Source organism: Microcaecilia unicolor, chromosome 1 (assembly GCF_901765095.1).
Source record: "Microcaecilia unicolor chromosome 1, aMicUni1.1, whole genome shotgun sequence".
NCBI lineage: Eukaryota > Metazoa > Chordata > Amphibia > Gymnophiona > Siphonopidae > Microcaecilia > Microcaecilia unicolor.
In genome coordinates, this window is record NC_044031.1 from 768,508,849 (window position 1) to 768,653,027 (window position 144,179).

The window sequence follows — 144,179 nt, forward strand, 5'->3', positions numbered from 1 at the left end:
CAGGGGCTGTTTCTGTTGAACGTAGAGGGCGAAAGCGGATTGTACTGGATCAAGAATAGCTTGAGAGGAAAGAAAGTCAAGACAATGTCAGTGGTCAGTTTACATGGCTTTTGTCACCTGTGTACTCCTGAATTAACTCTCACTTTTTTATACAGCTAGGGTAGCACAGTATCCAGTCTTTAAACTTCTGGGGTCTATATGGCTAAGGCTTAGGCTTGAAGGGCTATTCAATGTCTTGCTTGCCTCGAACACCACTAGGTATAAAAGAAGAGGGGTGGCAGTACTATTTCATTGACATCTTCACCTGGAAATTAGTGAGGTGCAGAAGGGAGTGCAAATAGATGTCTAGTTGTGAATGTTCACAATCAAGCAGAGATGTATACAGTCACCAACGGGTATGGACCTAAAGAAAACGAAGCAGGCTTTTCAGGGACATCAAGGTTTACTCTTTACATTCCTCCATCTTTTGAGGTGAGAGCAGACCTCTTGCACTGCTCCTCTCAGCCCCCGCTTGCCCACGTGTGCAGCACTTCTCCCTCATCCTCCCCCATCCCAGTTCAACAAACCTCATATATTTGCCAGCAACGGCTGCCAGCAAACACTGCCCGAGCCGACCCAGTGCTTTTCCTCTCCGTAAACAGGATGTTGCATCAGAGGTGCAGGATGTGGCAGAGGAAAAGCTCCAGATCAGCTCGGGCGGTGTGTGCTGGGTGATGGTATATTTTGAGACTAGATTGCTACAATTTTCCATTGGGATAGTCCACTGAAAATAAGCTCATCCCCTTCCACTGCTACCGTCGCCACCACCTCCTCCTCCTCCTGTTTCCATCCCACCCCATGACCTGTTTGCTCACTACCAACACGACAGGAACTCATTTAACCTTGTTCTAACCCCACTCACTTGTGACCAGTATTCAGAAACTCGAGTTGTTACTGGGAAGAAATAGAAACCCATGAAGGATACCATTAGAATCCATGTTAGTAGGCTAGGGTGGGGCAGGACAACAGGTAGCATATTAATAATTTGCACTGGCCCTGCTGCCTTTCCAGACCAATAAAGAAGTTCAAAGTAGTTTATTGAAAAATCATTTTTATTAACAATAGAAAAATATACAGCCAAATAGCAAATGAATACAGAAGTAGGCCAAATGACAAGTAAACACATGTTTGGTGACAGAGAACCATTTTATGGTACGTAAGAGCAGCCCCTGATAACCTACTAGGGGCTCAGTAGTGGTGGTCCAGTGGTCCTGGGCAGGAGCAATGCCCTTCCTTTCCCACCCAGGACTGTATTGGGATCCAAAATGACACCAATGCCCCCTTGTGAGACTATCATGAGGGGTCGTTGGTGCCATTGTAGATCCCATTGCAGTCCTGGATGGGAGCGGAACGGCATTGCTCCTGCCTGGGACTGCTTGACCACCACTGTTGACCCACATTTAGGTCCCAGGAGGGGTTGGGAAGTAGGGGTAAGGTCAGATTCTGGGTAACGAAGCTTCTCTTTGGGGCTAGGGTTTGCCAGGCGGAATTGGATTGGGGATGGGGTTTGTCACTTAAGAATAGGGATGTGGATCAGGTGAGTGGGGGGGAGTTTCAGAAGAATGAAGTGCTATGTCAGTGAGGGATTTCATGGCTGAGGGGTACCGGGGGTAGGGGGGGAGGATCAGAAGTGCAGGGTTGCTGGAGGAGAATTAGATGGCCAAGGGATGTCTCGACTGGGGTTGTGCTCTTTGGTAGTGGTGTATTTCTTTCATTATTTTTGGGATGGGGCTGGCACCGTGATACATGTAGTGTGGTATTTCCAGGGCAGATGCTGGGCACAGGCTTTGCACTTATGGCACGTCAATATTTGCTGTTCATGTGCAGTAGTGCAAAACCTTGCCACACTTTAGTAAGAGTCCCTGAATCTGAAAAACTTCCTCATTCCTGTAGCTGTTGCTCAACTGTCTCTTCTCATTTGTCTCCAGACTCTTTGAAGGTGTTGTCAGCTCTCAAACCCTGGATTATCTCTCCTCTCAGTGACTCCTCTTCCAGACTGTACATTCCATTGTTAAAACTTCACCAAGGTACCATATATTATGCACAATTTTTCTGCCTTTTGAACCCTCTGCCTCTTTTAACATCAGTAACCTCTATGGTCTTCTGCACGGTTTTGCTCACTCCTAACTTCTTTCAAAGCTCATGTCCACTAGTGCTTGTTAGATTCCTTTTTTAACAGCATGTGTGGACAAGGATCCCAATTGATAGACTGTGAATTTTCAATCAGAAGGGAATAGGTTTGCCCAGTACCTGGGAAACCCCTGGCCTCAATGTGACTGGCTTTGTAAAGGGATTAGAAGACTCTTGGCATCTTAGTATTTCTCTGTTCAGTTTTCCTGGATGAACTCATTCACTTTTATCTTTTGATACTATTTTTGTGCTTCCTTCTTCTTTTATCTTTCTTTTATTATTATTTTTTATTCTGAAACAAAAATGTATGTGTCTTGGGGGCCCTTTTACTAAAGGGTAATGTTAAGCCCTGATGCGAGATTAGCGGATCGAAAATATGCACGCAAATTAATTACCTAACAAGCCAAAAACTAGCAATAAATTGATGTTAGCAATCAGTTATTGCAGTTATGTCACACGGCCAGGGGGTGAGCCCTTAGGCCGCAGCCGGATTGACGCTGCCTTTTCAACCCTAAGGCTACAAACTGCAAAAGGAGGGAAGCAGCGAACATGGCCATTTTCAAACCAGAAAAACATCCAACTTTTTGCTGTGAAAATCCATTGGCTAGATGTTTTTGTGCTCAGTCTGTCTATCTTTTAGGACTATTTTCAGAAAAAAAAAAAGTCCAAGTGAAAAATGCACAAAAACAAGCTATTCTGACACATGGGGAGGGCCAGCTTTCTTAATAGACTGGCTACACAGACATCCCAGCAGAGCAGTGGGACGCACTAGAGAGCACTGCACTGGACTTCACATATAAGGTCCCAGGTACACATCTCACTGTTGCCCCCTTATATTGTATGGTGAGTCCTCCAAAACCCACCACAAACCTACTGTACCCGCGGGAGGTGGTGGAGATGAAAACGGTAACGGAATTCAAACATGCGTGGGATAAACATAAAAGAATCCTGTTCAGAAGGAATGGATCCTCAGGAGCTTAACCGAGATTGGGTGGCAGAGCCAGTGGTGGGAGGCTGGACTGGAGGTTGGGAGGCAGGAATAGTGCTGGGCAGACTTATACGGTCCGTGCCAGAGCCGGTGGTGGGAGGCGGGGATAGTGCTGGGCAGACTTATACGGCCTGTGCCAGAGCCGGTGGTGGGAGGCGGGAATAGTGTTGGGCAGACTTATACGGTCTGTGCCAGAGCCGGTGGTTGGGAGGCGGGGCTGGTGGTTGGGAGGCGGGGATAGTGCTGGGCAGACTTATACGGTCTGTGCCCTGAAGAGCATAGGTACAAATCAAAGTAGGGTATACACAAAAAGTAGCACACATGAGTTGTCTTGTTGGGCAGACTGGATGGACCGTGCAGGTCTTTTTCTGCTGTCATCTACTATGTTACTATATGTTACTATGTAACTGTTCACCACTACAGTAGCTGCAGGTGTCACCTATATGTGGGTACAGTAGGTTTGTGGTGGGTTAGAGTGGGATAGGGGCCTGGGTCCCCTTCCCTACAGTGCACTGCACTGACCACTAGGCTAATCCAGGGCCCTGCTTGCTGCTCTAATAGGCCTGGCCATATCATCTGAATCTGTCATAGAGCCTGGTATGTACTGTTTCTTTCACATCTTTGGGGGGTGGGAGGGGATTGGTGTCCACTGGGGGAGCAAGGAGGGTCATGCCATAATTCCTCCAGTGGTCATCTCGTCATTTAGGGCACCTTTTTATGACTTAGGCGTGAATGAATCAGGTCTAGACCAAAATGGCCAACCGTTAGCCCTACATCAAACCATATTTTACTTTTGAACAGTAATATATTGATTTTGTCAGCCACTGACATATCAAACTTATAAATTTGGAGTACTGATTGACCCCAGAAATGTTTGCTTAGTAAACTGTTGTTTTTCCAGCTAGTCAGACATTTTTGATAGCTACAGAGACAAGAATATCAAACAGTTTTGATTGATGCTTATGAAGATCCCTCTTGATTGCAACAGAACCAAGTATAATTATCACTGGTGTTAAATCATCTGTAATGCGGAGAATGCTCTTGATGGTTGATCAAACCTCTTTCCAAAAACTATAAGTCAACTTACAATCAAAGAGATGATGTAAAAGCATTCCCTGCTCTTCATTACATGACCAATATTTATTGGAGGACAATAATCCCACCAGGTTCATCTTTTGAGGTGTCCATATGGCTCTATGATGCATAAAATAAACAGACTGTTTGTATTTAGCAGAAGATATTGAACTGCCTGTTTTAGTTCAGAAGTCATCCCATTGTTGAGGAGTCAAAGAGATATGTACATACTTTTCCCATACAGATTGCAAGCCTCAGTATTGATCATAATGCTTCTGTATCATAAACTTGTACAGGCCTGAGGCAACATGGCCTGAAGGAATTAGCTGATGGTATTTGATGTAATTTGTCTAAAAAGAGATGCCTCTGGGTGATACAGTGTTTCAAATGTATTGATAACTAGGTAAGGAGAACTGGGATTGTAAATCTGAAAATTTATTTACTTAGTTGGATTTTGCTCACACCTTTTTCAGTAGTAGCTCAAGGTGAGTTACATTCAGATACACTGGGTATTTTTCTGTGTTTGGAGGGCTCACAATCTAATTTTATACTGAGGCAATGGAGGGTTAAGTGACTTGCCCAAGATCACAAAGAGCAGCAATTGGATTTGAACCATCCACCTCTGGCTGTCAAGACTGATGTTCTAACCACTAGGCTACTAAAGTGGTTTGACTTTGCCATCAATAGTTATATGGTCTAATGTCCAAATCTGACTCATCATCCAATTACAAAATTAAAATAGGTCTGGATTACAAAGATCTGAAAAAACTATTTCAACTCGTAAATAAATTATTAGACACCACCCCCGTCACCACAACCAACACAGACATCCCACCCGCAGACAAACTTGCTAACTACTTTAACGAAAAAATACTAAAATTACGCAGCAAACTTCCTCAGCACAACACCGACATCGAAAACATCTTCAATGACCTGGACCTACCCCTGGTGGATGCCCAGCTGACCGTATCTGGTCAACATTTACTCTCCTCACCACTGAATCAGTTACAAAAGTGACTCAAGGTTTGCCAACACCCACTGCAAACTGGATACATGTCCTAGTCATCTACTTAAATCCGCCCCTGACCGCTTCATAGAAGACCTAACTTCCCATCTAAACTTCATGCTACAACAAGGTCTCTTCCCCGAGGAATATGGCAACATCCTACTCACCCCAGTACCAAAAGACACCAAGAAAAACACAAACGATCTAACTAATTACCACCCAGTCGCGTCTATCCCACTAGTAGTCAAACTGATGGAGAGCTTGGTGACCAAACAGCTTACGGAATACATGAACAAGTTCTCAATTTTACACGATTCACAGTCAGAATTCCGCCACTACCATAGTACTGAAACTTTCTTAGTCACTCTCCTGGCCAAATTCAAGCAAGAAATAGCCATAGGTAAAAGTATACTTGTCCTCCAATTCGACAACATACTACTACGACTCCTTGGCCACTTCGGGATTGATGGAAAAGTACTTAACTGGATAAAGGGCTTTCTAACCACCAGAACTTACCAAGTAAAATCAAACTCAAACATATCAACACCTTGGAAAGCCACCTGCGGAGTACCTCAAGGATCATCACCTTTACTAAGCAATGAAACTATCAACAACCATAATACAAGCAATAACAGAACCAAGAGGTTCACCAAGTATGTAAAAAAATGTAGATGGGTGTAACAATACATCCTAGAAGTCTCTAAGGGGCCCTTTTACAAAGGCGCATAAGGGCCTATGTGTGTCAAGCGCACGCCAAATCAACATTGCCGCCCGGCTACCGCATGCCCTAGGCGCTAATTCTGAATGTGGTGCGTGCCAAAAACCCACGGTAGAAACACAACCAGCCATTTGTAAAAGCTGTGCCAAGGAACCGTCTTTAAACGGTAAAAAAAAATGGCAGTGAATTTATCCAAATTGAGTTTGAGATTATGAGAAATTTGATCCAATTTAAGATTCAACTGAGTAATAGCTTGTTTGTTGCTAAGACAAACAGAAGTAAAATCTCAACATTATCAACACACACAAAAACTGTAAAGCCCAAGGGCTTGATATTCAGACTGAGGGAGTTAGCTGGGTTGACTCTTGTGGTCAGTGCTGGACCTTTTCCAGTGACCCACAGTGAACATCGGGTTATTTTTGGCTGGTTTCAACTTAACCGGTCACTTCAATATTCAGTGCCAGCTGGTTAAGTTGAAACCAGCCAAAGATAGGCCTCTGTGTCTGCAGCACAGTCTGACCGCCAATATTAGCAGCTAGCCAATTATATTGAGCAATATAGCTGGTTATCCGCTAAGCGCAGACATTGAATATTCACGGATAGCCAGTTAAGCAAGAGCCATTTAAGAAAGCAGAGGCACCAAAATAAAGCCCTGCGGAACTCCACAGGGCATTGTATAAGAGAAGCGACAACAAACCACATACGATCTGTCAGCAACTATCACAATATCAATACTGTGATATCACAAATAAAGAAAAAGATCATTAGAACAGTGAAGGAAAAATAACATCTATTTATCTCCATCCACATGAAAAGAGAACAGGAAAGAAGGGGAAAGGGGTACAAAGACCAGGAAAGGAAATTAAAAATGTAGGAAACTGCTCTATTCAATTGAGAGAATCACAACCCCGCCTTTATCCAACTGTACCTGCTCCTTTAAGGTTCTGAAGTGAAATCCCAACAGGTCGTAACATTGCAAAGGCAGTCAGCCTCTTCCTGATAGAGGGTCAGAATTGGACTAGACACTGCTTCCCTGGACCCCCATAATCCTTTCTCTCCTCACCCTCTGCTAGAGCTGGTCCAAGGCCCAGCAGCTGTCGAAGCAGGCATGGACCCAATCACACACTCACAAGCCTTGTGGGACCTGACGGTGTACCCTGTCTCTGGGCACATCCTCACTGGCCCCTGCTACTTCCTCTTCTGGGTCCATCAGTGGCCCAAGCAGTGCCAATGATAAGGTCTGTGGGAAGGATTTCAGGGAGAAGTGAGATCGATTTGCAACACTTTCTCCGCAGTGGTGAATGTATTCCTCCATCTACATAAAAGTACATAAGTACATAAGTGTTGCCATACTGGGACAGACCGAAGGTCCATCAAGCCCAGCATCTTGTTTCCAATAGTGGCCAATCCAGGTCACAAATACCTGGCAAGATCCCAAAAACGTACAAGACATTTTATGCTGCTTATCCCAGAAATAAGCAGGGAATTTTCCCCAAGTTCATTTTAATAATGGCTATAGACTTTTCTTTTAGGAAGCTATCCAAACATTTTTTAAACCCCACTAAGCTAACCGCCTTTACCACATTCTCTACCCTCCACATACCAAAGTAAGCACTGCGGCTGATTATGTAAAACAGGTGGCTCTGCTGAGCTCACTGACCTTTTCTGCTTATTGATAAATCCACTAATGTTTTTGCTGGAAGGGGAGCTGTGGTAGAAAATCCTATGGATAATTTGATATTGGTTGTAATTACTCTCGTTGCACTTTCTCCTGTGCCTTTCCTGCTCTAGTGATATATTTTTCTGATCAGTTCTGTGCAATGTGCAAACTTTCACTGTGAACATGTTACAAGGCTTCTGCTGTATCTTTTTCCTTTCATAGCACCATGAGCGCAGACGATGACAGCAAGTGGCTGGAATGGGTAACCAGGCAGTTTGAGAGCATCGCTGGAGAAGATAAAGAAATCAATTTGTCTGATTTCAAAACTGCATTGAAAGTGAAAGAGGCATGTGTTTTACTGTGGATAGCACACACTACCCTTGTTTTGTGAAATACATATATGCTTTTTTTCTCAGCTGTTTACAACAAACGTCCAGCTTGAGGGCTGTTTAAGAGAAGATTGGTCATTTGTAAAATTTGATTACAATATACCTTTAGCCTATTGAAATCTCACACTGACTGAACATGAAAGGGATCTGCTGATTCTCATTTTGACATTTGAAAGGGTTGAAGAGGGCAAGAAACACAGGCTGAGTGGGTGTTAGCCAGGCGGTTTAGAAACTTTCTTTCCCTCTTTTCTTTCTTTTAATTCTCAAAGGCAACTTTATTGAACCAAGAAATATACAATAAGCTCAAAAGAAACCAGATTCAGTAACAAAAGTCAAACGGTTCAGCAGTGTATCAAAACACATAAGCTTCCTCTTTGAAACATTTTGTCTTTAGTTATACAAGTCCATAAATCTGGGCAAGTCACTTAACCCTCCATTGCCCCACGTAAGCTGCATTGAGCCTGCCATAGGTGGGAAAGCGCAGGGTACAAATGTAACAAAAATAAAATAGATACTATTGGAGATTCTACATGGAATGTTGCTACTGTTGGAGATTCTACATGGAATGCTGCTATTCCACTAGCAACATTCCATGTAGAAGGCTGCGCAGGCTTCTGTTTCTGTGAGTCTGACGTCCTGCACGTATGTGCAGGACGTCAGACTCACAGAAGCAGAAGCCTGCACGGCCACATTGGTGATCTACAAGGGCCAACTTCTACATGGAATGTTGCTAGTGGAATAGCAACATTCCATGTAGAATCTATAGAAATCAAACCAAATAAAACATGGAAAAGAAAATAAGATGATACCTTTTTTTATTGGACATAACTTAATACATTTCTTGATTAGCTTTCGAAGGTTGCCCTTCTTCCTCAGATCGGAAATAAGCAAATGTGCTAGCTGACAGTGTATATAAGTGAAAACATTCAAGCATTACTATGACAGTAAAATAGATACCATTGGAGATTCTACATGGAATGTTGCTACTATTGGAGATTCTACGTGGAATGTTGCTGCTATTGGAGATTCTGTTGCTACTATTGGAGGTTCTACATGGAATGTTGCTACTATTTGAGATTCTACATGGAATGTTGCTACTATTGGAGATTCTACATGGAATGTTGCTATTCCACTAGCAACATTCCATGTAGAAGGCTGCACAGGCTTCTGTTTCTGTGAGTCTGATGTCCTACATGTTGTAAGCCCACAGGGGTGCTCTCCGGTGTGCAGTGGTCCTCTAGTGGCTCCTGCCTGGCCTCACCAGCCCTTTGCTTCAGGGAACCCCCTTGAAGCCAGACTTCTCTGTGTCTCCGTTGACTCGGGCCTCTATGTTTGGTCCTCCCCTTGCCCTCAGGGTGACCTCTGCATTAACCTTCAGTCCTGGCCCGGCCTCCCTGCTGTATCTCCTGGTAACCGACCCACCTTACCTGTTCTTCTGGTGGGCCCCCTGGTCCCTCTCCTCTGGAAGATAGCGCGGATCCCTTTGCTCACAGAAATATGCAAATTAAGCTGATCATATGTAAATTCAGTTTATTGGAACTAGGCTACAGTCTTGTGGGAACCTGGCTTTCCCACTATTATTCTGTTACTGCGATTCACCCCCTGAGACCATTTACTGGGGACATCTGGGTCTCAGGGTATAACAGCCTCCTCCCCTGGATAGGACCTTCTTTGTTCACATTAACCTTACGGTCCTATCCTCCACCCCACGGCTGTTTGTTCTTTTTAAACCCTTCACAGTTCCAACATCAGTACTGGAGACCCACAGTCCTGGACACACAGTCCTTTCCCTTGAACACCCAGTTCTTTCCCAGTACTGAGGACACACAGTCCCACCCCACTACTTCAGGGACTTCTTACCCCAGGATTTTCAGCCTGCTTCCCTTCTCGGACACACAGTCCTTCCTCCTCAGCCCCGGGATACAGAGTTCAGGCTTCCGGCCTCCAGGTTCCCATCTTCTCTCCCTTGGGCAAAACTCCTTCCTCTACTGAGAGGAAGCTATTTATGAGGTGTCCACTAAACCTCGCCCCTCTGGTTCCAGAAAGATCTGGCCTAAAAGACTCTTTTCACTCCCCCAGCTATCTCTCTGAAGCTCCCTCTACTGGCCAGAATGGGCATTTACCCGGTTTTCAATGGGAGATCGCCCTCTGGCGGCCTCCTCGTGTAAGGGCAGACAGTGTGGTTATCACAACGTACGTGCGTGCAGGACGTCAGACTCACAGAAGCAGAAGCCTGCGCGGCCACATTGGTGATCTGCAAGGGCTGACTTCTACATGGAATGTTGCTAGTGGAATAGCAACATTCCATGTAGAATTTCAAATAGTAGCAACAGTGGAGGAGTGGCCTAGTGGTTAGGGTGGTGGACTCTGGTCCTGAGGAACTGAGTTCGATTCCCGGCACAGGCAGCTCCTTGTGACTCTGAGCAAGTCACTTAACCCTCCATTGCCCCATGTAAGCCGCATTGAGCCTGCCATGAGTGGGAAAGCGCAGGGTACAAATGTAACAAAAATAAAATAGATACTATTGGAGATTCTACATGGAATGTTGCTATTCCACTAGCAACATTCCATGTAGAAGCCTGCGTGGCCACATTGGTAATCTGCAAGGGCTGACTTCTACATGGAATGTTGCTAGTGGAATAGCAACATTCCATGTAGAATTTCAAACAGTAGCAACAGTGGAGGAGTGGCCTAGTGGTTAGGGTGGTGGACTTTGGTCCTGAGGAACTGAGTTCGATTCCCATTTCAGGCACAGGCAGCTCCTTGTGACTCTGGGCAAGTCACTTAACCCTCCATTGCCCCATGTAAGCCGCATTGAGTTTGCCATGAGTGGGAAAGCGCGGGGTACAAATGTAACAAAAAAAATAAATAAATGTTAGCACATATTTTGTGCATTACCCTCTAAGTGTCCCATTGGACCGTGGCAGGTTGCTTCCCCCATCCCACCCGTTTGCTGCAGTTGGAAGCAGACTGTAAAGTCAGGGGGAAAGAACTTGTTAGTTGCAAATTAAGTCCTATTGTGCATTAGCCAAATAGAGTCCAAGAAAACAAATAGGCAGACGATCTGCAATATCCAGAACGGAGCAGATCACAAGAGTAGTTTTAAAAAGTCCAATTTATTCACCACACTTATATAAATTATAGAATAAAATCCCGACAAGGTCTTGTTTTGCCCTGGAAAGGGGAAATTTTGTGGAACCATCTTCAGCTTCTGACACAGCCCTGGCAAGAGCAAAACAAAATCTTGTTGGGCTTTTATTCTGTGGTTTATGATTCATATATTTGTGGTGAATCAATTGAACTTTTGAATTCTTAGCCAATCAGAGGCCAGTTCCCAATGAGCCGAAAAGAATAAGAGAAAACTGCCAGGGTTAAAAAAAGACTATATAAATATTAGAAATTAAATATAAAGGCCAAAAGGAAAGGCGGCACAAAAAGGATCAATAGTGGAAGCCACGGAGCCAAGAAACAGGTTCGCTGTTTGTGCTGAAAAATGGCTTGCGGTAGTGTAGGCGTGGGTTTTGGGCGCACGCTGATCCATTTTTTAGCACGCCTGTAAAAAGGCCTCTTTTTCTTTGCCAAAAATGGCCGTGCGGCAAAATCAAAATTGCCGAGTGCCCATTTTGGGTCTGAGACCTTACCACTACTACTACTACTTAACATTTCTAGAGCGCTACTAGGGTTACGCAGCGCTGTACAATTTAACAAAGAGAGACAGTCCCTGCTCAAAGAGCTTACAATCTAATAGACAAGTGAACGGTCGGTCTGATAGGGGCAGTCTGGATTCACTGAACGGTAAGGGTTAGGTGTCGAACGCAGCATTGAAGAGGTGGGTTTTACCACCAGCCATTGACCTAGAATCTGGGCGGTAATGAACTACACGCGTCAAATGCCACTTGGCGTGCATCTGTTACACGTCCGTTATGCACGCCAGAAAATACGAAATATTTTTCAGACGCGCGTAGCAAATGTGCGCCAAAATTGAAATTACCGTAAGGGCCACGCGGTAACCGGGCAGTAACTGCAATTTGGCGCACATAGGGGCCTACGCAGCTTAGTAAAAGGGACCCCTAGTTTCTACCATTGTGCAATGCATTAGTTACTCCTCCAAGAGAAGTGTTTTTAGTAGCACTGTGATATCAGTTTTGTGCTTCAGTTTGCAGATGTGTAAGACAGAATCACCTGAACTTTATCCCCCACTTTCAGTCTTTTTTTGCAGAAAGGTTCTTTGCATTATTTGATTCGGATGGCAGTGGCTCCATCAGCCTGGACGAGTTACTGAAGGCCCTGAATCTCCTTATACATGGAAATGAGACAGACAAATTACGATTTCTCTTCCAAGTTTATGATGTGGATGGTAAGTTGAAGGAGGCTGCAGCGTTTGTACCCTTCCCGAACTTCCACAGACATCTTACTAGCTCTGCAATTGGGATGGCAGAGAAAACCAATCTTGTTAAAAGCACACAGAAGAAAATTAAATTGCTAATAAAAATGCTGTATTCCTTTTAATAATTTAATAGGTTTGCTGAACAATTTCAACTGGTAATAAACTAATTTACAGTGAAGTCACTTAAAATGCAAATAAACCTGACAGAATCCTTTGGCTACAAGGTCAAAGACTGAACAAAGAAGTGATTTGTTTGCCCATCAAAACAGATCCTTCAGCTACTAATGGCAGGTGATCCGTGTTCTTTGCTTTTTGGTTCTGGTTCTTCTTTTCCCTATTTTCTGCACTGTCTTCAGAATGAGTCTTCATTTACTACCATCCAGCATTTTACCTCTTTCAGTTTTAATTCTTTAACTATTGCAATGTTGTACAATTTCAGAAATGGCAAAACAGCGAAGATGACTAACAAAAACCAAAACAACAAATAAAAAAAATAAAAAAAATAAAAAATATAAAAACATAAAAATGATAAAATATATATATTTAAAAATATAAATATATAAAAAAGACGACACTTTTTTGATGTGAAAATTAAAAAAATATATACTTTATTAACCATAGAAAAGTAGGGAGAAAAGGACTAGGCACAGCTGTGTTTCGGCCGTTCAGGCCTGCGTCAGGAGTCTTCTCACCATGTGATGGTTGCTTATTCTATTCATATATCAAAGGAATTTATATATCTCTTTTAAAATGTTGTAGCACTAAAATACACTCGGAATAATATAGAACGGAGAGCTCTGAGATTTCATAGGTATGAGACGCTGCTCTGAGAGATTTCATAGGTATGAGATGCTGCTCTGAGCTTCTCCAGATATAAAAGCCTGTCCTGCAAGTAGAAAAGAACTTTTATAAAACTGCATCGCCGTGTATAAGGAAGCACATCAAAAAAGATCCCATGGAAAGGGCAAAGGGTTGTGGACTTGATATAACAATCAGCAGTTTCCATAGTCCTTCCCAGCTGTACAGTTTAGGCAGTTGCCAAAGTATAGGTATGCATTATTTTGCAAAATACACGGGTACACAAACAAGGCAAGTGTATTACAGGGAGTTTCATGGGACCCAAATCTAGATAGGAACAGAGGCACCGACTTGTCTTTATAGAACACTGGCATAAGCAGGTATACGAGCCTAATATTTAGGCGACCGCACTTTGAGCGCCTTCACTGCCTTTATGAAAGAACAATCAATAAAATCCCAGGTAGCAATGACCAATGCTAGAGGAGCTCAATCAGTGTAATTAAGCTACAGAAGAAAAATGGTGGCAGGTTCTGGAAACTGGTGCCAAGATGTAGATGCTCCAATGCCGTGCACTTAACACCAATTCAAGCAGAAGCCATTATCGGTGCATCTAAAGTTAGTCGCTAACAGCCACACCAAGTTCATGCATTTGTAATTGTTGGCATGTAATCGCGTCATGAAGTGCGCATAACTTGTAGTGTTCTATAAATTGCTTGTGTATCTCATGACCCCCCCTCCCTTTGCACTTATGCACCAAGCGATTGTGGCTTGTTTGTTACAGAATTACAGGCGGGACACGCCCTCCACGAAACGTCAAAGAGGAAGAACACAGGAGCAGAGGGCTTGAAGTCAGTTTGTTGCCCTCTGCTCCTGTGGCGCCACACGTGTCTGTGTTGTTCTGTAACTTACATGCACAATTGGCACCTATCTTTAGACACCAATTTATAAAATTGCCCTTCATGTGAGGACCGTCAGAGAGAAAATGGGTAGCAGCAGTCACCTTTCAATGCCAAAACTAGCTCCATCAGCCATTATAATCTCCACCTTTTCAAACAGTATCACAAAAATCTTTTTGTTTGTCTTAAATATAATCTCGTCTGCGCCTTTGTGTTACTTTACCATAGGCATCCGCAAATAAAATTACCCCCAACCTGACTAGTGAAACCCCCTCAAAGAATTATTTTGCTCGAGTAAACTGATTGGGGACATAAAAGGAAGGATTAGTACAGACAGCTTGAATAAACTGCCAAAACCCCAGAGTAGAAGATATAAGCTGTAATCTGACACATTAGTGGATAACTGGGTAATTGTTTGTTTTAGCCAGGTCTGAGGGAACAGCAGGGGTGGAACATGCAAATTACTGGTTTCACTGTTGGGAAATAGTCACAAACTATATTATTTGTGCACATAAGAACAGTTTTCAAGGCAGAAGAGTAAGAATGCATGTGCTAAAAGTATATATGTTGTACAGAAGTGGCAGGAATGTGTTCAGTGGAGACAGCAACTCTTCGCCATGATCTGAAAGGGTAGTGTTTCGACTAATCCAAGAGCTACTTCCTAGGTTCAGGAGTTGAAGAAACAAGAGGAAGGTTCTTCAGCACCACTATCCAGTTATGCACTGCTGAATATCCTGTGGGAACCTTAAAGTGTAGAATCTGGTGCTAGAGGGTGTGGTGGAAGCATTTAGCATAGCTGGGCTTAAAAAGGGTTTGGTCAAGTTCCTGGAGGAAATCCATACACTGTTATTATCCAGGTTTACTTGGGAGGCCATTGCATGAGTGAGAAGGATTGGGCTACTCTTTGGCATCCTGCCAGGCCTGAATGAATTGGTCACTGTGGGAAATGGAATAATGGGCTTGATGGGTCTAGGTTCTGAATCAGTATGTTCTTATGCTTTTTTTTATGCAACAGCACTGTGGGGACAATCGGATAACTGAGTGTAATAATGTAGATATGTCGATGTTGTGTGCTAGAAGCTAATTCTATAAAGATGCTGGTTTAGATGCCTACATTTTGGTAGACCTGCATTAGCCACGTCAATGGTAGGTGTAAATGGGCGAGACTAAACGAAACAAACTTTGCGTGTAGCTTGTAGCATCCTATAAGGTACATGCCACATGCCTATGCCCTTCCATGCTCTGCCCACATGTCCCCCTCCCTCTTAAGTTACTTCTTAACCAAGTTACACGCCTACAGCGTGTGCCTACCATTTACTTGTAAAAACTCCAACCGTATTCTATAAATGTAGGCGCCGTGAGCGTTTGTACAATGGGGGGGGGGGGATACTCATTCTTGCTAACTTATTAGTCATTTTCCTCGTTTCTGTGCCGTTAGCATATGTAAATGTACAGAGCACCAGCACTTTCATGGGCAAGCAAAGCAAAGAAGCTTGTTTTATAAGGGTACATGTGAGTGGCACAGAGCATAAATACATGGGTGTGTGGGCAGGTCCATTACCACACCCTTTCTGCATCTGGCTGATGTGCATTCCGATGCCGGGTTGGGCCAGTTTCTATCATGGAATTCGGATGCCCAGATGCAGTTAAAGAATCAGTTCTCACTGCACAGCATTGGGGAGCCTAAAAGGAGGTGCTGCCGCCTCCCTTCATGTTTAAGAATAGCTTTTTAGGATCATCAGTGCATCTTTCAGATTTTCCCATTTCCAACTACACAAGGACTAGAGAAAATTATACTGTAGGTGAGTAAAGATGTTTTAACAGCTCTAAGAGGTAAGAAATTCCATTTACAGACATGGGCTTCTCATAGGCGTTGGCCTGAACAATATTTTCACAAAGACACCATCAGCAACTACAGAGCTCAGGGGCAGGGCTGGAGGTTTTTTTTGGCCCCTCCAACCAATTCCCCTGATTCTCTGCCATGAGCTTACCCTTGGTGCTTTTGTTAGAGGTGGGGATGAATATGATAGGAGTAAAGCCTCGTATCTGCTTTGTGCAAAGGTCCAGAAGTTCTACAACAAACGCTCTCCCAGTCTGCTTGGGCCGTTGTGTGCATTGACTTTGCCCACATGTATACTGAGCTGCTGAGAAAGACCGACGGGGCGACCTTAGCTCCATTGAGAGAGTTTGGCTGGGGTGCTTTAGCTGACTTGTCTTTTCCCCAGGGAGCGGCTGTATAGATCCAGGCGAGCTGCGCACAGTCTTGAAGTCCTGTCTCAGGGAGAGTGCGATCTCGTTACCGGATGAAAAGTTGGATGATCTGACCTTGGCCCTGTTTGAGTCTGCTGACAAGGACAACAGTGGCTCAATCACTTTTGAGGAACTGAAGGAAGAGTTGGAAAGTTTTCCTGAAGTCATGGAGAATTTAACAATAAGGTAACCTTTTTTTTTAGTAAAAGAACCCAAGCAAAGTCAGATCATGTAGCAAATTCCACAATTCAAAAAGGTGAAGACCTCAGAGAAACACCTCTGTCATATGAAAGAGAAACCAATCGGACCCGTTGGTGATTCAGTAAAGCAATATATTTTTATGACAGTAACATCTACTGTAAGGATGGACTTGGGTGATGTTTAACACCTATAGTTTCTATGCTTTTTTAGGGTAATCTTACGACGTGGAAGCAAACCAAATTAGTATCATTGTGTGGTTAACGGGGAGGCACTGATGGATCATAATTCAAGGCATATATTGGATTAAGGGAGCAAGTGGGATTTCATGGGGTCCTGTGCTGGGGCAGCAGTTGTTTTATTAACTTTGTTGAAGAATAATCTTCCATATTCAGTCACAGAGGGAGTAATTCTCTATAGGTGCCAGGATGATGTGCGTTAAGTGTAAGTTCTATAATGGCAGTTGTTACAGAACACTAAAGTCCGTATTTACACGCCAAACTATAGATGCGAGCATTCACATTAACTCACTGGCTGGTGTAAATTATAATATTCTAGAACCTGTGTATGTAACTGCCTGACACGCCCCAAACCCACCCACACCCCTCCCAGGTCCACACCCCCTTGGAGTTGTGCACCTTGGAAATTGTGCACGCAACTTCTCATAGAATGTAAGAACATAAACATTGCCATACTAGGACAGACTGAAGGTCCATCAAGCCCAGCATCCTGTTTCCAACAGTGGCCAATCCAGGTCACAAGTACCTGGCAAGATCCCAAAACAGTACAATATATTTTATGCTGTTTATCCTAGAAATAAGCAGTGGATTTTCCTAAGTCCATCTCCAACTATTTTTAAACCCTGCTAAGCTAATTGTCTTTACCACATTCTCTAGCAATGAATTCCAGAGTTTAATTACACCTTGAGTTTTTTTTTTCAATTAACATTAATTTTACATCCAATAAATGCCAACAGGAAAAAAAATCAAGTCCACATCAAGGGAAGGGTGGAGATATTCATTTAAGGAAAAAATACTTGAAAGGAAATCTGCAAAGATTAAACCATCTTCACACTTAGCTGACAATAGAAAGAAAATCAAGCCTGAGAGCTAAACATGAATTTGCCATAATAATAGGTCGTTCAATGTTCTCTCCTTACATCACAGAAATTTCCACTGAATCAATTGATAATAGTGTCTGTGAAAAAGTATATGTAATTCAGAAACCGTTCACAATCCTTATTAAATGTACTAATTAATTGTCCAAAGTAATAGCGAAAGACAACCATAACAGCTGACAGAACAAGTAGAAAAAGATGCCCAAACACATAGATAAGAATTGGATACTGCTCGACAGAGTCTCCATTTCGTTTCCTTATTCAGGAGCAGGTCCCCTCTGGAACAAACACTCAGTCTGGCGTCTTATGTAGTCAATTCAAAATGGTGAACTGGCCGCGTCTCTCTGTAACCAAGGAGGTGAACTACCAGTGGTCATCTGGTCATTTAGGGCACCTTTTTGTGACTTAAGTCATGATTGAATCGGTCTAGACCAAAACATCTAACTTTTAGCAGTGGACGTTTTTGCTATGTTCCATTATGGCGGAAAAACATCCAAGTTCTGGGAGCTCCCAAATCCTGCCCCCGACACACCCCCTTGTGATCTGGATGCAGTGGGGTTTCCAAAATAGCGATTTGGACATTTTGGCAAAAAAAAAAAAAAAAGTCGACCTGCCGCTTTGTGCTGCTTTTTAGAAGTTTTTCTGTTTCAAAAATGAGTCCCTAATTTATGCACACAACAGGTATTTATTCTGTAAGTTGTGCAAGCAAAACATTTGGTGGATAGTAAATAGGGTAAAATTCTAATTGAAACTCATTGTTGGTTTTGAGGTTAAGACAAAATGTTTTCACCGTCCAGTAGAGATGACCAGGGTACGTCGTTTTATTTCTCCACTGTTAGGCAGTCAGAAGTTCGCTCTTGGTGAAACACTACTTCTATCTAATGAGCCATGTCATTTTTTTCCCTCTTTCTGATGTATTTTCACTTCCAACAGTGCAGCCAACTGGCTTAAGCCCCCAACCGCAGAGAAGAAGAGGCAGACACCCCGATATCTGACACCGGCATACTGGCACAACAACCGTAACAAACTGCTGTTCCTGAGCTGCTATATCATTCTCAACCTCCTGCTCTTTGGCGTGGCAGCCCTCAGACACAGCACCACTGGCAAGTGGATCATGCTGGCCAGGGGATGTGGACAGTGCCTGAACTTCAACTGTACCTTCATTGTTGTAAGTGCTCAGCAATGCTCTAATGAAACACTCAGAAGTGTGGGAAAAATAGTTTCTTACTCACTGGAAAAACCAATTGATAGCATGCTATATTTAGTATTGTAGTTATTTTTACATTATGTGTGATTTTTTTGTATGCACTATATATGTGAGAGCTCAATAATACTGTATTTAATATGAATGGTAGCTTCTCACGAGGCTTATATTCTGGTGAGGGTTTGTAAGAAAAGTGACAACCCTTATTGGAAGGTCCCATCTTAAGATACATCTTTTCACCATGGCATTTTCCTAAACCTACCTGGACTTCCTGAGGGGAGAAGAATGTTAGGCATCTTCTGTTTTTAATAAAAGCAGGATGACTGCTGACTTTTCTATATTTACAATGACGTTCTTTTCTTATTAATCTTTAGTTTTTATTATGTTCATCATTTTGATTTATGCTGTAAAAAAGTGATTAATAAACATTATATATATATATATATATATATATATATATATATATATATATATATATATATATATATATAGTTTATATTTATTAAAATATATATATTGCAGTGTGTTCTCATTTATATCCACAAATATATTTTTTCAATGAGAATTTGATATAGCTTTGTCAATTAGAAAAGGCAATATTTCTCACCTGTAACAGATGTTTTCCAAAGACAGCAGCATTAACAAGACACACAATCCTTCCCTCCTCCCTGAAAGTTCCTTGCATTGAGTTGTGACATAAACTGAGGAGCTGAGAATATTCCTGCACCTGGAAAGGGCTGCAGCCGCTGCACATGCTCAGAACTCTTCAGTAAGTCTTGAGCTCTGAGAAAGCAGGTTTCTATAGCATCATATCAGACCAGTCCCTCCACCAGCGGATGGAGACAGAGGAAGAAAATAGTTCTTGTGACTCAACCCTTAAGGGTATTATGCAGCATAGAATGTTCAGTATTTCTCTGTCTCCCAAGCAGATGGATGATAGGCTAACAGCCCTGCTCCTGACCTGGTTTCTAACTAGTTTCAGTTGAGCTTTAACTGGCTTTAACTACCCTTTGGGGGCTGAGCCAGTTTTATGCTGAGTCTCAGTTGAGTTGAGGGTGCCTAGCTGTTTGAATCACAGTAAGCAAATCCAGACATTTATTAGCTTTCCTCAAGTAAAAAAAAAAAGGATTTTACTGTGTGCTCCTATTATTTGGTTCATTGCTGTACACTGCAATTTGTTTTAATTTTGTAATTTCTGGTGCAGTCAACTTAACTGTTACAGTAGCTGCCTGAATAGTAGATAAAGATTCTATTACTTTTCTCTCTGTTTAATTTGAATATCAGTTAAGCTAAGTCTGTTTTTATGTGCCACAGTCAATTATTAATTGTAGTTAACTATAATTAGTTTATCCTGTATGGAGTTCCTAAGAATCAACTGTTCTTATCTTCTTCAGCTGGCTATAACACTAGCGTGCACGCACACACACACACACACACACCCACACACACACACAAAGCTGTACAATTTAACTCTTGGCTGTGTTATACCAAATTTGATGGGCACACTCTGTTTCTACACGAGTTACTCATCTGGCTTGCCAGATTCAGGATAGTTGTATTATATTTTCAGTTACGGATATAGTGCAGCCAAAGAACTTTGATGATGATTCAGAGCTGGCTCAATTGCACATTTTTTTCCATTCAGCTGTTGTTCACTTTCATATATAGTGCACAGTTCCTTCTATATCTTCCTGGGCTTCTCAGCCCCAGTGTATGCAGTTGCCCACCTGGGTTGCAAATTTGCTCCAACCACCTGGGTTGCTCACTTGCACCTACTGGCATGGTTGCTCAGTTGCACCTGTATTGCGCAATAACTGCACCCACCGGCATTACATGGCGACAAAATCCACCTGTGTTGCACAGGATGGCAGCAACCACTTGTGTTGCTGGGGATGGGACCAACCGTCTTGGTTGTACATAATGGCGGCCATCTGTATTATACAATTGCAGTACTGTTCTGGGTTGCTTCCCTGTAGCAGCAACCACCTGTGTTACACAATGCCAGCACTTCTACTACTACTTATAATTTCTAAAGCGCTACTAGACGTATGCAGCGCTGTACACTTGAACATGAAGAAACAGTCCCTGCTCCACAGAGCTTACAATCTAATTAGGACAGACAAACAGGACAAATAAGAGATAAGGGAATATTAAGGTGAGGATGATAAAATAAGGGTTCTGAACAAGTGAATAAGGGTTAGGAGTTAAAAGCAGCATCAAAAAGGTGGGCTTTTAGCTTAGATTTGAAGACGGCCAGAGATGGAGCTTGACGTACCGGCTCAGGAAGTCTATTCCAGGCATATGGTGCAGCAAGATAAAAGGAACGAAGTCTGGAGTTAGCAGTGGAGGAGAAGGGTGCAGATAAGAGAGATTTACCCAGTGAACGGAGTTCCCGGGGAGGAATGTAGGGAGAGATGAGAGTGGAGAGGTACTGAGGAGCTGCAGAGTGAATGCACTTATAGGTCAATAAGAGGAGTACTACTACTACTACTATTTAGCATTTCTATAGCGCTACAAGGCATACGCAGCGCTGTACAAACATAGAAGAAAGACAGTCCCTGCTCAAAGAGCTTACAATCTAATAGACAAAAAATAAATAAAGTAAGCAAATCAAATCAATTAATGTGAACGGGAAGGAAGAGAGGAGGGGGTAGGTGGAGGCAAGTGGTTACAAGTGGTTACGAGTCAAAAGCAATGTCAAAGAGGTGGGTTTTCAGTCTAGATTTAAAGGTGGGCAACTTCTCTGGGTTGCTGCCCTGTGGTAGCAGCCACCTGTATCACTCTTTTCTAAAGTGGCAGCCTGTGTCGCTCCTGCTACCATAACCTCTGTTGTGTATTTGCAGCAGTCACTTTTTGGTTACCTGCAATAACTGGCTTGCTTCATAGTTACAACAACCGCTGGTACTAGTCACTTTAAGCAGACGCTTATTTTCTGTCTGCAACAACCACATGGGTTGCACAGTACTGGTATGTCATAGAGGCAACATCCATCCGTCTTATATGGTTGCACAATCAGTTGTGCTGTGCGACTGAAATGGCCGAATTTCTTCTTTACCTTCAGCAGTTGCCTACCTGTCCTAGCGTTCCAAGTCAATAATATAGCACTGTTCTAGTAGACAGCTTTGTAGCTCGACCACTCTGTCACCCTGCATAAGCAACTGCTACAGCAGCATTTATGACACTGGCTGCCTGTACAACACAGGTCCAGCGACTGTCTGTATGGCCCAGTTTCAAATCTACCTATGTGGAATCAGACCACACCTTGAGTATTACGTTCAGTTCTGGTCACCGTATCTCGAAAAAGATGCAGCGGAATTAGGTTCAAAGAAGAAAAATGATAAAGAGGATGGAACACCTGCCATATGAGGAAAGGCTAAAGAGGTTAGGGCTCTTCAGCTTGGAAAAGAGACGGATGAGGGGGGAGATGATTGAGGTCTACAAAATCCAGAGTGGTATAGAACGGGTAAAAGTGAATCAATTTTTCACTCTTTCAAAAAGTATATCTGACTGTTGTACAGTGTGTAGCAGAATGGGATGTAGGAGTTATCCTGAATTACAGTAAGAAGCGGTGCAAAGACGATGCTGAAAAGTGTGGATGACACAATAGAACCCTGAGGTACACCAGGAGGAGGGGGTGGAGGATTGGTGAAAAGAGCTTTGGTAGGTGTGATCCCACGCTATCTGGCCTTACCACTGGTGGTAGGCTTTGAGAATTGGTTTGTAAGTAGGAGGAAATATTTTTTCACTCAACGAACAGTTCAGCTCTGGAACTCTGCCAGAAGATGTAGTAACAGCGATTAGCGTATCTGGGTCTCAAAAAAGTTTGGACAAGTTCCTGGAGGAAAAGTCCACAGTCTGCTATTTGAGATAGACGTAGGGAAGCCACTGCTTGCCCTAGGATTGGGAAAGTGGAATATTGCTACTATTTGGGTTTCTGCCAGGTACTTGTGACCTGGCTTGACCACTGTTGGAGACAGGATTCTGGGCGAGATGGACCATTGGTTTGGCCCAGCATGGCTGTTCTTATGTATGGTACCATAGAGTCAACCAGAGTGAAGAGTTCGCAGTGTCCTAGATTGGGTATAAAAGTTATGAGAGATGCCAGATGAGAAGGGGAGCCAGCTGCTATTGACGCATTCATCTGGATGAGAGGGGAGTTCTACTGTTAGCAGTGTCCACTACTAGGATACAGGGGGAAGCGTATCTAGTGCTAGAAATACTGCAACAGACGTAGAAAGGAAAGTATTTCTTTTTGCTGTCTAGTATTGAACAAAATCATTCAGACTTTGTGAAAGCAACACACAGAGTTTAAGAACATAAGAATAGCTATACTGGGTCAATATCCTGTTTCCAACAGTGGCCAATCCAGGTCACAAGTACCTGATAGAATCCCAAATAATAGCAAGATTCTGGAATCCTAAAGAGTGACAAGATTCCATGCAGAATCTCAAAGAGCAGCAACATTCCACGTAGATCCCCAAAGAATAGAAAGATTCTGGAATCCTAAAGAGTGATAAGATTCCATGCAGAATCTCAAAGAGTAGCAACATTCCATGTAGAACCACAAAGAATAGCAAGATTCTGGAATCCTTAAGAGTGACAAGATTCCATGCAGAATCTCAAAGAGTAGCAACATTCCACATAGAACCCCAAAGAATAGCAAGATTCTGGAATCCTAAAGAGTGACAAGATTCCATGCAGAATCTCAACGAGTAGCAACATTCCATGTAGAACCCCAAAGAATAGAAAGATTCTGGAATCCTAAAGAGTGACAAGATTCCATGCAGAATCTCAACGAGTAGCAACATTCCATGTAGAACCCCAAAGAATAGCAAGATTCTGGAATCCTAAAGAGTGACAAGATTCCATGCAGAATCTCAAAGAGTAGCAACATTCCACATAGAACCCCAAGGAATAGCAAGATTCTGGAATCCCAAAGAGTGACAAGATTCCATGCAGAATCTCAAAGAGTAGCAACATTCCATGTAGAACCCCAAAGAATAGCAAGATTCTGGAATCCTAAAGAGTGACAAGATTCCATGCAGAATCTCAAAGAGTAGCAACATTCCATGTAGAACCCCAAAGAATAGCAAGATTCTGGAATCCTAAAGAGTGACAAGATTCCATGCAGAATCTCAAAGAGTAGCCACATTCCATGTAGAACCCCAAAGAATAGCAAGATTCTGGAATCCTAAAAAGTGACAAGATTCCATGCAGAATCTCAAAGAGTAGCAACATTCCACATAGAACCCCAAAGAATAGCAAGATTCTGGAATCCTAAAGAGTGACAAGATTCCATGCAGAATCTCAATGAGTAGCAACATTCCATGTAGAACCCCAAAGAATAGCAAGATTCTGGAATCCTAAAGAGTGACAAGATTCCATGCAGAATCTCAAAGAGTAGCAACATTCCACATAGAACCCCAAAGAATAGCAAGATTCTGGAATCCTAAAGAGTGACAAGATTCCATGCAGAATCTCAAAGAGTAGCAACATTCCACATAGAACCCCAAAGAATAGCAAGATTCTGGAATCCTAAAGAGTGACAAGATTCCATGCAGAATCTCAAAGCGTAGCAACATTCCACATAGAACCCCAAAGAATAGCAACATTCTGGAATCCTAAAGAGTGACAAAATTCCATGCAGAATCTCAAAGAGTAGCAACATTCTATGCTACCAATCATAGGAGTCAACTTTTCAAAATTATTGGGGGTGCTAAGCCCAATGGAAATAACCCCTCCCTGGACACATACAAGGAATTTTCTCAATTTTGGGGGTGCTCAAGTACCCACAGTACCCACAGAGCTGGCTCTTATGCTACCAATCCCAGGGCAAGCAGTTGCTTCGCATGTCTGTCTCAATAGCAGACCGGCTTTTTCCTGTAAGAAATTATCCAAACCTTTTTAAAACCAAGCTACACTAACTGCTGATACCACATCCTTTGTCAACGAGTTCTAGCACTTAACTATTTGTTGAGTGAAAAAATATTTCCTCCTATTTATTTTAAAAGTATTTCCATATAAGTTCCTTGAGTGTCCCCTAGTCTTTGTACTTTTGAAATGAGCAAAAAATCAATTTATGCCACTCAGGATTTATAACCATACTTTGCATGTGCTGTCCCAGCATGCTGCTTAGGTTTTATACATCATAAATTACTAGAAAATTGTATGCTGACAATTTACAGAAAAAGTACAAAGTTTTAACTCATCTATGTTTCAACATTTTTATTGATGACACATATTATTACAACAATAGTCAGGGGTACACTCAGTGCTGCCCCAAGAGTTTCCATCGTACCAAACAGCAATAACATCCATCATCAAACTTTTTTAATACGTTTTCTCCCCTCCTCCCTCCCACCCATCCCATGTAGCTCCCCACCGAGCCTTGTACTCTTATAGACTCGGTGGTGTCTCTTCGCCTTCCCCCTCCAGCATTACATCTAATATTTCAGCACTTTCCGTTGACATTACAAAATAATTACCACATTCCATTTGAGAAAGTACCTTAACTGAACCATGGTTAAACAAACAGCTAATACATGTGGATATCTTCTGTCAACAAATTGGTGTCGCTTCCCCCCCTTCCACCCCTCCCATGCCCATCTAGTCAATATCTTCCTCAATTAGTAATGCTCTGCTAATTTGCATCATACAAATGCCAGAACCATTGATCATACCTTAGCACTTCAGGCAGTTGAATATTCATTATCCGTGATACTATCATTTTTGGCTTCCCTCTCTTCCCCCCCCTTCCCCACTTTGACTTTGTAATTGTGTCTCATGTTTCTAATTATACTCTTGCCATGTATATAGACTAACCCAGTGTATTCAAAACGTGGCTACGTGCTTGTGGTGATATTTTGTGTAGGTATGCCCCCCAGATCTTCATAAATCGTTGGCGCCTCTTGGGTGTATTACGGGCGTCCTGCATTTCCCATAACATGAGTTCATGTAGCCTATTTCTCCAATACCAGTATGAGGGTCCTCTATCCATTGTCCAGCAATTTAAGATACATTTTTTCCCCAAAATACAAAGTTTACTGAGGAACATCTTTTCTTCCAACGTTCCTTTGTGCCATGTCGCCATGGAACTCAGCATCGCCCTTTCAAAGGATAGATCCACCCGATACCCCAGGACCCAGCCCATGAACCTGGAGAGAGCTATCCAAAACCCCCGTATCTCTCTACATTGCCACAAGCCGTGGCTAAGTGATGCATTTACTTCTGCACATTTGGGACACTTATGTGTTTCCACCACTCCTGCATACCATGCCTGCTTAACTGAAAAATATGCCCTATGTATGGTGCGGAAATGGCACTCCTGTAACTCAGCACTATGCACCACCCGTACCCCTCCTTGAAGTGCCGCTAATATCTTCCCTTCTGTTATTTGATCTTTCACCTCCCGACTCCATCTTTCAAATTTTAACTCATCTAAAGGGGAAAGAAGATACTGTATGCAACTTGCTGCCTTACTGACCTGTTGACAGAGGGGATCCTGCTCATACTGTTTCCCTGAATAGACTGGACTGCAGACATTATTTCAGCACCCATAAAGTTATTTTAAAAATTGTTCATTTCTTTTGAAATCATTATCATGCAGTTTTGCTTTCTGTGATTCTGCATTTACTGCCATCTAGTGGACATATAAATACAGAGCATGCACAGCCATTTGTCCAAAGACACTGGGGGGTCCTTTTACAAAGTCCTGATAAAAAGTGGCCTGCGGTCATGTAGGTGCGTCTTTTGGGCACTCGCTGGTCCACTTTTTACAGCATCTGGGAAAAAGGCCATTTTTGAATGGGCCGGGAAATGGATGTATGCAAAAATTAAAACTAGCATTTGTCTGCTTATGGCCTGAGCTCTTACCACCAGCCATTGACTTAGCGCTAATAGCTCACGTGCTACCTGCATGGTAACCATGCAGCATGCACTAACGTGGCCGTGCTGCCGATTACCACCGGGAACACCCTCCCCCCCCCATAGAAAAATACTTTCTACCTCCAGATTCAGTGCACGCCAAACTCGGAATTACTACCCTGACAGCAGTGCGCATTAACCCTCCTGTGGCTTTGTTAAAGGGCCCCCTGGGACAACAACTGAATAATCCAAAACAATAAATAACTTAATAAACAGTAAAAAACCCTCTGAGAGTAGTGATCTGAATAGAGGAGCAGAGGTTTCAAATTCTGTGATGCCTTTTTCCCAAGGTACTGATGTTGCGTCGATGTCTGACTTGGCTTCGTACAACCTGGGTTGTTCGAATTTTGCCTTTGGATCAGAATGTCATCTTGCATCAACTGGTCGGCTATGTAACTTTTATTCTCACTGTGCTCCACACCGGGGCTCATGTAGCTAACTTTGGTAAGTCGAATGTGTGAAGGTCTTCTCTCCCAGGTAACTCTAGCCTTTTTCTTTTTTATATTGAGTATTTCTCTGTTATAATGCAGGACCTTTTTCTGTAGATGAAAAGAATATCTTTTGTTTTGAACCTAAACAAACTGTACTTTCCCTGCTGTAACAACAGCCACTTCCTGGAAATAGCAGCGTAGCTGTCCTGTGTTTTCCTACTTCAGTTCCTTCAGTGCAGATTAAAAATGTTGTGGCAAGAGGACCCCCCCCCCCCCCCCCCCATCTGTCCTTCCCAGTCCCTGCTGTTTTCAGAATGAGCTACAAGCCCAGCCTTATTGTGAAATGTCAGGGAAGCAATCACAAGATTTACACAGAGAGACATTCTTCATTAAAGAAGTAAAGGTTTGAGCTTCTGGCCTTTAAAGGGATAATTTGATAGCGGATTTTTCATACTACATTTGCATCCAGCTGTAACTTCTAATTTGAAAGAGAATATGAGGATTTATTCTGAAACAGAAGCTTATGAGAACTCTTGGAGGGTGAGAAACTTGGCTTAACTTCTTTCATACTCACTATCTGTCTCCTCTGGAATTATTTAAAATGTACCTTACAGATATTTTTAAAAATCCAGAGGCTGAAAATATTTCCTTGGCTAATATATATTTCCTTCCCAGAGGAGATAAAAGATTAGGAGAAGATGGGAGGGTAGACCAATTAGTATCTCATAATTTTTGGAATCCTCTAAAGATGTAATGGTAAGAGGCTCATTTTCAAAGCCCAGACTTACAAAGTTACATAATATTTATTTATTTGTGACATTTATATCCCACATTATCCCAAACAAGTTTGAGTTCAATGTGGCTTACAATAAACAGTATAGGATACATAAGAAAGAATAATGCATAAGAAAGTCATTTGTTGTAAGAATCCAATTTTACAAGACAGTATCATAAACATAGTGGGATAGCTATGGATGTTTAACATTTAGAACATCTATTATGAATGAGAAATTGTACATGAAGCAAAGAGAAAGTTAATGGTAAGTAGAGTAATAACCAATTCAGGTAATAACTAATTGAGATATGGTTGTTGTTTTTGAGGGTTTGTTTGAATAGGAACGATTTGCGGATTTTGCGGAATCTAGTGTATTCCTGTATATTTCTTATTTTGGGTGGTAAGGAGTTCCACCATTTGGTTCCTGGGTAAGTGAAGTCTGCAGAGTGGACAGTTTTGTAGATCACTTTTTTGCAATTTGGGAGGTGTTGTCTGAGATAGTTTCTTGCCTCTTATTTAGTGTTTCTTTGAGGTAAGTTTTTATTAATGGTACCATATAGTCTGGAGCTGTGCCATAATAATTCCCTTGAATACTTTTAAACGTATTTTCCAGACCAAAATGTCCTCCATGAACACACTTTGCTTCAAAAACCTTCTTTTAGAAGATTTCGAGGGACTACGAACTTTTTCAAAACTTCTCTATCCGGAGAATTTGCAGATTGAGTATTTGTCTTAATTTAAGTACTTGGAGTTCTCCTAAAATTTCATATTGCTGTTGCAGTATTTAAAACTTTCTTTAGAATTATCTGGAACAACAGATGGTGTTGTGCTTTATATAACACTCACTTTTGCTGAAATAACTTTGGGCTTTTCTTTTTCTTGTTTCCCAAATATTCTTTAATCACAGCTGGTTCTATTGTGTGATCAAGATGAGTTCTTTAAACCATAGATCAAGATAAGTGAGATTGAACGCTGGACACTGAATATGCTTTATTAAAATTTTAAGAAAAAGAAAAAAAGACTTAAGAAAATAAAGTTCATGAGTTAGGGTACAGAGGTTTTTGACCAATGATTATCTTAATGTTTGTTGAGACCATAATCTCTTACAATAAATAAAAGTCTGCAGACAGTCTCGAAGGTCTTTCCTCCATCTTAGAAATTTGTTGAGCATTTTTTAATTCAATAAGATTTGTGTAGTTACCGAATAACCGGTTAGGTTTTTGAATGAATATTCCTTTTTGATAATTGTATTGGTTAAGAAGGTTCGCTGTAAAGAATGGAAAAGTCAGGGAGACAAAAATGGCTTTGGGAAGAGCTGCCAATTGTAAAGATTCTGGCAGAGCATATTATATGTGTTGGGATCCTGGAGGCACAATTTAAGTTATGGGACAGAATCTGCTTATTTATTATTGCAGCAAAGCTGAGCAGAGCTGTCTGTGTTCCTCTGACTGGATGAATACCTGCCAGAGCTCTGGGTTTGTATCTATGCTGTATGTGTGAAAATTTTAAAGAAAAGATTATGTGCAACGCTGTAAATTGAACTCTATTTTTGGAAGGCATGTACTGGAGGTAACTATAACAGAGTGAGAAATCTGAAATAAACCATTTAGCAGCTGAGCTTGGTCGTAAGGATGTGATGGCTGTGAGTGAAGAGACTGCTTGTTTTGTAAGAGATTTTTTAAATCTGAATTTGGTTGGAAGCTACTGATTTTTTTTTTTTTTTTACTACATGTGTTCAGGTTGTGACTGTTCTGTCCCCCGACAGCCTTGCACTAGTTCATAACGTGATCCTAAAATGTGTGTAATGTCTTTACTGTTATTCTCATTTCTAAGGACTTTCGCTGGGCAGTCTCTCATTGTAAAGATATATGAGCAAGGCACTGTGGTTAATGTAGTTCACGGGCAGTGCAACCACACTTGCTTGGTTGTGCAAGAGTTGTTACCACTGGTTGTGAGGCTGCCCAGATCTCCTTTCCCTCTCTGCCGAGCTTGGTTCTTTTGTCTTTCTGCTATTACTTCTTGTTCAGCCTTACTATCTCTGCCCTGAGAGGTCAGCCAGGTATGACCTTCCCCTCCTATCCCTAGGACCACCCCATGCTACCTGATGGCAGGCTCTGTTCCCATTGGCTCTATCTGCTCCTCTCTGAGCTTGTGTAAAACTCCAACCCCTCTTTGTCCTCTGAGCCACGAGGCATTCCAATACCATACTACTACTACTACTTAACATTTCTAGAGCGCTACTAGGGTTACGCAGCGCTGTACAAATTAACAATTAAGGACGGTCCCTGCTCGGAAGAGCTTACAATCTAAAGGACGAAATGTCAAGTTGGGGTAGATAAGTTTTCCTGAGAAGAGGTGTAGTGATTAGGTGCCGAAGGCGACATTGAAGAGGTGGACTTTGAGCATTGATTTGAAGATGGGTAGGGAGGGGGCACGGCGTATGGGCTCAGGGAGTTTGTTCCAGGCATGGGGTGAGGCGAGACAAGGGGCGGAGTCTGGAGTTGGAGGTGGTGGAGAAGGGTACTGAAAGGAGGGATTTGTCTTGAGAGCGGAGGTTACGGGTAGGGACGTAAGGGGAGATGAGGGTAGAGAGGTATGGAGGGGCCGCAGATCGAGTGCATTTGTAGGTGAGTAAGAGAAGCTTGAACTGTATGCGGTATCTGATTGGGAGCCAGTGAAGTGACTTGAGGAGAGGGGTGATATGAGTATATCGGTTAAGGCGGAAGATAAGACGTGCGGCAGAGTTCTGGATGGACTGAAGGGGGGAAAGATGGCTACGTGGGAGGCCGGTCAGGAGTAGGTTGCAGTAGTCAAGGCGAGAGGTAATGAGAGAGTGGATGAGAGTTCGGGTGGTGTGCTCGGAGAGGAAGGGGCGAATTTTGCTAATGTTATAGAGGAAGAAGCGACAGGTCTTGGCTATCTGCTGGATGTGCGCAGAAAAGGAGAGGGAGGAGTCGAAGATGACACCGAGGTTGCGGGCAGATGAGACGGGGACGATGAGGGTGTTATCAACTGAGATAGAGAGTGAAGGGAGAGGGGAAGTGGGTTTGGGTGGGAAAACAATAAGTTCAGTCTTAGACATATTCAGTTTTAGGTGGCGGTTGGACATCCAGGCAGCAATGTCGGATAAGCAGGCCGAGACTTTGGCCTGGGTATCAGCATGGTGTGGAGAGATAAAGCTGGGTGTCGTCGGCATAAAGATGATAGTGGAAACCATGAGAAGAGATCAGGGAGCCTAAGGAAGAGGTGTAGATTGAAAAAAGAAGGGGCCCAAGGACAGATCCCTGAGGAACTCCAACAGAGAGCAGGATAGGGGAGGAGGACGAACCATGAGAGTGTACTCTGAAGGTACGATGGGAGAGATAAGAGGAGAACCAGGAAAGGACAGAGCCCTGGAACCCAAGGGAGGACAGTGTGTCAAGAAGTAGGTTGTGATTGACAGTGTCAAAAGCGGCGGAGAGGTCGAGGAGGATGAGGATGGATTAGTGACCTTTGGATTTGGCGAGGAATAGGTCATTGCAGACTTTAGATAGTGCCGTTTCTGTTGAGTGTAGGGGGCGAAAGCCGGATTGAAGCGGATCGAGGATGGCATGAGAGGAGAGAAAATCAATACAGCGGCTGTGAACGGTGCGTTCAAGTATCTTGGAGAGGAAGGGTAGGAGGGAAATGGGGCGGTAGTTGGAGGGACAGGTAGGGTCAAGTGATGGTTTTTTGAGGAGTGGAGTGACCACAGCATGCTTGAAGGTGTCTGGGACAGATGCAGTGGAGAGAGAGAGGTTAAGGATATGACAGATGGTGGGGGTGATGGTAGGAGTGATGGTGTTGAGTAGGTTAGTGGGGATGGGGTCAGAGGAACAAGTGGTGGCTTTCAAGGAGGAGAGGAGATGGGCGATTTCCTCTTCGGTGATAGCAGGAAAGGAGGAGAAGGAGGCCTGGGTAGGTTGGATGAGAGAGTGAGATATAGGCTGAAGAGGAGGAGAGGGAGTAGTGGTGAATTCGAGGTTGATCTTCTGGACCTTGTCACGGAAGTAGTGGGCCAGAGATTGAGGAGAGAGTGAGGGGGGTTGGGAGCAGAGGGCACTTTGAGGAGGGAGTTGAGGGTGGCGAATAGACGACGAGGGTTAGAGCTGAGGGAATTGGTCAATTGGATATAATAGTCCTGCTTAGCGAGGAATAGGGAGGATTGGAAGGAGGATAGCATGAATTTGAAGTGAATGAAGTCAGTAAGGGTGCGAGATTTCCTCCAGAGGCGTTCAGCCGAACGGGCGCAGAAGCGAAGGTATCGGGTGCAAGGGGTCAGCCAGGGCTGGGGATTGGTACGTCTTGTGGGCCGGGAGGTGGACGGTGCAAGGGCGTCTAGAGCAGAGGACAGAGTGGCATTGTAAGTGGAGACAGCTTTGTCAACAGATGTGGAGGACAAGATGGAAGGGAGGAGAACAGAGATAGTAGAGGATAAGGTGGAGGGGTCAACAGCCTGGAGATTTCTGGACGTAGTAGTTAGTGTTGGGCGAGATTGAGGGGGAGGGTGCTGAAGTGTGAATGTGATAAGGTGGTGGTCGGAGAGAGGAAGAGGTGAAACGCAGAAAGTGGAGGGTGAGCAAGTAGAAGAGAGGACGAGATCAAGACAGTGGCCAGATTTGTGAGTAGGGGTGGTGGGGCTCAGTTGGAGGTTGAAGGAGGAGGTAAGAGTGAGGAACTGAGAGACATATGAATCAGAAGGGTTATCAGTGTGGATGTTGAAGTCACCGAGAATGAGGGATGGGGATGAGGGCTCAAGAAAGACGGAGAGCCAGGCATCGAAGTCGGTAAGGAAGGATGGGAGGGATTTATCAGGGGGGCGGTAGATGACTGCAACTCTGAGTGGCAGTGGGTGGAATAGACAGATGGAGTGAACTTCAAAAGATGAGAAGCTGTGAGACTGAGGTAGGTGGAGAGGTTGGAAGCTGCAGGCGGGCGAAAGTAGTAGTCCGACGCCGCCACCGCGGCCGACTGGGCGGGGCGAATGGGAGAAAAAGGGCTGCGATTGAGGCAGAGTTGTCCGGGGTGAGCCAGGTTTCAGTTAGGGTGAGCAGATGAAGGGAATGGGAGATGAAGAGATCGTGGGTGAAGGGAAGTTTGTTGCAGATTGAGTGGGCGTTCCACAGGGCACACGAGAAGGGGAGGGAGGAGAGGGGGAGGAGGGGAATAGGGATGAGATTTGAAATATCGCGGGATCGTTTGCATAGATGAGATGAGGACGAGGACAGGTGTGGGGGACCTGGGTTGGGATTGATGTCACCCGCGGATAGCAGGAGAAGGAGCAAAAGAGTGCGGAGAAGGGTGGGTGAGGAAGGGCGACGAAGGCGACGAAGACGGGATGCGCTTAGGAGGAAAGGGGAAGGGTTCATGGCAGGAAGGAGGTGTTGAAGGTTGAGAGCTAGGAAGGAGGAGGAAGACAGTAGGGATGGTGAGGTGGTGGGGGACAGGGGTAGGTAGGGGAGGGCGGAAGAGGACAGGGATGGGTAGTGGGATTGTGTGGAAGACAGCGGTGAGAGGGGGAAAAGATTAGGGAGGGACAGGGCAAGGAATAGGATGTGAATGGGGGCCATGGGTAGTGACTGAGGTGTTCAAAGGGAGGGTAGGTGGGCTGGGAGACGGGCAGGTGAGGGTAGGCAGTCGGGCAGGAGAGTGATGAGCTGGTAAGAAGATGGGCTGGGAGGCAGGTGGGTTTCAGGGTGGGTGGTCGACAGTCAGGTGATTGGTGGTAAGTCAATGATTGGCTAGTAGTCAAGTTGAGTGGCAGGCTGGAGTGGTTTGAAGCAGGAGCTGGCGGACTAGGACAAGCTGATGCAGACAGACTGGAACAGGCTGGGACAAGCTGAAGCAGACGGACTGGAACAGGCTGTATCAGGCAGACTGGAGTAAGCTGGCTGGAGCAGAGGGCCTGCAGTAAGGGAGTAGCTGGAGCAGGCAGGCTGTAACACGCTGGATCAAGTAGACTGGAACAGGTTGAGGCAGATGGACTGGAGCAAGCAGGGAGAGCAGGATTGGGCGGACTGGAACAGCTGGATCAGGTGAACTGGAACGAGCAGGCAGGAAGCTGGATCAGGCGGACTGGAGCAGATAAGAAGAAGCTGGATCAGGTGAACTGGAGTAAGCAGGGAGATGCTGGAGCAGGCGGACTGGAGCAGTCAGGAAGAAGCTGGATCAGGCGGACTGGACCAGGCAGGAAGAAGCTGTACCAGGCGGACTGGAGCGGGCAGGAAGAAGCTGTACCAGGTGGACTGGAGCGGGCAGGAAGAAGCTGTACCAGGCAGACTGGAGCAAGCAGGAAGAAGCTGGATCAGGCGGACTGGAGCAGGCAGGAAGAAGCTGAATCTGGCGGACTGGAGCAGGCAGGAGGAAGCTGCATCAGGCGGACTGGAGCAGGCAGGAAGAAGCTGCATCAGGCGGACTGGAGCAAGCAGGAAGAAGCTGGATCAAGCAGACTGGAGCAGGCAGGAAGAAGCTGCGTCAGGCGGAATGGAGCAAGCAGGAAGAAGTTGGATCAGGCAGACTGGAGCAGGCAGGGAGAAGGCGGATCAGGGGGACTGGAACACGCAGGGAGAAGCCGGATCAGGTGGACTGGAAGACGCAGGGTGAAGCCGGATCAGGCGGACTGGAACACTCAGGGTGAAGCCGGATCAGGTGGAGGCAAGTTGCAGAAATTGGCTGGGCTCGAGCATCCCGATGGCTGTGCAGCAGCAGCTCTGGGGGAATCAGCCTCCCAGACAGATGCCGCCCTGTGGTTCCTGACCTCTGTGCACTGGCCCTGCTGAAACACGGGGATCTCCCGCAGTGTAGGGCCGCTGGGTGCAGCAGTGGTCACCGATGGACGCTCCTCCGCTGTCCACACAAGGGCCGCCGAACTCGGCCGCCGTCCCCCGCGCCCTGTCCACCATCTGGCCAGAGACATGGAGCTTGCACCATCCTATGCAAGATAGCTCTGTCTTGCTGAGAACTCCTTGTAAAGAACCTGGATTTTTACCCTGAGAATATCTCTCTCCAAATGAGATATCGCACATTCCAGTCACCTAGCTTTGGACTATTTCTATCTGCTCAACTACCCTTTCTCCCCCCTGCAATACAACTACCTCTCCTCAGATTCCTACCTCCTACAACCTCCAGATTAAGAAGTCTCTGTATTCTGAAGCAACATTTCTGAACATCTATCTGTGAGTAAATTATCTGTGATTTATTCAATAAAAGAGACTTCATAAAAATAATAGAGACCGGGTGATTTCATGTGCCAGGGTTATACTTCACGGCATTGAGCTTCATGTAGCAAAGCCTCAGTGGCCGAAACAGTGACTGAAACACTATGAGAGAGCTTTATTTCCTTCTTGATAGAAACATTTGAAAGGGATAAAACCTGAAGCAGGTTTGACTCTGTTTGTCTAGCAGTAAAGAAGTGAAAGCTTGCTTTGTTTGTTCATAAAATTTAATTGATCTAATTAAAAAAATAATAACAAGAAACTGAGAATTTTGGGGAACTGAATTTCAAAAGTTAAAGTGAACTTTGTGATGTCAGTTGCTCAAGGAGTCTTGAATGTTAAGATTGCAGATGTTTGTCTCCGTTTTGGTGAAACTACGGATTGGTTTCATATTCGTAAAACACTGGAGTTTTAAAAATGTACAAAGTTTGATCTGCACTCTAATTTCTTTTGGTGTACTGATGAAACAAGGTGATCTGATTGTAGAGGAGTGGATAAAACAGACTAGAACTGCTTTAAAAATGTTAAGAATTCCACCTGAAGACCAAGTTGAGATTGTGAAGCACCGTTTCAAAGGACAGGCTAAGGAAACAGTTAAGTTCTTGTCAATCACTGAATCAGGAACTCTTGAAGATATTTTCGAACTTCTGACTCCAGTTTATGGAGATCAAGTGCCAATAACTGAAAAACTGAAAGAATTTTATAACCGGAAATAATTATACAAAGAGTCTGTTCCTACATTTTACAAGATAAGCTAACAAAAATATTGACTCGAGATGATTCATACACTGGTAATACTGAAAAGATTCTGAAAGAAAGTGAATGGGCTGAGGGAAGTTGATATTCGTAGAGAGATGAACAATGTATTAAAGAGTCACTTGAAATGGTTTGGCAGAGGAAAATCACCTATCAGCGGTAGAAGAAATTGCAAACAGATTATTTCAGAGAAGGAGGGAAAGAGATAAAGGAAATTTGGAAGTGAATGTGAGACTGACTGAGGCTTTTGCCAAGAGAAGAGCAGAATAACACTGTGGTGGCTTCAGCACTGTTGGACTCTTGAGCGGATGGAACAGTGACAAGAAGATGATTTCCGATGGAAACGAGAACATAAACGAGAGTTTAATTATCGAAAAGCTCCTGCCGAAGGTGAAAGAAGAAATAAAGCCAATGTGATATGTTGCAGGTGTACTGAACCATGTCATTACAGCAGAGAGTGCTTACGTGAAAAGAAAAAGGTCACCGAGAATGAAGTGATTGACAAGAGAGATGATCCTGGGGAAGGATCACCTGGTTTAACCCTGGACAAAATCTAGCACCAGTTCTGTAAGAAAAGAGATTCCTAATGAAGACAATTCTCCTGTGCCTAAGGTGCATACGCAAAGAGCAGAACTTACACTGAGAATTGGGCACAGTCCAGTAGTGGAAGCAAAGATCTGTGGTGTGAACACCTTGTGTGTACTTGACATAGAATTTGCATAGGTTACCACGTAACTTTTTAAGTCTATGAGCTTTTCAAACTTAAGATGAGAAAAGAGCTATTATGAAATTTTATTTTGCCAATCGACAAACTCCTTTTTGTGGCAAAGAGCTGGATGACACGAAAATAGTCAATAGAGTGGATACCCTGGAGGGAGTAGAAACAATGAGAAGGGACCTCCAAAAGTTAGAAGAATAGTCGAGGGTCTGGCAGTTAAAGTCAGGCAGGCAAGTGACCAGGCGATCCTCATGTCCACCAGCCACCCAGCTATCTACATGCCTAATAATCAAATTACCAACTTCAACAGCCATCCTAACCCTTCCCTTCTGGCCGGAAGCTCCTGGAGACACATCCTCGGTGCAAAAGGATACTGCTTCCCTTGGTGGGCTGATCCTGGCTACAGGATTACTTCCAGCTGTACCAGGGTGATGCTGTCTTCTTAGAAGGCCTCCCTCTTCCAAGGCAGCAAAGGGGCTGCCAGACTGGAGGTGGGATATCTCTACAGCATCCCTGTAGACCTCCTCTATGTACCTCTCTGTGTCTCTCAGCTCCACCAATTCTGCTACTGTAGCCTCAAGAGAACAGACTCGTTCTCTGAGAGCTAGGAGTTCTTTGCATCGAGCACACACATATATCCTCTCACCAACTGGGAGATAATCATACATGTGACACGCAGTGCAAAAGACTGGATAGCTCCTCTCTCACTGCTGGATTTATTATTATTATTATTTGCTGCATTTGTATCCCACATTTTCCCACCTATTTGCAGGCTCAATGTGGCATACATTATGCCGTAATGGCGATCGCCATTTCCGGAGTGAGAAATACAAAGTGTTGTTGCATTAAAAAGTTCATAAGTGACAAGTGAGTTAATCAGTTGAGTAGAGAGAGTTCATATCTGAAGTGTGAAATAAAGTGGAATTGCGTTAGAGTTCATTGGTGACAGTAGGTGAAGCAATCAAGTATAATAAGTTTGGTTATATCCAGGTCTAGTATACGTTTCGTTGTCTGGTATTTAGGATGGATTGTTGTGGTAGTGATTTTTGGAAGTTTGTTAGGTCGTGCATTGTTTTTATGACCTTTGGTAGTGCATTCCATAGGTGCGTGCTTATGTAGGAGAAGATGGATGCATATGTTGATTTATATTTTAGTCCTTTGCAACTGGGGTAGTGGAGGTTCAGGAATGTGCGTGCTGATCTTTCTGTCTGCATCTTAGTATTATAGCATTGTTTAATTAAAACTTCTTAAGGTACTAGGGATATCAGATGAATATAAAGAGCCTTAACATTATATAGTGTAGTATGTAATTTATTTAGTGTTTGTTTCTAATGAAAACTCTCCTCTTGTTGTCCTAATTAGAATAATTGACTATAAATGAAGAGTAGAGCTAGAGGTGGGTGGGAGCTGGGGAAGGTGGGTAGGAATAAGGACTGAACTAGGCCCTGCTGTTCCTTCTAGAGTCTATCTGTTAATGCTGTGGCAGAAAATTCAAGTTTTAAAACTATGGGGGAAAGGGGACGGACACTAGTTAATAAAGTTTGCTTCTTCTTTTTTTTTTTTTAATTATAACTGTTTATCAATATCCTAGAAAAACTCTTTTAAACCCAATCTTTAAGTTACCAAGCACAGAGCAAAATAATGTCACTTGCCAGAGAGATGTCCTTTTCTCTCAGAACTTCTCAGAAAGAAAGTTAAATGGGACCTTTCCTCTCTATATAGTTTGGATTCTAAGGAGACTGCTTAAAAAAAACCCCACAGGCAGCTCCTTGTGACTCTGGGCAAGTCACTTAACCCTCCATTGCCCCAGGTACAAATAAGTAACTGTATACAATATGTAAGCCGCATTGAGCCTGCCATGAGTGGGAAAGCTCGGGGTACAAATGTAACAAAAAATAAAAATAATCAGATTGCCCTTAGCAGGGCCGGTCTTAGGGTGAGGCGACCGAGGCGACCGCATAGCGCCTCGCACTCAAGGGGGCCTGTGCGGCGCGCCTCCTCCCCGACCGCCCGAGTTCCAGTCCCCCTTCCTCTGAATTTTAAAAGTTACCTCGTCAAGTTACAAGCAGCAGCAGGTGGCAGCAGTGAAAAGCGTGCGAGCTGCTCGGCGCTTCAGGAGCCTTCCCTTCCCTCTCTCAGCTCTGGTCCCGCCCTCATGGAAACAGGAAATGAGGATGGGATCAGAGCTGAGAGAGAGAAAGGAAGGCTTCTGAAGCGCTGAGCTCGCACGCTTTTCACTGCTGCTACCTGCTGCTGCCTGTAACCAAATGAGGTAACTTTTAAAATTCAGAGGGAGGGGGACTGGAGCTCGGAGGGAGGCCTGGGAGGGAGGGAGGCCTTGGAAGGAGGGGGGCCTTGGAGCTGGAAGGGAGGGAGGGGGCCCTGGAGCTCGGAGGGAGGGGTGGCCAGCCTTAGAGCTAGGGTAGGGGCGGAGCTGGAGTGGGGGTGGGGCTAGGATGGGGCCCCATGAAATTGGTCTGCACAGGGCCCTGCACTTGCTAAGACAGGCCCTGGCCCTTAGTAACCTTTGCAAATATTCTACTTCCTCACACCTTAATTAACACCTAATTAGGGTCAAAAGCAGTGCTATCTCTCCAGCAGGCAAGAACAGAACATAACTTTGTTTCAGGACAGTTGAGCTTTGCTACTATCCTTTCTAATACTCTTGGCTATTGTTTCTAACTCAAGGGAAAGTTTCAGTTTAAAACTATGGGAGAAAGGGTATGGAGACTAGCTAATAAACTTTATTTCTAACTGTGTTTATCAATATCCTACAATTCCTCTTTTAAACCCATTCTTTAAGTTACCAAGCACAAAGCAAAATAATGTCACTTACCAGAGAAATGTCCTCTTCTGTCAGAACTTCTCAGAAAGAATGGCGAGGCTGTCTGCAGCAGTAGCGTAGTAAAGGGGCGGCGGAGGTGGACCGCCCTCCCTCTGTTCTGTCCTATCTGCCTCTCATTTTGGAACCAGCATGTACAGTCTATCTCCTTTCTACCTGACTCTTCGTGAACTAGCAAGCATGGCCTCTTTTCCTTCTCATTTCACTCTGTCCTGCCCATATATGACCTCTCACACCTTCGCATCCAGCTCTCTTTAGAGAACCATCGTCCTCATCCTCAGTCCTTCTAATTTCCCTTAATAATAGAGCCATCACATACACCCTCCAGTATTCTCCGTCCTATGCACAGACCCTTTCTGCACCCTCTTATTAGAATGATGTGGTCAAGAAAGGCAACTACATGCACTGCTTTTCTGGCTGACCTTTAAGGGTCGTTGTAAGCACTCTTGGCTATTCCTATCCTCCTGGGCTTTGAGCACTGGCTCAGCAGGACCCCCAGTAGCATTAACAAGCCAAAAGGGAGGAACAGCAATTAGAAGACAGCTATAGAGAATGTTGACCAGTTCCTGTTTCAGTCTCCTCTGGAAGTTTGATTGCTATTAGGAGAGACCAGTTGACCACTGTGAGAGATTTTGTAAACTTTGCTCATTTCTGTCTCATGCAGTAAATTTGACATTGGATAAGAATGGATATGAGCTGTGGGAGTATCTGTTCACCACGAGACCTGGGATTGGCTGGATTTCTGGAACAGCCTCTTTGACAGGGATTGTCTTACAGCTTCTCATCTGCCTGACCACCCTGTGCTCCAGCCCGTTTGTCAGGAAGAGCGGACACTTTGAGGTACGGCCCCCGATACACTTCTGCCATTTCGTGATATATTGTAATGATGTCTTTGTCATCTTGAAAGGGAGAGGCTGGATAAAAAAATGTTCGTGGGACTGGGTGTCCTTGGCTGTCATTATTCACTTGGGGCCAATATTCAGTGGAATGATATCTCATTCATTTTAAAATTTAACCAGATGCTAAGCAAGGCACTGAACGGATTAGGGATGGGCTGTTGTTTGCATCAACATGGGAAATGTCGATAACATGTAACTCACCTTGAGCTACTACTGAAAAAGGTGAGAGCAAAATCCAAATAAATAAATACATAAAAATATACCAAATCATGGAAAAGGTGCGGCAAAGGGCGACTAAAATGATAGCGGGGATGGGACGACTTCCCTATGAAGAAAGACTAAGGAGGCTAGGGCTTTTCAGCTTGGAGAAGAGATGGCTGAGGGGAGACATGATAGAGGTATATAAAATAATGAGTGGAGTGGAATAGGTGGATGTGAAGCGTCTGTTCACGCTTTCCAAAAATACTAGGACTAGGGGGCATGCGATGAAACTACAGTGTAGTAAATTTAAAACAAATCGGAGAAAATGTTTCTTCACCCAACGCATAATTAAACTCTGGAATTCGTTGCCGGAGAACGTGGTGAAGGTGGTTAGCTTAGCAGAGTTTAAAAAGGGGCTAGACGGTTTCCTAAAGGACACGTCCATAAACCACTACTAAATGGACTTGGGAAAAATCCACAATTCCAGGAATAACATGTATAGAATGTTTGTACGTTTGGGAAGCTCGCCAGGTGCCCTTGGCCTGGATTGGCCGCTGTCGTGGATAGGATGCTGGGCTCGATGGACCTTTGGTCTTTTCCCAGTGTGGCATTATTTATGTACTTATATAACCTGTCTTCTTATCTGTAGAACAGTTACTTTTACTAAAGCTTAGCTTGAGTTATCTGCAGCAAGGCCCATAGGAATAAAATGAGCTAAGCTTTAATAAAAGACCTCCTTAGTTAGGTACCATCCGACCGATATTCAGCCCGTGGGAGGCAAGCTGGCTAAGTCATGCGATTGGCGCTGATCCTGGATATTCAATGACTGGTCATTTCCAGTGACCAGCATTGAATATCTGTGTATGTGTGTGTGTGTGGGGGGGGAGGTTGTGGCTAAAGATAGGACTGCCATTTATACGGTCTGATTTGACCTCTAAACTTAGCCAGCAAAGCAATGAATATTCACGGCTAGCCGGTTATATCACATGATACAGCTGGTTAGCCGCTATGCTCGAAGCGGTAATATTCAGTGGAGATTAACTGGCTATCACACACTGAATATTAACACTTAGCCGGCTAAATACTAGTTAACTGGCCAGGAACATGAATATCTGGGTATGAACCTTACCCATGTTCTTTAGAAGATAAAACGCCAAGGCTCACATTTTGCTCCGCCCTAAAGGTTAGAGATGAGCTTTGAACGCAACATCACGATTTACCTGTGGTGTTCGTAACACACGAGTGTACACGCATGCATACATGTACACCTGCTCCTGAGATAGGTGAAAGTTTACCCATGATTTTGTGCTGGTATTTTATAAAGGCACCTCTGTGTCTTTACGAAACAGGCCCAAAATAGGCAGCCGCATTAAATTACCCTCACTATTTCCAAGGGAAAAAGTACCAGCAGAAAATGCAAATCTCTGTACGCACTTTTCCAAGGCACATCTTACTGTGCTTTCGAAAATCAGTGGACTTCACAGTCAGTTATTATAGACTGGAAAACTGCCCCCTGTCCATTGCTGACTTGTTTTTGAAATCTTCTTACCAAACAAAAAAGGGCTTTATTGATAAAGTTATATCCCAACTGGACTTTTTGATGTCATCATAATGATCCAAGATCATGGTAAATTGATGTTCTGAACAAGATATGCAGCAATCACTTTTGCCACTGACCATACCAGTCCTCAGGTCCAGATGACATTTCTTGCTATGTCACTGCATATTCTGTTTGCCAGAAGTTTCTGTTACCACGTTGTCGTCTGATAAAGGCTGTTGCTATGTCTACAGGTGTTCTACTGGACCCACCTTTCCTACATCTGGGTTTGGCTGCTGTTGGTCCTTCACTGCCCCAATTTCTGGAAATGGTTTGTGGTGCCAGGATTTGTCTTTGTGCTAGAGAAGGTGATTGGTCTTGCAGTGTCCCACACCAGAGGTCTGTACATCGTGGAAACCAATCTCCTGCCATCCAAGGTCAGTGGGAAGATCACTTCAAGAAATCTGTTTCATGTGTCATTCTACATGCAGTCCTTTTTCTGTACCTATAAGAATAGGAAAAAAAGCCATTCTGAGTATTAAACCTTATCTAGATGATGCAAGACGTCCTCTGTTTTCATACCTGGCAAGCAAGTTACCAAGCCAATCTTCCATCAGCTGCTGAGCTTTCTAAATTCCTAATGATTGAATCGCCAACTATAATGGCCATCCTAACTCCTCCCCTTCTGACTCTTAGCAGGGAGCTATTATACTCAATCTCTCTCTGTACTCCTGGAATGGAGGAGGAACCTAGCAGTTAGTGCAGTGGACTTTGATCCTGGGGAACTGGGTTCGATTCCCACTGCAGCTCCTTGTGACTCTGGGCAAGTCACTTAACCCTCCATTGCCCCAGGTACAAATAAGTACCTCTATATACTATGTAAACTCCAGTATATCAAGTCCCATTTCCTTTTCCCTATTTGAGATTCTACAGGGAATGTTGCTACTGTTTGAGATTCTACATGGAATGTTGCTAGTGGAGGAGTAGCCTAGTGGTTAGTGCAATGGACTTTGATCCTGGGGAACTGGGTTCGATTCCCACTGCAGCTCCTTGTGACTCTGGGCAAGTCACTTAACCCTCCATTGCCCCTGGTACAAAATAAGTACCTGAATATATGTAAACCACCACTTTGAATGTAGTTGCAAAAACCACAGAAAGGTGGTATATCAAGTCCCAGTTCCCTTTTCCCCTTTCCCTTATGACATCACAATATCAAAAGTGAGCCAAGTACTGGGCAATCAAGTCATTGTGACATCACTGATGAGGTTGGCTCTTATTGGTGGAATGAGTGGAGGAGTAGCCTAGTGGTTAGTGCAGTGGACTTTGATCCTGGGGAACTGGGTTCGATTCCCACTGCAGCTCCTTGTGACTCTGGGCAAGTTACTTAACCCTCCATTGCCCCTGGTACAAAATAAGTACCTGAATATATGTAAACCGCTTTGAATGCAGTTGCAAAATACCACAGAAAGGTGGTATATCAAGTCCCATTTCCCTTTCCCCCTTTCCCTTATGACATCACAATATCAGAAGTGAGCCAAGTATCAGGCAACCAAGGCATTGTGACATCACTGATGAGGTTGGCTCTTATTGGTGGAATGAGTGGAGGAGTAGCCTAGTGGTTAGTGCAGTGGACTTTGATCCCGGGGAACTGAGTTCGATTCCCACTGCAGCTCCTTGTGACTCTGGGCAAGTCACTTAACCCTCCATTGCCCCTGGTACAAAATAAGTACCTGTATATACTATAGAAAGCATATTGAATGTATTTGCAGAAACCACAGAAAGGCAGTATATCAGGTCCCATTTCCCTTCTCATGTGTCTCTTATCAGGAAGCCATTCTACATATCCTTTCACCATACTATTTCACAATGACCTAGAGATGGGAATAACTAGTGAGGTAATTAAATTCGCCGATGACACAAAATTATTCAGGGTCGTCAAGTCGCAGGAGGAATGTGAACGATTACAGGAGGACCTTGCGAGACTGGGAGAATGGGCGTGCAAGTGGCAGATGAAGTTCAATGTTGACAAGTGCAAAGTGATGCATGTGGGTAAGAGGAACCCGAATTATAGCTACGTCTTGCAAGGTTCCGCGTTAGGAGTTACGGATCAAGAAAGGGATCTGGGTGTCGTCGTCGATGATACGCTGAAACCTTCTGCTCAGTGTGCTGCTGCGGCTAGGAAAGCGAATAGAATGTTGGGTGTTATTAAGAAGGGTATGGAGTCCAGGTGTGCGGATGTTATAATGCCGTTGTATCGCTCCATGGTGCGACCGCACCTGGAGTATTGTGTTCAGTACTGGTCTCCGTATCTCAAAAAAGATATAGTAGAATTGGAAAAGGTACAGCGAAGGGCGACGAAAATGATAGTGGGGATGGGACGACTTTCCTATGAAGAGAGGCTGAGAAGGCTAGGGCTTTTCAGCTTGGAGAAGAGACGGCTGAGGGGAGATATGATAGAAGTGTATAAAATAATGAGTGGAATGGATCGGGTGGATGTGAAGCGACTGTTCACGCTATCCAAAAATACTAGGACTAGAGGGCATGAGTTGAAGCTACAGTGTGGTAAATTTAAAACGAATCGGAGAAAATTTTTCTTCACCCAACGTGTAATTAGACTCTGGAATTCATTGCCGGAGAACGTGGTACGGGCGGTTAGCTTGACGGAGTTTAAAAAGGGGTTAGATAGATTCCTAAAGGACAAGTCCATAGACCGCTATTAAATGGACTGGAAAAATTCCTCATTTTTAGGTATAACTTGTCTGGAATGTTTTTACGTTTGGGGAGCGTGCCAGGTGCCCTTGACCTGGATTGGCCACTGTCGGTGACAGGATGCTGGGCTAGATGGACCTTTGGTCTTTCCCAGTATGGCACTACTTATGTACTTATGTACTTATGTACTTATGTACAGTCTTCAGTGTTTCCCATTTTCTCTTATCTTCTCCTGTAGAGATCAGACAGCAGAGGTGGGGAACTTTCAGGCTTTGAGAGCCACTCTGGTCAGGTTTTCAGGATATTCATAATGAATGAATGAGCATGACAGAGACAAGCTGCTGAGTGTGGGTTGAGCCAGTCAGGTGTCAATTCACTGCTGTTAAGTGAAGGCTGAGACAGATGAGAAGGGAAATGGGACAGGTAACTAGGGGATGTGAATTCTTAGTATAAAGTATGTGAAAGTATGGAAAAATAGCACTCTGGTATTTAGATACTGTAGATGCAATGAAACATCCCTTTTATCTATAGGTCCAAATTCCCAGCCCAAATATACTGATAAGCAAAAGACACAAGGCTTATCAAACATATAAATGGCAAGTGACCGACTCACCTACAAATGCGCAGTAGAGACTTCTCTCTTTGTCCCGCCCTCGTGTCAAGACGTGATGACGTCCGAGGGCAGAACAGAGAGGGAAACGGAGTCGGACTATCGGACGCTGCTGCTGGAGCCTGGAAACGAACATCTTGCGCACCACCTCCACCCTCCCCCCATCCCCGCTGCCGCTCCCACCCCCTCCATGTGGAAGTGCTGCAGGCAGCAGCAGAGTGATCTGCTGCTGCCTGCAGCGCTTTCACACAGAGGTGAGAGGCGCTGTCAGGTCAGTGCAGGGGGCCCGGCATGGAGGGGGGAGGGAGCGGCGGCGAGGAGGGTAGCTGGAAATCTCGCCCGTTTTAACGGGCTTAACGGCTAGTGTATTATAAAAGATGGAGGGCTTATTTATTGGCAGCAGGTAAAATATTGTAAAATTTAGATGGACATATTTATTTAGATTTTGCTGACACCTTTTCAGTAGTAGCTCAAGGTGAGTTACATTCAGGTACTCTGGATATTTCTCTGTCCCAGGAGGGCTCACAATCTAAGTTTGTACCTGAGACAATGGAGGATTAAGTATCTTGCCCAGAGTCACAAGGAGCTGCAGTGGGAATCAAACCCAGGTCCCCAGAATCAGAGTCCACTGCACTAACCACTAGGCTACTCCTCCACTAGCAACATTCCATGTAGAAGCCTTCCCTTGCAGATCAGCAACGCAGCCGCGCAGGCTTCTGTTTCTGTGAGTCTGATGTCCTGCACATACAAACAAAAGCCTGTGCAGCCGCGTTGCTGATCTGCAAGGGCAGGCTTCTACATGGAATGTTGCTAGTGGAATAGCAACATTAAAATTCCATGTAGAATCTCAGATAGAAGCAACATTCCATATATTTATTTATTTATTTAGATTTTGCTCACACCTTTTTCAGTAGTAGCTCAAGGTGAATTACATTCAGGTACTCTGGATATTTCTCTGTCCTAGGAGGACTCACATATGCTAGACTACCCAAATTGATGGTAAGAGCAATGAGTGATTTTGTACCTATCAAAGTAAGTTAAAGAGAACCCACACTAGTACCCTAGGTCCTGAAGTGACTAAGACCACTGAAATTCCCCACCATTGTAGAAAAAAAACAGCTACAACTTGGCAAAGAAGGGTCCTCTCTGTCTCTCATGGACACCGGAGTTGAAGGGACGCCGAAGGCTGGCAGGGAGCTTGTGAGGTGCTGTCTCTCGGGAACCAGAACGGGTGCTGAAGCCAGGAGGTGCAGGCAGGGTTGTATTTTAATGAGCTTAGGATGTCTCCATGGTACGGCAGCTTGGACCTGGTTGTCATCTGTTCTCCCTGTCAGCAGATATTCAGATAACATCCAGATAACTTCTTGTCTTTTCAGAGGCTTCTTATACTATTTCTTGGGTGAGAGTGACCCTCAAAGTTTAGCATAACAACTTTGTCTCAGATGTTATGATTTCGGAAACCAACACAATGTCCCATGTTGGTCACGCTGAAGGGGCACCTTGATGGTTCCCATAAACAATATGCAGATGTTATTATTGTTTGCCCACCTATTGCATCAGCAGATTGGCAGGGGAAATTCCAGAAGACCCTCGTCTAAATTCAAGTCTGAGGCCAATACAGCAATAGGCCTTTGCAGGAAAGTTAGCCAGAGTCTGTATTTCGGTGCCAGATATTTCATTGTAGGGGTATTACCCCACACTGTTGTTCCCAAAAGCTTTTGCCAATCATAGGCATTGCTACGGGGGTGCAAATACACCCCCCAAAATCTTCATTGCACCCCAAGTGAAAGCCACATGCAAAAGCCCGAGTCCCCCCGGACTTGGTCCGGGGACTCGGGGCTTTCCCCAATTCGTGGAGAGGGGCTTTGGTGTTGGTCAGGTAGGCAACAATCTCTCAATCACTGTTTCCTGTGCCAGCTCCGCAGTTCTAAATGGTGAGCGTGAACTCTCACAAGGCTACTGCGAGTGGTTGCAGCTGCCATTTTGATTCTCGGAGCCAGCACAGGAAGCAACATCTGGGGATTGCTGCTGCCCGAGGGAGAGACGTGCTGCTTTGGGGGCAAAGAGGGAGAGGGGGGAAAGGCTGCAGTTGGATTGGAGGGAAGGGGAAGTGGGAAAGGCTGCATGTGAATGGAAGGGAAGGGAGGGGGGAATTGCACTTGGATAGGAGGGCAGTGAAGGGGGAAGGCAGGAAGGAAGGGGGAAATGTGCATGGATGGAAGGGAAGGGGGAATAGGAGGGCAAGAAAAGAGGGAAATGCACATGCATGGAATGAAAGTGAAGGGAGAGGATGAAAGGCTGCATATGAAGGGAAGAGGGGAGACGGACTGCACATGACAGGAAGGGACGAGAGAAAGATAGATTTGAGAAGCAGGCAGAAAAATTGGAGAAAACTGAATGTGAAAGATCAGTGCCAAACAGACATTGGGCAAGAAGTAAAGAAGAAAGGAGGTGAGAAAAGAAATAACAAATGAAATGGAAAGGAGGCCCTGGAAACAGAGTTAAGAGCAAGGCAGAGGAAAGCAGAACATGATGATTAGAATTACCAGACAACAAAGGTAGGAAAAATGATTTTATTTTCAGTTTAGTGATTGAATTATGTCAGTATTGAAAGTTTACATCCCTCAGCTTTATTTTGCACTGTACAGGAGGACATACATGTCTTTCTATTTCTCTGGCATTGCACGACATGCAGAGTCCGGTATCTCTGCTTTCAGTTTTAGCGATTTCCTATTTTGTGTCAGGTGAGAGTCATGTTCTGCATCTGCTGTTCTGCTGACTTGTGGTGTCTGTGTAGGATTATGTAACCGTCCATCTTGTTCCAGTTTCCCAGTAGCAGGTTAGTTTGGTGCTCTAAGGCCTGTTTTCATAGGTGGATTAGGGCTATTACGATTTGGTACGTGTTTTACATAGGTTTTGAGTGCCTTTTTGCGGGGTTTTGTGTTATTTTTCAAAATGTCTGGCCTGTTTGAAAAATAGAAATGCTCAGGACTAGTGAGGTCTCCAATGTTTGGTAGAGCAGTGCTGGGCAGACCCAGCCCAGTTGGGTTTTTGGGATATCCACAGTGAAGACGCACGAGAGAGATTTTCATACAATGGTATAGAGACCTAGCTCAAGCTTCTTCATTGTAGATATCCCAAAACCCCGACTGGTTGAGTGTACCCCAAGGACTGAGTTAAAAAGCACTGCAGTAGAGTCACGGTACAAACAAAACCCCATTACTTTAAACAAAGTATCTGGCCGTGGAAGGAGCGTGTGCTGTTCCTGAGTTGATTCTCATAATTTGAATATTTGTTTGTGTGGCTGGTTGTAAGGGGGAAGCTTCGTGGTTGGGGAATATGAGTTTGTGATACAGAACTGGAGCTTCTGACCAATCCTGTACAGAATCCAAACTTCAGGCCCACATAGAATTTATTGAATGATGCTATCAATTATATAATGACTAGTAAAAGAGGCCCGTTTCTGAGCAAATGAAACGGGCGCTAGCAAGGTTTTTGTCGCCAACACCCATCCTCCCTGCCCAGCCCTTCATTGTTCTGCCATTGCTCCGCCCTCAACGTCATGATGTTTGACGCAAGGGCGGGGCCCGGAGCGATTTCCCAACACCCCCCTCCCTGCCTGCCTCCCTGCCAACCCCTTCGTTGTTCTGCCATTGCTCCACCCTCGAGGGCGGGGCCCGGAGTGATTTCGGTGGCTTCACCACCACGAACCTTCGAACCGTTTTGAAGGAAGTCAGTGGCTTGGCTTCACTGACGTCACTGTCTTTAGAACGTTGAGGGTGAGTTTTATATATATAGATGGTTTTTACCAGGTACATTAAACAGGCTGGAGAGGGGAGGGTTTCTTTTATGTATAGAAGATTGCTAATTTAAAAGTGGAGGAGGGAAGGGGGTTATGTATGGAAATATCCCTTTGACACCCCCCCTGTTGTCACCCCAAATATTTATGTCTAGAGACACCACTGTTGCCAGTTAACTAACAATTGTCTCTGTGTGTGATGTTTCTCTCTTGGTCTCTGTCAGGGATGGGAGACGAGGGCTGAGCTCGTGTTCTGCCTGAACAGATATCTAGACAAATAACAACCTGGTTGAGAACTGCTGGATTAAAGAAATGTGTTTTTCATCAATGTTATACTTCCATGTTTACCTTGTTGATTTGAATTCAGGTGACTCACCTTGTGATTACGAGACCGCAGTCCTTTCATTACAAACCTGGAGACTATGTCTATGTGAACATCCCAGTGATTGCCAAATATGAATGGCATCCATTCACGCTCAGCAGTGCCCCTGAGCAGCAAGGTACAAGAAAGTTCTATTTCACCCCTCTCCCCCTGAGCAGCAAGGCGTGAATTCTGCAGAAACCTTTTCTCTTGCACTAACAGAGAAATCTTCATGCAAACCAGTGTTTCTCAAGCTGATGCTGGAGTATCCTTTAGCCAGCCTAGTTTCAATAGTTCTAATGTTATCAATAGAAATCAAACAAAATAAAACATGGAAAAGAAAATAAGATGATACCTTTTTTATTGGACATAACTTAATACATATCTTGATTAGCTTTCGAAGGTTGCCCTTCTTCGTCAGATCGGAAATAAGCAAATGTCCTAATGAAAATGCAGGAGACGGATTTACACACGCTGTGAATTTATACCAGGCATATTCATTCGGAATATCCTGAAAATTGGAGTGGCTGGGCGTGTCCGGAAGATTAGGCTACGGAGGATACTGTTAATAGCCTAATTGCCTTTTCAATTAGCTTTCAGAGGCCAAACCCTCCTGCCTCAGGTCATGTCAGGACACTGTAAAGCTGTTATGGTATCCTCTCCTGACCTGAGGAAGGAAGTGCTGAAGGCTAATCAAGAATGTTTTAAAAATCAGTGAAGTTATCACCTTATTTTCTATTTTGTGTTTTATTCGCATTTATTAACCTTCATTAACACAGCTACCACATTACTTTATCCTAAATTAAAAATAAAATTATTTTCAGTACCTTTGTTGTCAGGCCATTTACTTTTTCTAATTGTGTTGGCCCAGTCTTTTGATTCTGCTTTCCTTTTGTCTTCTCTTAACTCTCTTGCCAGAGTTTCCTGTCCATTTGCCATTTTTCTCTCCTTTTTCTTTGTTTTCTTCAATGTATTTTTCTGCCTCTCTCTGTGTCCAGATTTAATTCATTCTTACTATCCATTCTTTAATTTCCCTCTTTTTACCTCATCTACCTATAGCTTTTCATCTTTTCCTCACTTTTGTTCTCCCCATGCCCCTTCCTCTTATTCTCCAGTCTTTCACTAACTCTATCCTGTCCCCCTTTCTATCTAGCATCTTCCCTCTTTCTTTCTCTCTCTGTCCTTCCAGTGTCTCCCCCTCTCTCTTCTTCATCCTTCCATCCAGCATATCCTCTTTTTCTCCCTATCCTTCCATCCAGAACCGTCCCTCTTTCTCTCCTACCCTTCCATCCAGTGTCATCCCTCTTTCTGTCCCCATCCTTCCACCCCTCTCCCAATCCTTCCATCCATTGTTTCCCTCTATCTCCCCTTCCTTCTAGACAGTTCTCTCTCTCTCCCCCCCCTTTTCCATTCAGCATGTCCTCTTTCTCCCCATCCTTCCAGTGCCTTTCCTCTTTCTCTCGCTACCCTTCCATCCAGTGTCTTCCCTCTTTCTGTCCCCTCCTTCCAGCATTTTCCCTCTCTCTCCCTCTTTTCACCCAGCACTTCTCCATCTGACCAGCAAGGGTCTCCCCCAGTTTCTCCCCAGCAGCTTCTCTCTCTCTCTCTCCTGCCCTTTTCCATGTCCCCTCTTTCTCACCCCATCTTTCAACTCATCTCTCTCTCTGTACCCCTCTTCCATCCAGTGTCTTCCCTCTTTCTGCCCCTCCTTCTAGTATTTTTCCTCTTTCTCTCCATCTGACCAGCCAGGGTCTCCCCCTTGTTCCCCTTCCTTCTCCCCAGCAACCTGTCTCTCCCCTGCTTTTCCATGTCCCCGCTTTCTCTCCCCATCTCTCTCTCTCTCTGTACCCTCTAGCGTCCTTTCTTTTTCTCCTCTGTGCTCTCTCCATTTATTCCTGCCTCCCTCTGGAAACCCTTTCCCCCTTCCCCTACCCTTTCCAGCCAGTACCCTGTGTTTCCTCTCTCCCTCTGGCCCTATGTTGCAGCAGCAGTGCCGGCAAAAGAAGAAAAATAAGCACGGGGCTGCAGCAGCCTTCAGGCGTGCGCTGTCGGCTCTGCCGTTATCTGCCCCCATTGATGTCAATTTCCCGTTCTGGGAGAAGAGGACCGGGAGAGCCGACAGTGCATGCCTGAAGGCTGCTGCGTCCCCGCACTTCTTTTTTTCTTCTTTTGCTGCCGCTGCTCAAGAGAGAAGCAGCGGCGGCAGCAGTGGATCTAAGCGGGAGACTTGGCAGGGATGCATCCCATCCTTAGGGCAACATAAAATAATGAGCAAAAATGAATCAATAAAAACAGAAGATAGAAGATCAAATGGCACTCAAGGAAGTTACATGGAAATACTTTTAAAACAAATAGGAGGAAATATATTTTCACTCAAAGAATAGTTAAACTCTGGAACTCTTTGCCGGAGGAGGTGGTAACAGCGGTTAGCGTATCTGTTTTTTAAAAAGTTTTGGACAAATTCCTGGAGGAAAAGTCCATAGTCTGCTATTGAGACAGACATGGGACACAACTGTTTGTCCTGGGATTTGTAGTATGGAATGTTGCCACTATTTAGGTTTCTGCCAGATACTTGTGACCTGGATTGGTCACTGTTGGAAACAGGATACCAAGCTAGATGGACCATCGGTCTGACCCAGTATGGTTGCTCTTATGTTCATTTTGAGGTCTACAGGATTTTGATAAATCTCTGCAAGAGCTTAACACCAAAATGGATACATTTTTTATAATATGATCAAAAAGACTATTCCCAGAATTACATCATTTCCTGGATGAGTCCTAAGGATAAAGATAAGGCTCAAAAGAAAAGAAACTGTCTCTTGATTTCTCTCCAGAATCTTCTATTGGAGATGACAATATGGGAGATGTAACCTCTTCTTTTTCAGGAAGAAGCTCCAACAAGACTCAGGAAAATTGGAGATCAGGAGGCAGATGGGGCAAGGACAACCTTTGGGCAGAGGTGACAGGGGTACAACCTGTCATTATTAATCTTTCTCCTTATTATTACATTATATTATGTAACAGTTATATCCATAGACGGTCGGTAGCCCAACTGTTTGGGGAGGCTAAAGGGGGCGGAGCTTACCTCCATACGCTCCATGGCAGCGATGTCAATGAAGAAAAAGACTACAGGCTCGCCGCCAGCTTCTCCCTTCTCTTTGCATACAGTGTCCCGTGATGCATTTCCTGTTTCCGCGAGAGCAGAGAGAAGGGAGAAGCTGGCGGCGAGCCTGTAGTCTTTTTCTTCATTGACGTCGCTGCCACGGAAATAAAAGATGAAAATGCGCAGGGCGGGAGGGTGGGCTGCACCACAAGCGGAAGTCGACGATTGGGTTGGGGAGGCTTAGCCTCCCCAAGCCTCTTATACGGGGCGCCTATGGTTATATCCCACACATACCTTGAAACTTCTGTGTGGCTCAGAAAAAATGAAATAAAACTGGAACAACCCCAGGAATTACATGTTTAACAGTGTTTGCATTATAACAACCTACATAAGTACATATAAGTACATAAGTATTGCCATACCGGGACAAACCAAAGGTCCATCGAGCCCAGCATCCTGTTTCCAACAGTGGCCAATCCAGGTCACAAATACCCGGCAAGATCCCAAAAATGTACAAAACATTTTATACCGCTTATCCCAGAAATAGTGGATTTTCCCCAAGTCTATTTAATAATGGTCTATGGACTTTTCCTTTAGGAAGCTGTCCAAACCTTTTTTAAATCACGCTAAGCTAACTGCCTTTACCACATTCTCTGGCAACGAATTTCAGAGTTTAATTAAACGTTGAGTGAAGAAATATTTTCTCTGATTAATTTTAAATGTACTACTTTGTAGCTTCATTGGAAAGAGTAAACAAACGATTCATGTCCACTCCACTCATTATTTTATAGACCTCTATCATATCTCCCCTCAGCCATCTTTTCTCCAAGCTGAAGAGCCCTAGCCGCTTTAGCCTTTCCTCATAGGGAAGTTGTCCCATCCCCTTTATCATTTTCATTGCCCTTCTCTGTAAGTTTTCTAATTGCACTTAACCAGGCAGTGCCACTGAATGTCAGCGCTAACCACGACTAATTAGTGCAGGGCAGAGCTTGAGCGGAGCTGGTACTTAACTAGTTAGAGGCAATATCCTGACCACTAACCAGTTAAGTAAGCAGATAAAGTTAGGACAGCAAAATAGCTTTCCGAACGTTATCCGCCAAGCTAACAGAGCACTGCTCTGAATATATCATCACTCTATATTTGTTTCTTCACTGGAGGAGGCTTTCGCCCCACGGCGCTATGTAAGCCACAATAAGCCTGCAAATAAGTGGGAAAATGTGGAGTACAAATGTAACAAATAAATAAATAAATAAATATTGGCTGGTATATGGTTAACTGGAGAATGGACATAGCCTGGCATTGAATATCTGGGTTCAGTTTAAAAACTGCAGCGGGCTGAATATTGCCCCTCCCTTTCTGTTACTTCTTAGGTTTATTCAGTTAAAAAATACATTTATCAGCCTCTTTGGATGTCTTTTGCCCTAGACACAAGGTAGTCTAACAGGAAAAAAGCAGACGTATTGCTTTCCCAGCTCCCTTGTTGAATTTATGTCGCATTCTAAGCTGTCTCACCTTGAGAATGTGTCAGACGTGCAACAGTAGCTTTTCTTAGGCCGAGCTGCTGAAACTGTTCTGCTGTTTTCATTTCCTTTCGTTCTACAGACACCATGTGGCTGCACATCCGTTCACTGGGCCAGTGGACCAACAGGTTGTATGACTACTTCTGGCAACCAGGACCCCTTGCGCATGAGCCACGGCGTCTCACCACCAACCTGCACAGCAGAAGACAGCATGAATGGACCCAGGTGTGAAACAGTACAGCGAGTCTGTTTTACAATGTTTTTTTTTCCCTTTGTGCCCTGTCAGAAAATCTACAGTCATCACTTGCACCACTGATAGGAATTAAAGCTACTACCCTGCTATTATAAATATGGGCATCTGTCTTTGTTTACATCGGGGCATGTTGATTTTTAAGGTAAAAATTAGTCTGTTCAGGTGCTCCTTGTAATTTTTGCATTCTTGTTATAATAATTAATACTTGCAAGGAAATAACATGTATTTACGGAGTAAAATAAAGAAATCAAAGCAGCAAGAGAAGAGAAAATCAGGGTGGTGTCCCCAGCTCAGCAAACTCTGCAACAGACCCCCCCCCCCCCCCCTTGCACTGGTTACCCTATTAACAGGAAGACCGTGCCAGAGGGGGGGGCCTCTGAAACCTTGTACCTCTGTAAAGTTTTAATGCTATCTGATGAGTCTCGGATAAAAGGTGGTATGAGTGGAACAAGAAGGTGTAGAAAATAATCAACAGCCTTGGAGAAAGGCTCCAGAATCGAGCCGATACCTGAAATTATTGGCTGACCTGGTAGATTTTCCAAGGACTTATTCAATTCAAGTCACTTAACCCTCCATTGCTTCAGGTACAAACTTAGATTGTGATACAAACTTAGATTGTGAGCTCTCCTGGGACAGAGAAATATCCAGAGTACCTGAATGTAACTCACCTTGAGCTACTACTGAAAAGGTGTGATTAATCCAAATAAATAAAGATTCTAGAATTCTAAAGAACAACAAGATTCCCAGTGTAGCAACATTCCATGTAGAACCCCAAAGAGTAACAAGATTCTTTGGGGTGGAGGAGTGGCCTAGTGGTTAGAGCACCGGTCTTATGTTACTATGTTACTATGTCTTGCAATCTGGATGTGGCCGGTTCAAATCCCACTGCTGCTTCTTCTGATCTTGGGCAAGTCACTTAACCCTCCATTGCCTCAGGTACAAACTTAGATTGTGAGCCCTCCTGGGACAGAGAAATATCCAGAGTACCTGAATGTAACTCACCTTGAGCTACTACTGAAAAAGGTGTGAGCAAAATCTAAATAAATAAACATTCCATGTAGAATCTCAAATAGTAGCAACATTCCATGTAGAATCTCAAATAGGAGAGGAGGAGTGGCCTAGTGGTTAGAACACCGGTCTTGCAATCCAGAGGTGGCCAGTTGAAATCCCACTGCTGCTCCTTGTGATCTTGGGAAGTCACTTAACCCTCCATTGCCTCAGGTACAAACTTAGATTGTGAGCCCACCTGGGACAGAACTATCCAGAGTACCTGAATGTAACTCACCTTGAGCTACTACTGAAAAAGGTGTGAGCAAAATCTAAATAAATAAACATTCCATGTAGAATCTCAAATAGTAGCAACATTCCATGTAGAATCTCAAATAGGAGAGGAGGAGTGGCCTAGTGGTTAGAACACCGGTCTTGCAATCCAGAGGTGGCCAGTTGAAATCCCACTGCTGCTCCTTGTGATCTTGGGAAGTCACTTAACCCTCCATTGCCTCAGGTACAAACTTAGATTGTGAGCCCACCTGGGACAGAACTATCCAGAGTACCTGAATGTAACTCACCTTGAGCTACTACTGAAAAAGGTGTGAGCAAAATCTAAATAAATAAACATTCCATGTAGAATCTCAAATAGTAGCAACATTCCATGTAGAATCTCAAATAGGAGAGGAGGAGTGGCCTAGTGGTTAGAACACCGGTCTTGCAATCCAGAGGTGGCCAGTTGAAATCCCACTGCTGCTCCTTGTGATCTTGGGAAGTCACTTAACCCTCCATTGCCTCAGGTACAAACTTAGATTGTGAGCCCACCTGGGACAGAACTATCCAGAGTACCTGAATGTAACTCACCTTGAGCTACTACTGAAAAAGGTGTGAGCAAAATCTAAATAAATAAACATTCCATGTAGAATCTCAAATAGTAGCAACATTCCATGTAGAATCTCAAATAGGAGAGGAGGAGTGGCCTAGTGGTTAGAACACCGGTCTTGCAATCCAGAGGTGGCCAGTTGAAATCCCACTGCTGCTCCTTGTGATCTTGGGCAAGTCACTTAACCCTCCATTGCCGCAGATACAAACTTAGATTGTGAGCCCTCCTGGGACAGAGAAATATCCAGAGTACCTGAATGTGACTCACCTTGAGCTACTATTGAAAAAGGTGTGAGCAAAATCTAAATAAATAAATACCGCTAGTGTCCTGGTCCTCAGTGCAGTTTACATTCTAGGTGAGACAAAGCAGGTAGTATTAGTATGAGGTATAAGAAACATTAGAGACCATTGGGGTAATGCATGAGACTAAAAACATTAAAGGAAACGGTAGGATGTATTATTGTAAGCCACACTGAGTTTGCAAATAGGTGGGAAAATGTGGGATACAAATGCAACAAATAAATAAATAATGGATGATACTAGGAAGTAGAAGTCATGATGGATCTTTGGGAAGAGAAAGGTGTTTAGCCTGTTCTTGAAGCTGAGGTAACTGTTTTCTGTTCTGATGGGAATAGGTAGAGAGTTCCATATTTTGACTCCAACAATGGGGAATAGAGAGCTGAAAATATTCTGATTTTGAATTTCTTTTGAAATGGTGATGCTAATATTAGTTCTTCTTTCAGTCTGTTAGATTGAACTAGATATAGCAAATTGGTCTTAGGAGTTCAGAGGTGAAGCCCTGTAAGATTTGAAAAACTAAACAAGCAGCTTTGAACCTGAGTCTTTCTGCTATGGGAAGACAGTACAGTTTGTTTAGATCAGTCGAACTACTACTACCATTTAGCATTTCTATAGCGCTACAAGGCATACGCAGCACTGCACAAACATAGAAGAAAGACAGTCCCTGCTCAAAGAGCTTACAATCTAATAGACAAAAAATAAAGTAATCAAATCAATTAGTGTGTAGAGGAAAGAGGAGAGGAGGGTAGCTGGAGGCGAGTGGTTACAAGTGGTTACGAGTCAAAAGCAATGTTAAAGAGGTGGGCTTTCAGTCTAGATTTAAAGGTGGCCAAGGATGGGGCAAGACGTAGGGTCTCAGGAAGTTTATTCCAGGCGTAGGGTGCAGCGAGACAGAAGGCGCGAAGTCTGGAGTTGGCAGTAGTGGAGAAGGGAACAGATAAGAAGGATTTATCCATGGAGCGGAGTGCACGGGAAGGGGTGTAGGGAAGGATGAGTGTGGAGAGATACTGGGGAGCAGCAGAGTGAGTACATTTATGGGTTAGTAGAAGAAGTTTGAACAGAATGCGAAAACGGATAGGGAGCCAGTGAAGGGTCTTGAGGAGAGGGGTAGTATGAGTAAAGCGACCCTGGCGGAAGACGAGACGGGCAGCAGAGTTTTGAACCGACTGGAGAGGGGAGAGGTGACTAAGTGGGAGGCCAGCAAGAAGCAGATTGCAGTAGTCTAAATGAGAGGTGACAAGGGTGTGGATGAGGGTTTTGGTAGAGTGCTCGGAAAGAAAGGGGCGGATTTTACGGATGTTGTAAAGAAAGAAACGACAGGTCTTGGCAATCTGCTGGATATGAGCAGAGAAGGAGAGAGAAGAGTCAAAGATGACCCCAAGGTTTCGAGCTGAGGAGGCAGGGAGAATGAGAGAGCCATGAACAGAAATAGAAAACGGGGGGGGGGGGGGAGCGGGGAGGTGGGTTTGGGGGGGAAAATGAGAAGCTCGGTTTTGAAACACTAGTATATCTATTCAATCTGTATATTAGTGTTGTAGCTGTATTCTGTAAGAGCAATTCCGCCTCCTTTTTTACCCTGTCTTGGAAAATGAAGAATACCATAACCGGGTGGATAGATTTGGGGCAGTATCGGACTATCAACTTGTGGTGGAAACCAAAACCCCAAAACCCACCACAAACCCACATTTAGGTGCCCCCCTTCACCTGTAAGGTCTATGGTAGTGGTGTACAGTTGTGGGTAGTGGGTTTTGGGGGGGCTCAGCACACAAGGTAAGGGAGCTATGTACCTGGGAGCTTTTTCTGAAGTCCACTGGAGTGCCCCCTAGGGTGCCCGGTTGGTGTCCTAGCATGTCAGTGGGATCAGTGCACTAGAAATGCTGGCTCCTCCTACGACCAAAGGGCTTGCATTTGGTCGTTTCTGAGATGGGTGTCCTTAATTTCCATTATCACCGAAAATCAGAAATGACCAAGTCGAAGGACAACCATCTCTAGGGACGACCTAAATGTCAAGATTTGGGTGTCCCCGACCTTATTATCGAAACAAAAGATGGACGCCCATCTTGTTTTGATAGTACGGGTTTGCCCGCCCCTTTGCCGGGACGTCCTGCGAGGACGTCCTCAGGAAAACTTGGGCACCCTTTTCGATTATGCCCCTCATGGTGTAAGTAGGGTCAGGTTGCATCCTACTGTAAATCTCTGACCCACACTCCTATCTGCCAAATCATTTTTGTGGGGGGAAAGGCAGGCTCCTCCCTAGTACTCACCCCCACTAGTCCTGTATGCTAATACTTCCAGTGCTATCTCCACTTCCAGATGGTCATCTGGAATTCTCCTCACCTTTCCTGGTCACTTCTAATGCTCACTGGTCCCTGCACGTCAGTGACCAGAATTACACACAATACTCAAGGTGTGGTCTCACCATGGAGCGATTCAGATAGATTGTGATAGTCTTTCTTCTATTCTCTATTCCTTTCCAAATAATTTCTAACATTCTGTTTGCTTTTTTTGTCACCACCGCTTACTAAGCAGGAGATATCAATGTATTTGACGGTGGTGACTCTTAATGTGGAACCTAGCATCAAGTATCTATAATTTGGCTTAGTCTTCTCAAAATGCATCACTTTGCCTTTAATCTGCCATTTGGATATCCAGTCTTCTGGTCTCCCAAGGTCCTCCTGCAATTTCTTGCAGTCTACATGCAATTTAACAACTTTCAATAGTTTCACGTCAGCTGCAAATTCGATCACCTCATTCATAGTTTCCATTATTCACCTTCCTCCATTGAGAGAGTTACCAGTTCCCAATCCACAACAGAACATTGCCTCCTATCCCATGGCTTTTTAATCTTCTCAGGGGTCTCTCAAGAGGGACTCTGTCAAAAGCTTATTATTCACACCTTCAAAACATGTAGCAGATGTGGTAATGCAAGATCTCCCTGGCTGTATCTATGTTGACCCTGTTCCACTAAACCATTTGTGTCTGTATTCAGTAATTTTGTTCATTATAATTATTTCCACCATTTTTTCCAGCACTGACATAATCCTCACCAGTTTTAGTTTTCCGGATAACCCCTAGAATCCTATACCTTTGACTAAGAACTACATTTGTTTTGAAAACAACTTTTACTTACAAAGTCTGAAAAGTATTATGTACTAATCATAAGCATATCGCATACAGTATCATTTTAATTTTAAACTGGTTCGTAGGAGTACCATTTCAACCTGACTGGCTCCAGTGGATCAGTGGCCACCACTAAGAATGAAAGAATCGAGCTGACGTCTTACAAAGTCATCTGCGTCTCCAGCTGCGACGCAGTCAACATTCCTGTTACACAAGAAGGAAAAGAGAGCTCGCAGCTGAAAGAGGCAAGTGTTTATGGTTTATTCAGTCTGATATTCTGCCTTTCTTACAATATAGTCATGGCAGACGGTCACACTGCCTTCTAGATGCTTCTAGGGACTTCTAGAAACACTACCAGGTATAGGAGGTGGCTTGTTACATTACTCAGAACTTTCCAGAGTTTGGAGGATTCCTCGCCGGTAGGACTAGCATTTGGGGGGTACAATAAGGGTCCCAAGTTGAAGGCACAGCCGATAGCAGGCTCTGCAGCCCCCTTCCAAATTTCTGCCTTGAGCCCCAGCATCTCTAACACAGACCCAACTCACCAGGAGTAAAATGAAGGTAAATCTGACTGGAAAAACATTACAGCCCAGAGGCTTAGCCATTGTACCAACACTGAAATTTTGTGCTTTGGCAGGTTAAGCCAGTACCTCACCATCTGATAATTATTAAGATTTTGCAGCTCCTACAATAACCACCTGTCCCCGATTCCAGCAGAGACACAGGCTCAGGACATGCATGGACATGGCCAATCTTATTCTTTTGTTCCTTTCCCACCGCCTACCAGTTCTCTGTCCTGTCTTCCCAATGGTCCCCCATGTAGCACAGCTTAACAGCCTGTTAACTTCCTCCTGGTTGGGGGCCTGGGCCAGCCTTGTGGGACTGACCCAGTGCAGCACAGGGGGTGATGCTCTATTTAAGGGCTACTCAGGCTGATGGTGTTGGGGAAAATGGGCAGCAGTGTTCTCCTCCCCACTGACCAGCAGAGCAACGGTACAACAATGCGCTCAGTCTACACGACTTCTCTTCTGCCTGAGCTGTTCAGATCAGCTTTGTTTCCTTCCTGAGTGGGTCAGTTAAGCCACAAGAAGAAAGGGCAAAATAACAAATGTTAAAAAACTGAATTGAATTCCAATGAACCATCACATGGAAATACTTTTAAAACAAATAGTTAAGCTCTGGAACTCTTTGCCGGAGGATGTAGTAACAGCGGTTAGCTTATCTGAGTTTTAAAAAGGTTTGGACAGGTTTCTGGAGGAAAAGTCCATAGTCTGCTATTGAGATGAACATGGGAGAAACCACTGCTTGCCCTGTGGGTTGGTAGCATGGAATGTTGCTACTAATTGGATTTCTGCCAGGTAGTTGTGACCTTTATTGGCCACTGCTGGAAGCAGGATACTGGACTAGGTGAACCATTGGGTCTGACCCAGTATGGTTATTCTTATCACCCTACTCTTGTGGAACCCAAGGTGGAGAGAGAGAGAGTCTTGAAAGCAGATAAGGTCTCCCATACATTGTGTAGATCCGGCTAGGGTCACAGACCTGAGAGGTTACACACTCAAAAGACACAAGGCTGGGGTAAAAGAGCAAGATGCAAAATGGCGGAATACAGAACTAACCAAAATGTCCTCCTGTGACCTCATTTTAAGTTGAAAGCAGGGGCATAGCTATGTGGGGCCACGGGGGCCTGGGCCCCCCAGATTTGGCCCTGGCCCCCGTCGACCCTTTTGACCCCCCCTTTCTGCCACCGCTAACCCTCCCCTGCCGCTGCCATCGGGTACCTGTGCTGGCGGGGGTCCCCAACCCCCGAAAGTCAAAGTTCTCTTCAGCCGGTCTCTGGGCCGGTGCGTTGCTGCAGCTGATGTGGAAGCCTAGGATTCTGTTTCTGTGTGAGTCATTGAAAGGGGAGGGGTGGCGGGGGGGTCCGCGGTGCCTGGAGGGGTAAAATGTGCCCCCTGTCCTCGGGTTCTGGCCTCCCCTCCCACCGAAGTCTGGCTACGTCCCTGCTTGAAAGAGGAAATAATCTGCTCCATCTCTGCTTTTCTTTTGGAAAAAATGTTGAAAAACTTGTTTTCTTCCCTCAACAGATATCTGCCAAGTTAAGTGGGAATCACCGAGCGTGCAATATCAAGGTAGGAGACCCTGTGCTTCCACCTCTTGTGCGACACTGAAGGGCTGAGGATGGGACCCATCATAGACCTCAGCCCTTTGCCTGGAACCCTGCATTAACTATGCTTTAGTGCTGAGCTTGCTTACGATTTATGCTGTAGTAGCAATTCCTGCACAGCAAGTGAGAAGCCCATTCAGTTCCTATGGGCTTCCTCTAATTTGTCGAGCTAGCATGGCTTGGTAAAAGAAGCCCTTAGTCATTTAGCTTTATTCTGAATTTCTGAGGCTGTCTTTTTGGTTAAATCTAAACTTTTGGGAGTGTGCAAGGGGTGAACATTTTCCTGTTTTAAAAATCACCTTCTCTTCCTTCTCTTCAGCTGTCGTCTGTCTGTGCTGTACTCTTGCTTTCCATGTGCAGCCCCTCGGGTATGGGAAATATTCAGCAGCAATCCCAAATGGACCAGGGGAATTAATTTTTTTATATTATGTTATGTTATTTATTTAATTGGTATTTGATACAGAGAAGCTCAGAGCAGAGGAGTAGCTTAGTGGTTAATGCAGTGCACTTTGATCCTGGGGAACTGAGTTTGATTCCCACTCCAGCGCCTTGTGATTCTGAGCAAGTCACTTAACCCTCCATTGCCCCAGGTACAAATAAGTACCTCTATAAACTATGTAAAGCACTTCGAATGTAGGTTGCAAAAACCACAGAAAGGCGGCGTGTCAAGTCCCATTTCCCTTTCCCCCTTTCCCTTATGACATCACAATATCAGAAGTGAGCCAAGTCATTATGACATCACTGATGAGGTTGGCTCTTATTGGTGGAATGAGTGGAGGAGTAGCCTAGTGGTTAGTGCAGTGGACTTTGATCCTGAGGAACTGGGTTCAATTCCCACTGTGTCTCCTTGTGACTCTGGGCAAGTCACTTAACCCTCCATTGCCCCTGGTACAAAATAAGTACCTGAATATATGTAAACCGCTTTGAATGTAGTTGCAAAAACCTCAGAAAGGCGGTATATCAAGTCCCATTTCCCTTTTGCTTATGACATCACAATATCAGAAGTGAGTCAAGTATCGGGCAATCAAGCCATTGTGACATCACTGATGAGGTTGGCTCTTATTGGTGGAATGAGTGGAGGAGTAGCTTAGTGGTTAGTGCAGTGGACTTTGATCCTGAGGAACTGGGTTCAATTCCCACTGTGTCTCCTTGTGACTCTGGGCAAGTCACTTAACCCTCCATTGCCCCTGGTACAAAATAAGTACCTGAATATATGTAAACCGCTTTGAATGTAGTTGCAAAAACCTCAGAAAGGCTGTATATCAAGTCCCATTTCCCTTTTGCTTATGACATCACAATATCAGAAGTGAGTCAAGTATCGGGCAATCAAGCCATTGTGACATCACTGATGAGGTTGGCTCTTATTGGTGGAATGAGTGGAGGAGTAGCTACATAATTAACCCTGCAAGTCCTAAGTTGCAGCAGCAGAAAATCTCTGGTAAAGAGGCAAAGTAAGCTCTAGTGTACAATATAAGAACATGGTTGAAGCACTTATAGATCGGACAGAGAGGGACAAGGTAGAGGAGGAGCCACGTGACATGTCAGTGGGGCCATAACTCCCCCCCAAGACCATTGCATGTGTCTGTGTGATATGAAGATGAGGTATGTACACAGAATGCATCGAACTAATGCCCAGTTCAGGGGTGTCCGACCTCAGTCCATGCCAGGTCAGGTTTTCAGGATTTCCCCAATGAATATGCATGAGATGTATTTGCATACAGTGGAGGTAGTGCATGCAAACAGATCTCATGCATATTCATTGAGGAAATCCTGAAAATCCAACTGGATTGCAGCCCTCAAGGACTGAGGCTGGACAACTCTGGCCCAGCCTATCCTAACTGAGGAACATACTGTGTGTTGACTGGTGCAGTCTTATGAGCAATGTGGAAAAATACATCGAGTAGGATCCTGAGGACATGCTCATATTCCAATGTGGTATATATCATTCAGTGTAAAAAATGTAACGAAGGATGCTATATTGGAGAACCAGGCCAGATGCTTAAGACAAGATTTAATTTACATAGACATAACATGAAGAATGCTGGTGCCAGCCAGGTTCCTACCCCTTTGGGGCAGCACTTTACCAGACCAGAACACTGTACCAGTGATTTCATAGTAAGAATCCTGAAAGGTAACTTTAAAACAATACAGGAACGTAAGACCTTTGAAGTCAGAACGATTGAATATTTTGACACCCAACAGACAGGACTTAACAAGGATCTGGGTTTTCTAGCCCATTATTAACTAACTATAAACCAGTAGCATCCATTCCCTTAATAACCAAAATAACAGAAGGGATGGTAACCAAACAACTCACAGAATATCTAAACAAGTTCTCAATACTAAATGACTCCCAGTCAGGATTTCGTTCTAATCACAGTACTGAAACAGTACTAGTCATGCTCATGACCAAATTCAAATAAACGATTGCAACCGGCAAGAATATATTACTTCTACAATTCGACATGTCAAGCGCCTTCGACATGGTTGATCATGGAATCCTACTACACATCCTTGAATACTTCGGTATCGGAGGCAACGTTCTTAATTGGTTTAAAGGATTCCTAACCACACGTTCATATCAAGTGACATCAAACTCAACCACATGGACACCTGAATGTGGAGTTCCACAGGGATCTCCCCTCTCACCGACTATATTCAACCTAATGATGACACCCTTGGCCAAACTACTATCAAAACAAAACCTCAACCCATACATATATGCTGATGATGTAACGATCTACATCCCATTCAAACAAGACCTAAAAGAAATTTCCAATGACATCAACCAAAGTCTACATATCATGCACTCCTGGGCAGATGCCTTTCAGTTAAAACTCAATGCAGAAAAAACCCAATGCCTAATACTCACCTCTCAACACAACACGAGCAAATTTACTACCATCAACACACCAAAACTAAATCTACCAATTTCGGAAACCCTGAAAATTCCTGGAGTTACCATTGATCGGCACCTAACACTTGAAAACCACGCGAAAAACACAACCAAAAAGATGTTTCACTCAATGTGGAAATTAAAAAGAGTAAGACCATTCTTCCCAAGGACCGTCTTCCACAATCTGGTACAATCATTAGTACTCAGTCATCTAGACTACTGCAACTCACTCTACGCTGGCTGCAAAGAACAAATACTCAAAAAACTCCAAACAGCCCAGAAAACGGCAGCCAGACTCATATTTGGAAAATCAAAATATGAAAGTGCAAAACCCCTACGAGAGAAGCTACACTGGCACCCACTCAAAGAACGCATCACGTTCAAAGTATGTACCCTAGTACCTAAAATCATCCATGGCGAGGCCCCAGCCTACATGTCAGACCTGATAGACCTACCACCCAGGAATGCTAAACAATCATCTCATACATTCCTTAATCTTCATTTCCCCAACTGTAAAGGTCTAAAATACAAAGTAATGCACGCATCAACCTTCTATATGAGCACACAATTCTGGAACGCACTGCCACGCAACCTAAAAGCAACCTATGAACTGACCAACTTCCGTAAACTACTAAAGACCCATCTCTTCGACAAGATATACCACAAAGATCAAAGTATGTGAAACTTCCACATACATCCAGAAACGTTAATAATGCGTTCTATTATATCACTATGATATATTCCATTACCATTCTACCCAAAATCCTTCTGTAATACTAAATATCTATTCTCTTCTCATTCCACTATCCATGATGTATTGTAAGCCATGTTGAGCCTGCAAAGAGGTGAGAAAATGTGGGATACAAATGCAATAAATAAATAAAATAAAATATCACCCTCCTCTCACCTACCCACATCCATCCTTTTAGACTATCAATGATATGCTTTGATGTCCCCATGCATACCTCCTACCCACCCCTATCCTCCCACCTCTCAGACTGTCATAGTAATGCTTGAATGTTTTCACTTATATACACTGTCAGCTAGCACATTTGCTTATTTCCGATCTGACGAAGAAGGGCAACCTTCGAAAGCTAATCAAGAAATGTATTAAGTTATGTCCAATAAAAATGGTATCATCTTATTTTCTTTTCCATGTTTTATTTTGTTTGAGTTCTATTGATAACCTTTAAGAGTGGACTAACACGGCTACCACACTCCTCTACTAGTCAACTGAAGAAAGGCCACATTCTTATTGCCTCAGTGATAGGGTTGAGCATGAGAAAATCCTGTTTCATCTTTTAAAATAGTGCGGAATCACTTTTTTCTTTGGTTTATCATACTCATCTGTTGGGGTGACAGACATTTTCAAATGGGCTTCTATGACCGGTCTGTGTGTCTTTCCTCACAGTGTTACATCGATGGGCCTTACGGTACACCGACCCGCCGAATTTTCACCTCTGAGCATGCTGTGCTGATTGGAGCCGGCATAGGCATAACACCCTTTGCTTCTATTCTGCAGAGTATTATGTACAGGTTTGTATGTATGACCTCACTCATGGCCCTCTGAAGGGATCAGATTGATCTGTCAGCAGTGGGGGGGGGGGGGGGGGGTTGCCTTTCCTCCATATTATTCCCTGGATACTGCACACCAGTCTCAGAATTCTCTCATGCATCTCTTTACATGTTCTTCTCAATATCATTCTTGTATCCATTCCTCTTAGATATCGTATGAGAAAGCAGAGTTATCTGAACTCCTGGTGCGAGACTCCCAAAGACAATGAGATGAAGCTGAGGAAGGTGAGAGCTGTGAGCTGTGCTTTTCCCCCTTGTGTGCGTCAGATAGACTGAGACGGGAACGGTGGCCATTGGGTCAGATTCTTACCGTTTTGTATGTGTAAACACCTGCTCACCTGAGACCCACAGCGACCTTTCTAGAATGGCCAGCTCTGAGGCATGTTGATGGTGGCTCCCTGGAAAGAGTGAACAGGTTGTGTTGGTGGAGGGCTGCACCACACCATGGTTTTCTAGCTTGCATGTGCTCAGGGAGTTTTGGGTGGGCAGGGAGCCACATGGACCTCCCAGTTTGCACTTGGGGCTCCCAGTATGTCCTCCAAGGATAGGAAAATACTCACCTTGATCTACAGCTGACAAAACCATGAGACAAATTGAGATCTCATGTTCCTTGTGCAACCACCCAGGTCGCCCCTTCCCTAAAGGCAGCCCTTCTCTCTGGAGCTGACTGCCCTGAATTAGAGGTGCTAATTTAACAGATTTTGCCTCAGAGAAAATCTTGGACTTAGCTCTGTGTAGAGAGTTGTGAGAGCCTCAGCACTTTGAGCTCCTGGGGGATGGGAAAGGACTTCTAGATACGTCATAATGCGCTGGCGGGCTGAGCTGTACCCCTGCTTTTCCTGGTGCAGAAGTTATCGGCATCATCTGGGAGGAAAAACCCTTAGGCGGAGATCTGGTAGGAAGGAGGACGGGGCTGCAAAGTAATGAGTCATTAAGATATCTGTACTGTGATTGCAACGTACGTTTGCCACTGTCCATCACTTCTTTAGCCATCCTGAACAGAAGTACCAGATCTCATCATAGGGCAAGATGCTTCTCTCTCCGCTGTCCGGATGCTTAACAGGATCCCGTTAAGACAGTCTTTCTGCAGGCTCTTCTTGCACACTGCTCTGGTCTGTAATCATTTTCATCAGTATTGCCTAGATAACGCTGTTGAAAATACTGACTGGCCCCAGAGCAGGTGCTGCTTACCTGGATAAGTGCTTTTCAATATAAGACCATCTCTTCTTTCTGGGTAATTCTAATATAAGCACTTTATGACTGAGACTTTGCTAGAAATTACGAATCACTTTTCGAAGGAATTGTCATACATGTGCCCTTTCAGCTGCAGGAACCAGAAAACTAAAATGATTTCATTATGTCTCTTGTATTTTCTGGAACGCCTGTCCAGCCCTAGTGAATCTGTCCTTGAACCACATGTGAGATAAAGCATCGGGTTCAGGCCAGGGATCAAATCTCTCTTCTCCCACTGGTGCTTCTCTTTCCCTTGTGCAAGTTGCTTCACCCTCCATTACCCCAGGTACAAATGTAGAGCTAGTGTTACTAATTAATATAGGTTATTGTCTTTGAACCATGTTAATGTATATTGTTACTATTTTGTTAATAGTAAGTAAGCCCCATTTACAATAATCAGGCCTGATTTAAATAATGCATGTTAAATTGGAATACTGTGTGTTAAAAGTAATAACGCATATGGTGAATAACGTGTTAATGCGTTAACACAGATGAGTAAATCTAGCCTCTAGATCAGTATTCTTCAATAGAAGGCTGGGGGCAATGGCGACCCTCATCCTCATTCTGTTTTTTGGGGGATGTTTATTGCCACTAGCAAGTCTTGCTCCTAATTCTGGACCTCTCTTCCCTTCTACCATCCCACAGGTCCAGCATCTCTATCCTCCTCCCTCCCCCACCCCATCCCACAGTCATCCAGCCAGCAGCCAATAAGCCAGACTGTCTGGCCAGCCCAGGGGGCCTTCTTGCTGATGGGATTTCCTGTTGCCATAAGGGTGGGATGTGGTATAGGAAAAGTCCCCTGGACTGGCTAGCAACCTGGCATAATCGCTTCTGGTACAGACACCAAGTGGTTGGATGACCACAGTGGGTGGGAGTGGGAGGTAGGTAGAGATACCACACCTGTATGGGGGGAGAGTGGGAGAGACCCTGAAAATAGGGGCTAAAAGAACAAAGGGGGAGATGCTGGACATGAGTGAAGGGGAGCAGAAGGCAAGAGAGAGAGAGAGGGGGAAAATACACATGGATGGACGTGAAGAGAAAGGGGCCTATCTTCAGCTTTTTTGAACCCAAAATTACTCTGAATTTGAAAATTAGTGAAGAAATCTAAAATCCAAATCCAGGAGTTGTGCATTGTCCCATGAGGGTATTAATGGGTAGAGAAGGAATATTGAAAGGTTGACAAACAAGTCTGACAAAATGGAGAAGCTTGACTATCCCAGTAAGAAGGTTGAGGTAAACGTGGAAGTAGCCCAGATGCATTTAAATAAAGAACAGACAGAGCAATCAGCTGCTCAGTAGTTTCTGAATATAAATAGAACCCAGAGCATGAAATGCCAGAAGTCTAGAAATCAGCTGGAGGGTTAGAATGGACGGCAATAAATGAAGAGTTAGATATCATGGCAGCGGTTCTATAAAGATGCAGCATGCTGAGCGCTATTTCTGTAACGGAATCGCGAGACCCAGATATTGTTCTAGAATAAATTGAGTGTTCTCTGCTCTGCTCCCTGAAAAGAAGCATTCCACGCTGTTCCCCAGAAATGAAGCCCTGATAGCAAGCGTCAATATGCACGTCTAAATATGCCCCTTAGCGCGTAACTTACATTCTCCGAGGACAAGCAGGCTGCTTGTTCTCACTGATGGGTGACGTCCACGGCAGCCCCTCCAATCGGAAACTTCTCTAGCAAAGACCTTTGCTAGTCCTCGCGCGCCCGCGCGCACCGCGCATGCGCGGCCGTCTTCCTGCCCGAAACCAGCTCGAGCCGGCCAGTCTTCTTTTGTCCGCACTCGGTACGGTCGTGTTTTCGCCGTGTCGAGCCCCGGAAAGTCGACCTCGCGCGTCCAAATTTATTTTGACATGTTTTTTCTTCGGAAAAGTCTTTTCAAGTGTCGGGAAGTGCTCCGGAAACCCCCCCCGGGTTTCGTGTTAATCCTCCCCGTACTTCCAGCTTTTTGCCCCGATAAGTTTTCTTTCGTCGTCGGGGTAGGCCTCTTTTCGGCCTCGGTCGAGATTTTCTCCCTTACAAATTTTTTGGTGCTCTTTTTCCGTCATTTCGGACTTTGATTTCGCCGGCGCGATTTTTCCGCCCATGACATCGAAGCCTTCTAGCGGCTTCAAGAAGTGCACCCAGTGCGCTCGGGTTATCTCGCTCACTGATCGACACTCGTCGTGTCTTCAGTGTCTGGGGGCCGAGCACCGCCCTCAGAACTGCAGTCTGTGTTCCCTGCTTCAAAGGCGGACTCAGGTAGCGAGACTAGCCCAGTGGAACGTGTTGTTCTCGGGCTCTTCGTCGGCATCGGCACCGGGATCTTCGAGTGCATCGACGTCGTCAGCGTCCAGACCATCTTCCTCGGCCGCCCCTGCATCGAGTGCATCGAGGCATCGGGCCTCTGCATCGGCGCCGAGACATCGGATAGCTGCATCGACGTCGGTGGTACCGGGACCTCGTCTGCTGATGTCGTTGGACGGTGGTGCATCGTCAGGAGTGCAGGTGAGGGCTGTCCATTCCCCTGCTGGTGGCGGTGAGCCTTCGGGTGGGTCTCCTCCTACCCTGAGGGCTCCTGCGGTACAGCCCCCCCCCCGAGACCGACCTCCTTCGGCCTCGGCCCCGAGGAAGCGACGGCTGGATTCTACGTCCTCCTCGTCGGTGCCGGGGAGCTCCGGTGACATGCTTCGGAAGAAATCGAAGAAGCATCGACACCGGTCGCCTCCCCGCGTCGGCACCGAGAGCTCTGGATCGCCGAGGGAGTCGGCACCCAGCAGGCATCGGCACCGAGAGGACCGCTCACCCTCTGTTCAAGAGGTGTCGATGCGCTCCACTCTGGACAGCCCGGAACAGCCTCCTCGCCCGGAACAGGTTCTGACGTCGACGCCTGCATCGACCTCTTTGCCTTTCTCTGCAGCCGCTCTGAACGAGAGCCTCCGGGCCGTTCTCCCAGAGATTCTGGGAGAGCTGTTGCGCCCTACCCCTCCGGTACCGGCGGTGCTTGCGCCTCCGGTACCGTCGAGCGTGGCGCCGGCTGGCCCATCGCCCGGGGTGAGGTCCCCGACGTCCGACTGCGGCCACCTCCCAGGAGGGCTCCCCAACTACGTCGGCGGAGGGAGCTTCGCCGATGCGGGCCAGGGAGTCTACCTCTCGACGCCCCCATCGTGGACGTGGCTCCACTGAGTCGAGCCGGGCGAGGTTGCAGACACAGGTTCGTGAACTTGTGTCTGACACCGAGGGTGAGGCCTCGTGGGAGGAAGAAGAAGACCCCAGATATTTCTCTGACGAGGAGTCTGAGGGTCTTCCTTCTGATCCCACTCCCTCTCCTGAAAGACAGCTTTCTCCTCCTGAGAGTCTGTCTTTCGCTTCCTTTGTCCGGGAGATGTCTACGGCCATCCCCTTCCCGGTGGTTGTGGAGGACGAGCCCAGGGCTGAAATGTTTGAGCTCCTGGACTATCCTTCTCCACCTAAGGAAGCGTCCACTGTTCCCTTGCACCATGTCCTAAAAAAGACATTGCTTGCGAACTGGACAAAACCTCTAACTAATCCCCACATCCCCAAGAAGATCGAGTCCCAGTACCGGATCCATGGGGACCCAGATCTGATGCGCACCCAGTTGCCTCATGATTCTGGAGTTGTGGATCTGGCCCTAAAGAAGGCTAAGAGTTCTAGGGAGCATGCTTCGGCGCCCCCGGGCAAGGACTCTAGAACCTTAGACTCCTTTGGGAGGAAGGCCTACCATTCCTCTATGCTCGTGGCCAAAATCCAGTCTTACCAGCTCTACACGAGCATACACATGCGGAACAATGTGCGGCAGTTGGCGGGCTTGGTTGATGCTCTCCCCCCCGAGCAGGCCAAGCCTTTTCAGGAGGTGGTCAGGCAGCTGAAGGCGTGCAGAAAATTCCTGGCCAGAGGGGTGTATGACACCTTTGATGTTGCGTCCAGGGCCGCTGCTCAAGGTGTGGTGATGCGCAGGCTCTCATGGCTGCGTGCCGCCGACCTGGAGAATAGACTCCAGCAGCGGATTGCGGACTCGCCTTGCCGTGCGGACAACATTTTTGGAGAGAAAGTCGAACAGGTGGTAGAGTCTCTCCACCAGCGGGACACCGCATTCGACAAGTTCTCCTGCCAGCAGCCTTCAGCATCTACCTCTACAGGTAGAAGATTTTTCGGGGGAAGGAAGACTGTTCCCTACTCTTCTGGTAAGCGTAGGTACAATCCTCCTTCTCGACAGCCTGCGGCCCAGGCTAAGCCCCAGCGCGCTCGCTCTCGTCAGCAGCGTGCGCCTCAGCCAGGCCCCTCGGCTCCCCAGCAAAAGCAAGGGGCGAGCTTTTGACTGGCTCCAGCAGAGCATAGCCGACATCCAAGTGTCAGTGCCGGGCGACCTACCAGTCGGGGGGAGGTTGAAAGCTTTTCACCAAAGGTGGCCTCTAATAACCTCCGATCAGTGGGTTCTCCAAATAGTCCGGCAAGGATACACCCTCAATTTGGCCTCAAAACCTCCAAATTGTCCACTGGGAGCTCAGTCTTACAGCTTCCAGCACAAGCAGGTACTTGCAGAGGAACTCTCCGCCCTTCTCAGCGCCAATGCGGTCGAGCCCGTGCCATCCGGGCAAGAAGGGCTGGGATTCTATTCCAGGTACTTCCTTGTGGAAAAGAAAACAGGGGGGATGCGTCCCATCCTAGACCTAAGGGCCCTGAACAAATATCTCGTAAAAGAAAAGTTCAGGATGCTTTCCCTGGGCACCCTTCTCCCCATGATTCAGCAAAACGATTGGCTATGCTCTCTGGACTTGAAGGATGCCTACACACACATCCCGATACTGCCAGCTCACAGACAGTATCTGCGATTTCAGTTGGGCACACGCCACTTCCAGTACTGTGTGCTACCCTTTGGGCTCGCCTCTGCGCCCAGGGTGTTCACAAAGTGCCTAGCTGTGGTAGCAGCGGCACTTCGCAGGCTGGGGGTGCACGTGTTCCCATATCTCGACGATTGGCTGGTGAAGAACACATCCGAGGCAGGAGCCCTGCAGTCCATGCAGATGACTATTCGCCTCCTGGAGCTACTGGGGTTTGTGATAAATTATCCAAAGTCCCATCTTCTCCCAGTGCAGAAACTCGAATTCATAGGAGCTCTGCTGGATTCTCGGACGGCTCGCGCCTATCTCCCAGAGACAAGGGCCAACAACCTGTTGTCCCTCGTCTCGCAGGTGCGAGCGTCCCAGCAGATCACAGCTCGGCAGATGTTGAGATTGCTGGGCCACATGGCCTCCACAGTTCATGTGACTCCCATGGCCCGTCTTCACATGAGATCTGCTCAATGGACCCTAGCCTCCCAGTGGTATCAGGCTGCTGGGGGTCTAGAAGACGTGATCCACCTGTCCACGAGTTTTCTCGAATCCCTGTATTGGTGGACAATCTGGTCCAATTTGACTCTGGGACGTCCTTTCCAAATTCCTCAGCCACAAAAAGTGCTGACAACGGATGCGTCTCTCCTGGGATGGGGAGCTCATGTCGATGGGCTTCACACCCAAGGAAGCTGGTCCCTCCAGGAACGTGGTCTACAGATCAATCTCCTGGAGTTGCGAGCGATCTGGAACGCTCTGAAGGCTTTCAGAGATCGGCTGTCCCATCAAATTATCCAAATTCAGACAGACAACCAGGTTGCCATGTACTATGTCAACAAGCAGGGGGGCACCGGATCTCGCCCCCTGTGTCAGGAAGCCGTCAGCATGTGGCTCTGGGCTCGCCGTCTCGGCATGGTGCTCCAAGCCACATATCTGGCAGGCGTAAACAACAGTCTGGCCAACAGACTGAGCTGGATTATGCAACCTCACGAGTGGTCGCTCAACTCCAGAGTGGTGCGCCAGATCTTCCAAGCGTGGGGCACCCCCTTGGTGGATCTCTTCGCATCTCGAGTGAACCACAAAGTCCCTCAGTTCTGTTCCAGGCTTCAGGCCCCTGGCAGACTGGCATCGGATGCCTTCCTCCTGGATTGGGGGGAGGGCCTGCTGTATGCTTATCCTCTCATTCCTCTGGTGGGGAAGACTTTGTTGAAACTCAAACAAGACCGAGGCACCATGATTCTGATTGCTCCTTTTTGGCCGCGTCAGATCTGGTTCCCTCTTCTTCTGGAGTTATCCTCAGAAGAACCGTGGAGATTGGAGTGTTTTCCGACCCTCATCACGCAGGACGAAGGGGCTCTTCTGCATCCCAGCCTCCGGTCCCTGGCTCTCACGGCCTGGATGTTGAGAGCGTAGACTTTGCCTCTTTGGGTCTGTCAGAGGGTGTCTCCCGCGTCTTGCTTGCTTCCAGGAAAGATTCCACTAAGAGGAGTTACTTCTTTCTGTGGAGGAGGTTTGCCGTCTGGTGTGACAGCAAGGCCCTAGCTCCTCGCTCTTGTCCTACACAGACCCTGCTTGAATACCTTCTGCACTTGTCTGAGTCTGGTCTCAAGACCAACTCTGTAAGAGTTCACCTTAGCGCAATCAGTGCATACCATTACCATGTGGAAGGTAAGCCGATCTCAGGACAGCCTTTAGTTGTTCGCTTCATGAGAGGTTTGCTTTTGTCAAAGCCCCCTGTCAAGCCTCCTACAGTGTCATGGGATCTCAATGTCGTTCTCACCCAGCTGATGAAACCTCCTTTTGAGCCACTGAATTCCTGCCATCTGAAGTACTTGACCTGGAAGGTCATTTTCTTGGTGGCAGTTACTTCAGCTCGTAGAGTCAGTGAGCTTCAGGCCCTGGTAGCCCAGGCCCCTTACACCAAATTTCATCATAACAGAGTAGTCCTCCGCACTCACCCTAAGTTCTTGCCAAAGGTCGTGTCGGAGTTCCATCTGAACCAGTCAATTGTCTTGCCAACATTCTTTCCCCGTCCTCATTCCTGCCCTGCTGAACGTCAGCTGCACACATTGGACTGCAAGAGAGCATTGGCCTTCTACCTGGAGCGGACACAGCCCCACAGACAGTCCGCCCAATTGTTTGTTTCTTTTGATCCCAATAGGAGGGGAGTGGCTGTAGGGAAACGCACCATATCCAATTGGCTAGCAGATTGCATTTCCTTCACTTACGCCCAGGCGGGGCTGGCTCTTGAGGGTCATGTCACGGCTCATAATGTTAGAGCCATGGCTGCGTCGGTAGCCCACTTGAAGTCAGCCTCCATTGAAGAAATTTGCAAAGCTGCGACGTGGTCATCTGTCCACACATTCACATCTCATTACTGCCTGCAGCAGGATACCCGACGCGACAGTCGGTTCGGGCAGTCAGTTCTTCAGAACCTGTTTGGGCTTTAGGATCCAACTCCACCCCCCGAGGGCCCTGTTTGTTCTGTTCCAGGCTGCACTCTCAGTTAGTTGGTAAATTTTTTAGGTCAATCTCAGTTATGTCCTCGCCGTTGCGAGGCCCAATTGACCATGGTTGTTGTTTTGAGTGAGCCTGGGGGCTAGGGATACCCCATCAGTGAGAACAAGCAGCCTGCTTGTCCTCGGAGAAAGCGAATGCTACATACCTGTAGAAGGTATTCTCCGAGGACAGCAGGCTGATTGTTCTCACAAACCCGCCCGCCTCCCCGTTGGAGTTGTGTCTTCCCTTGAAGTGTATTGTCTTGCTACATACTGGACTGGCCGGCTCGAGCCGGTTTCGGGCGGGAAGACGGCCGCGCATGCGCGGTGCGCGCAGGCGCGCGAGGACTAGCAAACGTCTTTGCTAGAGAAGTTTCCGATTGGAGGGGCTGCCGTGGACGTCACCCATCAGTGAGAACAATCAGCCTGCTGTCCTCGGAGAATACCTTCTACAGGTATGTAGCATTCGCTGCGCTTGTACATGTGGGACCCTCTCATACTGTGTGCGCACATGCAGTGGCATAGCCAAGGGTGGGCCCGAGTGGGCCCAAGCTCACCCACTTAGGGTTCAGGCCCACCCAGTAGTAGCACACCTATGTTTTGTACTTTTTTGGGATCTTGCCTGGTACTTGTGACCTGGATTGGCCACTGTTGGAAACAGGATGCTGGGCTTGATGGACCTTTGGTCTGTCCCAGTGTGGCAACACTTATGTACTTATGTGCTTGGGATTCTGAATGGAGTCTTGCTACTCTTTAGAATTCTAGAATCTTGCTACTCTTTGGGGTTCCACATGGAATGTTGCTACACTTTGAAATTCTGCATGGAATCTTGTTATTCTTTAGAATTCTAGAATCTTGCTATTCTTTGGGGTTCTACGTGGAATGTTGCTACTATTGTGTACTAGTAACCTGGATTAGCCACTGTTGGAAACAGAATGCTGGTCTTGATGGACCTTTGGTCTTTCCCAGTATGGCAATACTTATGTACTTATGTGCTTGGGATTCTGAATGGAATCTTGCTACTCTTTGGGGTTCCACATGGAATGTTGCTACACTTTGAAATTCTGCATGGAATCTTGTTATTCTATAGAATTCTAGAATCTTGCTACTCTTTGGGGTTCCACATGGAATGTTGCTACACTTTGAAATTCTGCATGGAATCTTGTTATTCTATAGAATTCTAGAATCTTGCTACTCTTTGGGGTTCCACGTGGAATGTTGCTACACTTTGAAATTCTGCATGGAATCTTGTTGTTCTTTAGAATTCTAGAATCTTGCTATTCTTTGGGGTTCTACGTGGAATGTTGCTACTATTGTGTACTAGTAACCTGGATTAGCCACTGTTGGAAACAGAATGCTGGGCTCGATGGACCTTTGGTCTTCCCCAGTATGGCAATACTTATGTACTTATGACTGGCAGGGATTCCCAAGCCCCACCAACTGCAAACTCCCAACAATTGTTCCTCTTGCATATCTTGTAAATAGCAGATCTTCGCCCGCAGCAAGCAGTGACTCATACATACTGCGGCCCCACAGCCTTCCCTCTGATGTATTCTCACCTATGCGGGAACAGAAGCTACATCAATGGGAAGGTTGTGGGGGGGGGGGGCAACATGAGCAGTGTGTATTAGTTGCTGCTCGCTGACAGTGAAAATCTGCTATTTAAAAGGTATGCGGGGGGGGGGGGGGGGGGGGGAATGTTTGAGAGACCATATGGCATGCAAGTGAGAGAAGGAGAGACCAAATCACCTGTAGGATGGGGCAGGATTCCTCTGCCCACCCATTTTGGTCCCAGGCCCACCCAAAATTAGGTGTCTGGTTATGCCCCTGCGCACATGTTTACCACGGACATGCATAACTGTAACAGTCTCAGTTGTTCTCTCATTTGAGGTTGCAGAATGAAGGGGAGTTAAGGGCATTGTGCCTGCTTTCCTTTATCAGTTGTGTATTTGCCAATTTCTACAGCCGCTACCGCCAGTCGGAGCACGGCCCCAAGGTGGAGGTGGTCTGCGTGTCGTCCGTCTATCTGCAGAGAAAGGTGGCCATCTGGTTGATGTCATTGGCTGCCAAAATGTTGTGTTGATCAGCAACCAGAATTCTGTTCTGCGAGAGAGGCGTAGACAGAGCCGGGTAAGGAGGGAGGGAGAAAGAGGAGAGGGGGAAGAGAGAGAAACTGATGGAGGAGAGGCACAGATCTGGGCCTGGGGGTCTTGTTGTTTCTGCTGCTAATAGGCACTGAAGCTCGTTTTCCTTTAGTCTCTTCTCTGTGAAGCAGCGGATAACCGCGCTGCTGTCAGATCTGTTAGGGTGTGGTGACGCATGCACATGCAGAGCACGCTGGGAGAGACCCGTGAAGTGACGCATGTGCGGCACGTCGGTCAGCCTTCATTTATATAGTAGGATTAGAATTTATTTGCCACCTTTTTAAAGGAATTCACTCAAACCAGTATACAGTAAGAATAAATCAAACATGAGCAATAGATGTAGACAGTGGTGTGCTGGAGCCAGCTTCGACCGTCTCGCAAGAGCCGGTTGTTAAATTTTTTACCATCTTGCGAGCCGGTTGTTCTTCAGGGCGAGCCAGCTCTTCTCCCTCCCTCCCCTGAGCTACAGGGTCCCAGGCTCTGAGTCCAATACATACCTGAAGAAGGCAACCTGGTTGTCCAGTGGATTCTTCGGGGCAGGCAGGAAAGATCCCCAGTCTTTTCTGCCCGCTGCCAGCGCTGACTGTCCCATGGCGCTACTGCATTGCTCTTCAAAATGGCCGCAAGACTTACAAGGCCAGCCTCCAAGACTTCAGCAGAAGTCTCGGTGGCCATTTTTAAAGAGTGATCCGGTAGCAGGGGAGGGTCAGCACCAGCAGTGGGCAGGAAAGACACGGGTCTCTCCCAACGGTGCTCTGCATGCACATGCGTCACCACACCATAACAGATCTGACAGCAGCGGGGGCGGAGGAGAAGAGGAGAGCCGGCTTGTCTTGCACCACAGGGGCAGGGAGGGGAGGAGGAGAAGAGCAGAGCCACAGAATCTCAGTCTTCCTGGAGAGAGTAATGCATTGCCCCCCTTCCAGGCTCTCTCCCCGGCTCTCCTCCCCTCCCTGCCCCTGTGGTGCAAGGCAAGCCGGCTCTCCTCTTCTCCTCCACCCCCACTGCTGTCAGATGTCTATTGATGGCTCTCTCATTCTCCCTGTCTCCTCAGCTCGAAACCTTGGGGTTATCTTTGACTCTTCTCTCTCCTTCTCTGCTCATATCCAGCAGACCCCCAAGACCTGTCATTTCTTTCTTCACAACATCCGTAAAATCCGCCCCTTTCTTTCCGAGCACTCTACCAAAACCCTCGTCCACACCCTTGTCACCTCTGTTTAGACTACTACATCTGCTTCTTGCTGGCCTCCCACTTAGTCACCTCTCTCCTCTCCAATCGGTTCAAAACTCTGCTGCCCGTCTCGTCTTCCGCCAGGGTCGCTTTACTCATACTACCCCTCTCCTCAAGACCCTTCACTGGCTCCCTATCCGTTTTCGCATCCTGTTCAAGCTTCTTCTACTAACCTATAAATGTACTCACTCTGCTGCTCCCCAGTATCTCTCCACACTCGTCCTTCCCTACACCCCTTCCCGTGCACTCCGCTCCATGGATAAATCCTTCTTATCTGTTCCCTTCTCCACTACTGCCAACTCCAGACTTCGCGCCTTCTGTCTCGCTGCACCCTACGCCTGGAATAAACTTCCTGAGCCCCTACGTCTTGCCCCATCCTTGGCCACCTTTAAATCTAGACTGAAAGCCCACCTCTTTAACATTGCTTTTGACTCGTAAGCACTTGTAACCACTCGCCTCCACCTACCCTCCTCTCTTCCTTCCCGTTCACATTAATTGATTTGATTTGCTTACTTTATTTATTTCTTGTCTATTAGATTGTAAGCTCTTTGAGCAGGGACTGTCTTTCTTCTATGTTTGTGCAGCGCTGCGTACGCCTTGTAGCGCTATAGAAATGCTAAATAGTAGTAGTAGTAGTAGTAATATAGCCAGCCGTGCAATTTGGGGGGGGGGGGCAGAGGTGGACCGGGGAGAGAGCCTGTTGTTAAAAATTTACCAGCACACCACTGGACGTAGACAATATTGGGCATTTGTGTTGTTGGTCTGCTTCACACACTAAGGTGAGTGTTTGAATGGATTCCAAGAACACTTAAGGTGAAACACAGCCTTGCAAACTGTTCCTCCTACCCGATTTGTTTAACGCATTCTCTGCCACCATATTGAGGTTTTATTTGCTGATTTCAGGTGGATTTCATCTGGATAAACCGTGATCAGAAATTCTTTGAGTGGTTTGTGAGCCTGCTGACCAAACTGGAGCTGGATCAAGCAGATGAGGAACCTGAAGGTGTGTGAGGCCTCCTGGGGATGGGGATGGGGTACTGTGAAGGGATCAGTACAGCTGAATGCTTTAAACTGCTTATTATGTACTGGGAGTTGAGAATGTAGTACAATATATACCATAGAAGGTAAAGAGAAATGGGACTTGATATACTGCCTTTCTGAGGTTTTTGTGACTACATTCAAAGTGGTTTGCATAGTATATACAGGTACTTATTTGTACTTGGGGCAATGGAGTGTTAAGTGACTTGCCCAGGGTCACAAGGAGCTGCAGTGGGAATTGAACTCAGTTCCCCAGGATCAAAGTCCACTGCACTAACCACTAGGCTACTCCTCCACTCATTCCACCAATAAGAGCCAACCTCATCAGTGATGTCACAATGGCTTGATTGCCCAATACTTGGCTCACTTCTGATATTGTGATGTCATAAGGGAAAGGGAAATGGGACTTGATATACCGCCTTTCTGAGGTTTTTGCAACTACATTCAAAGTGGTTTGCATAGTATATACAGGTACTTATTTGTACCTGGGGCAATGGAGTGTTAAGTGACTTGCCCAGGGTCACAAGGAGCTGAAGTGGGAATTGAACCCAGTTCCCCAGGATCAACGTCTGCTGCACTAACCACTAGGCTACTCCTCCACTAGCAACATTCCCTGTAGAACCTCAAATAGGGAAAAGGAAATGGGACTTGATATACTAGGGTTTATGTAGTATATACAGGTACTTATTTGTACCTGGGGCAATGGAGGGTTAAGTGACTTCTTGCCCAGAGTCACAAGGAGCTGCAGTGGGAATTATAGAGAAAGAAATGACAGGTTTTAGCAGTCTGTTGAATATTTGCAGAGAAGGAGAGGGAGGAGTCAAAGATGACCCCAAGGTTAGGAGCTGATGAGACAGGAAGGATGAGACTGTTATCCACAGAAATAGAGAATGAGGGAGGAGGAGAGGTTGGTTTAGGGGGAAAGATAAGAAGCTCAGTCTTGGTCATGTTTAGTTTCAGATGGCGCTGAGACATCCAGGCAGCAATGTCAGACAGGCAGGCTGATACTTTGGCCTGGATTTCGGCTGAGATTTCTGGTGTGGAGAGGTAGATCTGGGAGTCATCAGCGTAAAGATGATACTGAAAACCATGGGATCAGATCAGAGTACCAAGGGAAGAAGTATAGATGAAGAAAATGTTGGAATGTAATTGTATTTTACATGCATTGCCTGTCACCTATTATTTCTCTGTGATTACTCTGTGACCTCTGATGTGAATTACTTAGAGAGGTCACAGCTATGCAACTTCCTGTGGGGGATAGATGCAGCAGACACAGCAGATGCAGCACATGGAGCACATGGAGCTCATGATCTCTCCTAACCTGAGAGGATCTATGGTGGTGTGAGCATCCATTACCATCTAAGCACATGGAAGGAGCTGATAAGACAAATGTATAGTAATATGTATATATAAGCCTGTCTGATTATAATCTAACTACAAACTGTGAGTAAACAGATGTTTTGTTACTTCAACTTTAAAGTGACTCAGCAGTGAATTATTCAGGGGTGAATGAGAGAGAGATGAAGAAAGAAATTAACATTTCTAAAGCTGAAGCTGTGTGTACTAAGATCTGCTAATTATTTACTACAAATAATCCAACAGAAAAGAAGTGGTCCCAGGACGGATCTCTGAGGTACACAGACTAACAGTGGGATAGAAGTAGAGGATGATCCACTAGAGTATACACTAAAGGTACACTAGGAGAGATAAGAAGAAAACCAGGAAAGAACAGAGCCCTGAAATCCAAGTGAGGACAGCGTATCAAGGAGTAGGCTGTGATCAACAGTGTCAAAAGCAGCAGATAGATCGAGAAGGATGAGGATAGAATAGAGACCTTTGGATCTGGCCAGGAACAGATCATTGGAGACTTTACCAAGCGCTGTTTCAGTTGAACGAAGGGGGCAAAAGCCAGATTGAAGTGGATCAAGAATAGCTTGAGATGAAAGAAAGTAAAGGCAACGGCGGTGAACGGCACGTTCAAGTATCTTGGATAGGAAAGGGAGGAGGGAGATGGGGGCGATAGTTGGAAGGACAGGTAGGGTCCAATGAAGGTTTTTTAAGGAGTGGTGTGACTACGGCATGTTTGAAGGCATCAGGAACTGTCGCAGTGGACAGTGAAATATTGAGGATATGGCAGATAAATGGAATGACAGTGAGACAGCCATGGGCAAAGAAATTATATTAATTGTTAATTCTGTTTAAAGCTTGGTGTTTAAATTCTATTTCAACTTTTTAGTCCTGTAAAGTGAAGGAATGTCATCTGGTTTAGATTCTCAAATGTCTAACTTTTGCTGGGCTAAAGGTCAGAGAGAGAAACTTTCTTTGACCCCTTGTGAGTGATGGATGGTTAAGGCTAGTTCATAGGTATTATTTTACCACACATATGGGTGCTATTATGAACAAGGCATGTTGCAGACATATTGTAGTTTTAAAAGGAATAGTTTTAAAATGCTTAGAAGGAAACAGGTTAGATATAGATATTCTAGATATTATAGATACCATTATAAATATTTAGAATATGTCTTATAAGAATTCTGATTTCTGTTTATTGTAGAATATGTTTTATTCTGTGTAATTAATAATTCTGTGTAGAATGTCTGTTCAATTCAGTGTGACTCTCAAGTAAGACTGCAGTTGAAAAGGTCATCATCTGGTTTGAATTATCCACAGTCCTAGCTAGTTCAATGTATGAAGCTAATAGGTGAAAAAGGTCAGAAAAAGTCAACTTACTTCCTTGATGGATTATAGTAAAATGTAGGACTGTATGCCATTAAGCAAGACTGGCCTCTTAGCCCCTAAATGAACCCAGTTTAAGCTATGACTGGGATTATGTGAATAATAATAAAATGTAAGAGTTCTGGTGCCCAATTGTCTGGTGTGAGAGGCCCCAGGTTATAGGTCAGTTTGAGGAATATCAAACCTATGTAACTGATATTTTTAAAGTATATGTATGGTAATAATTAGTTCAAGGCAAGGTAATCAATCTATTCTTTACCATCTGGAAAGTAAGGGGGGCTAGGAGGGGGATAGAACTGTATATAAGTGGGAGCAGAAGCAGCTTACGTCAGAAGGAACAGACAGAAGAAGGAGAGAAGAGAACTGAAGAGGACAGACAGAAGCCACAAAGACACAGAGAGCTGAGAAAGAGAAGAAGAGACTTAATGCTGATGTCCTACTTTGTTTGCTGGCAAATAAAGAAGATTTCTCTCTCACTCTGGTGTGTGCTGTTTGACTCCTGAAGTACCACAGATTCTGCTAACAATAGGGGTAATTCCTGAATCAATTCCTGCAACAACAGTAGGAGAGATAGTGTTAAGTAGATGGGTGGGAATAGGATCAGAGGAACAAATAGGTAGTTTCGAGGAGGAAAGAAGATGTGTAGTTTCCTCTTCAGTGATTTCAGAAAAGGAAGAAAAGGAGGCAGGGGTTGGAGGGTTGAGAGAATGGACTAAGGGAAGGAGAGGTGGAGGTGACCTGGTTGAGAATTCAAGTTTAATCTTGTGAACCTTATCATGAAAGAACTCAACCAGAGTCTGGGGGGAAAGTGAAGGAGGGGGTTGGAGGTGAAGGCACTTTGAGGAGAGAGTTCAGTGTGGCAAAGAGATGTCGAGGGTTTGAGCCAAGAGAATTAGTCAACTGGATGTAATAGTCCTGTTTGGCAAGTAAAAGAGCAGACTGGAAGGAGGTCAGCGAGAATTTGAAATGTATGAAGTCAGCATGGGCACGGGATTTCAGCCAAAGGCGTTCGGCAGAGCGGGCACAGGAACGTAGGTAGGGGATTCTAGAGGTCAGCCAAGGCTGGGGTTTGGTACGTTTTACAGAACGGGGAATGGGAGGAGCGAGAGTATCCAGAGCAGAGGAGAGAATAGTATTATAGGAAGAGACAGCCTCATTGACAGACTTGGATCCCTCCCTAAGGGGACAGATGACTCTGTAAGGTTCAGAGTGATTTAAAGCCCCTATTGTAAGGATTGTTTTTGCAGGTCCCTCCCTAATCTTCCATTAGCACCCAGGATTTGCAAAAAATGAATACAGGAGCACCTGTTGTCTCCCACATTAACCCTGTCTTATCCAGTTTGTGAATGCAGTAGCTGGTTAGTGCTTCCATGCGCCTTCCTCACCTATGATATTCCCCCTCCTGAAAATATTACAAAAAAGAATAAATAGCATACGATCAGCAAACACTGAAAGGCGAACTATTACACATTTTGCGGTAAGCCTTCTTTGTCCATGTTAAGCGCGTTAACACTTAACGTGATTTAGTAAAAGGGCCCCTCGATTCAGTTTCAGTAGAAAAAACGTCTTCATCTGAACAGGTACAATACGGTTGTTCATTACCTTTAGATAAATATGCTCTGAGAAATCAGTTTGACAGGACTCTCAGCTGTTTCTTTCCCTTTTCCCAGAGTCCCAGTTATCAAGATGGTTAGTCTTGTCTGCTAACACCTATCTGCCACTTCAGAATCATCCTGACTGTTCAGACATGACAGGGAATAGCAGAGGAAAATGTTACTGCTTAAATCTCTGAAGATAAAGAGAAACAGCCTCCTCTCTCTTCCACCAGAAGAAGGACTTTCAATAACTCCATTTATACAGAGAACCTCCTCTTACCTCCATTACACGTTAGGGATTTGCAAAGGGGGGAAATTCTGTTGGTTTTTGGAAAGGTTCTCAATTTTTGGAGTCTTTTCAGTTTCTTTTACATACTCAGTTTAATAAAAAAAAACATGTGGAAATAAGAATCAACAATCACGTTTTAGAGGGACTAACCATGTGTCTTTGACAAGCTTTCAAGAGTTAACCTTTCTTCTTGAAAGCTAGTCAAAGATACATTAAGTTAGGCCAATAAAAAGGTATCACCAGTAATTTGGTTGTTTTCTTTTCTTATTTCCATATATCCAAGTGGACTAACGCGGCCACAGCCATTCTCGTTACATGCATTAAAACTTTGTAATGCTCATTACTGATGAACAGAGGTTAAGACGGCTAGGACTCTTTATCCTGGAGAAAAGGCGGCTGAGGGGTGATATGATAGAGGTCTACAAAATAATGAGTGGGGTAGAGCGGACAGATGTGAAGCGTTTGTTTACGCTTTCTAACAATAATAGAACCAGGGGGCACAAGATGAAATTAGAATGTGGTAGGTTTAAAACAAATTGGAGAGAGGTTTTCTTTACTCAGTGTGTGGTTAGACTCTGGAACTCATTGCCAGAGAAGGTAGTGACGGCAGCTGGCCTTGCTGAGTTTAAAGGGGGTCTGGACAGATTCCTGAAGGAAAAGTCCATTGATCGTTATTAAATTCTGGGTTTTTGCCAGGTTCTTGGGGCCTGGATTGGCCGCTGTTGGAGACAGAGTGCTGGGCTTGATGGACCTTTGGTCTTTTCCCAGCGTGGCAGTGCTTATGTACTCAGATGAATGTGGAAAAAAGGCAGGAGAGGGGAGATATGATAGAGACATTTAAATACTTATGCGGCATAAATGCACAGGAGGAGAGTCTCTTTCAAAGGAAAGGAAGCTCTGGAACGAGGGGGCATAGATGAAGGTAAAAGGGGACAGGCTCAAAAGTAACCTAAGGAAATACTTCTTAAGGGAAAGGGTGGCAAATTCGTGGAACGGCCTCCCGGTGGAAGTGGTGGAGATGAAAACAGTATCTGAATTCAAGCTAGCTTGGGACATCTTTAAGGGACTGACAGAGTACATGGCATGGATGGGCAGACTGGATAGGCCATATGGCAGAGGCGTATCTGGACTTCGGCAGGAGGGGGGGGCCAGAGCCAGAGTGAGGGGGCACATTTTAGCCCCCCCTGGTGCCGCCGCCCCCCCCCCCGCCATTGCCGGACCCCCCCCCCCACCAACGACCCTCTCCACCCCCCCTCCGCCAACCCTCCCCTGCCGCCGTCGCCTACCTTTGCTGGCACGTGCAGGACGTCAGAACAGGAAGTTTTGCTGCAACGGAAGAGAGGACCTCGGCTGGCGGGGATTGGGGTCCCCCGCCAGCAAAGGTAGGCGACGGCAGGTTGGCGGCAGAAGGGGGGTGGAGAGGGGCGTTGGCAGGGTGGTCCAGGGCCAAATCTTTGGGGGCCCAGGCCCCCGTGGCCCCACGCAGATACGCCCCTGCCATATGGTCTTTATCTGTCTACACCTTTCTCTGTTTTTCCTATATCTCAACAATAGGGTACAGTATTCCTTACATGTCTTTAGCTTGTCTAGATCCCTGTCAGATAATAATAATTATTATTATTATTTGTTACATTTGTACCCCACATTTTCCCACCTATTTGCAGGCTCAATGTGGCTTACATAATACCATAAAGGCGTTCGCCAGTCGGTTGATAACAAATACAGGTTGTATTGTGGTCGAATGAGGTAGGTGTGTGTCAGGCACCGTGAAGGTCGAAGGGAATGAAGATTGTATATTGTTCAGTACGATCATTGGTTGTGCTGTGTTGCTGGGTGTAGGGATAAGCCTTTTTGAAGAGGTTGGTTTTTAATGATTTTCTGAAGTATAGGGAGTCATGGATTATTTTTACATTTTCCAAGTGATTTTCACAGGTAAAAAGAATCAACTGTCTGCTAATTGTCCTCCTCCCTCAATGCAGCTAAAGTCCATATGTCCCATTGTACATAGAATGTAGAGACAGGAAATGAGACGCACAGGAAGGGATGTGCCCGGTTCCAGTGGCCTTCTAGAAAAGGATCCGCTGCTGAAGGAACCTTTCCAAAATACCTGCAGAAATGCACATGCATTAAAGGCATTTGCAGCTAGTTTACAATTGGTGTATCTGGGTTTTAAAAAGGTTTGGACAAGTTCCTGGAGGAAAAGGCCATAGTCTGCTATTGAGACAGACATGGGGGAAGCCACTGCTTGCCCTGGGGTTGGTAGCATGGAACATTGCTACTAGTTGGGTTTCTGCCAAGTACTTGTGACTTGGATTGGCCACTGTTGGAAACTGGATACTAGGTTGGATGGACCATTAGTCTGACCCAGTATGGCTATTCTTATGTTCATAAACGAAAACATGAACGGCACGGAGCTCTCAGCAATTTCACAACTTCCCCATGTTACAAACCTCCATGTGTAAGTGTTCCCAATTAGGAATAAGGCCTCAATTGTAAGGTGCTTTCATTTTGGAGGCAGAAATAAGCTCCCTGGTGTTAAGCCCTGGCTGAAAGGTGCAGTGTAAAACCTGACATGGAAATATTTCCCCATATTTGTGCATTCCCTTTGTAAAATGTGTAGACGTTTAGTCCCACCCAAGCCACGTCCCCTTGAAATCACAGTAAGCTGTGGATCTGCATATGTAAATAGCAGCTTTCTGAAATATGCACTATACATGTGTAAATATCACTATTTACTTGTGAATATGTTTCTAAACTATTGGTGCATGTATCACAGCTGCAGTGAGAGGCAGGAAAGGATTCCTGGGGAGGAGCCGAGTTTGGAGAGGGGGCAGAATGTGTGTGTGGGTTGCTTTGCAGTTTTTGTCCCAGTGTGGATAGTTTGGAATCTGTCTTGTTACTAATAATTGTGCTACTTCTGGCTCCCTCTTCCTACGCTAAGGGCAGAGCTTCTTCCTGTTCCTGCAGGTCGTTTCTTGGATATGCATATGTACATGACTTCTGCCCTGAGTATGAATGACATGAAAGCTATCGGACTGCAGATGGCTCTGGATCTGCTTGCAAAGAAAGAGCAGAGAGACTCCATCACAGGTCTGAGAACGAGGACACAACCAGGACGACCAGACTGGACCAAGGTAAGGCAGAGCACAGAGAGGAAGAACAGGGAGGGACAGGAGCTTTTGTCTGGTTCCTCAGGATATTATCAGGAGAAAAGCCTAAGATCTGCTTAAATCCAGGTGTTCATCTGTAAACTGGAAGATTAAAACAAAGAACAACAAACAACTTTAATCCTCCATAACCCTTTATCATAAGCTCTCTAAACTACTGGAAAGATCAAATGCTTGCTGTGTGCAGATTAACTGAGGTATTTGAGAGAGCCTGAACCTGCTAGAAAATTCCACCAATCATGGGTGGTACAAGTGGAAAAGACACAAGGCCAGATATTCAAAAGGACACCTCCTATATGGGCTGCTGCTGTATAGATAAGACCACTTTCCATGGACTCTCAACAGAGTGGAGGAGTGGCCTAGTGGTTAGGGTGGTGGACTTTGGTCCTGGGGAACTTCAGGCACAGGCAGCTCCTTGTGACTCTGGGAAGTCACTTAACCCTCCATTGCCCCATGTAAGCCACATTGAGCCTGCCATGAGTGGGAAAGTGCAGGGTACAAATGTAACAAAAACAAACTACCCAGATACTGCTGAAAATTCTTAAAGCCCTCTCCGGTACGTAACTGTTGCCATACTGGGACAGACCAAAGGTCCATCAAGCCCAGCATCCTGTTTCCAACAGTGGCCAATCCAGGTCACAAATATCTGGCAAGATCCCAAAACAGTACAATATATTTTATGTTGCTTATCCCAGAAATAAGCAGTGAATTTTCTCAAGTCCGTTTTAATAATGGCTTATGGACTTTTCTGTTAGGAAGCTATCTAAACCTTTTTTTAAAGCCCGCTAAGCTAACTGCTTTTACTACATTCTCTGGCAACAAATTCCAGAGTTTAATTACACGCTGAGTGAAGAAATTTTCTCCAATTCATTTTAAATGTACTACTTTGTAGCTTCATCGCATGCCTAGTCCTAGTATTTTTGGAAAGAATAAACAAGTGATTCATGTCTACCCATTCCACTCATTATTTTATAGACCTCTATCATATCTCCCCTCAGCCGTCTTTTCTCCAAGCTTAAGAGCCCTAGCCGCTTTAGCCTTTGCTCATAGGGAAGTCGTCTCATCCCTTTTCTAATTCCACTATCGGGCTCATTTTCGAAAGAGAAGGAAACCCATCTTTCGACTTAAAGGGGAAGATAGACATCCTTCTCCCAGAGTCGTCCAAATCAGTATAATCAAAAGCTGATTTTGGACATCCCCAACTGCTTTCCGTCGCAGGGATGGCCAAAGTTCAAGGGGGCTTATAGGAGGCATAGCGAAGGCGGGACTTGGGTGTGCCTAACACTTGGACGTCCTTGACCCATAATCGAAAGAAACAAGGACGTCCCTGACGAACACTTGGATGACTTTACCTGGTTGTGTTTTTCTTATGACCAAGGCACAAAAAGGTGCCTGAAATGACCAGATGACCACCGGAGAGAATCGGGGTTCACCTCCCCTTATTCCCCCAGTGGTCACTAACCCCCTCCCACCCTCAAAAAATATCTTTAAAAATATTGATTGCCAGCCTCAGATGTCATACTCAGGTCCATGACAGCAGTATGCAGGTCCCTGGAGTAGTTTTATTGGGTGCAGTGCACTTCAGGTAGGTGGACCCAGGCCCATACCCCCTCTACCTGCTACGTTTGTAGAGGAAGCAGCGAGCCCTCCAAAACCCACCACAAACCCACTGTACCCACATCTAGGTGCCCCCCTTCACCCGTAAGGGCTATGGTAGTGGTGTACAGTTGGGGGTAGTGGGTTTTGGGGGGCTCAGCACACAAGGTAAGGGAGCTATGTACCTGAGAGCAATTTATGAAGTCCACTGCAGTTACCCCTAGGGTGCCCGGTTGGTGTCCTGGCATGTCAGGCGGACCAGTAACATAGTAGATGACGGCAGAAAAAGACCTGCACGGTCCATCCAGTCTGCCCAACAAGATAACTCATACTGTATGTGCTACTTTTTCTGTATACCTTACCTTGATTTGTACCTGTCTTTCAGGGCACAGACCGTATAAGTCTGTCCAGCACTATCCCCACCTCCCAACCACAAGCCCCGCCTCCCACCATCGGCTCTGGCACAGACCATATAAGTCTGCCCAGCACTATCCCTGCCTCCCACCACCAGCTCTGGCACAGTGCAGTACAAATGCTGGCTCCTCCCACGACAAAAGGGCTTGCATTTGGTCGTTTCTGAGATGGGCGTCCTTAGTTTCCATTATCGCCGAAAATCAGAAACGACCAAGTCTAGGGATGACCAAATTTAAGGATTTGGACGTCCCTGATGGTATTTCGAAACAAAAATCGAGCGTGGCACTGGAAGATTGGAGGGTGGCCAATGTAATGCCAGTTTTTAAAAAAGGTTTCAGAGGAGATCCAGGAAATTATAGGCCAGTGAGTCTGACGTTGGTGCCGGGCAAAATGGCAGCACACCAAAATGTACCCCCCCCCCCCCCACACACACACACACACATCTCAGGCACTGGCTGCCTCCCACCGCGAGGTCTGGCTATGCCCCTGGACTCAATTCGAGGACACAGTGTGGTCAGAGACACGGCTTCAAATCTGGGGGGCAATCCCCAAAGAGTAGCACCTCTGCTAATCCTAACAGACAGGTTTATAAAGAGGTCCAAGTGTATTCTAAAACAATGCGCAGAAATCCATGCGTATTCGTTAACAATACGCGTAACTTAATTGGCTTAACAAACAACAATGAGCACTAATTGGCAATAATTAGACTTGTGTATTCTGTAACGCAGAGTGCTTAAATTCTAATGCATGCAGCGAAATAGGGGTGTGGTTATGGACGGAGAAACGGGCATATCGTGGGCATTCCAAAATTTACACTCAATGTCATTGACTATGTCCCTCTGCACCTAATACGCACTGGTATTTACATCAAGTAAAACATGGCCTAAATGGACACGACCAAATTTGGTCACATGGCGAGGCGCTCAGCGTATTCTGTACACCGCGTAGAAATGTAAGCCCATTCTATAAAATTTAGGCATATTTTTTTACTGCGTGGACTTTTCAGGTACCATATACAGAATCTGGGCCTGCATTAATGCCAATATTCCCATTATGAACTATTCTAGAACACGGAGCCTTCGAAGGCGAACGCATATAATTTACACACATTTTCTAGCAACCTAACCTTGAGCATTTACCGCAGGTCTACGGCTGACGTACGTGTGTTACTAGTATTATCTTTTTTTTAAAAAGGCAGGTCCCAAACAGGTTAACCCTTTATGGAAACACAGGACAGCACAAGAACAAGGCAAACTCCAGCCAGCTGAGAAGACCAAAAAAGCTTTTCTTAATACACATTTTAGTGCTGACAATCTGATTATGTTTTCTTGTAACAACGGATAGCGCAGGAAACATCTGCTGAAGAAAGTGGGGCAGGTAATGACCTGTACAAGCAGCTTTTACATTCTGTTGTTTCTTTTTTTTTTTCAGGTGTTTCAGAAAATTGGGCAGGAGAAGAGAGGGAAAGTGCATGTTTTCTTCTGCGGCTCCCCAATGCTTGCCAAGGTCATCAAAGCACACTGTGAACAGCTCCACTTCAAGTTTTTCAAAGAACATTTCTAATTCTACCAGGCTGCACTTCTTGGGCTGACCTCAAGGTGTCGCTAAAAGGCTGCATGACGGCAGCAGCTGTTCCAGAAATGTATTTATTGCACTTGTATCCCACATTTTCCCACCTATTTGCAGGCTCAATGTGGCTTACGTAGTAACCGTGATGGCGATCGCCAGTTCCAGTATAGCAGATACAGAGTGACAATTTTATTTTATTTTTGTTACATTTGTACCCTGCGCTTTCCCACTCATGGCAGGCTCAATGCGGCTTACATGGGGCAATGGAGGGTTAAGTGACTTGCCCAGAGTCACAAGGAGCTGCCTGTGCCTGAAGTGGGAATCAAACTCAGTTCCTCAGTTCCTCAGGACCAAAGTCCACCACCCTAACCACTAGGCCACTCCTCCACAATGTAGAAGGTTCGTGTAGGATAAACACAACAGGGAATAAGGAGGAAGGGTTGAGTTGTGATCAATTCGAGTCTTAGTTTCCTTGTGTTGTGGGATTGAGGCATTTAAGTTGGGTCATCAGGGTATGCCTTTTTGAATAAGCAAGTTTTTAGTGATTTCCGAAAGTTTGATAGGTCGTGCGTTGTTTTCAAGGTGTTTGGTAGTGCGTTCCATAGTTGCGTGCTTATAAAGGAGAAGCTGGATGCATAGGTTGATTTGTAGTTAATTATTTTGCAACTTGGGTGGTATAGGTTTAGGTATGTGCGTGTTGATCTTGTGGTGTTTCTGGCTGCAAGGTCAATGAGGTCTGTCATGTATCCCGGGGTCTCACCATAGATGATTTTATGCACTAGAGTACAGATTTTGAAGGCAATCCGTTCTTTGATCCAGTGGCGTACCAAGGGGGGGCGGTGGGGGTGGTCCACCCCGGGTGCACGCCGCTGAGGGGTAGCCGCACGCTGGTCAGCTTTCTTCGTTTCCATGCTCCCTCTGCCCCGGAACAGGAAGTAACCTGTTCCGGGGCAGAGGGAGCATGGAAACAAAGGAAGCTGACCGGCGCGCGGCACCCCCCCAGCGGCGTGCAACCGGGAGGGTCCTTCGCTGGGGTGGGGGGTGTCCTTTCGCTGAGGGGGGGTTGTCGCACTGCACCGGGGGGGGGGGGGTGCTGCACCCGGGGGGCGGGACGCATCGGCGATCCGCCCCGGGTGTCAGCCCCCCTAGGAACGCCACTGCTTTGATCAGGAGCCAATGTAGTTTTTTGCATAGGGGTTTGGTGCTTTCGTATTTAGTTTTTTCCAAAAATCAGTCTGGATGCGGTGTTTTGAGCGGTTTGGAGTTTCTTTATGATTTGTTCTTTACATCCCGCGTAGATTGCATTGCAATAGTCTAGGTGACTTGATTGTACCAAGTTGCGGAATATGAAATGTCATTGAACAGAATTAATTTCTGTATTTCCGTCCATTAACTCTTTTTCTCTAATCTTTTAAACATCATTCTTAAGGACTGTTATGATATGGTAAGATTCTGATTGGATAGAGTTTGGCAGGGAGGAATTAGGTTTTACTCTTAGTCAGATGCCATCAAAACTTTACTGTAAGGGTTTTTGAATCTTTTGCTGGATTTGCTATGTGTTGAGCTGGACTTGTGTCTCGTCAGTTTTAAATTAAAATATGGGCATCGCGTCTTGGGGGATCTTTAAGTACGGTTGGATTGTTTCCACACATGTGTATGTGGTTTGGGGTTGGTACATTTTTGAAATAATTGAGCTTAAAATATGGAAAATGTCACCCATGATCAGAAATACATTTTGGTTGCACTTGGAGGCATTACTTGCCAATAAGATCAGCCAATAGCCCTTCATCCAGCCTCAGTCCCTTCACCATTGTGCCAAATTTATACTCCGAATGCACCATGCGAAAAACCTCACTCATTGGCCTTCAATCCCACTCTTTGGAATAGTAAAAAAATGAAAAGAGGAAGTGGAGAAAATATAATAAACCTATCTGTACCGACTAGGGGTCACTTGAGATAAGAAGAGAACTTCACCCACCAGTGACATATATAACAAAGCAGCGGGGGAGGGCGTAAGGATGGGAGGGGCCCAAAGCAGTTAAATAATGTAACTTCCTGTGTGAAATTAGCATAGTAACATAAGGCCAATGCTGAAAGCTACCACTAGCCAAACAATGCAGTGAAGGGTAGAGCACAGAAGTTAACTCATGAGATAAAAATAGTCACACGCTGCATTAAAATAATAGATAATGAGGCCGTTACCTGTTGCCTAACAATGCAAAGAAGAAAATGGCTTTTGACACGTGCACAATGCATGACATTTTTTGCAAGGTCTGAGGCAGCCTAGAAGGGTCAGTTGAGAGGTGTCTAGTGGCACCACCTCCTTTCCTCCAACCCAGCCTGCCTGACCCAATAACTTTCTGCATCAGTCCCTGGTGTCCTGTGGTCCCTCTCCCTCCCTGCTGACATTACCCGAGCCCTGGGCCCTGAAATAAAGAATAAAAATTCATAGTGGTCCACCCCCCTCCCCTAACCTGACCTGACTCCCCCCTTTTCCAGATTTCCTTGGTGTCCAGTGGCATAGTCATTGGTGGGCCTGGGTGGGCAAGCAGCACACATCTTCAGTGTAGCTGCTGGGGATCCCCAGGCCCTGTACCCTTCTCCTCCACTGCTAACTCCAGACTCCGTTCCTTTTATCTTGCTGCACCATATGCCTGGAATAGACTTCCTGAGCCGGTACGTCAAGCTCCATCTCTGGCCATCTTCAAATCTAGGCTAAAAGCCAACCTTTTTAATGCTGCTTTTAACTCCTAACCCTTACTCACTTGTTCAGTACTCGTATTTTATCATTCCCACCTTAGTAATTCCCTTATCTCTTATTTGTCCTGTTTGTCTGTCCTAATTAGATTGTAAGCTCTGTGGAGCAGGGACTATCTCTTCATGTTCAAGTGTACAGCGCTGTGTACGTCTAGTAGCGCTATAGAAATGATAAGTAGTAGTAGTAGTAAGACATCTGTCAACACTAGGGAAGTCAGTGATGTGCTTCCTTCTGCTGACGCCTGCATCCCCCCCGCACATGTTCTATTCATGCAGATGAACTGAGCATGAATGGGGGGTGCAGGTGTCAGCAAATGGAAGCATGCCACTGACTTCCCCACATAGCCCAGGGGGGGTTCCAGTGGAGAATGTCTTCAATTAGCAGTGTTTGGGGATCCCCCTCAGCCAAGTTGTTTTTTAATGCCCCTCTGACTGCACGACTACTGGCGTCTAGTGGCCCCCTCCCTCTCCTGAAGAGTTATGCTAGCCCTTGCTCTCAGTGAAATACAGGCCAATGGCTCATAATAAGAGCTAGGCTTCTTAAAATCAAAATCATCTCTGATACAAAAGAGAGCTAGCCTGTAAAAATCAGTGATCACCTTTGACACAGTTATATTTCACTGTAGCAAGTGCTGAGCTGGCAAGGGAGGGGGGCATTTGCTCTGAGACTGGCACCTACAAGACGTCATGAGCAAGAGTTGCTATGGCTGTGTAGAGATAGTACTGGGTCAGCTGCACCCCGGGTGAGAACATCCAAAGGAGGGGGCTAGGGGAAGTTTGGGGAAAATGCAAAGTCATCTAATAAGATGCGCTCTGAGCATATCTTGTTTATACTTAGAGCTTGATAGTATGTGAAGTCATTTTGTTCAACTGATAAGGTCCAAGAACCCTGGTGAGAAAGCTGGGGTGCATTGGAAGCAACGCTGAGGGGTATCAGATTAGAAGGCTACCAACAGGAGACCATAGAAGACCCCAGAGAGATGTGTTGCGAGATGCTTCTGTACCATATGAATGAGAACTGATTGTACTGGCCTTGGGTAAGATATCAATGCTAATAAACTATATTTCTTTATCTACTGAATACTGGGTTCCTTTCTAATTACAGACCTAGCTACAGCCTGGTCTGTGCAGACCTGCCATGAGCAGATACAGGGTTGGGGTAATTAAGTATCTAGAGGGGCTATGCAGTTCCTTCCAGGCTATTAGAAGGACCATGGCTTCCGCTGCCCAGATAGAGAAGGCAGATCTAAGAAATAAACACTCCCCAACCCAACTCCCCCTTCTCCCCTCCCAAGGTTTACCTTGCTTCTGCCTCTGGCACCTGACCCCACGGGGTGCATCTTGGGATAAGTACATAAGTACATAAGTAGTGCCATACTGGGAAAGACCAAAGGTCCATCTAGCCCAGCATCCTGTCACCGACAGTGGCTAATCCAGGTCCCCGTTAAGAGTCTCTTAAATAACCTAGATGGGCTGAAGATAGGACCCAAAGTGGTGAACTGGATTAGGAACTGGTTGACGGACAGGCGCCAGAGGGTGGTGGTGAATGGAATTCGCTCGGAGGAGGGAAAGGTGAGTAGTGGAGTGCCTCAGGGATCGGTGCTGGGGCCGATTCTGTTCAATATATTTCTGAGTGACATTGCTGAAGGGTTAGAAGGTAAAGTTTGCCTATTTGCGGATGATACTAAGATTTGCAACAGAGTGGACACCCGGGAGGGAGTGGAAAGCATGAAAAGGGATCTGAGGAAGCTAGAAGAATGGTCTAAGGTTTGGCAATTAAAATTCAATGCGAAGAAATGCAAAGTGATGCATTTAGGGAGTAGAAATCCAAGAGAGGCGTATGTGTAAAGCGGTGAGAGTCTGCTAGGTACGGATGGGGAGAAGGATCTTGGGGTGATAGTATCTGAGGATCTGAAGGCGATGAAACAGTGTGACAAGGCGGTGGCCATAGCTAGAAGGTTACTAGGCTGTATAGAGAGAGGTGTGACCAGCAGAAGAAAGGGGGTGTTGATGCCCCTGTACAAGTCGTTGGTGAGGCCCCACCTGGAGTATTGTGTTCAGTTTGGGAGGCCGTATCTTGCTAAGGATGTAAAAAGAATTGAAGCGGTCCAAAGAAAAGCTACGAGGATGGTATGGGATTTGTGTTACAAGACGTATGAGGAGAGACTTGCAGACCTGAACATGTACACCCTGGAGGAAAGAAGAAACAGGGGTGATATGATACAGACGTTCAAATATTTGAAAGGTATTAATCCGCAAACAAACCTTTTCCGGAGATGGAAGGCGGTAGAACGAGAGGGCATGAAATGAGATTGAAGGGGGGCAGACTCAAGAAGAATGTCAGGAAGTATTTTTTCACGGAGAGGGTGGTGGATGCTTGGAATGCCCTCCCGTGGGAGGTGGTGGAGATGAAAACGGTAACGGAATTCAAACATGCGTGGGATAAACATAAAGGAATCCTGTGCAGAAGGAAGGGATCCTCAGGAGCTTAGCCTAGAATGGGTGGCAGAGCTGGTGGTTGGGAGGCGGGGCTAGTGCTGGGCAGACTTATATGGTCTGTGCCAGAGCCGGTGGTGGGAGGCAGGGATAGTGCTGGGCAGACTTATACGGTTTGTGCCAGAGCTGGTGGTGGGAGGCGGGACTGGTAATTGGGAGGTGGGGATAGTGCTGGGCAGACTTATAGGGTCTGTGCCAGAGCTGGTGGCGGGACTGGTGGTTGGGAGGCGAGGATAGGGCTGGGCAGACTTATACGGTCTGTGCCAGAGCTGGTGGTTGGGAGGCGGGGATAGTGCTGGGCAGACTATACGGTTTGTGCCAGAGCTGGTGGTGGGAGGTGGGACTGGTAGTTGGGAGGCGGGGATAGTGCTGGGCAGACTTATAGGGTCTGTGCCAGAGCTGGTGGTTGGGAGGCGGGGTTGGTGGTTGGGAGGCGGGGATAGGGCTGGCCAGACTTATACGGTCTGTGCACTGAAGAGGACAGTACAAATAAAAAAGTAGCACATATGAATTTATCTTCTCGGGCAGACTGGATGGACCGTGCAGGTCTTTTTCTGCCATCATCTACTATGTTTACTATTAAAACTTGGGGTCCATGGGTCAATTTTATCAGACAATAGAAAAGGTGCCGGTACTCAGTACCCCCAAGTACCCCCTCAAAAAAAGCCCTATATCTAGATGTGTGAAGCTTTGAAATAAATAAAAAGGCTGTGCAATAAGTAAAAGAAAAAACTTCCTTTATGCTGCACCGTTTATGCAAGTGGAACCGACCACCAGGCACAGGCACAGGCAGCCTCTTGTTTTGGGTGAACTAAAGCTCCGCCCACTGGCTTCAGCTCTTACAGCTTCATAGGAACGATCCCTCCCACCTCCTCCTCACGCAACTTCCTGTTTCCGGCAGGGCGGAGCCGCGAGGCCTGAGTTGGAAGGTAGGAGGAGGTCCGGTGGGTCCGACCCGGTCCGCACGGCGTCGTCGGTACCGTCAGAAGGTTCCTGAGCGCGTGGGTTTGAGTCGGAGGTTCCGTCCGGTTCTGGAGGTGACCCGGGGCTTCAGGATTGGCCAGGCAGGAGGGTCAGGGAGTCGGTGCTGTTCCCTGGTCTGTAAAGCCAGGAATTCACTCAAGGCAGTGCAGGAAAAATGAATGAAACATGAGCAATATTCACAGTAGACTGCTTAGACTGTAGGGTAAAAGCAAACATGAAACATGCAGATGGGTACAGCGCTGCGTAACCCTAGTAGCGCTTTAGAAATGTTTAGTAGTAGGAGACTAAGAACACTTAGAAAGTGACTAAAGAAAGTTCCAAAGAGTAACATAGTAAATGACAGCAGATAAAGACCTGCAGGTCCATCCAATCTGCCCAACAAGATAAACTCATTTTATATGGTATGTGATACTTTATACCTGGGTTTGATTTGTCCTTGTCATTCTCAGGGCACAGACTGTAGAAGTCTGTCCAGCACTGTTCTTGTACTAAAAGTTCTGAAGATTCTGGAATCCTAAAGAGTTACAAGATTCCGTAATCCCAATTAGTAGCAACATTCCATGTAGAACCCCAAAGAGTAACATAGTAACATAGTAAATGACAACAGATAAAGACCTTACGGTCCATCCAGTCTGCCCAACAAAATAAACTCATTTTACATGGTATGTGATACTTTATACCCGAGTTTGATTTGTCCTCGTCTTTCTCAGGGCACAGACCGTAGAAGACTCGTGTACTAAAAGTTCTGAAGATTCTGGAATCCTCAAGAGTTACAAGATTCTGGAATCCCAATTAGTAGCAACATTCCATATAGAACCCCAAAGAGTAACATAGTAAACGACAGCAGATAAAGACCTTACGGTCCATCCAGCCTGCCCAACAAGATAAACTCATTTTATATGGTATGTGATACTTTATATGTATACCTGAGTTTGATTTGTCCTTGTCATTCTCAGGGCACAGACCGTAGACGTCTGCCCAGCACTGTTGTACTAAAGGTTCTGAAGATTCTGGAATCCTAAAGAGTTACAAGATTCCTGGATCCCAATTAGTAGCAACATTCCATGTAGAACCCCAAAGAGTAACATAGTAACATAGTAAATGACGGCAGATAAAGACCTTATGGTCCATCCAGTCTGCCCAAAAAGATAAACTCATTTTACATGGTATAATGTGATACCTGAGTTTGATTTGTTCTTGCCATTCTCAGGGCACAGACCATAGAAGTCTGCCCAGCACTGTTCTTGTACTAAAAGTTCTGAAGATTCTGGAATCCTAAAGAGTTACAAGATTCCGGAATCCCAATTAGTAGCAACATTCCATATAGAACCCCAAAGAGTAACATAGTAAATGACAGCAGATAAAGACCTATACGGTCCATCCAGTCTGCCCAACAAGATAAACTCATTTTACATGGTATGTGATACTTTATACCCGAGTTTGATTTGTCCTTGCCATTCTCAGGGCACAGACCATAGATGTCTGCCCAGCACTGTTCTTGTACTAAAAGTTCTGAAGATTCTGGAATCCTAAAGAGTTACAAGATTCCCGAATCCCAATTAGTAGCAACATTCCATGTAGAATCCCAAAGAGTAACATAGTAACAAAGTGAATGATGGCAGATAAAGACCTTACGGTCCATCCAGTCTGCCCAACAAGATAAACTCATTTTACATGGTATGTGATACTTTATACTTGAGTTTGATTTGTCCTTGTCATTCTCAGGGCACAGACCGTAGAAGTCTGCCCAGTACTGTTCTTGTACTAGAAGTTCTGAAGCTAACGTCGAAGCCCCTTAAAATTTACACTCCAGCCCATCCCTATCTATTCAGTCACAATCAGGGCGTAGAGTGTAGAATTCTGCCCAGGTCCCATTTTGCTTCCCAAGTACCAAAGTTGCCACCCAATCTCCACTAAGATTTCACGGAACCATTCCTTCTAAACAGGATTCCTTTGTGTTTATCCCAAGCATTTCTGAATTCCATTACCGTTTTCATCTCCACCACAGAGAGACGCTTAAATATTATCTGAAGTAGGGTAGGAGTGGCTAAACGTGTCCTGCTGAAATATGTGCAGTCCGTATACTAAATCTGGGCCGTTGTGTTTGTAACGTGAGCATCTTTTGTATTTATCATAGTTACATGTGCACCTCAAAAGGGTGCTCTGACACAGCTGTCCTGCTTTGCTCTTCCACTGTGCAGGAACCAGTAAGGGACCACAGTTCTACTGAGGCTGCTGATTGTGTTGTCCCAGCTGTGTTGGTGCTGTGAGTAGGTTTCAGACTCTCAGGCTGGTAATAATGCATGGGCCGGTACTTCCTTCTGCTTATTTTTGCATCTGCCTGACTTGCCATTACAAATGGGGCGAGGTGCTCAGCAGTAGCACAGCAGGTTCTCACTGCCCATCTAAGTCAGGTGACATTGGCAAAGGGCTAAATACTAGGAACGACAGAGAGACGGGGGGGGGGGGGGGGGGGACAGAAGCTAAGGAAGAGGGGTAAAAACTAGAGGGCAAATGCTGAGGAAATGGGGAGAGGTACAGAACAGGTGAGGAAGAGACGGAGCCAAGGAATTATCTATTTACTACTGTTATCATTTCTATAGCGCTACTAGACGTACACAGCGCTATACACAAAACATGTAAGAGACCGTCATTGCTCGAGAGCTTATAATCTAATCAAGGCAGACAAACAGGACAAATAAGGGAAAAGCTTAAGGTGGGAATGATAAAACAGACATGGGTACTGAACGAGTGACTATGAGTTAGGAGTTTAAAAGCAGCCTCAAAAAGGTGGGCTTTAGGTTAGATTTGAAGACGGCCAGAGATGGAGCTTGACGTACCGGCTCAGGAAGTCTATTCCAGGCATATGGTGCAGCAAGATAAAAGGAACGGAGTCTGGAGTTAGCAGTGGAGGAGAAGGGTGCAGATAAGAGAGATTTACCCAGTGAACGGAGTTCCCGGAGAGGAATGTAGGGAGAGATGAGAGTGGAGAGGTACTGAGGAGCTGCAGAGTGAATGCACTTATAGGTCAATAAGAGGAGTTTGAACTGTATGCGGAAACGGATAGGAAGCCAGTGAAGTGACTTGAGGAGAGGGTTAATCTCATCATAACGACTCTGGCGGAATATTAGTCGTGCAGCAGAATTTTGAACAGATTGAAGAGGAGAGAGATGGCTAAGTGGGAGACCTGTGAGAACCAAGTTGCAATAGTCTAAGCGAGAGGTGAGAAGAGTGTGGATGAGGGTTTTGGTAGTGTGCTCAGAAAGGAAGATGAGATTGATTGTATGGTAACGCAAAGCAAGATGAATAAAGGAGTGAGACGGAGGTATTGGTGAATGTCTAAAGATAAGATCCAATAGACTCTAATTACATCTTATGTTTCATATTTACTACTGATTAATTGTTATTCATATCCTACTTCAATACCCATCGCTGTTTAACTGTTGTTTTCTATTCTGCTAAATTTGAAAAATTGTTCTTCTTGCATTGTAACTTACTACAATGTTTTTGTAAGCCACTTTGAGCCTGCTATCAGTGGGAAAAGGTGGGATACAAATGTGATAAATAGGTGACAATGAAAGAAATGGATGGAAGCTGACGAGAGAACTCCTGATAGGATCCAGGGTGAAGGGAAAGGGTTAAAGGACCGCATATTGGATATGAAGAGAGGGAAGAAGAGGATGGAGAGGTCTGTAGGTGAGAAATGTTGGATTTGAAAGGGGGAAGGAATCCAGGGACATAATGTTGGGACAAAAGGATGAGTAGAGGGGAGATCATAGAAGAAACGGGTATGCAAATCTCTAATGCGGATTCACTGTGAATATCCTCAAAACCTGACTGACTTCGGGACGGGTTTGGGAACCTCTGTTGGGGGAAGGAACCTACTACCTACCTATTGTAACTTGCCTTTAGCGTAGACTTAGAAAGGCAAACAAAAATGAAACTCCCTCATTGAAGGAAAATATGAGGAAAAGCGTATCAGAGAGAGAGTGAGCCCCCGAGCCAGAAATACCAAGAATTGGAAACTAAATTTCCCCTGTACATTTGATATGTTGAAAACAGCCAGACTTTGACAACGAATTTGGCTTTGTCCAAATACCTGGCAACATCTACCAAAATAGATTCCTTACCTTAATAATGGTTTATGGACTCTACCTCTGGGAATTTGTCCAAACATGTTTTAAACACATCCTCCAGCAATGAGTTCCAGAGCTTAACTGTGTTTTGAATATGCTACTTAGGAATTTCAGGTACCTGACAGTGATCTGTCTTCATTTGCATGCCAGCAGGCTGTGAGAAGTTGTGGTCAGTCTCTTCACTTTGCCCTCCTCAGTCCTTTTTTAAAGCGTAAGCTGTACTGCAGAGAAGGGCCTGCTGGGGAATAAGTGGCAGAGCTATGGAGGGAACTTCTGGCAACCTGCTTTAAAGGCCTGGAAAGTCTCAATCCTTAGTTTCCACGTACAGCCAAACGTTTTGCCGTCTGGCACGAGCTTTTCATACCACAATACACCCATTTGTCATGTGAGAAACACCATGTTCTCAATGGTGAAAATCTGAACCTTTATTGAAGTCCATTAAGCAGCTCTGGTTGGGCCAGTTACAACAAGGCAGCATTGCCACATGTTAGGGGAAAGAGTGGACACGGGCGGTGGTACCTTAGTTTGATTCCTCACCAGTTTTTCAGTAGCTGAGAGACCTGGATGGGAGCGGGGTGGGGGAGTCTTTGGTTTTTTTATAGTATTGAGTAGTGTGAAGGAGTGGCTGGGGGAACTGGGTTCAATTCCCACTGCAGCTCCTTGTGACTCTGGCCAAGTCACTTAACCCTCCTTTGCCCCTGGTACAAAATACGTACCTGAATATATGTAAACCACTTTGAATGTAGTTACAAAAACCTCAGAAAGGTGGTATATCAAGTCCCAATTCCCTTTCCTCCTTTCCCTTATGACATCACAATATCAGAAGTGAGCCAAGTATCGGGCAATCAAGCCATTGTGACATCACTGATGAGGTTGGCTCTTATTGGTGGAATGAGTGGAGGCGTAGCCTAGTGGTTAGTGTAGTGGACTTTGATCCTGGGGAACTGTATTGGGCAATCAAGCCATTGTGACATCACTGATGAGGTTGGCTCTTATTGGTGGAATGAGTGGAGGAGTAGCCTAGTGGTTAGTGCAATGGACTTTAAGCCATTGTGACATCACTGATGAGGTTGGCTCTTATTGGTGGAATGAGTGGAGGCGTAGCCTAGTGGTTAGTGCAGTGGACTTTGATCCTGGGGAACTGTATTGGGCAATCAAGCCATTGTGACATCACTGATGAGGTTGGCTCTTATTGGTGGAATGAGTGGAGGAGTAGCCTAGTGGTTAGTGCAGTGGACTTTGATCCTGAGTTCGATTCCCACTGCAGCTCCTTGTATATAAGATATAAACCACTTTGATTGTAACCATAGAAAGTCAGTGTCTCAAATCCCACCAATCATCTAGGGTGTTAGGCATGTTACTCAATTCAAGTCATTGGAACCTCAGCTAAATAATCTTATTTAGAGTCTTCTTCAGGCTCAAACAACCGCATTCCATTAGGTCATTTTTTCATGAAGGCGAGAGGTAGCAAGAGAGTGGATGAGAGTTCGGGTGGTGTGCTCAGAGAGGAAAGGCGGATTTTGCTTCTAGGGTTCTAGTTCAAGCCACAATTCTTCCACAACTTGATTATTGCAATTTGTTATACTCTTTGATTGCTACTAAATTGCATTCTGAGTTTCAGTTGTTAAAACACTGTTGCTAAATTGATCTTCGGCTCTGGTAAATTTTGCTAAAGTTGATTCAGATGGGTGTTGAGTTTGCTTGTTTTAAGACAACTCATTATATATACCATGCAGCAAAGGTGTTTGTTGCGTCCTTTGACTTACTACTACTATTTAGCACTTATATAGTGCTACAAAGCATACGCACAAACATAGAACAAAGACAGTCCCTGCTCAAAGAGCTTACAATCTAATAGACAAAAATAAAGCAAACAAATCAATTAATGTGTAGAGGCTTATTTCTTAGACTCCTAGTATTTGCATATAGACATTTCAGAGTATGTTTGTTGTTCCTATTTGCATGATGCTTAGAACTTGACACTATTGATTTGCCATCTTTTGTCTGATCTATAGTTGTATTTACAGACACATTTTTCATCTACTGAAGGGTACAGTATTTCTCTTGTGCCACCACTGTGTTTTGACATGCCCTATGTTTCTGCTTGTGTTATTGCTTATACTCAACACGTTTTGCTTTTAAAGCAATGCTGGGAAGCTCATTTGTTTCAAGCTAGAGTGTTTTGGAACAGACTTCCATCCTCTTACTCTTTTCTATTCTTTAAATGTGTTATTGTTTGTTGTTCCTTTTGTAGTGGAATTCTTTGTAATTCTCAACATTGTACCTTGGAGTCTTCTCTGTTACACTGCTTTGAACTCATGAGGATTAGGCAGATTATAAGTGTCATTTGTGACTTTTTCTGCTCCGTACTTTATTCTCTGGGGTTTTCTTTTCCCTTCTATTTATCTAAGTATCGGAATTGCAGTTATAATGGCTGAAATACATTTGTTTATATGGTGGATCGAGGAGTACATAGTATTTTCCTACACCTTATGGTTCCCACACTCTGCTTGATAATTAATTTCTAGTATTTTTATCATTATCTGATCTACTTCCTGCCTCCAGTTCCTAAGCTTTGGTCAGAGATAATTCATCGTGTTGGACTCGGCCATCGTGCTCATTCACTCACAGCCTCTTGTCTTGTGATTTGTCATCTTAATGTACAATTAACTGGTTGACAGCAGGTAAGTATTTGTTATATTGGGAATGGAAGAAAATTTGAAAGGCAGGGACTGTAATGAATGTATTTCTCAAGTAGACGTGGTAAGAAGATTATGTTAAAATGACGGATTCTCATTTTCTGATATGGGATGATATTACCTGTTTTTCCAAAAGATAGTGTTACACCTTTATAAGCTCAGGACACAGCAGCAGAAAAATGTGACTTGTCTGATTACATAAGTACATAAGTATTGCCATACTGGGAAAAACCAAAGGTCCATCGAGCCCAGCATCCTGTTTCAAACAATGGCAAGGCCAGGTCACAAATACCCGGCAAGATCCCAAAAAAGTACAAAACATTTTATACTGCTTATCCCAGAAATAGTGGATTGTCCCCAAGTCCATTTAATAACGGTCTATGGACTTTTCGGAAGCCGTCCAAACCTTTTTAAAACTCCGCTAAGCTAACCGCCTTTACCACATTCTCTGGCAACGAATTCCAGAGTTTAATTACACGTTGAGTGAAGAAAAATTTTCTCCGATTCGTTTTAAATGTACTACTTTGTAGCTTCATTGCATGCCCCCTAATCCTAGTATTTGTGGAAAGCGTAAACAGAGGCTTCACATCTACCCGTTCAACTCCACTCATTATTTTATAGACCTCTATCATATCTCCCCTCAGCCACCTTTTCTCCAAGCTGAAGAGCCCTAGCCGCCTCTGCATTTCCTCTTAGGGAAGTCGTCCCATCCCCTTTATCATTTTCGTCGCACTTCTCTGCACCTTTTCTAATTCCACTATATCTTTTTTGAGATGCGGCGACCAGAATTGAACACAATATTTGAGGTGCGGTCGCACCATGGAGCGATACAAAAGGCATTATAACATCCTCGTTTTTGTTTTCCATTCCTTTCCTAATAATATCTAACATTTTATTTGCTTTCTTAGCCACAGCAGCACACTGAGCAGAAGGTTTCAACGTATCATCAATGACGACACCTAGATCCCTTTCTTGGTCCGTGACTCCTAACGTGGAACTTTGCATGACATAGCTATAATTCGGATTCCTCTATCCCACATGCATCACTTTGCACTTGCTCACATTAAACGTCATCTACCATTTAGACGCCCGGTCTCCCAGTCTCGTAAGGTCTTATTTTAATTTTTCACAATCCTCCCGCGATTTAATGACTTTGAATAACTTTGTGTCGTCAGCAAATTTAATTACCTCGCTAGTTACTCCCATCTCTAGGGCATTTACAAATAAGTTAAAAAGCAGCGGTCCCAGCACAGACCCCTGGGGAACCCCACTAACTACCCTTCTCCATTGAGAATACTGACCATTTAACCCTACTCTCTGTTTTCTTTTAACCAGTTTTTAATCCACAATAGGACACTACCTCCTATCCCATGACTCTCCAATTTCCTCTGGAGTCTTTCATGAGGTACTTTGTCAAACGCCTTCTGAAAATCCAGATACACAATATCAACCGGCTCCCCTTTATCCACATGTTTGTTCACTCCTTCGAAGAAATGTAATAGATTGGTGAGGCAAGATTTCCCTTCAATAAATCCATGTTGACTTTGTCTCATTAATCCATGCTTTTGTTCTTTTGTACTTTGTGTTGTATCAATCGCATAATGTGTGAATCATAAACGTTTTCTTTTTTTGTTCGTAGGTATGGTGTGACTATGCGTTGCTTGGCAGCCCGGGTCAATTATAAGACTTTAATCATCATCTGTGCTCTCTTTACTCTGGTGACCGTCCTACTATGGAACAAATGCAGCAGTGACCGAGCCATTCGTTTTCCTTATGACCTCAGCAATGGTTTCCGCGTAGATGGGGTTGAGAAACGTGCCGCTGCGTCTGAAAGCAACAGCTATGGGCTGAATCTAGTGGCTAAGCCGCAGTCGGAGGAAGCGTCGCCACAGGAGCAACAGAAAGCACCTCCCGTGGCTCAGCTGCTGACGGGCAACGGAAACCAAGTTCAGGGCCTCAAGTATGAGGAGATAGACTGTCTGATCAATGAGGATCAAACCATTAAAGGCAGGCGAGAAGCCAATGAGGTCTACCTTCCATTCTCCTGGATAGAGAAGTATTTTGAAGTATATGGAAAAACAGCGCAGTACGATGGCTACGAGAGGTTTGAGTTCTCCCACAGCTACTCCAAAGTGTACACCCAGAGAGCACCGTATCATCCAGACGGAGTCTTCATGTCTTTTGAAGGATACAATGTGGAAGTTCGAGACAGAGTCAAGTGCATAAGTGGCGTGGAAGGTTAGTCATATGTCTTACTTTACCTGAGGGCAATTAATGATAGATGTTCTGTATTAATTGTGGCATTAATAAAACGCCTGTCTCAGGCTCTGCTTAAATCTTTAGTTGTGAAATTCAGCTCCATTTTTGCATTGAAAGTACTGTAACATCGCTAGCGTTTTTTCAGACTGTGTGTGACTGGCACAGTTGCATTGGGAACGGGTGGGATGGGTGTTTGAGTTACCTCAGGCCTTTTCAATAGTAGCCATTGGCGTACCAAGGGGGGGGGGGCGGTCCGCCCCGGGTGCACGCCGCTGGGGGGGTGCCGTGGCCCGCGCCTGCTCCGAGTTCGCTAACTTCGCTCGTTCCCTGCAGCTCTCTCTGTCCCGGAACAGGTTACTTCCTGTTCCAGGGCAGAGGGAGCTGCAGGGAACAAGCAAAGTTAGTGAACTCGGAGCAGGCGCGTGGCGTGCACCCGGGGGGGGGGGGGGGTGTCATTTAGCGGGGGGGGGGGGAGCGTGCTGCACCCGGGGGGGGGGGGGGGCACATCGGCGATCCGCCCCGGGTGCCATCCAGGCCAGGAACGCCCACTGGTAGTAGCTCAAGGGGAGTTACATTCAGGTGCGGTGTATTAGCTTACATTCCGAGACTGTACCTGAGGCACATAAGTGTTGCCACACTGGGTCAGACCAAAGGTCCATCAAGCCCAGCATCCTGTTTCCAACAATGGCCAATCCAGGTCACAAATACCTGGCAAGATCCCGAAAAAGTTCAATATATTTTATGCTGCTTATCCCAGAAATAAGCAGTGGATTTTCCCCCAAATCAATTTAATAATGGTCTATGGACTTTTCCTTTTAGGAAGCCATCCAGACCCTTTTTAAACCCTGCTAAGCTAACCGCCTTTACCACATTCCCTGGCAACAAATTCCACAGCTTAATTACACGTTGAGTGAAGAAAGAGTTTTTCCGATTTGTTTTAAATTTACTACTTTGTAGCTTCATTGCATCCCACTAGTCCTAGTATTTATGGAAAGAGTAAACAAACGACTCACGACTACCTGTTCCACTCCACTCAGTACTTTATATAGACCTCTATCATATCTCCCCTCAGCCGTCTTTTCTCCAAGCAGAAGAGCCCTAGATGCTTCAGCCTTTCCTCATAGAGAAGTCGTCCCATCCCCTTTATCATTTCTATCACTCTTCTTTGAACCTTTTCTAATTCCGATATATATATATTTTTTGAGATAAGATGACCAGAACTGAACACAGTACTCAAGATGAGGTCGCACCATGGAGCAATACAGAGGCATTATAATATTTTGGTTCTTATTCACCATCCCTTTCCTAATAATTCCTAGCATCCTGTTTGCTTTCTTGGCCGCCTCCGCACACCGAGCAGAAGATTTCAGCCTATTATCTACAACGACATCGAGATCTTTTTCTCGGTTGCTGACCCCCAAAGTGGACCCTAGCATTAAGTAACTATGATTCGGATTATTCTTTCCAATGTACATCACCTTGCATTCGTCCACATTAAATGTCGTCTGCCATTTGGATGCCCGGTCTTCCTGCAATATTTCACAGTCCGCTCATATTTTAACAACCTTGAATAGTTTTGTATCATCTGCAAATTTAATCACCTCACTCGTTCCGATTTATTTCCATACCATTTATAAGTATATTAAATAGCACCAGTCCTGATCCCTGTGGCACTCCACTGTTCACCCTCCTCCATTGAGAGAAATGACCATTTAACCCAACCCTCTATTTTCTGTCCAATAACCAATTCCTATTCCACATCAGAACCTTGCTTCCTATCCCATGACTCTTTAATTTTCTCTGGAGTCTCTCAAGAGGAAATTTATCAAAAGCTTTCTGAAAATCTAGATATACTATATCAGCTGGATCACCTTTATCCACCTGTTTATTCATTCCTTCAAAGAAATGAAGCAGATCGCTGATGGAAGACTTCCCCCATGCTAACTCTGTCCCATTAAACCATGTTTGTCTGTGTTTCTTAATTTTATTCTTTATTATAGTTTCCACTGTTTTGACCGGGACTAACATCAGGCTTACCAGTCTGTAATTTCCCGGATCACCCCCGGAACCCTTTTTAAAAATTGGCGTCACATTGGCCACTCTCCATTCTTCAGGTACTATGGATGATTTACCGACAGGTTACATATTACTAACAGCAGATTAGCAGTTTCATGCTTGAGTTCTTTGTGTACCCTTGGATGTAGTCCGGGTGATTTACTACTCTTTCATTTGACAGTTTGGCTCAGTACATCTTCTAGGTTCACTGAGATTTCTTTCAGTTCCTCCGAATCATCAGACTTGAAAACCATTTCCGCTACAGGCAGGTCCCTTACATCTTCTTCCGTAAAGACTGAAGCAAAAAATTCATTCATTTTCTCCGCTAAGACCTTGTCCTCCCTGGACGCCCCTTTTGCTCCTTCGTGATCCAACGGTCCCACGGATTCCCTTGCAGGCTTTCTGCTTTTCGTGTACCTGAAAAGTTGTTGTTGTTGTGAGTTTTAGCCTCAAGTGCTTATGTTGCTTCTTATTTTCTTCATTTGGGTCCTTTTTCCATTCTCTGAAGGATATTCTTTTGACTGTAACAGCCTCTTTCACTTCACCTTTTTAACTATGATGGCTGACGTCTTCTCTTCTTTCTACCTTTGCAAACGTGTGGAAGGCATGTGGTCTGGGCTTCCAGGAGGGTATCTATATATATATAAAAAGCCTCACTTCAGTTATTGGAAAAGTAATGGAAGCCATGCTGAAGGAAAGGATAGTGAATTTCCTGGAAGCAAATAAGTTGCAAGATCCGAGACAACATGGTTTCACCAAAGGGAAATCGTGCCAAACGAATCTCATTGAATTCTTTGACTGGGTGACCGGAGAATTAAATCAAGGACGTGCTGTGGACGTCATCTACTTAGATTTCAGCAAGGCTTTTGACACGGTTCCCCACAGGAGGCTCTTGAATAAACTAGACGGGCTGAAGATAGGACCCGAAGTGGTGAACTGGATTAGGAACTGGTTGACGGACAGGCGCCAGAGGGTGGTGGTGAATGGAGTTCGCTCGGAGGAGGGAAAGGTGAGTAGTGGAGTGCCTCAGGGATCGGTGCTGGGGCCCATTCTGTTCAATATATTTGTGAGTGACATTGCCGAAGGGTTATAAGGTAAAGTTTGCCTTTTTGCAGATGAAACCAAGATTTGCAACAGAGTGGACACCCCGGAGGGAGTGGAAAACATGAAAAAAGATCTGAAGAAGCTGGAAAAATGGTCTAACGTTTGGCAATTAAAATTCAATGCGAAGAAATGCAAAGTGATGCACTTAGGGAGTAGAAATCCAAGGGAGGCGTATGTGTTAGGTGGGGAGAGCCTGATAGACACGGATGGGGAGAGGGATCTTGGGGTGATAGTATCTGAGGACCTGAAGGCGATGAAACAGTGCGACAAGGCGGTGGCCGTAGCGAGAAGGTTGCTAGGCTGTATAGAGAGAGGTGTGACCAACAGAAGAAAGGAGGTTTTAATGCCCCTGTATAAGACGTTGGTGAGGCCCCACCTGGAATATTGTGTTCAGTTTTGGAGGCCGTACCTTGCGAAGGATGTTAAAAAAATGGAAGCGGTGCAAAGAAAAGCTACAAGGATGGTATGGGAATTGCGTTCCAAGACGTATGAAGAGAGACTTGCTGACCTGAACATGTATACTCTGGAGGAAAGGAGGAACAGGGGTGATATGATACAGACGTTCAAATATTTGAAAGGTATTAATCTGCAAACGAATCTTTTCCAGAGATGGGAAGGCGGTAGAACAAGAGGACATGAAATGAGATTGAAGGGGGCAGACTCAGGAAAGATGTCAGGAAGTATTTCTTCACGGAGAGGGTGGTGAAGGCTTGGAATGCCCTCCCGCGGGAGGTGGTGGAGATGAAAACGGTAATGGAATTCAAGCATGCGTGGGACAGGCATAAAGGAATCCTGTGCAGAAGGAATGGATCCACAGAAGCTTAGCTGAAATTGGGTGGCGGGGGGAAGAGGGGTTGGTGGTTGGGAGGCTAGGATAGGGGAGGGCAGACTTATACGGGGTCTGTGCCAGAGCCGGTGATTGGAGGCGGGACTGGTGGTTGGGAGGCGGGAAATACTGCTGGGCAGACTTATACGGTCTGTGCCCTGAAAAAGACAGGTACAAATCAAGGTAAGGTATACACATATGAGTTTATCGTGGGCAGACTAGATGGACCGTGCAGGTCTTTTTCTGCCGTCATCTACTATGTTACTATGTTACTGTGTTATAAAACTCACCCTCAACGTTCTGAAGACACTGTCGTCAGTGAAGCCAAGCCCTGACTTCCTTCGAAAAGGTTCGAAGGTTCGTGGTGGTGAAGCCACCAAAATCGCTCCGGGCCCAGCCCTCGAGGGCGGAGCAATGGCCGAACAATGAAGGGGTTGGCAGGGAGGGAGGCGGGGGGTGGGAAATCGCTACGGGCCCCGCCCTCGAGGGCGGAGCAATGGCAGAACAACCAAGGGGTTGGCAGGGAGGGAGGGAGGCGGGGGGGTGGGAAATCGCTACGGGCCCCGCCCTCGCGTCAAACGTCATGACGTTGAGGGCGGAGCAATGCCACAACAACGAAGGGGTTGGCGGGGGGGGGGCGTTGCTGACGAAAACCTTGCTAGCGCCATTTTCATTTGCTCAGAAACGGGCCTCTTTTACTAGTTTTTAAATAATTTCCATGCCTGATTTAGTGTCCTAACCTTTGCAGCTGATTTTCAGCTTCTTTTTAACCAGTTTTCTCATTTTATTATAGTCACCCTTTCAAAAATTAAATGCAGCTATGGGTTCATCCCAGATAGTAACTCAAACTTGATCATGTTATGATCACTGTGTCCCAGGGTCCCAACACCGCCACCTCTTGCACTCTGCCCTGCACCTCCACCAAGGACCAGATCCAGAATGGCTCCCCCTCTTGTCAGTTCCTGGACCATTTTATCTCCCCGGCACTCCCTGATGTAACATTTATCCAGTCAATATTGGGGGAATAGAAATCACCCATTATTATAGTGTTGCCCAATTTGCCAGCTTTCCAAATTTATGTAAACATTTCTTCATCTGTCTGTTTTGATTTGAAGAACCACAATACTGTCCCTTTTACGTCATTCTGGAGGGTCAGCTTCAAGAATCATTATTCCAATAAACAATACGCAGATGTTGTCACAGCTGGCCACCTATTACATCAACCAGGTTGGCAGGGGAATTTCCTGCAGACCTTGGCAAAATCTTGCCAAGTCATTCATTAAGACCTTACAGCATGTCTTTAGTCTGTAGTTCAGTAGGCTCTTGCAAGGAAGTTTTAATTAGCCAGATTCTGTATTGTAATGTCATATATTTAAAGAAAAGTCCAGAAGCATAGTTCTGGGATCAAACTTAAAATATAAACGTAGGGTACCTGGATTCCAAATGCTGCCTTTGACCTGTGGTGATGGTCTTGTGGCTTTATTTCTAGGGGTCAAACTGCCAAATATGGAGCACTAAATTAACTCTTTCCTTGCCAGAATTAGGATTCTGACCCAAAGAATTGACTAAAAATAATCTTCAAGAACAAGGGAGGATGTGGTAACAGTGGTTAGTGTATCTCCAATATGGAAAGCAAACAGAGCAGATCGTTGAAAGACCAAAATATATTGGTCTTTCAACGATCTGCTCTGTTCGTTATACTACAGAGTACTGCCCTGTAGAAGGTGTTACCCCTAGGTTTCTTTGAGACTGGAGTGCATAGGGCATGTTTCTGTAGGAGTAAAGCACAGACAAGTGGACCCTGAGGAATGGTAGATATGTGCAGGGGCTGGACCTTATGTTCCTCTCTGCTTGCAGTAGGATTGACCCACAGAGCTCCTGGAGCTAGGGTAGGACAAGGCTGAAGATGGGGAAATGTATGGCTGTGTCATGTGTTTCAATTGTCCAAGGTTTGCTGCAGTATGTGAAAAGGGCAGAACTCAGTGTTGACCCTAAGTAAGTAGGTATTCAGCAGTTTGTATCTTACAAAAGGAAGAGCTATGAGTCCATGATCCCTAGTTTGTTTTAATATGGAGAGCTGTGCGCATAGTCTGAGATTAGAAGTTCTGCCATAGTTCTAAACACAGAATGACAGTAGAAAGCCTGCCCGTGTGACAGTGGTGTAGCAAAAGGGGGGGGGGGGGCGGTCTGCCCCGGGTGTCAGCTCAAGGGGGGTGCTCCCTGCCAGCTCCCCCCCCCCCCAGGTGCAGCACGATGACACCCCCCCCCTCGGCGCATGAACACCCCCAGACCCAGTGCCTACCCTCCTCAAGTCCGTCCAACCAGCTACCGCACCCTCCCTTTCAAGAAATCTCGGACGCTGTGGCGAGGCGCAGCGCCTCGCGCCTGCATGTAAAAGAAGTGTGGATCGTCTCATCGGGCTTTCCCTCACTCTGTCCCGCCCTCTGCTGACGCAACTTCCTATTTCCGCAAGGGCGGGACAGACAGCGTGAGAGAAGGCCCGATGAGACGATCCACACTTCTTTTACATGGAGGCGCTGCGCCTCGCCTCGCCACGGCTTCTGAGATTTCTTTAAAGGGAGGGTGCAGGAGCTGGTTGGACAGAGTTGAGGAGGGTAGGCACTGGGTCAGGGGGGTGTTGATGTGCCGAGGGGGGGGGGAATGTCATTGTGCTGCACCCGGAGGGGGGGGGTGCAACGGCGAACCGCTCCGGGTGGCAGCCCCCCTTGCTATGCCACTGCTGTGTGAACTGTATCTAAAGCTGTACCTCATGGATAAAAGGATACCAAAGGAATTGGTCTCTATCTCAATGACTGAGTGAGAAGTTGGGCTTTGTCTATCATAACTGTCCTGTAGGAGGTGATATAATTACATGTTTTTTTTCATCCAGATAGATCAGTCCATACCAGTGGGTTGTCCTTTCCTGACCAGTTTATAGTTAGTTTATTAACATTTGCTAAACAGAACTAAGCGGTGTACAGGCTGGAAAAGGAAAATAGATCCATTATTCAAAAGGAAAGAAACAAATCCATTAAAACAAAAATAAAAAGAGAGTGTTAAAAGAAAAGACAAAAATGATATAAAAGAACAGAGCAAGCTGCTTGCCAGCTCAGTCAGTCAGAACTTCCACAGGCTTGTTGGAACAGGTAGAGAGTCTGAACTGTTCCAGTATAAGAGCTGGTGCCTGCTAGCATCCTTCAGTATTGCGGTTGTCCAAGAAGTACAGGACCCAGTATTTCTCTTCCTTCAGCAGATGCTGTAAGTAGATCCCTGAATGGCAGCCTTCATCTCTGGTTCTGGTCTGTAGTTGCTTCTGGGGTTCAGATCAAAGTCAATACCCCAGTTTCCAGTCTCTCACCTGACGACCTTCATGCCAATGTGGTGCCGATTTTTAAAAAGGGTTCTAGGGGTGATCAGGGAAATTACAGACTGGTAAGCCTGACATCGGTGCCAGGCAAAATAGTGGAAACTATTATAAAGAATAAAATTACAGAACACGTAGACAAACGTGGTTTAATGGGACAGAGTCAGCATGGGTTCAACCAAGGAAAATGTTGCCTCACCAATTTGCTTCATTTCTCTGAAGGCGTGAATGAACATGTGGATAAAGGTGAGCAGGTTGATGCAGTGTATCTAGATTTTCAGAAAGCTTTTGACTAAGTTCCTCATAAGAGACTCCTGAGAAAATTAAAGACTCGTGATAGGAGGCAACGTTTTGGTGTGGATTACGAATTGGTTATTGGACAGAAAACAGAGGATAAGGTTAAATGGTCATTCCTGTCAATGGAGGAGGGTGAATAGTGGAGTGCCACAGGGATCTGTATTGCTATTTAACATTTATAAATGATATAGAAATCGGAAAGATGAGTGAGGTGATTAAATTTGCAGATAACACAAAACTATTCAAGGTTATTAAAACATGAGTGGACTGTGAAATATTGCAGGAAGTCCTTAGGAAATTGGAAGACTGGGCATCCAAATGGCAGACGAAATTTTAATGTGGACAAATGCAAGGTGATGCAGATTGGAAAGAATAATCTGAATCAGTTACCTGATGCAAGGGTCCAACTTGGGGGTCAGCACTCAAGAAAAAGATCTAGGTGTCATTGTAGATAATACACTTAAGTAGAAAGGTATGGTACATAATACACTGAAATCTTCTACTCAGTGTGCGGTGGTGGCCAAAAAATTAAACAGAATGTTAGGAATTATTAGGAAGGGGATGGTGAATAAGACTGAAAATACTATAATGCCTTTGTATCGTTCTGTGGTGCAACCGCACCTTGAGTATTGCATTCAGTTCAGGTCGACCTATCTCAAAAAAGATATAGCAGAATTAGAAAAGGTTAAAAGAAGAGTGACCAAAATAATAAAAGGGATGGAACTCCTCCCATATGAGGAAAGGCTAAGGAGGTTAGGGCTCTTCAGCTTGGAAAAGAGACGGATGAGGGGAGATCGAGGTCTACAAAATCCTGAGTGGTGTAGAACGAGTAGAAGTAAATCGATTTTTTACTCATTCCAAAAGTACAAAGACTAAGGGACACTCGAGGAAGTTACATGGAAATACTTTTAAAACAAATAGGAGGAACTATTTTTTCACTCAACGAATAGTTAAGCTCTGGAACTCTTTGTCAGAGGATGTGGTAATAGTGGTTAGCGTATCTGGGTTTTTAAAAGGTTTGCACAAGTTCCTGGAGGAAAAGTCCATAGTCTGCTATTGAGACAGACATGGGAAATAACTGCATGCCCTGGAATTTGTAGTATGGAGTGTTGCCATGATTTGGGTTTCTGCCAGGTACTTGTGACCTGGCATGGCCACTGTACTGGGCTCGATGGACCCAGTATGGCTACCCTTATGTTCTTATGTCCTCCCTGCTCCCCCTCCCGATTGTGGGGATTAAACACAATTACTGTGCCTTGTTAGAGGGCAGGTAAAGAGAGGGAAGTACAGATATGACAAATAATGGTAATTTAGCATTCTGGGATTAGATCACAAACTTCCCACTCATGCAATCCAAATTAGAAACAGTGAGAGGAAAGGACACAAGGCTTAGGTATTAGAATAATAGAAAAGTTGTTTTATTAAAGATAACCAGAGACAATACTTATGCAGACTCACCCATAACGATGGTAGAACAATGATTTTGTGTACCTGTCAAGGGGATGATAGCGCATGATACGCAAAAGTTTATTTCTTTATTATTACATTTGTACCCCACGCTTTCCCACTTAAAGCAGGTTCAATTTGTCTTACATAGTAATAGGGATTACAAAGTATTGATAGAGAAAATATAAGTAAGTATAGCAGAATATTAAAAGAGATAGGAAGGGAGAAATGGGCCAGGGTGAGGGAGTAGGAGAGGTATGAGCAAGGGTAGGTGAGCATTGGAGGAGGGGTAGAGGAGGCGGGAGGGGGATGGGACACGAGATAAGCAAATAGAAATTTGGTGGGAGATGTAGCCTAGGTTATAGGACACGACACCCAAAGCAGTTCAACCTGACAGATATAACACTCATGAACACTGGATCTGTAGAAAGTTAGGGACTGAAGACAGAAACTGGTAAGTGGGGCAGCAGCTGAGAACTCGGGCTGGTCAGCAGATGGTACAAGTGGTAGCTCTACCCAGGCAGCTCTCGCGTGAACTGCCCCAGATAACAGCCGGATCAACCCCCACTTCTTACTCTTGCCCTTTTATACCTTTTCCTCAGAAATTGTCATGCATTTGGTGTTTGCCAGTGTTGCGTCTTTGGGGGCTCTTGATGCCTCACATGTTTTCTTCTTGTCCATGAAGGTCCCCAGCACAGTAGTCGTTCTGCCCCTGTTAGCCTTGACGGGTCAGCAGTGTGCTTGAGGCCTATTACAGGAACAAAGCTCTGGACAGGAAGTGACATGGCTAAAGTCATAATGTGGAGTAGTGTTACGTGTTTTGTCTCCTCACCCTTGGGCCACTGCAGGGCGCACGTAGGAAAAAAGAACATTGGTTTTGGTCAGCTTTTATTTCCCGAGAGACGAAGAGAGTGGGAAATAGACCAGGCTGACCAGGAACAAACGAGGAGACTTCAAACGATGGTGAGGTGTTTATTAGTGAAGTCTTTGTGTCTCTGTTATTTCATCATGGGATCTCAGTGTACCTTCACCATATCTAGAAGAAGAAAAGTAAAACCACTTTGGAGCCCTTTTGGCTTGCAATGAGGCGTGTGTTTGTTTGTTTTGCTTGCTAAACTGCTTTCTCCAGCAAACAGATCAAGCGGTTTACATTTTAAAAAATCACATAATATAGAAAAGGAGAAAGTAACGCCATAGTGAAAGGAAAGTGTGCACTCAACCCACTTATACACTCACTGTGGTGAGACCAGGGCTGTCACAGCCAAGTCCTGCTGAGAGCAAGTAGTTCCTGTGCTTATGCCCCAGCCCTGACACCACATTCTTTCTGAGCACTTGTAGTAGAGCAATGCTTCTGGCCTTTTTTGCCCCAGGTGGGCATGCTTTCCGCCCTTGGGCACCATGGAAAGCAGCCTGATTGTAGCGGTGGGGCTTCCACTGCCAGGGAGGAGAATGTCTCTCTGTAGGCGCCAATGTGGAGGGCAGTGGGGGGTTCAGGCCATCATGAACTGCGTCCACAGTTTTATGGCAGGAGATGCGTACAGAGTGGCAGTTACCATCCCCAGTGGTGGCAGGGGATCCAAGTTTGGGGCCCTTGGGGGGGGGGGGGAACAGCGAAAGTGGGGAGGCACTGGCTTATAGAGCCTCTATCCCATCAACCTCTTGTTGGGAGGACTCAAAATAGGAGGACACGAAGACGGAGGAGGAGGAATCCTGTCTTTGGTCAAGGTCTCTCCAGTGGTCGTGCATTTTTTGGATGTTAAGCGAATTTTGTTGCGATTTGCAGATGTTGAATGAGTTTCGGTGTTCTGACCACCTCTTTGTTCTATTGTCTGGTCCACGTAGAGGTTTTCCGGCGTCGAAAGCCACCATTGCTCGCTGGGTTAGGGAATCTATAATCTCTGCTTATATTCTGGCGGGGAAATCTCCACCGGAAGTCTTAAAGGCGCATTCCACGTGGGTGCAGGCCGCCTCCTGGGCAGAAACTAGCATGTTCTCAATACTAGAAATCTGCCAGCAGCTACTTGGGCTTCTCACCTCTCATTTGTGAAGCATTATAGACTTGATGTGGCGGCCCCACAACGATGCAAGCTTTGGGGCTGCAGTCCTCTCTCTCAAGTAGCTGCGGCTTCCCACCCGATTTAGGGATTGCTTGGGGACATCCCACCTATTCCTGGATTCATCTGCTGTTGAAGCTAAGGAAGGAAAAATTAGGACTTACCTGATAATTTTCTTTCCTTTAGTTGCAGCAGATGAATCTAGGGTCCCTCCCTGGCTTCATGCTGTGTATATATATTTGAGGAGCTAAGAAAGAGAAGAGTAACTTGTTTCCTTCGTTAAGGTTGTATTCACTTCAGTTTAGTGAGTGATTTTGTTGTGAGTATAGTTTTGCTTCTGTTTGCTTTGGAATGTGTGATATACTAAAGAGGGAAGGACTTGGGCTCTCTGGGTCACTTCCTTCTTTCAGTGTTCTCTATCTCCACCTGCTAGTAGGCGGATACAACCCACCAGTTCCTGGATTCATCTGCTGCGAATAAAGCGAAAAAAATGATCAGGTAAGTCCTAATTTTTCCATAGCAATACTGAAGGATTCCAGCATTCACCAGCCCTTTTACCAGTGATGACACTGGATAATTTCAGAGTTTGTACCTCCATCTGCTGGTCAGGAAGGGACACAACCCACTGGTATGGACTGGTCTAGCAGGTTTCAAGGAAGGGAAATTAACAAGTATGAATATATTTTTCCTTGTATTTTTATATATTCACTCAAACCATACTCTTTCCCCCTTGTCTGTTATACTCCATTTACTCTAAATCCACTTTTGCCAAACCCAGACCTGATGGTTGACCTGAATAAAAGTGCTATGTTTGAGCATAACAGACTTCTGTGTTTAGGACTCTGAGCTTGCTTGTCTTAGGAGTAGCATACAGTAAATCGATGTTTGGATTTACTGAGACTTTTTTTTCCCCCTATAAATGAAAAATGTAGAGGGGAAGCCATAACAAATCAGGTCCCCAAGTGATGACAAATTGTGAACCCTTGTAAATGTTTTCCAGAGTTGCCATTTCTAAGTATTTGCCCTCTATTAATGTTCTTTGCCTTTTTTTCTTTCTAGGTGTGCCCTTATCCACTCAGTGGGGACCTCAAGGCTATTTCTACCCCATCCAGATCGCACAATATGGGCTAAGCCATTATAGTAAAAATCTCACCGAGAAATCCCCACATGTAGAGGTGTATCAAACGGCGGAAGACAAGGACAATAGCAACAGTGAATGGAGTGTTCCGAAAGGTGGTTCTGTCACCTCATTCTTCGATAAATCTAGGTCCAGTAATGTCAAACAATTTACTGTGCCAGGTGGGTTAATGCAAAATTGATTGCCTTACTTCTGATAAGGGTGGTCCGCATAGAATTTCTGAGCTGTGATAAGTCCAAGCAGGTTCAAACCTGCATCGTGACTCATCTGTTACATTCATGTGTGTTTTAACGATTAGAGGGGCAGGCCGAGAACCAAAGAGCTTCTCTACAACTGTCTTGATGGGGGGGTTTCTGTTCTTCCAGCACTGTATTGGTTGCTTAGCTTTACCATACACCACACAGAGGATTTTCTGTCCTTTGGTTCTTGTGAATATAGGAGGTGAGAGATTGATAAACACATTTCAGGAGATAGACCTTGCGGTGATGGTGTCTGAGGATCTCAAGGTAGTGGCCATGGCCAAATGAATGCTAGGCTGCATCGAGAGAGGTTTAAGCAGCAGAAGAAAGAGGTGCTGATTCCCCTTTACAAGTTATTGGTGAGGCCCCACTTGGAGTTATTGTGTCAGTTTTGGAGGCTGTATCTCGCTAAAGACTTAAAGCAGCAAAAATGTTATGTGATTTGTGTCACAAGAGAATAGGGTTTATCTATCCATTTGACTGTTTTTTTCCGCTGGATCAGTTTGAATGTTTAGATGCCTTTTTATCCTGTGAACATTGGAGTTCTTTTCCTTTCTTTCGATTTTTATATTTTATTTATAAACCTTTCTGACGTTTATTAAGAACCTGAATAAGCCATAAGCCGGATTCCATGCTGACCAGTTCCCTTAACACACTGGGGAAAGCTCAGTGGGCTGCACTGCTGGCTCTGAAGAACAGTTTTAAAAACCGATAAACACCTTGGCCATTGTTGTGGGTGGTTTTCTTTCAGTACAGGTCAATTTCCTGTCATTAGTGAATTTTAATCTGTAAAGTATATGAAGAATATTTTCATTTGAAATCTCCTTACACCAAGATGCCTCATTTATAAGTCTGTAATGTAATCATTACTCCACTAATCAATACTCATTAGAATTCACAAGTCAGTTAGAAAGACAGTGGAGTCTTTTAAGCACCACAACCGTGTGTTTTAAAGGAGAAAATTGTCAAAAACGTGTTGTCTTAGCAGTAGATAGATAAATGGAGAGGAAAGGTTACATGATCTCATCTGTGTCCATTCCTTATCCTTTACTGATGGCTTTGAAATCCGTTGACTTTGAAAGCAGCAGAACAAAGCTGCAGTTTTAGATGGTCTTGGATACTGGATTTATGACTTTTTGCAATTGTAAGTCTTTCCTTTTATCATTTCTTCCCAAAGCTCTTTACCTTTTTTTCTCTTTACCCTACAGTTTCAAAGCAGTGGTTTTAATATTGTATGCACTTCCTTTGCATTTCTCCTGGTACTTGTAAGTTTGAGGGTGTGGTAACGTGAACAGAGCTGAGGCCTGGAGCCACATAACAGTTTAAGGTGGACAAAATAATCATTTATTGAAGGTATCAGGTAGAGGTGGGCGAAGAAAAGTAAACACAAAAACGAGTCCTTTCATGCAAGAGCGTCCTCCTGTGCCTTCTGGGCTCTGGTCTGGCTCCCCAGAGTCACTAGTATAATGGTTAGCAGTTGATTGAGACTGGCCTGCATCTAGCCAGGTCAGAGACAGCAAATTGCATGGTTCCAAGTCGAACTTGGCCTACCTGACTGTAGCAGTTGCAGTTCATATGCGGGTGATGGAGGATATGCAGTTGGGCATCGCTGCTTCCCTCTGAGCCTCCTTAACCTAGCTATGCGCTATACTTCTGGACAGTTCCCTCCCGTGTCACTTCTCCCTTGGGTGGGAGTATTCTTGAGGGGAAGTGGTAGCGTCTTATAGACTCCCTCACAGATTGCATGTTTCTTTTTGATGTATGTTGTATATGCTTTCCTGTCATTTTAATGGCATTCTTTTAATGTATTTAATTTTATTTGTAAATTGCTATGCTCTATAAAACATTTGGCAGTAAGCTATAAAGTATAACTATTAAAGAAAAAGGTCAAGTTAAGGATTGCGTGAAGCACGTCTTAAGTTCCGTGGTGTTCTTCTCCGTGTTGGGTTTGTGACTTTTTCATGGTTGAGGATTCGGTCATAGAACTGCGAGTTCTTCATTTGGACCTCCCATTGTACCAGTACCTTTAAAGAACACTTCAGTAGGCCATTCTTAGAAACCAGTAGGTGACTGGCCCAGCGCTGCCCTTCCATTAAAATTTCCTTTTATCTTGAGAGTGCAGCTGTACAGGTTGGTCTTCCAGGGCATCGCTGCAGCTGCTTATTCATTCCAGGCCCATCATCCCTGCTCCTTGGTAAATAATGCATTACACGCACAGGCCTTAACCGTTAAGTTCTAGGTGGAGTACAATCAACTGAGAATCAACAACAGAGCAATCGTTTTACATAGAACTGGAACGCAGATTACAATCAAATTGGGCATTAACAATGGAACAGTCTTTCTTCATGGAACTTGTCATTACCACTGATCAAAGGCATTCACGATATCTACTTTCTTCTCATACATCTATTCACTAATCTCATTCTCCCCTTCAATTTTTACAATTTTCTCTTTAGTCTACTTCGTTTATAGCTAAAGAACGATATATTCCCTATCTTTGCTGATTGAGCTGTATAGTTTTCTGGTAAATCGTTAATCAGTTTCTTCTTTTTATGAAGCTAATTTGTCATTGTTTTAGGGGATGTCCTTTTGATTGAGTTACATTCCTTGACTCTGGCTCCACCTCAGTACTTCTTAGCATCATAATGCTGTAGTTCAGCAAAGGGATTATATAGGGACAAAGGTTAGGAAGAGGGTGAATTCCTCTGTGACACAAGTCGTAATCTACCTGAGCCTACTGTGACCCGTCGATTCCTTTGTGGCTTTATTCTCTGTGGCATGCTGTTGCAGCCAGTTCCCTTTTGAGTTTGTTGATTTCATCTTTCATAGCTGATAGTTGGAGACAGATGGAGTAAGCTCTAAGGTTCCAGATGGTTTGCATTGAATGAAACTCATGTTGTTGCTATTAACAAGAGGCGCTATGTTAAGGGATATCAATGAACAGGATTCTCCAAGGGAGAGTTTATCAAAGATAATTGTCTCTTGGTTTTTTTTTTTCCTATATATGGAGAAGGGTGGGAAGGGAAGGGAGGGATTATAAAGTCAGCAGGACAGAAATATAGCAAACTGTAGGAGCGAGCAGTTCTGCTAATGAAAGGAAAGGAAGCTTCCCCCTCCCCCCTATTTTTGCCTCCATCTATCCTATACAGGAGAAAAAAATATTTTAGTCAGGAATAAAGAGAGGGACACACAGGTAAGAGAGCTGTGAATCAAACCAAAAGCAAAAAATCTGAAAATACATAAATGAAGAAAAGCTTAGCTTTCAGGCTTACAGTACTTCTCAGGAATTCCCAGTTCTCCAGGAAGCAGCCCCTCCCTTAAAGACACTACTAGGCACCAGGTATAATGGGAGCCACACTAATTAAATTAAACCTCGGTCAACTCTGCAGTAAGAAGAAGATTCAAACACAGGCCCAGATGCACAAAACCTAAGGAGCCCACAACTTGCGTTTTAAACTGGTTCCAGCCAGTTTAAAACGCAAGTAGTTCACCCCGGGCATGCACTAAGGGCATTTTCCCTGCCACGGTAGCAGGCAACGAAAACGGAATGCAAATGTTTGAAAAGCTATTATAATGAGCTGCAGTACCCTTGCAGCCCATTATAATGAGATGCACTACTGTTTTTCCGATTCCCTTACCATAGGAACCCTAACGAGATGTCTGACCTCTTGTTAGGGCTCCTGTGAGGGAATCGGAAAGGAAAAGGGCCCCCAAAAAAGGTAAAAAAGAAAAAAGCAGGGAGCGCATGTGAGGGGCGTCCTTTAAGGACGTACTGTCCCTGCGCTTCTGAGAGACGTCTTTTTTTTTTTTTTTTTGCAGTTTTTTGTTCTGCTGGCACTCGTGTTTTTTTTCCCCTTCTTGAGAGTCTTCGCCGCGCCACTTACCCCTCCACAGCGAAATTTTTCTATTTTCCTGGTTGCCGGAGAATCGGGACGTCCCTTTAGATTAGGCTCCTCTTCCTGGTCTCTTCAGCCAATCAGAGCGCATTTCACTGACAACAGCCAGCTAAGCCTGCTTTGATTGGCTGAAGAGACCAGGAAGAGGAGCCTAATCTAAAGGGACTTCCCGATTCTCCGACTCAGGTACCGAAGGACTAGAGAATGCAAGTGAGCTACAACGAGTAGCTCATTTGCATTCCCTATTGTTGATGCATTCCCGTTCCCTACCGATTCGCTATGGAATTGGTAGGGAACGGGAATTACCGACGTCTTTAATGCATCTGGGCCACAGATCATTAAATAAAAGCATCCTTATTGAACAGTCAGTCTGGACAAAAAGGCCCAGGCAATTCCAGCACACAAAAAACACAAGGCAAAAGAACAGTTTTAAACGTGAGCTGGAGGACAAAAATGTAGCAGATTATAGGATTAAACAGATGAGATGTGCTTCTTTGTGGATGATGCCAACATCTGTGGTAAATGTGGGGCAAACAAACACAAACTCTCCACACAGCTCAATTCTACTGCTTAATGATAATTCCAGAAACCAGTAAGAAAGTGTCTATACTAGATGGGGGGAAAGTCTCAACAAACTGTGGCAAAAATCACAATCGTTCATTGCACACAGGAAAAAGTCATCAGACTGAAAAAACCCCCTCTCTTATTTAATTTTTTGATTTTTATGGTTTTTCGGAATCGAAAGTCCTTATCAATCCAGTCCTGTTGCACCAAAGCCTTTAAGAATCAAAATGATAGCTTTAAATGGACTTATCTTAATGTCATCGATTCCAGCTTGTATGATGATTCATGTTCGGTCCCAACGGTCCCGTTTCACATTGCTTCCACAGGAAACCACACCGCAGAGCGTCATATTTTACGATTGCTGAATGCCGGAGAACTCACAGAAGCCTGCGCGGCCATGTTGCTGATCTGCAAGGGCAGGCTTCTACATGGAATGTTGCTAGTGGAATAGCAACATTAACATTCCATGTAGAATCTCCAATAGTTGCAACATTCCATGTAGAATCTCCAATAGTTGCAACATTCCATGTAGAATCTCCAATAGTTGCAACATTCCATGTAGAATCTCCAATAGTTGCAACATTCCATGTAGAATCTCAAATAGTAGCAACAGAATCTCAATAGTTGCAACATTCCATGTAGAATCTCAAATAGTAGCAACAGAATCTCAATAGTTGCAACATTCCATGTAGAATCTCAAATAGTAGCAACAGAATCTCAATAGTTGCAACATTCCATGTAGAATCTCAAATAGTAGCAACAGAATCTCAATAGTTGCAACATTCCATGTAGAATCTCAAATAGTAGCAACAGAATCTCAATAGTTGCAACATTCCATGTAGAATCTCAAATAGTAGCAACAGAATCTCAATAGTTGCAACATTCCATGTAGAATCTCAAATAGTAGCAACAGAATCTCAATAGTTGCAACATTCCATGTAGAATCTCAAATAGTAGCAACAGAATCTCAATAGTTGCAACATTCCATGTAGAATCTCAAATAGTAGCAACAGAATCTCAATAGTTGCAACATTCCATGTAGAATCTCAAATAGTAGCAACAGAATCTCAATAGTTGCAACATTCCATGTAGAATCTCCAATAGGGAAAGGGAACTGGGACTTGACATACCGCCTTTCTGAGGTTTTTGCAACTACATTCAAAGCGGTTTACATATATCCAGGTACTTATTTTGTACCAGGGGCAATGGAGGATTAAGTGATTTGCCCAGAGTCACAAGGAGCTGCAGTGGGAATCGAACTCAGTTCCCCAGAATCAGCGTCCGCTGCACTAATCACTAGGCTACTCCTCCACTAGTAACAGTCCATGTAGAAGCCTGCCCTTGCAGATCAGCAACGCGGCCACGCAGGCTTCTGTGAGTTCTCCAGCATTCAGCAGTCGTAAAATATGACGCTCTGCGGTGTGGTTCCCTGAGGAAGCAACACGAAACGGGACCGCACGTGAATCATCATACAAGCTGGAATCGATAAGATAAGTCCATTTAAAGCTATCATTTTGATTCTTAAAGATTTTGGTGCAAGAAGACTGGATTGATAAGGACTTTCGATTCCGAAAAACCGTAAAAATTAAATAAAAAAAGAGAGAGGGGGTTTTCAGTCTATGATGACTTTTTCCTGTGTGCAATGAACGATTGTGATTTTTGCCACAGTTTGTTGAGACTTTTCCCCCATCCAGTACAGACACTTTCTTACTTCTGGAGCAAACAAAGAAACACACACAAAGCAAAGAGTGGTTTGTGAAAGAGCCCATGGGAGCTTCTGGGTTCTGGAAGGAACAGACTGAGAGGTGTTCTCTGTCAGGCCAGGGAGGCTTGAGCAAGGGAGTGGGGTGCAGTGGGCCAACATCCGCAGTGTAGTGTGTGGCCGGCATATGCTTGAATGCGATTGGTGTTGCAGTATGTGGTGTCTCAGCTCGGCCACTGGCTCTTTCTGTCCCACCTTTGCAAGAGAAGAGGCAGGGCAGCCTACGGGAGGGGCTGTTGCATTTTCCGTGGGTGCCCAAAGTAGCTAGCAGGCCTGGCCATGGCAGAGGCAATCTTCTTGAAGGCTGCAAAGTTGTGGCTCAGCAAGCTTCTCTTTGGAAAACCTGGTTAAAGACTTCGGTGAAGCCAGGCCACAGAGGCTACCTGAGAATCAGGTGAAGTAAGGCACTTCACATGGACTGGGATCACTCCCAGTCTGGCAAGCAGACATAAGCCTCTTATGGCTCTGGTTGTTTCAGGAAATTGCATCTCCTTTTGGGGGCCCTTTCAGTGTGGTAGATAAAAGTTTCCAATGAGTACTAGCAATCCTGTTCTGAGGAGCTGCAGCAGGTGTGCAGTCGACTCAGAATGGGCCTAGCTTATGACAGACTAGTGGATTCTCAATGTGGTGCGGCATATGTGTACTTTGGAGTTCAGAGACACCTTTTGGCTTGTCCACCAAAAGGAAGGACATGGCCAACACCGTAGGCAGAACAAGGTTGTGGGGGGGGGGGGGGACCTTCTGCCCAATCCTGGACCTCAAGGATGTCAATGCAGTGCTACAGGTGCCAAGGTTTCACATAGAAATTTGCAGGCAGTGATTTTGGTGATCAGGCCAGGGGGAGATCCTCTGCTCCCTGGACCTGGCAGAGGCTTATCTCCACATTCCAATTCAATCCTGGCATTAACCATTCCTGTGGTTTTGTGTGTTGGGTGAGCACTTCAAGCTGATGCCTTTCTGCATGGCTACTGCCCTAAGAACCTTTAGAAGGTTCTGGTGGTGGTAGTGAGCGTCCTTCAGAGAGGTCATACTAGTTTCCACCTATCTAGAGGACTGGCTAGAGTAAGCTGAATCAGAGGGCAAGGACAGAGGTGTTGGCTCGAGTGTTCCTGGATGATCCACTACACCGAGAGTAATTTAGTTCCCTCCCAGTCTCTAGAGTACCTGGGAGTGTGCTTCAACACCTAGGTTGGCAAAGATGTGCCTGACCAAGGACAGGATGCAGAGGTTGCTGTCTCAGCTGCAGCACTTCTGGCATAGTTGACGCAAAGAGCTTAGGACTACCTCAGTGGCTAGGCTCAGGTAGCAATCCTAGATTTAGTAACATGGGCAAAGGCCAACATGTACCCGCCATAGCAGTTACTCCTATCCAGGTGGTCCCTGTGATCCCAGAAATACAAGATATGATTATAGCTGCAGCCAGAAGCAAGCAGTTTATTGAAGTATTGGCAATGACCTCAGTATATGCTCAGGGGTATATACACCACTCAAGCCCCTCCCATGCGTCTTGCTTACAACAAATTCCAGTCTCCAAAGGTGGGAAACCCACTAGCAAGGACAGATGGCCCAAGGGACTTGGATGCAGGCAGGAGGCCTCCGCGGAACAGCTGGTGGTGTCTGCCTTGTGCAGGAAGCTGGAAGGAAAACAGTAATGGTGTTCAGACGATGTGACCACTGAAGCATCCATAACGAGCAAGGAGGAACCAGAATCACAGCAGTAGCCACAGAGGTGTTCATCACTCCCAGACGCCAAGGGTTGCCAACAAGTCAGATTTTCAAGATACCCGTAATGAATATCTACTACCTCATTTGTAAATCTTTGACATTAGGGGCATCCTTAAAATCTGACCTGTTGGAAGCCCTTGAAAACTGAGTGAAGAGAGGGTTTGAATTTGTTTTTTTTTTTAAAGTATGGTTGTCTAGTGTATGGTTGTGGGCTTTTCCCATCTCTTGTTCTGTAATAATTTTCACTGTGCCACTTTGGAGTCGTCATATTCTTCCTTGAAGTACCCTTTTAATGCCTTTTGCAGTAATCAGCACAGAACAGGGCTGCTGCCACCATTACTGGTCTCAACTCAGTCTGGCACAAAAAATAGTCTAACTGCATAAGTACATAAGTATTGTCATACTGGGACAGACCGAAGGTCCATCAAGCCCAGCATCCTGTTTCTAACAGTGGCCAATCCAGGTCACATGTACCTGGCAAGATCCCCCAAAAAGTACAATATATTTTATGCTGCTTATCCTAGAAATAAGCAGTGGATTTTCCCCAAGTCCATTTTAATAATGGTCCATGGCCTTTCTTTTAAACCCTGCTAAGCTAACTGCTTTTACTGTATTCTCTTGCAGCGAATTCCAGAGTTTAATTACATGTTGAGTGAAGAAAGTTTTTCTCTAATTCATTTTAAATTTACTACTTTGTAGCTTCATCGCATGCCCCGTAGTCCTAGTATTTTTTGGCTAGAGTGAACAAAGTATTCACGTCTACCCGTTCCACTACACTCATTATTTTATAGACCTCTATCATATCTCTTCTCAGCCGTCTTTTCTCCAAGCTGAAGAGCCCTAGCCGCTTCAGCATTTCCCCATAGAGAAATCTTCCCACCTCCTTTATCATTTTCGTCAGCCTTCTGTGTATCTTTTCTAATTCCACTATATCTTTTTTGAGATGCAGCAATCAGAATTGAACGCAGTATATAAAAAGAGGTTCCATCCTCTTTTTATATATGAATCTTCTGTGGAGTGGAGGAGTAGCCCAGTGGTTAGTGCAGTGCACTTTGATCCTGGGGAACTGAGTTTGATTCCCACTGTGTCTCCTTGTGACTCTGGGCAAGTCACTTAACCCTCCATTGCCCCTGGTACAAAATAAGTACCTGAATATATGAAAACCGCTTTGAATGTAGTTGCAAAAACCACAGAAAGGCAGTATATCAAGTCCCATTTCCCTTTCCCTACTGTAGATTCTAGATGGAATGTTACTACTATTGAGATTCTGTTGCTACTATTGGAGATTCTACATGGAATGTTGCTATTCCACTAGCACCATTCCATGTAGAAGCCTGCCCTTGCAGATCAGCAACGTGGCCGTGCAGGCTTCTATTTCTGTGAGTCTGACGTCCTGTAGACTCACAGAAACACAAGCCTGCACAGTCGCATTGCTGATCTGCAAGGGCAGGCTTCTACATGGAATGGTGCTAGTGGAGGAGTAGCCTAGTGGTTAGTGCAGCTGACTCTGATTCTGGGGAACTGGGTTTGATTCCCACTGCAGCTCCTTGTGATTCTGGGCAAGTCACTTAACCCTCCATTGCCCCAGGTACAAAATAAGTACCTGAATTTATGTAAACCGCTTTGAATGTAGTTGCAAAAACCTCAGAAAGGCGGTATGTCGAGTCCCAGTTCCCTTTCCCTATTTGAGATTCTACATGGAATATTGGTACTATTGGAGATTCTAGATGGAATGTTGCGACTATTGAGAGTCTGTTGCTACTATTTGAGATTCTACATGTTGCTATTCCACTAGCAACATTCCATGTAGAAGCCTGCCCTTGCAGATCAGCAACGCGGCTGCGCAGGCTTCTGTTTCTGTGAGTCTGACAGGACATCAGTGGTTTAGCAACATTCCATATAGAATCTCAAATAGTAGCAACAGAATCTCAGTAGTAGCAACATTCCATCTAGAATCTCCAATAGTAGCAACATTCCCTGTAGAATCTCAAATAGTAGCAACAGAATCTCAATAGTAGCAACATTCCCTGTAGAATCTCAAATAGTAGCAACAGAATCTCAATAGTAGCAACATTCCATCTAGAATCTCCAATAGTAGCAACATTCCATGTAGAATCTCAAATAGTAGCAACATTCCCTGTAGAATCTCAAATAGTAGCAACAGAATCTCAGTAGTAGCAACATTCCATCTAGAATCTCCAATAGTAGCAACATTCCCTGTAGAATCTCAAATAGTAGCAACAGAATCTCAGTAGTAGCAACATTCCATCTAGAATCTCCAATAGTAGCAACATTCCCTGTAGAATCTCAAATAGTAGCAACAGAATCTCAATAGTAGCAACATTCCATCTAGAATCTCCAATAGTAGCAACATTCCCTGTAGAATCTCAAATAGGGAAAGGGAAATGGGACTTGATATACTGCCTTTCTGTGGGTTTTGCAACTACATTCAAAGCGGTTTACATATATTCACGTACTTATTTTGTACCAGGGGCAATGGAGGGTTAAGTGACTTGCCCAGAGTCACAAGGAGCTGCAGTGGGAATCGAACCCAGTTCCCCAGAATCAGAGTCTGCTGCACTAACCACTAGGCTACTCCTCCACTAGCAACATTCCATCTAGAAGCCTGCCCTTGCAGATCAGCAATGTGGCTGCACAGGCTTCTGTTTCTGTGAGTCTGACGTCCTGCTCGTATACTCACAGAAACAGATGCCTACGCGGCCGCGTTGCTGATCTGCAAGGGCAGGCTTCTACATGGAATGTTACTAGTGGAATAGCAACATTCCATGTAGAATCTCAAATAGTAGCAACATTCCATATAGAATCTCAAATAGTAGCAACAGAATCTCAATAGTAGCAACATTCCATCTAGAATCTCAAATAGTAGCAACATTCCATGTAGAATCTCAAATAGTAGCAACAGAATCTCAATAGTAGCAACATTCCATATAGAATCTCAAATAGTTGCAACAGAATCTCAAATAGTAGCAACATTCCATATAGAATCTCAAATAGTTGCAACAGAATCTCAAATAGTAGCAACATTCCATATAGAATCTCAAATAGTTGCAACAGAATCTCAAATAGTAGCAACATTCCATATAGAATCTCAAATAGTAGCAACAGAATCTCAATAGTAGCAACATTCCATATAGAATCTCAAATAGTTGCAACAGAATCTCAAATAGTAGCAACATTCCATATAGAATCTCAAATAGTAGCAACAGAATCTCAAATAGTAGCAACATTCCATATAGAATCTCAAATAGTAGCAACAGAATCTCAATAGTAGCAACATTCCATATAGAATCTCAAATAGTTGCAACAGAATCTCAAATAGTAGCAACATTCCATATAGAATCTCAAATAGTTGCAACAGAATCTCAAATAGTAGCAACATTCCATATAGAATCTCAAATAGTAGCAACAGAATCTCAATAGTAGCAACATTCCATATAGAATCTCAAATAGTAGCAACAGAATCTCAATAGTAGCAACATTCCATATAGAATCTCAAATAGTTGCAACAGAATCTCAAATAGTAGCAACATTCCATATAGAATCTCAAATAGTAGCAACAGAATCTCAAATAGTAGCAACATTCCATATAGAATCTCAAATAGTAGCAACAGAATCTCAAATAGTAGCAACATTCCATGTAGAATCTCTAATAGGGAAAGGAAACTGGGACTTGACATACCACCTTTCTGAGGTTTTTGCAACTACATTCAAAGCGGTTTACATATATTCAGGTACTTATTTTGTACCTGGGGCAATGGAGGGTTAAGTGACTTGCCCAGAGTCACAAGGAGACACAGTGGGAATTGAACCCAGTTCCCCAGGATCAAAGTCCACTGCACTAACCACTAGGCTACTCCTCCACTCATAAAAGATCTTCTTAAGCCAAATATCATTGGGTGCATTACAGAAAAAAAACCAAACTTCAGCTTCCGTGTTGAAGCATACCTCAGGCTGCCATCACCAAAACGAGTTACAGGTTTCTTATTTAGGAATACATAAGGATATCAAAATGGCACGAGTAAAGTAGAGAAGGGGGGAAGAGATAGGGAGGAGGGAAAAAGTACGACGGGGGATGGAACGAAACGGGGGAGGAAGGAAAGGAAAGAGAAAAGAAAAAGGAGCTAAACGTAGGTGGTGATAGTGGCTGACACACTAATGGACAAACTGAGAAGAAGAATTGGAAAATTGGCCATTTTCCTTCAGTGCTTGTGAATAAACAAGCAAGCAATTATCCCTGCCTGCACTACAGGCCATAGATGCATGCTTTCGTGAAAACGAGGGGCTGATCTGTGAAGGGTAGGAGCTGTTATGTCGTAGAAGAATGAAAAATACTGAGACGCTGTTCAAGAAGTAGTGGGGTCCATGAGAGTCTACGTTTTGTAATTTCAAAGCATTTAAGTTCAGTTTTTTCTGCTAGAGTGAGATGCACATTTGAAGTGCTCACAAGAGTTTGAGGTTTACAGGCTGAAAGGGACACTATGCTTAAGTATGAAACAGAGCAGTACGGAATAGCATACGAATAATGGACATTGATCTGTTTAACCTAAACAATTAGCAGTGTGAAATCAGAGATCAGTAGGATTTAGCACAGTAGAGCTCTGGATTATTTGTATTTGAATTTAAATCACTATTTGGCCAAATTGAATAAGAATATTCGGTACAGCCGTGGTATGAATTTATTTTTAAGCAGTCTTCTTTTACTGTTTTCCAGAATCATCAGAGGGTGCGTCCTTGCAACTTGGAAACACAAAGGATTTTATTATTTCATTTGACCTCAAATTTGTAACCAATGGGAGTGTATCTGTAATACTGGAAACAACGGAGAAGAACCAGCTGTTTACAGTTCATTATGTCTCCAATACACAGTTGATCGCTTTTAAAGAGCGAGACGTTTATTATGGCATCGGTTCAAGGACTAGTTGGAGCACAATCACAAGAGACCTGGTGACCGACCTGAGGAAAGGCGTGGGCCTCTCCAACACAAAGGCTGTGAAGCAAACCAAAATCATGCCCAAAAAGGTGGTCCGGCTGGTGGTGAGGGGGCAAGGCTTTATCGATAATGTCACCATATCAACTACCGCCCACATGGCGGCTTTCTTTGCTGCTAGCGATTGGCTGCTGAGAAATCAAGATGACAAAGGTGGTTGGCCAATTATGGTGACACGCAAACTAGGGGAAGGATTTAAATCTTTGAATCCAGGTTGGTATTCTGCCATGGCACAAGGTCAGGCCATTTCAACGTTAGTTCGGGCCTATCTGATAACAAAAGACCATCAGTTCCTCAACTCGGCTTTAAAAGCCACAGCACCTTTCAAACTGCCGTCGGAGCAGCGTGGCGTGAGAGCTGTCTTTATGAATAAGTATGACTGGTATGAGGAGTACCCAACCACGCCAAGTTCATTTGTCTTAAATGGTTTCATTTATTCTTTAGTTGGACTCTATGATCTGAAAGAGACGGCTGGGGAGAAGCTGGGCAGAGAAGCAAAGTCCTTGTATGATCGGGGGCTGGAGTCTCTCCGAGCCATGCTTCCCCTGTACGACACTGGCTCAGGTACCATCTATGATCTTCGGCATTTCATGCTGGGCACTGCCCCCAACCTAGCACGCTGGGACTACCACACCACCCACATCAACCAGCTGCAACTCCTCAGCACCATCGACAGCTCCCCTATCTTCAAAGACTTCCTTAAGAGATGGAAAAGCTATCTGAAGGGTGGCAGGGCAAAGCACAACTAAAGCTCTCAACCAAAACCAGCTTTCAGCTGTTTGCTATCGACAGACGCTTTGGATTGCAGACTGTGTGGACAAGGTCCAACAGATGGTTTGAAAGATGTGATGCTTAAAGCTAGTGTGAAGCGGAGTCTTATTTTACTAATGTGAACAGTTCAAAGCAGACAGAAGGGCCATAGCCACAAAACGGGAGAGAAACCTTGGGTGGATCAGGCCCCCCAGCTAGAATGACGTGTACCAGAAATGTCTCCCTGCCCAGTTCCACGTTTTTAGTCGTAGCTTTAAACTAAATCATTGTAACAAAACTAAAACTGAAAACGGTCTGATCCTTCTCACAGCTTTAGTGACATAAAAGATTTCCCACAAGTGCAGTCCAGCAAATCAACAACTTAGAAATCCTGAGACTCTGAGCACCCTCCGGGAAGTCATCTCTCAGGCAGGTGTTAGAAAATATTTTAGTTCAAAATTCAGATTTACAAGAAAACACCAAAAGCGTAAAACCTTGCAACAGCCCAGCAAAAGTTAAGGGAGCAAAGAATCGAAGGAGAAAAAAACATTCCAGTGTGCAGTTTCAGAAAATACATGCACAGGCCTTGACAAATTTGCTTTAGATTTAGGAAGTATCTGTCAGAGCTTGTTCTGCAGGGCCTGGTTTACTAAAGGTCTCTGTGGAAAATGGGAGCTTAGTAAAACCAGACTTAAGGCCACTGAAAGAAATACACAGCCAGCAGCCTCCTCCACACCCAGTCTCAATCTGCTCTCATGTTACCCACTCTCCCCCCCCCCCCCCCCCCACCCCCTCAGCATCACCCAGTCTCTCAGTGAGATTAGGGAGGGGGACTGGTGGGGAGGAACAGGCTGTCTCCCTCCTTACTAAAATCGGTCACCACCCAGGAAACCAGTTCCCCTCATCACCTAGCAAGGCAGGCGGCCCCCATAAACCACCTACCAACCCAGACTCCATTTCCTACAAACCAATCAACCTCCCTCCCCCACATCTCTTATCCCTGCAAGCCTGCCCACCTCTCAACCTGGACCCCATAGTTGTCCCACTCCTTCCCTGCAAGCCACTCAGCCCCAACATCCTAGCCCCTCTCTCTCTCCAAGCAAGTCGGTGATCTCTTCCCCCTCCCCCCAGCTTTTACCTCCTACAAGACAGCCAGTGATCCCCCTCCCCCACCTGCAACCAGTCATAGTGGCAAAGTAACATAGTAAATGACGGCAGGTAAACATCTGCATGGTCCATCCTGTCTGCCCATCAGAGTGGCCAGAGCTGCACCCACACTCTGATGGGCATATTACACTCCTCCTCTTGAAAATACTAGAGAAATGTCCCACACGTTCAGGGCTCCTGCTGTCCCGCCATCCACCTAAGTACGAGCTGGACTGAACAATCCTGTCCTCTCTCTCTCTCCTGTTAACAGCAATTTGCCCAAGTAGAGACCAGTATCATTTAACCAGGGCTTTTTTTGAGGGGGTACTCAGGGGTACTGAGTACCGGCACCTTTTCCAGTGTCTGCTAAAATTGACCCATTGACCACAAGTTTTAATGAAAGAGCTCAGGCTCTACACACCAATTCTGCCTTGTCATAGATTCTGTGACTGGTTACAGGAGGCCTGGCTATTGTGGGGTGGGTCCCTCAGTGATCACCCCCCACCCTTGAAGGGTGGTCTGGCATTTGAGTACCGGCACCTTTTTTGCTAAAAAAAATTGCACTGCATTTAACTCATATTAAAAGGCAAATGGAGAAAAATCTTCATATTGCAGTATGTTGTGCAATAAAACAGGGAAGAGTTTATCACAGTCAGCGATTCCTTTTCTCTCCCATCCCCCAAATAGTAGCATGCAAAGGATAATTTAACACTTCTGAGGTTTTTCTTTCCATTCTCGATGCCACACAATGGATTTCTGGCACACATTAGGAAATTGCATTTATGCTACTAAAATCTGTGGTGCTGGGTTTGTAATACTATTAATTGCATTGTCCGTTCAGATCATGCAGATTTCATCACTGTACCAATGTGTGTGAGGTAGTTAATAGCCAGGCAATTGTAGGCATTGTGGAGTGGAAATTGAAAAGGCTAATCCAAATAGGTCTGGATGGATCCTGAAAATGTTCGTTGTCATATTCAGGTACCTTTAATTAGCTGTAATCATTACATGGATAATTACAGCCGAGTATCACCCATGTCTTTCTGCTAATAGAGAGTAATGAAGTTCTCTGATATCCACAGTGCATTTCCTTAGTGTTTGTTTTTTAGGGTCTGTGTATTTTGGTTTTCTTTTAACTGTGTATGAGAGCACAGAAATGCACGATGGACGGTAGGCTGGACTCTTTCTGCTGTGCACCAATTTCCTCTTTAAATGACAGGTGCTACTTCCACTGTGGGGATTGGCTTCTTTCTCCGCAAAGAACACAGCTGAAAGTGTGTTAGTCGAATGGAGCTATTAAAGACCACTCAAAACTTTTCTTATTAGGTTAATATACTGGGAGTTGTTCCAGGGAGGTGGGGTATCGAGGAAGGTGTATAGGGTTTGGCGGGGCGGACTGGCCATTGGGACAACAGGGCAGTGCCCGAGGGTCCACTCTAATGGAATCAGTTTTGATAGGTGGTTAGGGATCCATGAACTTTATTGCCCGGATCACTGTCCACTTCTTGCCCGGGGACCCGGATCACTGTCGGTCCACTCCTGGGGTTTGGAGGTCAGATCTTTGTGATTGTTAAATGCCGTCCTCTTGGCGATTTTCATGCAGATGTGGGAAATAATTAGTCTGTGGAATCCTGATGCCCAGGTGGGATGGTCTCCGTTAATGTGCTACATGTATGTTTTGTTTCCTAGGTAGTCAGCGCTTTGTCTTTTATTATATTGAGAGACACATTTTAATCTTATGATTTCTCTGAATATGTATTTGTCAGTTAAAAACACTAAGCCAAGTTTAAGTTTCAGTAGGTATTGGTAAAATTAGGATTTTGCGATTGTCAGCTCAAGATAAATGACACATAAGTGATTCCCTCCCTCAGAATTCTGGGTTTCGTCTTGTTTGCAGTCCAGGAAGGCACAGGTGGTGGCTCAGTACTTTGTGCATCACCCCAAATTCTCCAGAAGTGGTAGCGAGAGCTTGATGTCTTTGCATAGATAATATTCTCACTTAATAAATTCCTCTTAGAAACAACTGTGTTGTCCTGAGTAGTGGTGGAATAAAGCATAGCCATAAATTGTCACAACTCCAAGTCGCTGATTTCAGTATATACAAGTTCTTCAATGTTTTTCAACTTTTTCGCTTTCTATGGTAGGGAGGAAGAGTTCAGTGGCTCTCACGGCCCTATTTTTAAGGTACCTTGAAAAGCCCTACAAATATACCACCGTCATTGGTCTAAAAGCCCCCCTTAACGTTATCACTGCGTGCTTTATCAGCCTTTGTTGTGCTTATAATCACCATAAACTTTAACTTGCATTAAATTCAATATTCCTGCAAAAGCCAATCAGCAAATGTCCTTTGCTTCATCGGTGATTACGAGCATCCTACTTCATAATCCTTAGGAAAGCAAGTCATCGCTGCTGAGTTATGACAGTGGAGCCTTTTCCTACAATTCATATTGCTTCTAATTGTATTTGCAGGGCGCTCATATATGGGCATTTTATGCTTTGAATTGTAGGCTCTCACTGAGATCTCTGTAAATGAACTTGCATGCCTTTGGTCTGGGGAGGGTATCTCGAATACAAATAATGTGAATTTTTTCAGCCGAATTAAGACGGTGGCTGCACCCACAGCTGTCTATACCCATGAATTATTGTGAAAGTACAAATATTGCAGCTTTCAAAGGCATCCAGCCGGTTAAATGGGCTGCTTGAGAATCCATCGCATTATTCCAGCTAAATGTAGGCTGGGATTCCTTAGTGCGCTTGTGTACTTTTAGCTGGATTGAGGGCAGATGTTTCCAGGGGATGTTTTGGGTAGAACTGGACAATTAACATGTACGTTTTGATTTTCAAATCTACATGTACTGTTTCCAGCAAAAATCTTCCCACAGAAAGAGTACGTGGCAGGACCATTGCTGGGCTAACTGAAAAAGCAATCTCTCTCTCTCTCTCTCTCTCTCTCTCTCCAAACAAACTTCCTACAGTGCTTATGCCCCACCTACTGCCAAAGTGCATTGACACCCTAGGCAGCCGCCTGTTTTCTCTTTCTCCCCACCCCCTCCAAAAATAAAGAATATTAGGTGTAAGGTCTGTGGGTACAAAGTACTGAGGGAATTAAGGTTGAGGGACACTGACTTCGGGGGGGGGGGGGGTCCCTGAGGCAACAGTAGATCAAATGGCTGAGAATTGAGAGAGAGGGACAGAGCCATTCCATGACCTACTGGACCTACAATTGCCTCCCAGCAGAGAGGTCTTGCTCACTCCTCTTCGAAAATAGCTAAGTAACGCTGGGAGAGAAGGGGGAAATCTGTTTATACACTGTCGTATGTGGAAATCTAGTGTTCACTGTGAGAGATTTGATCATTTTTGGAGTTAAATGTAATCTGTGCTTTGTAAAAGTAGCAGTCGCACCTTACTGAGGTGTAGTGTTTCTTCCCTAAGGATGGGGACTGTTCATGGTTTCTAGATTGTGCCTACAGCAAGCTCGTTAGCTGAAATCCGTCCAGAGCCAGGTTAGGAGAGTGTCTGTCTGTGACATGAGCGCAGCCTTTCTCTTCACTACAAGCTGCTATTTCCATTCACTGTCTCGTTATTTTGGGAGAAATGATGTGTTAAATATGCAATAAATTGTTTACAGGATGCCCTGAACAGGGGGGGTCCTTGGTAAAAGCTGTATAAGCACAATGTGCCCATTAGTTTTATATTCCGCCAGATGTGATTTTTTGCAGATTGAATTCAGAGTTCTTATGTTTATATATACAAAGTGAAGAGATGTTTGTGCTTCATGTAAAGCTGCTTTATAAGATTGTACAATAAAGTTTTTATCTTCAAGAGCAACATAAAAAAACAGTCTCTTTATTTTTGTGACTATTTCCTTGGAAACCTCCCAGTTCATTGCCTGTCAGTGTATGAAAAAATATTTTAGAGCTTCCGTCATAGTGAAACGTTTGGGCATTGCTGCCTTACGTACTGTGGGAAGCTCAGTTCCATACTGAGTTTTCTTCAATGCTTAATTATTTCTACTGAAAACTGCATTTTAATAACCAGCAGACATATTTCACCTCTCCAAATCAAAATATTGACTTTTCACCACTGAGTGTTTCTTGAGCATGTCAGACAGAAAGCAATAAATTGAAATATGTTGGCTTGGTGATAGATTTGAATGTTTGCTGCAAGAAAATACATTTACCATCTGCCCAAGATGATAACTCTGTCTTGGTTTCCTGAATGTCAATGAGCTCTATTATAAAGTTTGCTAATCCTTTTCTAAAAGCTAATTTTCAAAGTGTAGTGACTTCTTTCGGGCTAAAATGGAGTATAAGCGGATAATATGACTAAAACTAAAACCTTACAATCTGTACAAAAATGCAATATCGATTGTAAAAACTATAAAAGACCATTTTTATTTAAAAAAAATGTAATTCCTCAGAACACTTCTGCAAAGAATTTTTCAAAAAACTGCTTATAGAGGACTTGGCAAGATATCAGCTTACAACAAACTCCCTTTCTGCAGATGCTTTTCCTTTCTGGCTTTAAGGGAGGAACTGTCTCCTCGTGTTCAGTTCTAGCTTCATCATCTGACTTATTCAGGAGCAAACTGTGCCATCCATGCTCTTGGCACTTCTTTAAGAATGTAAGAGTTTCCCTACTGGGTCAGGCCAAGGGTCCATCTAGTCCACTATCCTGTTGAAATCGATGGCAAATCCAACCCCCAGAAGTAAGCAAGTACATAAGTATTGCCATACTGGGAAAGACCAAAGGTCCATCAAGCCCAGCATCTTGTTTCCAACAGTGGCCAATCCAGGTCACAAATACCTGGCAAGATCCCAAAAAAGTACAAAACATTTTCTACTGCTTATCCCAGAAATAGTGGACTTTTCCCCAAGTCCATTTAATAATGGTCTATGGACTAGGAAGCCGTGCAGACCTTTTTAAAAACTCCGCTAAGCTAACCACCTTTACCACATTCTCTGGCAATGAATTCCAGAGTTCAATTACACGTTGAGTGAAGAAACGTTTTCTCCGATTCGTTTTAAATTTACTACATTGTAGCTTCATCGCATGCCCCCTAGTCCTGGTACTTTTGGAAAGCGTGAACAGACGCTTCACATCTACCCGTTCAACTCCACTCATTATTTTATAGACCTCTATCATATCTCCCCTCAGCCGCCTTTTCTCCAAGCTGAAGAGCCCTAGCCACTTTAGCCTTTCCTCATAGAGAAGTCATCCCATCCCCTTTATCATTTCCGTCGCCCTTCTCTGCACCTTTTCTAATTCCACTATATCTTTTTTGAGATGCAGCGACCAGAATTGAACACAATATTTGAGATGCGGTCGAACCATGGAGTGATAACAAAGACATTATAACATCCTCATTTTTGTTTTCCATTCCTTTCCTAATAATACCTAACATTCTATTTGCTTTCTTAGCCGCAGCTGCACAGCACACTGAGCAGAGGGTTTCAAAGTATCATCAATGACAACACCAAGGTTCCATGCTACATAACCCCAGGGATAAGTAGTGTTTTTCCTTAGGTCTACCTTAATGGTTTATGGACTGTTTCTCCAGAAATTTGTCCAAACCTGTTTTAAACTCAGCTACATAAACTGCTTTTACCACTTGCCCCAGTGGTGCGTTCCAGAGCTTCCAGTTAAATTCCCTACCCAGTTTAAAATTCTTGATCTTTCCATCAAGGGACTCCACCATATATGTCTACTTTTGACGATTCCTTATTCTCCTGCGTGAGTTTTGAGGTCATTAAATGACCATCGCCTGGTGTTGCCAGGCCCTCGGAAAGCTCAGATGGAGAACATTCGCCACCGTGCTTTTTACTTTGTTGCCCCATCACTGTGGAATTCCATGTCCCTGTCTTTGCTTAGTGAGACCTCTTAAATCTCTACTGAAGACTTTGGCCTGGAAGTATGTGCTCTGTATGTTTGCTGCTCTTATTAGGAATGAATGGTATGTGTTTTTCCTTTTTTCGTTTCTTCTTATTTTATTGTGTGTGATTTTTGGTTTTTTAGAAGTATAAACTGCTTTTCCATGCTTGCAAGTTAAAGCGGTATAAAAAGTATGGAATAAATACATTGAGTGAAAACATATATTTTTATTTGCTTGAAATGTGCAACTGTGTAACTTCATGGAGTGTCCCCTAATCTTTGTACTTTCAGAAAGAGTAAACAGTTGATTCATGTTTACCCATTCTGCTACACTTAGGATTTTATAGACCTCTATCATATAGAATAGAGTGAAGGAGTAGCCTAGTGGTTAGTGCAGCGGACTTTGATCCTGGTGAACTGGGCTCGATTACCATTGCAACTTCTTATGACTCTGGGCAAGTCACTTAACCCTCCATTTCCCCAGGTACAAATAAGTACCTTTTTTGAATAGTTGCAAAAACCACAGAAAGGCAGTGTATCAAGTGCCATTAGCAAGATTCCATGCACAATCTCAAAGAGTAGCAACATTCCATGTAGAACCCCAAAGAATATCAAAATTCCAGAATCCCAAGGAGTGAAAGAGTAGCCTAGTGGTTAGTGCAGTGGACATTGATCCTGGGGAACTAAGTTTGATTCCCACTGCTGCTCCTTGTGACTGGGCAAGTCACTTAACCCTCCATTGCCCAAGGTGTAAACTAAAAAGATGTATATACTATGTAAACCACTTCGAATGTAGGTTGCAAACACCACATAAAAGCAGTAAATCAAGTCCCATTAACAAGATTCCATGCACAGTCTCAAAGAGTAGCAACATTCCATGTAGAACCCCAAAGAATAGCAAGATTCTGGAATCCCAAGGAGTGGAGGAGTAGCCTAGTGGTTAGTGCAGTAGGCTTTGATCCTAGTGAACTGGGTTTGATTCCTGCTGGAAAAAGTCATCTAACCCTCATTGCCCCAGGTACAAATAAGTACCTGTATATACTATGTAAACTGCTTTGAATGTAGTTACAAAAATCCTCAGGAAGTGTTATTGCACACAATAGGCATGACGTGATAGAGGCATTATTATATCTCTGTTCCTCTTCTAATAATTCCTAACATTCTGTTTACTTCTTGGCTATTGTCCATGCTGACATTTAATTCCTTTTTCTTGTTTGTGATTCCTAATGTTTATTTATTCCACTCTATGCCTGGAATAAACTTCCTGAGTCCTTACGCCAAGCCCCCTCCCTACCAATCTTCAAATCCTTGCTCAAAGCCTACCTCTTCAATGTTGCCTTCGGCACCTAACCTTTATACCTTTCAGGAAATCTAGACTGCCCCTATTTGACTGACTGTACATTTGTCCTTTAGATTGTAAGCTCTTTGAGCAGGGACTGTCCTTCTTTGTTAAACTGTACAGCGCTGCGTAACCCTAGTAGCGCTTTAGAAATGTCAAGTAGTAGTAGTTATTTATTCCACACTTTCTATACTGCTTTAACTGGCAAGTAGGCAAATCAGTTTACACTGGAGCAACATCAAGGTGAAGCAAAAGCCCGATGCACAAAATACTGCCTTAAGCTCTTAAAAGATTCAGTAGGTTGTGGCCGTTGTATCTGCAGAGGTCCAAAGGTCCAGCCAACCAGTTGAAAGATGCTAGTGTGTGGTATATTTCTTTAGTGCCCTGCAAGTTAATGGCAGAAGAAATCACAGAAAGTGTAGTTAGCTAGACCCTTGCATTAACTATAAGGTACAGTCTCTGCCCATAACACACCCTCTAATATGAGCCACCCTCCTAGATGCAGTTCAGTCAATAAACTCCCTTGGTGTTTACTCATTGCAGTTCTGGCACTCTTTGTGGTCACCGTTCCTCCAGCTGTCCTTCTTCCTACAGTTGGCATCCTGCCTCTTTGTGAAATGCACCAGGAATATTTCAGTAGTTAATAATTCACTCTGATAACTTGCTCTCCCTGGTACTGAAGCTAAGTATTTGTTAAAAAGTAAACTATAAGAGCAGGGAGCAAACGGCTCTGAATGCTAATTAAACAAAGGAAACAGAGGACAGCAAATGCTGAGCTGCAGGCGAGAGAGGAAATTTGAATGTTGGCTGCAAAAGCCTCAGACCCACTAAGATAAGGATTCTTGTGTCTAATAGATCTAAATGTGACTCTCAGTTAGGACCAACACAAATTCGCTCAAACCAGATGAATATCAAAACTTTTTATTTTCTCCCACTCATGCCCCACCTTGCCAGGGAATTCAGTGGGACAATGTTAAAATCAATAAGCTAGAGACAAAATGGAAAAGGAAGTCCATTAATAGGAAAGAACTCAATCAGCTCAAGGGGTGAGGAAATATGCACACAGTAACAGCAAGAGAAAAAAAAAAAGCGGAGGATCCGTGGACTGTGCTGCATGACAGGGTGCACCAATCAAGGAAGTGGAATATTACAAGCTAAAACGGGGTTTGAGTAGCACTTTGAAACAGGTGTAATCCGATTACTAAGAGATATAGTTGGAATTCTCCAGAGTCACTGGGTGGGTGGGTGGGGAGGGTTAGAGGTATAAGAGGAGTGGGAATCCAGCCCAAATGGGTGGGATCTGGAAACAACTTGCAGAGGAACAGTGCTGTGTGTCATGATTGATAGTTGGGAAAGAGTTAGTTGATAAAAGGGATTGCAGTGGGGAACATAGGGTCTTTGGTTGCCCAAACCCCTGCCAGGACCCTTGGAGGAGAAGGGGGGGTTCTGGAAAGGCAGAATAAACTCAGGCTGAGTAATGGTTAGTGTAGCAGTCTTTGATCCTGGCAACCTGGGTTCGATTCCCACTGCAGCTCGTGACCTTGGGCAAGTCACTTAACCCTGGTACAAAGACTTAGATTGTGAGCCCTCTACCTGCATATAATGTGTACTGCGTATCTCTAGTAGCACTATAGAAATCAGTAGTAGTAGTTGCTGCCCCCTAAATGTGGCAACTGTGAAGGTGTGTGGAGCTCTGGGTGGGTAAGGGGAACCCAGCCCAAGAGCAGGAACCAGAGCAGGGGGAAGCCTGCTCAAGGCCAGGGTGCATTGAGGAAGCAAGACAGCCAAGGGGGTCTGTGCCTGAAGGAGTTGGATTCTAACCTTGGATTATTTATTGGCCCAAAGGGATGGGTAAAGAACTGGAGGCAGTGCAAAGACAATCAAGCTCCACCAGCTGAAGACCTCCTCCAAATGCGGCCAGAACTCCCTTTTACCAAGCCTGGTAGTCAGCAGTGGGGCCCCTGAGCACCAGTGGCTCAGGGATGCTGCTACCGACTGCTGAGCTTGTTAAATAGTAGCTCTGGCTGCCTTTGGAGGAGGTCCTCAGCTCGTGGGGCTTGGGGATACCTTCCAGCTAAGCAAAGGTCAGGGCATGCTGGGGTCCAGAGCAAAAATTAAAGAGGAGCCTACCTCAATCTCCGTACATGCCATTACTATCACATACTAACAGAACCTCACCAAATACAGAACAAGAGATCATAATATGTAGACAAAAACTGAACTGGAACCCCAAGAAGTTAAACTTGGCATATATGGCAACATTGGAGAAACAAAAGCAGAAATGCTCTTCCTTTTGTACTGAACATAATACAAAGACTCCTTCTTGGATCTCCTGTCCATTTGAGAATTTCTTCTCTTATCAATGTCCACCATCTATCTTCCCACTGTGGCCTTATCCATCCTCTCAAGCATCTCCCCTCTCTCTATCCTCCCCCCCCCCCCCCCCTCATGTTCAGCCTCTACCCTGTGTCCCTATCCTGCCTATGTCTACTATCAGCGTCCCTGTCCCTCCTCCTGGGCCCTGCAGCAATGTCCCTATTCATCACCCTGTGTGTAGCATTGCCCCCTGTTCCTATTCTCTCTCCATACCCAGCATTTCTTCTCTATCTATGTCCCTATTGTCCAGCTTCTCCACTCTCCCTTCCCTTCCTCCCAGTCCCCCATCCCAGGCCAACATCTCTTACTTGCCTCCCCACCCTGGGGTAAACATCTGTCTCCCTTGCCACCTCTGTTTGCCACATCAGTCTGGTATCAGTCCATCTCTCCCTTGCTCTGTTGGTCCAGCATCTCTCCCCGATCCAGTCCCTCTCAGTCCTCCCTCTGTTCCCTATCTATCATGCTTACCTCCCCCCTACAGTCTGGCTTCTCTCTCTCTCTCTCTCCCCCTCCCCAAGGTTCCATCATTTCTCCTCACCTCACAGATCTGACATCTTTCCCTCCCCCCTCCCCACTGTGGGTCTTGCATCTCACACACACACCAGTAGATTCAGTATCTTTCCCTCCCCCCACCAAAGATTCAGTATCATTCCCTCCTTGCATCAAAGTTTCAGTATCACTCTCTTCCTCCTCCCAGTCCTCCAACGTTTCAGTGAATTGCCAGCAGTGGAAGTGCTGAAGACAGACTTTCTCTGGCCAGCCCTGGAACCTTCCCTCTGCTGCATCCTGCTTCCTCTGATTCTGCTTCCTGTGGGCAAGATGTAGAAACATAGAAACATGACGGCAGATAAAGGCCATATGACCCATCCGGTCTGCCCATCCTCTGTAACCCCTAATTCTTCCTGTTCCTAAGTGATCCCACATGCTTATCCCATGCCTTTTTAAATTCTGGAACATCCTCGACTCCACCACCTCCACTGTGAGGCCATTCCACGCCTCCACCACCCTTTCTGTGAAATAATACTTCCTTAGGTTACTCCTAAGCCTATTCCCTCTTAACTTTGTCTTATGCCCCCTCACTCCAGAGCTCTCCTTCA

At 44.9% G+C, this 144,179-nt stretch overlaps 2 protein-coding genes and 1 long non-coding RNA gene across 4 annotated transcripts; all 3 read left to right on the forward strand.

Annotated features, from left to right (window-relative positions):
• The first annotated feature begins 7,841 nt into the window (after positions 1 to 7,841).
• Positions 7,842 to 90,785, forward strand: NOX5 (NADPH oxidase 5). The gene is made up of 16 exons (XM_030190470.1): positions 7,842 to 7,961; positions 12,211 to 12,361; positions 16,311 to 16,521; positions 18,584 to 18,818; positions 27,068 to 27,225; positions 36,227 to 36,245; positions 40,216 to 40,371; positions 42,423 to 42,605; positions 49,654 to 49,786; positions 54,353 to 54,495; positions 61,900 to 61,944; positions 66,287 to 66,411; positions 66,600 to 66,675; positions 79,291 to 79,390; positions 87,013 to 87,179; positions 90,654 to 90,785. Exons 1-16 carry the CDS (start codon positions 7,842 to 7,844, stop codon positions 90,783 to 90,785), a joined length of 2,154 nt encoding a protein of 717 aa, XP_030046330.1.
• Positions 90,786 to 96,941: 6,156 nt separating this feature from the next.
• GLCE (glucuronic acid epimerase) lies at positions 96,942 to 133,292 on the forward strand. 2 transcript variants are annotated; one of them, XM_030189814.1, is made up of 4 exons: positions 96,942 to 96,973; positions 105,503 to 106,101; positions 118,328 to 118,567; positions 131,325 to 133,292. In XM_030189814.1, the coding sequence occupies exons 2-4, from the start codon at positions 105,516 to 105,518 to the stop codon at positions 132,347 to 132,349; spliced, it is 1,851 nt and encodes a 616-aa protein (XP_030045674.1). In that variant the 5' UTR covers positions 96,942 to 96,973; positions 105,503 to 105,515; the 3' UTR covers positions 132,350 to 133,292. The 2 variants fall into 2 exon arrangements, with proteins under 2 accessions (XP_030045674.1, XP_030045675.1); XM_030189815.1 differs by having other exon boundaries at positions 96,961 to 97,081.
• Positions 133,293 to 133,988: 696 nt separating this feature from the next.
• LOC115459957 lies at positions 133,989 to 136,549 on the forward strand. The gene is made up of 2 exons (XR_003940351.1): positions 133,989 to 135,636; positions 135,681 to 136,549. It is a non-coding gene; the product is annotated as an uncharacterized LOC115459957 (long non-coding RNA).
• The last annotated feature ends 7,630 nt before the right edge of the window (positions 136,550 to 144,179 follow it).

Excerpts from the sequence above, each read along its gene's own strand:
- NOX5 (XM_030190470.1), top strand. The coding sequence starts at position 7,842 with ATGAGCGCAGACGATGACAGCAAGTGGCTGGAATGGGTAACCAGGCAG. Across the intron at positions 54,496-61,899 it reads GACAGCATGAATGGACCCAG|ATATCTGCCAAGTTAAGTGG; the intron begins GTGTGAAACAGT and ends TTCCCTCAACAG. Across the intron at positions 87,180-90,653 it reads GACGACCAGACTGGACCAAG|GTGTTTCAGAAAATTGGGCA; the intron begins GTAAGGCAGAGC and ends TTTTTTTTTCAG.
- GLCE (XM_030189814.1), top strand. The coding sequence starts at position 105,516 with ATGCGTTGCTTGGCAGCCCGGGTCAATTATAAGACTTTAATCATCATC. Across the intron at positions 106,102-118,327 it reads GTGCATAAGTGGCGTGGAAG|GTGTGCCCTTATCCACTCAG; the intron begins GTTAGTCATATG and ends TTTTCTTTCTAG. Across the intron at positions 118,568-131,324 it reads CAAACAATTTACTGTGCCAG|AATCATCAGAGGGTGCGTCC; the intron begins GTGGGTTAATGC and ends ACTGTTTTCCAG.